Source organism: Bicyclus anynana, chromosome 3 (genome assembly GCF_947172395.1).
Source record: "Bicyclus anynana chromosome 3, ilBicAnyn1.1, whole genome shotgun sequence".
In the NCBI taxonomy this organism is placed as follows: Eukaryota; Metazoa; Arthropoda; class Insecta; order Lepidoptera; family Nymphalidae; genus Bicyclus; species Bicyclus anynana.
Window position 1 is genome coordinate 7311391 of NC_069085.1, and position 101340 is coordinate 7412730.

General features: G+C 34.3%; 4 protein-coding genes and 1 long non-coding RNA gene across 7 annotated transcripts; 3 read left to right on the plus strand and 2 right to left on the minus strand.

Annotated features, from left to right (window-relative positions):
- Positions 1 to 1015: 1015 nt before the first annotated feature.
- LOC112050055 (uncharacterized) lies at positions 1016 to 26627 on the minus strand. Its single transcript, XM_024088180.2, has 2 exons — positions 26357 to 26627; positions 1016 to 2421 (listed from the first exon to the last, which is right to left on the minus strand). The coding sequence occupies exons 1-2, from the start codon at positions 26436 to 26438 to the stop codon at positions 1247 to 1249; spliced, it is 1257 nt and encodes a 418-aa protein (XP_023943948.2). The 5' UTR covers positions 26439 to 26627; the 3' UTR covers positions 1016 to 1246.
- Positions 11182 to 26342, plus strand: LOC112050056 (dynein axonemal heavy chain 12). The gene is made up of 2 exons (XM_052891110.1): positions 11182 to 11625; positions 12270 to 26342. The coding sequence occupies exons 1-2, from the start codon at positions 11491 to 11493 to the stop codon at positions 23931 to 23933; spliced, it is 11799 nt and encodes a 3932-aa protein (XP_052747070.1). The 5' UTR covers positions 11182 to 11490; the 3' UTR covers positions 23934 to 26342.
- A 2549-nt stretch (positions 26628 to 29176) lies between the features above and the next one.
- LOC112050047 (activating signal cointegrator 1 complex subunit 1) lies at positions 29177 to 34501 on the plus strand. Its single transcript, XM_024088170.2, has 7 exons — positions 29177 to 29425; positions 30523 to 30622; positions 31553 to 31685; positions 31769 to 31897; positions 32567 to 32721; positions 33400 to 33572; positions 34208 to 34501. The coding sequence occupies exons 1-7, from the start codon at positions 29314 to 29316 to the stop codon at positions 34480 to 34482; spliced, it is 1077 nt and encodes a 358-aa protein (XP_023943938.2). The 5' UTR covers positions 29177 to 29313; the 3' UTR covers positions 34483 to 34501.
- A 2631-nt stretch (positions 34502 to 37132) lies between these two features.
- Positions 37133 to 88411, plus strand: LOC112050059 (putative leucine-rich repeat-containing protein DDB_G0290503). Of its 3 annotated transcripts, none has more exons than XM_024088188.2 (12): positions 37133 to 37234; positions 67090 to 67450; positions 69697 to 69857; positions 70426 to 71462; positions 71932 to 72029; positions 72833 to 72930; positions 74790 to 74916; positions 76381 to 76581; positions 77061 to 77236; positions 77678 to 77818; positions 79761 to 79894; positions 80521 to 88411. In XM_024088188.2, exons 2-12 carry the CDS (start codon positions 67096 to 67098, stop codon positions 80600 to 80602), a joined length of 2610 nt encoding a protein of 869 aa, XP_023943956.2. In that variant the 5' UTR covers positions 37133 to 37234; positions 67090 to 67095; the 3' UTR covers positions 80603 to 88411. The 3 variants fall into 3 exon arrangements, with proteins under 3 accessions (XP_023943956.2, XP_023943957.2, XP_023943955.2); XM_024088187.2 differs by lacking the exon at positions 37133 to 37234 and adding an exon at positions 45580 to 45796; XM_024088189.2 differs by lacking the exons at positions 37133 to 37234; positions 76381 to 76581 and adding an exon at positions 45575 to 45796.
- On the minus strand, positions 54882 to 69063 carry LOC128199833 (uncharacterized). The gene is made up of 2 exons (XR_008252361.1): positions 68921 to 69063; positions 54882 to 55350 (listed from the first exon to the last, which is right to left on the minus strand). It is a non-coding gene; the product is annotated as an uncharacterized LOC128199833 (long non-coding RNA).
- Positions 88412 to 101340: the final 12929 nt, after the last annotated feature.

Below are 101340 nucleotides of genomic sequence, written 5' to 3' on the forward strand. Positions count from 1 at the left end.
AAGGCTTACTTTGGACTACTTTAGTATTTTAGTCGAGTACCTATGAACGATTTTTGGGCGGTAAATCCAAAAATTGTTCGTACTCGACTAAAATACTAAAGTAGTCCGAACTAGGCATAAAACGACCTGTGATGCGCGACCAGCGCCGGCCGTAGCCGATCCTGATCCGTAAGTAGGTATAGTCGGATGCAATCTTTATGACATCTCGACAATCGGTGCGACTGTTCCTACGCGCAGGTCATACAAAAATCAATACTCTGGAGGGGACTTCAGGTGGGTGTGCGCAGCATAACGCACGATGTTCGGAAACGTCCTATAGATTGCATCTACGGTACGATGCCGTGTAGAAACCGAAAGGGGTGTGGATTTTCATCCTCCTCCTAACAAGTTAGCCCGCTTCCATCTTAGACTGCATCATCACTTACCATCAGGTGAGATTATAGTCATGGGCTAACTTGTAAAGAATAAAAAAAAACTGCCACGCAATTATTTCTGACCTGAAAGCTAAGCATTTGCTAAAAAGTACATAATATAGCGGCGCCGATCCAGGTTTTCTGTATATTTCAGCCATAATCGGTCCCCAATCTAGGGTCAGGATTAGGCAACTGGACTGGATTGGACCTACCTACTTAAACGACAAGTTCAAATTATGAAAAACCCGCGCCAGTTATGAATAGTTAATGATAAATACAAGTCCTTGATACCATCCGTTGCATTCTTTTGAAAAAGAAGAAATTGCATGGACTCAGTATTAGAACCACGTGTATCAGTATTTTTCCACACGTGGTCCTTTTATAATCCTTATTAATTAATTAATTAATAAACTAAGAAACCATTATTGGAAACTTGCACTTCTCTACCCCTTTATATTAACGGCTGAATCGATTTTGATGAAACATTAACAATTTACCTATTATCGTATAGGGAGTAGATACGACATAAGGAACCTTACCTTAGTTAATCTAAAATAATGTTGTGTGTAATTCTTAGGTATTACAAAAAAATAAAACATTAGTTTAATTATATAACCAGGTATTATAATGATATTTAAATCTCTTTAAAAGTATTAACATTAAATAGATCCTTACTACGCAAAAATATCGTCACAGTCTTAATATTATGCAGATAGGTACTCAATGAACAAGATTAAAAATATATACCTACACCTATTTTAATAAACTAATATCACACTTCTAGATACATTTATCTTAATTAACAAAATGTAAACAAATACTAACAATAAATATCATAAAAATGCAAAAATTAGAATAAGTAACAGTACTGAAATTGGAAAGAAAATATAAACAGATATTCGAGGATGACAGACAGATGTAAGTATAAATTCATTATCGTCATTATTATTTAAACCATCTCTTGTTGGAACCTCAACAATTACTAATTCATCACTAAATATCTCTACGTCAAATACACATTCTGTATTGTTCAGACACATTTTGGAGTTAGATATATTAGAGTATTGGAATGTGGGTTTAAAAATATCAAAAATTGCGTGAATATCGTTATTTACAAAGTCATTATCACTATAGAAAACATAATAATAATATCCATCTGATGTAACTTCATGGACAACTTTCAATGTGGTTGTCTCCTCTAAATACTTCGTATTGTTGCATTGTATTGAATATGGGAAAAAATCATTCATTAATATATTGTCATTATAGCATTCATATAAACTGTTCTCGAAACTTGATACAGATTTATCTTCTGTGGGTACTATGGAGTTGTTGATAGCATTTCCTCCATGATTAACACCCGTATCTAATACTGTGTTTGGTTTGTGCAAAGGTTGTGCATCTCGTTTATGTTTAGTTTTCTTATCATTATCTGATACATAATCACTAAACCATACTTTATTTTGGTTATGTACATCTCCAATTATTTCTGTTTTTATCTCTTTGGGATTTTCCAAAGTTACTGAAACATGTCCACTATTTTCAACTACCAAGGGATCTCTTTTGTTTTTACCATCTAAAATGCCACATGTATCAAATATTTTATCACCTTTCACAACCAATAGTTTTGAGCCATCATACCTGGAACAAGATTTTAACTCAACAGTAGCTCCAGCAAAAAGATAGAACCCCCAATACTCTAGAGTATCATCAGGTAGAGTCATAGATTTTCTTAATCTTATATGTCTCCTGTTACTAGCTAGTTTAGGTTTTCCTTTCATTTGGAATGCATTAAAGGTACTGTTCATTTTTATGGAATGTTTTTCACAAAATATTGATGATTGTCCTTTATGTATCTGTATTACATCAGAGTCTGACACTTTGTACATTACATCAGCATATGTAATGTTTCTGAGGTATAATGGTGAAATAATTAATATTGCGGGCAATACAGTTGTTAGCAGGCAGAACATTACTACCCTTTGACTTCCTTGCATTTTGTCTCCATCTGTAAAAGAAAAAGTATGCTTATTGTAAAAGACCATTCAATTATATTTTTTCTTACCCAGCAAACATTGTTTTGCCATATAAATTTACAAAGATACTAAAAACACAGAAATAAAAGTTAAAAAAAGGATAAAAATAGTTTACAACTTATTGTCATATCTATAAATAAAGTTCATTAAAATTAGTTAAGCCATTTTGGAGGAGAGCAACAGCAAACACTGACACAATATTTTTATATATTTAGGTGTTCGAGCCTTCAGCTTGATCCACTTACGAGATTACCCTCCAAATTTTGCCCGTTTGCAGTGTCCCTACCCTACATTTCATTGGGTAAATGAGGTTTTGACATAACATCACGCCGTCATCCGCCGGCATGTCGCTTGACAGTTGTCAATGTCAATCAGTACGTCTTCAAATTTTGTTAAGTGAGCAGTGTTAAATGTGAATATTAATAAATAGTGATAGTGCACAGTGAAATTTGTTGGAGAATATTTTTGTCAACGGTCTAGTTAGATGAGAGATTATTCTCAATTCTAAGCGAATACCCGCTCTCCGGACGGTAGACTCGCTGGATAGACCTAGTTACCAAATGAAGACAGTAACGAAAAAATCGTAGCCATCTTGTACGGCCGATGTGTATTGTTCGCTGTCGAGTGTCCACGTGACTCCCGACAAGCTTTTTTATCTTAGCGAATGCCCGCTCTTCGGACGGCAGACTTGCTATGTAGATCTATACTGAATGAGAGTTTTTCTCTTTTTCATCTTAGCGAATGCCCGCTCTTCGGACGGCAGACTCGCTGTATAGTCCTACTGAATGATAAGCAGATGATGTCCCGCCTGGGACGTCGGCTGAGACGTCGGCTGCTCAGACGTCGGCTGAGACGTCGGCCGAGATGTCGGCTGCGCAGACGTCAGCTGCTCAGACGTCGGCTGAGACGTCCGCCGAGATGTCGGCTGAGACGTCGGCCGCTCAGACGTCGGCTGAGACGTCGGCCGAGACGTCGGCTGATCAGACGTCGGCTGAGACGTTGGCTGCTCAGACGTCGGCTGCTCAGATGTCGGCTGTGACATCGACTGTACAGACGTCGGCTGAGACGTCGAGTGTACAGACGTCGGCTGAGACGTCGGCTGTACAGACGTCGGCTGAGACGTCGGCTGAGACGTCGGCTGTACAGACGTCGGCCGCACAGACGTCGGCTGCTCAGACATTGGCTGAGGTGTCGTTTAATGGGACTTCATCTGAGATGTCGGCTGACGTGTCGTCTGAGATGTCGGCTGACGTGTCGTCTGAGATGTCGGCTGATTCGCTGATTGAGACGTTGTTCAAAATATCGGCTGACGCGTCGTCTGGGATGTTGACCAACGCGTCGCCTGGAATGTCGGCTGCACGGCTGATTCGCTAACTGAGACGTCATCTGAGTTGTCCGTCGATGCTTTGGCTGAGACGGCCGGCGTTTACGATATCTATTTGTCAGCTATTTGATATTTGCTTGTCCTTTAAGTGACCTCTGACAGCTGCCTTGTCAGCTGCGCGCCTGAAGTCTAAGGCGCGTATTTGGGTACTCTTCAATTACCAGTGTCCCTGGACGTCAGTAATCAGCTTAATGACGATCTTTATAGATCATGGAATACATAACGTATGTAAACTCAAGTTGATTGGGAGTCTTTAAGAAAGTTATAAATGCTTGATGAATTTTTATCATCAATATATTGAAGCTCCTTGGTAACATACCAAACCTGGATGTGTTCGAAGAAAAGATTTTAGTGGAATATGAAAATTAACTGCGTTTCACTATACCTACTCTCCATTTACCGCATGTTTGTAGTGGCTAAAGCTCGCATGGGCTTAGAGAACGTAAAAACATACTTATCATTTGAACCTAACATAATTATTTAACTACTGCTGTGAGTCCTGATTTATTTCCTACTTTCAACAATGAAACAAATCTTTCTGATCGATGCATACGATAATAGGTTCTTTAAAACGGATGTTCTTTGTCCTTACTGCCCTTCTTCTATTTTGAGAGGCTTTGTATATATTAAGAGATCCAGTTGATGGCCTTTCTTATGGACGAAGTTGCCTCGTCTTGACTGTATCGGAAGAAAAATTTACTTTGCACAGAAAGTTTAATGGAGCAACGTAATAAAATCTTAGAACCAAGCATCATACAATGTTATTAGAGTATATAAATACTGAATGTTGTTGGATTGCTCCCGTTCAGTTAGAAGATTATCTTAGCAAGACAAGCTAAGATAATCTAATCTTTTTATTCCAGGAAACTAATCTTTTTATTTTGATAAATACTTTATCTAAAAGCAAAATGGGACATGCAGTAAAAATTTCTAGCCAAGCAAGGATATCATTCCCAGAAGCTTCGCGAATATTCGAATATACAACAACAGTCCAGTCTTCACTTGACTGAAGATAATACTAAATAGTGCATTAACAAAGATGACCCTGCGTTCACAGACAATCACTTCATAATGCAGTGGCAGTGACAGTGAATGTTGCACTTCAGATACTCGTGATATGACTGCACTTTAGATACAAAAAGGGTGGAAATCATACAATGCCTGAGACCTATAATAAAGCCTCCAATAAGAGATTCCACAATCTTTTGCAATGTATTTCACTGTACAACACCCATTTAGCCACCGAAACTCAACAGGCTTTATCATATTAAAATGCAAGATGTAATAAATAAATATTTTCCGGTATGGTTTAGTCATTATTGGCTAGATATTTGGCTCACACACAAAGGCTCGGGTTCGATTCCCGGTACCAGACCCAATTAAAACAAGTTACTCCATAGAAGCTCTGGCTCGAGATAATGTCCACAAACTAAATATGAGAAGGAAAAATAAATAAATTATATTTGAAGTCAAAAAGATCTTAGTGCTCAAAATATTCATGCACTTAATTAAGTGTGCCTGGATCTAAAATTACACTTTGTTTGCATTTCTTCTCTAAGTTTGTCAATCTGTCATATATGATAGATTTTAAATTAATCTATGGAATTTTTTTCATATAATACAAATATTGTGGGGAAATTAAGAGAGTTAGGAACGAATAAATATTTCCTTCTCCTTCAAGGGGAAAATATGGCCGTATTAATTAATTACTCTTGCCCACAAAAGCTTATTTGATTTGCCGATACAATCATTCCGTCGCTTTATATATCTTGAATGTACAGGCAAAGGTATCACAAGCCACATCTTTCCCTGCCTCATAGACGGTTTCTGTTCTTAAACCTTTGAAAAATTTCTACTTTGTAGAATGATAACTCTGTATAGATTTGTTAATGGATATATATTTAGCTAAGTAATTCAGATTTCATCCTACTTATATTTAGTTACTTTACTTATAGATGATATTCTTTTTAACAACGATTCAAGCATACTGCCTGTAAACATCATCTATGTCGTAGATACAGCTACCCAATATTGGGTGGTATCTATATAAACTATCGAAAATTCAATCTCATGTCAACACAAATAGGAAAATCGCCTGTATGTCGCCAAAGACAGTACAAAAGAACAGTCAAGAAATGCTACTTACTCACAAAGAAATTTCGCTGGTGGGCATGGTGGCTTGCAACTGTTATAGCAGTGTATAATATTTATAAATTATGCATGCTCCTCGCCTCATTCAGTATACATTATACAATATATCTGCATACGTATTAGAGAAGACCATCTACTTGAAATTTTATAACATCAGATGCAGTAGGATTCAGTCGAGAACTATAAGAAACTTAATATTCATAAACAGTTTCTAAAATGAACGGCAACATGTTTGACACAAGCTTAAAGAGATATTATGGATTGTATTGGATTTTCTATGAGAGAGAGAGAGAGTGAGAAAGGACCTTAGATAGAAAAAACTGTATGCAATATTTCAAGAAGATAACAAATCTATAAATCTATACCTCTTTGCATTAAGCAGTAAATTCTAGATAGTAATCTAGCAGTAAATTAGCTAACCAGCTTCAAATATACCTAAGCCAGGTACTGTTCTGGGATTACAGACGGGTCTATACCGATTATAAGAATTGCTATGGATGATGGAAAAACCAGAAGTAGACTTGTTTACCAGTGCAAGGGCAGTGATCTAAAATATGATTGCTTTTCTAGTATTGCCCATTCGTCGACGTCTTCAGCAAAGACTTAAACTAAAGGCTGTGGTGGCCCCTAGCTTATTTCCATCTTCAACGCTAGTACCTTAAATTCGAGACATCTTAATCACTGCTTGAGAACCTATCTTCTGGTAGCTCCAGATAGGAGAGAAAGTTTATGATATTCCTCTTCTCCATGTCTCCATTGTACCAGAGAACCAAGAGCCAACCATTTACAATTAACAATCTAACATTTCTTTCGCGAGTACCAACAGGTCACATTCAGTAACATATTGTATGTGCTTGCTGTACTACTAAGGTCCTTCGCAACAGAGGACAGAACATTTTAGAAACAGCTTGGCGTAAATTCACAATTAATACGTGTAATCAAGCCTGGATATGTTGGAATGGGTTAACATTTAGATCCTACTTCGGTAGGACTTCATTTTAGCAAATACTTAATAAATAAATCAGAACTCGTACTCAGAACTATTGATCTTTAGAAATCCTTAGTCAAATAGGTTTATAAACCCAAAAAATTATCGAGTAGATAATTACCTAGGTACTTGATCAACCTAAAGTTAGACTAGCATTGAAACCAATTTTAAAACCAAAACCTCTAAGATGGTTGGTCACCTATGAGTCTATTTAAATACTCAACTGATAGCTTATTTTAAGTAGCATGTCATGACTCCTTGTTTTTATCTTGAGTGGAGAGTTCATGTTTTGACTATACACAGTACGGTTCTGACAAAATACAGATCAAACATTGGTTTGGTTAACTTTATGTAGTCAGAGGGCTATATCTATTAGTACAAACTGATATTACAAATTTGTTATATTTGGGTAAAGAAATTATTGGACATGTCAATGAATCTGGTTTGTTTATTATGTCTAGCGGAAGACAAAGATTAAATTAGCTGCTCGCAGTCATTTCGGGATAACTGCGAGTCTTATTGAAATTAGCACGCTTTCAGCTTTCTCATATAATTTTAAAAGCATCTGTAAATACAGATTTAATAAAATACAATAGAAATTTAAAGTAGGTAGTCAATATATCTACGCTGCCTTGAAGAAGTTCCTCAGATGTTTTGAGGTTTACTTTACTACTTTACAGCTTTAAGTGCAGCATATGTGCACCAATTTAAATGAATATATGGGTTGTATAGGTTTTGTTTTTACCATTAAATAAAATATCAATTGATAAAAATATGTGTGTTACTTTCGGGTGAAATCTACATTAATAACTGTGATTAATTAAATGACAATAATTATAATATCAATTAAATTTGATATCTAGTTAATTACTTCAGAGATGAGAAAAATATTTTGTCTCTATGATAATCACTGATAATATACTGATTTATATACTGATAATTTAAACGTCGTTGATCATTAATTTACATGTATAATGATTATCATTTCTTTTACTATCATAAAAAATGGTCATCACAGTACGCCTTGCCATCGCCGGCAGAATATAAACACATCTCGTAAGTGGATCAAGCTGAAGGCTCGAACACCTAAATATAACCGTTTTCCCCCCAAAGGGCAGAAAACGATTATTTAGGTTTCAGCCGAAGCTTGATCCACTAAAATTTCATGCCTTGCCGGCTTACGAGAGTACTGATTGACATTGACAACTGTCAAGCGACATGCCGGCGGATGACGGCGTGATGTTATGTCAAAACCTCATTTACCCAATGAAATGTAGGGCAGGGACACTGCAAACGGGCAAAATTTGGAGGGTAATCTCGTAAGTGGATCAAGCTTCGGCTGAAACCTAAATAATCGTTTTCTGCCCTTTGGGGGGAAAACGGTTATATTAAAGTAGCTGACGTCACGCGGCTTCACCCGCGTGGTTCTCGTTCCCGTGGGACTATGGTGATAATATATTGTCTATAGCCTTCCTCGATAAATAGGCTATCTAACACTGAAAGAATTTTCCAAATTGGACCTGTACTTCCTGAGATTATCGCGTTCAATCAAACAAACAAACTCTTCAACTTTATAATATTAGTATAGATTAAATCTAGCTGTTGCATAATTCAATATTCTATAAGTCTCATGGCCCAGTTTCTGATGTTCAATTGTTAATAGAGGCATATATAGGTGTGTTGATTGAATTGATTAACTGAAGTTAAATTATATGAGTTTATGTGTGTCTTCTGTCAGGGAACTTAATGAAACATACATAAGTTTTGTGACAACAGTCAGTCTCAGTCCCTATCGTTATCATTGACATCTGACAATTATTGTCATAGAATCAACTAATATCCTTCTAAGGCTGGATACAACACTGACGCTTGGTAGGTTCAAGTTTCCCATATAATTCCCCACTCCTATAACAAGCCTAAATCTGTAGTGGGTCATTCAAATATGATGATGTAAATATTGGAGCTGTGAAATCCCAGTGGATATGACCTCTGCCTCAGATTCCGGAGGGTGTAGGTTTGAATCTAAACCTCCAACTTTTCAATTATATGCATTTTAAGAAATTAAATATCACTTAATGGTGTGGTAATGGTCTCAAATGGTGAAGGAAAAAGAAAGGAACATTGTGAGGAAACCTGGAGAAATTAAGGTTTAATTCTCTGCAAGTGTGAAGTCTGCCAATCTGCACTGGGCCAGTGTGGGGGACTATTTTGCCTAATCTCTCTCATTCTGAGCTCACACAATCAAGCTCTGCAGTGAGCCAAATATGGGTTTATAATGATGATGAAATATTGATTAAATGCTTCCAATTAATAAGTCTAAGTAATTAAATTTTTAATCTGGGTGACTTCTCATAAGTAACTCAAATGTTCAGGGAAAAGCAAAAACTGAGAAGGAAAAAATTTTTTTTTAATTTACTTTAAAATTAATTATTAACTATAGGAACTATTTATGAGCTTGCTTTCTGAGCAATTAGCTCTTTCTGAGCAATAAAAGAAATGAGCAGCCCCAACTCATGAGTGTGAATCTATACTTCTACATTTTATTTTGATTAGGATTAATTTACATAATAAAAAAACACATTATTAAATAAGTGACGGTAGCATAACCGGAGATGCATTTTCTTTAGTGACGCTGAAATGACAGAAGGGGGATATCTGACTCTACGTACAATTAATATACTTATAATTGTATAATTTAATTAATCTCTTAGATTATGGGCTATGGGCTACAATTAATATTTTTCTCATCCCTTGGGCTATGGGCTGTACCATCAGGCTGCAGCTTGGCGGTGCCCTTGTCTCTAGTCTGAGGAATCTCCGTAAGGGGAGTCTCAAGGATTACTGTCTTCTGTAGCATTTTATTGTAAAGTTCATGTAAAGGGTTTACAGATAGCCCAGCGAAAGCTTTGGTGATAAAATATGGTATTTATTTGGGGTTTATTTGATGCGATCACTACTTACCTATTTATTATGCGCAGAAGTTCTAAGGCTGTTCTCTGTTTATTAAATTATAAATGGCAAATCTTCCATTTACGTAAAAAGTTTGCTTTAACTTATTCATTGATATTTTTCACTGTACCTATTTATTGAATTAACATTTTTACACATGTACACAAATTTCAAACTATCAAATTATTAATTATGTAGATCAAATATTTTGGAAGAATTAGTTGCATTTCATTAAAACTTATTCACATTACACGAATAGCAGCATGTTTTTAAGAACTATAAAAATATTTAAATAAAATTCACATTTCAGGCATCAAAAATTTTGCCAATTTATTAAAACTCGACTCGAGTCCGCTGTCCGCTGTCAATTATTGACTATCAATGTCAAAAACTGTCAATTTCAAATGAAGTCGTCAATCATGTAGTGGTCAAACGGTGGTCAATGGTCAATCTCAATCCTTAGACTGGATTTAATTAAGGATGTATAAAATGCAGGTACGTCACTCACTTATGCTCCACTTTCGTGGAATGCTAACTGGTTTAATACTCTATTTACATTTTATTAAACGAGAGATAAGCAAGTTAAATTCAAATAGTAAATACTAGCGAAAGCACGGGACTTTTGCATTTTTGAAATGTCAATATTCAATTATTCATATATTTGAATTAGGCTTAGTTTACAAGCACTTTCGAGAGTTCAGGTAGGTATTAATATTATACAATAATGGTTATATGAATTAGTCGAAAAATTGAAAATTTCACGAGGGTTCCAAAGCACCTTGGTCCGAGAAGAGCCCACAACAAACTCAGCCAGGGTTTATTTATCAATGAAAAAAATGAAAAATCAATAGGTGTTTAGGTAGCCAGTCATGTAATACATTTCATTCCCAAGCTTTTTTCTCGTTATATATTCATTAACATTATAATACGACTTTTCTATAGACTATAAGCTTGCGTTTAATAAAAACTTTGAACTTATTGAGAGACATGCCTGTGGTTTCATGTGGTAGTTTGTTTTAAAAACGTATGCATGTGTCCTTAAAAGAATTACTAAATTGAAATGAAGTACTTTCATACAATCTTTGAACCCATATTTCACCCCCTTCTATTTTCATATTCGCGACATGAAGTATCCTATAGAAACAATTGCTAACTTACAATATTTGCACTATAATTTTAGGAATGACTTCCTTTTTTATAATTAATAGTCTCTACCTTCATTATTACCCAAATTCTACTATTGTACTTACTCTTGTACTATCTCTCTATTGTATTATCGATATTTAATATGTGCAGTGATTTTAAGTCATGTTATTATAATCCTGGAACTTATCATAAACAAAAAAGTATTTCGTTGTCTGAAGGTACATATGAAAATTTAAAAAGCACCGCAAACGTTGCTATGGAGTTACTGTCAAGTTGAATCATTAATTCAAAGCATTGATTTCAAAGAAGTTTTACGCACTGTTTGATTTCTTGGAATTCTTTCGAATAGTAGAATAGTTTTTGTTATTTTCTAACATTAAATATTTATACGAGTTTGTGGTGAATTTAATACTAACATATAAAATGGAAGAAAGAGATCTAAGGAAATTGCTGCAGACGAAAAACGGATGTCGTATTCCACCAATGCTGCCTATCCCTGATATTCATCAAATTGACAAATTGCCATTTATACCACTGCCACCGTATAACCGAATCAAGGTAGGTACGAGTAACTTTTGAATCAAGGTACTTAGCCTACAGTGTTTTTTGCTATTCTATGTTTATGTGCCATAGGACTATGTCCATGTCATTAGGGTTTTGCCATGATGCCAATGGGTTTTTCGAGATGTATGAGTGAAATGGCATTTTTTTGGCAAGCACGCCCCAGGTTAGACTTTGATATTGCCCTTTAACAGATATGATTAAGGTAAAACATATCTATTTAGGTACTTATTTAAATAAAAGTTTTTTAAATAAAAAGTGTCAATTATTATGAATAACTAGCAGAACCTTCACCTGCGTAGTTCCTATTCCGTGAGAATACAGTACAGGTATAAAATATAGCTTAAGTGCTTAAGTTTTATCCTGATAATGTAAATATCAGTGTAAATCAATATATATATATATATATATGTAATATATCATAATATTAAATTGATGGTGTAGATAAGCATATGGTAAGATATGACGGTAACTCACATGACAAAACCAGTTTGTGATGACAAAACCAAACACAAAGTCGTGCACAATCCTCATTAGCTCAAAACATCATGGCACGATTTTTTACGGGCCCTACATTGGCAACTGTTTATTTGCCAATTAGTATTAATATCAGCATTCTCATTCATCTTTTTATTTTCTAGGACAAAAAAGCAAAATTTCGTAAACTTTTGGAGGAAAATGCCACCCATAGAAAGATAAAAATTGCTCGAGCATCTACGGAATGGAGTGAATGCGATAAATTAGAGATATCTCAAGAACGGCATATAGCCGTCTTGCGTAAATGTGCCGAGAACATACAACCGCCTCCAATGCTCAAGTCATGGGAAAGAAAAATAGCAAGTTTAATACCGGCGAAGCTTAGAAATGCGAACCCTTCACTAACTGAAGAACTTTTTAACGAAAGTAAGGCTGAATGGAATCGAAATTTACATGATTTAGCTGTTAAAACTGTTATTCGAGATGTACCTGGTGTATCTAGAAAAAGATATGAAGAGCCATATTTTAAATTTAAAGGAATTACTTCAAACTATGACAAAATGATTAAGTTTCGTAAAAAACTTAAAACAGGTTCGTTATTATTACATCCATTTATCAGACTGATACTTGAATCCTCTGAAAAAACTTTTCCTAGTTTTATTACTGATCTGTCAAAATACAGAGCAAAAGGACCCATGGACTTAGACGATTTTCAAACAAAAATATCGGAAGAAATAAAACGTGCCGATTACTTAGTTTCAAGTACTTGGTATTCTATTCTGGTTAAATGGTTGAAAAATCCTAGATGTTTAAAAGGCATGCGTCCGAAAAGAATACCTGAATTTGTAAAATGTGCCACAAAAATTATATCCATGCAAATACAAGAATTAATGAGAAGATCTATTGATCAAATAATAATTTCCTTAAAAGATCCTGAATCAGTCCCAATATTAAACATAGCTCTTGATTTTGATGGTGAATTTATATTCGATCCATCACTTGATGCAGTGTTTAATGTGTATCATACAATAGCTGATGCAATTTCTCACATAGCACAGAGACTTATGCCAATCGAACAATATCTCAAAATACATTACAGCCATGACGCTCTGCCTGTTACATATAATGAATGGCTTCATAATGACGGCCATGAAAGAATACAACAACAGTTAAATATTGTATTTGCTCCTCTCGTACATTATTTGGGAAAGTTAAGACAAGATTACAATATGTTGTATGGAGTTTCTGCTAAATACAACTTAGCAAAATTTATTGAAGAGACTGAAAGTTTTGAAGAGTCTAGAGATAAAATTAAATACTTTCAAGCTATAGATTCTGATATAACAGCTGTTATAGAAAACGAATATTTTAATTGTGCATTAGTTTCCCAAATAAGAATGATAAACGGATTAAAAAATAAAGCTTTAGAATTCATCAATGATATCATAGCAGGAATAGTACGAACACATATCGATGAAAATGAAAGCATTTGTAAGGAGTTTGAAATAATTGCTGCAAAAGCCCTAAAAGAACCAGAAAATGCTGCTGAATTAGTAGAACAAGGAGTGTATATTTTGCACGCAAAAACGGTTTTAATAGAAGGATTAAAAGAAAGAATTCTGATACAAATAAATATAATATCTAGTTTATTGGAAATAACGTCTCTCACACCTGAGCACATAGCTTCTAATACAAGAACAGTAAACTGGCTTAAAGAAATAAAGCCAATATTTGATAAAAATGCAGCTTCTTATGAAACATTTAAGGCGGAGATGGAAGAGAATTTATTGGGTAAAATCGCATATATAAATAAACAAGTTATAGAAATGACACCATATCTTGAATTATTAGACAACATGGATGATATTAATCACACGCTTGAATATTTAGAGTATTTAAGAAAGTTGGTTCATCGGCTTGACGACTGTGACAAGTTAGTTGCATGGATTAATAATGAAGAGATAACGTTTAAATTTCCTGTATCTAGTTATCCAGACTTAGAAGAACTAAAGGATTATATTAAACCTTTTCATGCTCTTGTTTATTTACTGCATAAATGGAGACGAAACTATTATACCTGGATGGACGGCATATTCGAATATTTAGACCACGAAAAAATTGAACAAGAACATGACTTTTACTATAAAGAATTTTTGAAATTATCAAAAGCTTATAGAAGCAAAATTAAGCAACAAATAGCAGAAGGTGTCGAAAAACGTTTTCAAGGCTTAGTTGATGATCCTGATATGAATAATCTACCTGCTCCTATGAAACTATGTGCTCAAGCTGTTGCTGAAATAAAAGAATGGCGACCTAATGTTCAGATGGCTCACATAATGTGTAATCCTGCCTTAGTACAGAGACATTGGGATGAAATGTCAAATATTGCTGGATTTGATTTAACACCTACTGCTGGAACTACACTACGAAAAATTATTAATTTTGATTTGTGGGCCGATTTAGATCAGTACGAAATAATAAGCGTAGCGGCAACTAAAGAATTAGCACTTATAACAAATCTTAATAAAATGATGGCCGAATGGGTTGATATATGTTTTAAAACGAGTCCATATAAAGATACAGGCATTTTTATACTTTCTGGTCTTGATGACATACAGAGTGTGCTTGATGATCATATTATAAAGACCATTGGTATGCGCGGCTCAGCATTCGTCAAACCTTTTGAAACCCAAGTTAAAGCATGGTATGAAAAAATTACTCGTGTGAATTCAACCATTGATGAGTGGGGAAAAGTTCAAAGCCAGTGGCTTTATTTGTTACCTATTTTCTCTTCTAAAGATATTGTTGCTCAAATGCCGGAGGAAGGAGTTATGTTTGTTGAAGTAAACAATATTTATCGTCGTTATATGGGATCTGTGGATAAAGACCCTCATGTCTTAGAAATCGCTGGTGGATCTGGCGTATTAGAGTCATTCAAAATAGCTTCTGGTATGCTAGAAAAAATCAACGACGGAATCAACAATTACTTAGAAAAGAAGCGATTATTTTTTCCAAGATTTTTCTTTTTATCAAATGATGAAATGTTGGAAATCTTATCAGAAACAAAAAACCCTCTCAAAGTACAACCCCATCTAAAAAAATGTTTTGAAGGTATCAATAGATTGGTATTCGATCCAGATTATAATATATCTGCAATGATATCAATGGAAGGTGAGCAAATAGAATTCTTGGAAATTATTAGTGTTTCTGCTGCAAGGGGTTCTGTTGAAAAGTGGCTTGTTCAAGTTGAAGAGCAAATGTTGAAAGCCGTTAAATCGGAAACTGAGTTGTCTTATTACGATTATCCAACTCTTAGCCGAGCAGAGTGGATATTATTATGGGAAGGTATGGTAGTGTTAGCGATTTCTCAAATATATTGGGCTGTGGACGTTCATGAATGCTTGAATACACACAAGTTAAGTGAGTTAAAGTCATTTCACGACAGTTTAACTAAACAACTTAATGAAACTGTGGGAATAATTCGTAGAACTGATTTATCAAAGCTTAGTAGTATTACAGTAAAAGCTTTAATTGTAATAGATGTTCATGCTAAAGACGTTATACAGTATCTTGTTGAGAAAGATGTGACAGAAGTAACGGATTTCCAATGGCTAGCTCAGTTACGTTATTATTGGGAAGAAGAAAGAGTTTTTGTTAAAATTATCAATGCAGTTGTTAATTATGCCTATGAATATTTAGGGAATTCAGATCGTTTAGTAATAACTCCATTAACAGATCGTTGTTACCGTACATTAATAGGTGCCTACTACCTCCACTTGAATGGTGCCCCCGAAGGACCTGCAGGAACTGGTAAAACAGAAACTACGAAAGATTTAGCTAAAGCTCTAGCTGTCCAATGCGTAGTTTTTAATTGTTCAGATGGCTTGGATTACAAGGCAATGGGTAAATTTTTTAAAGGCTTAGCGTCATGTGGTGCTTGGGTTTGTTTTGATGAATTCAATAGAATCGAAGTCGAAGTTTTGTCTGTCATTGCTCAGCAAATTTTGTGTATAGTACAAGCAGTAAGGCAACATTTAGAGACATTTGATTTTGAAGGTACTATCTTAACTTTAAACCCAGCTTGTTACGTTTGTATTACTATGAACCCTGGCTATGCAGGACGGTCGGAGCTACCGGATAATCTTAAAGTATTATTTAGAACAGTTGCAATGATGGTACCAGATTATGCTATGATTGGTGAAATATCATTATACTCATTTGGTTTTATAGATGCAAGGAGTTTATCTGTGAAAATAGTGACGACATATCGACTATGTTCCGAACAACTATCTTCGCAAAACCATTATGATTATGGTATGCGTGCTGTTAAAACAGTTTTATCTGCGGCGGGAAACTTGAAAAGAAGTTTTCCCAATGAAAATGAAAGTATTTTGTTACTTAGATCAATCACAGATGTTAATTTGCCAAAGTTTTTGTCTTTTGATGTTCCTTTATTTGAAGGAATTATATCAGATTTATTTCCTGGTATAACATTACCTAAGCCAGATTATGATAATTTGTTAAAAGCATGTGAAGTAACTTGTGAAAGGAATAACTTACAGCCCGTAGATTGTTTTTTACTTAAAGTTATCCAGACTTATGAAATGATGATCGTCAGGCATGGTTTTATGTTAGTAGGTGATCCATTTTCAGGCAAATCAATGACATTAAAAATATTGTCAGAAGCTTTAACTTTGATGGAAGAAAAAGAACAGCCCGGCGGAGTTGAGTGTACATATAAAGTCCTTAATCCAAAAGCAGTCACCATGGGTCAATTATATGGTGCTTTTGATCCAATATCGTACGAGTGGACAGATGGTATTGTAGCGACAATGTTTAGAGATTTTGCCTCCGAAGATACACCTGTTAGAAAATGGATTGTGTTTGATGGACCTGTTGACGCCGTGTGGATTGAAAATATGAATACCGTATTAGATGATAATAAAAAGCTTTGCTTGACATCTGGAGAAGTTATGGCTATGTCCAATGTTATGTCAATGATTTTTGAAGTTATGGATCTTTCACAAGCCTCGCCTGCTACAGTGTCGAGATGTGGGATGATATATATGGAATCCGCAACCTTTGGATCTATGCCATTTTACAAATCATGGTTAAATACACTTAATCCGATTTGGTTGGAGGAAAATGAAGATTTTATTTATGATATATGTTCATGGTTAATAGACCCTTTATTATATTATGTTAGAAAATATTGTGTACAACTAGTTACAGCTGGTGAAGTAAATTTAATTATTAGTACTCTAAGACTCATACAAATGCTAATGGATAATGCTATTGAAGGAGAAGAAGATACTAAATACACCAGAACATGGATTTTAGCTTCATTTATGACTGCTCTGGTTTGGGGTATAGGCGGTATATTAAACACTGATTCACGAGAAAGATTCGATGACTTAGTGAAGGAGTATTTCAAAGGAGAGAAGGGAATTCCTCCTGAAATGGAAAAACTTGATGTTTCTATACCTGTTGAAGGAATGATAATAGAACATTATTATATGTACAAAAGTAAAGGATGTTGGAAACCTTGGCCAGATGCTGTCAAAGCTGCTCAAATTAAAGAACAAATAAATCTTTTGCAAACTGTAATTCCTACACTAGAAACTGAAAAGTATATATATCTATTACAACTTCACACGAAATTTTCAAATCCTTTATTATTGATAGGACCGACAGGAACTGGCAAAAGTTTTTATGTTCAAAACTATTTAATGTCTGTCAATTTAGAAAAATATACACCTGGGTTTATTACATTTACAACGACTACGTCAGCTAATCAAACTCAAGACTTGGTTCTTTCTAAGTTAGTAAAAAGGAGAAAAAATAATTATGGACCAACAAGGGGAAAACAAGCAATTATATTTATTGATGATATGAATATGCCTGCAAAAGAAGTATATGGTGCTCAACCTGCCATTGAATTATTAAGGTTATATTTTGATCAAAAACATTGGTACGATTTAAAAACAACCGAAAATCTTTATATATATGATACATTTTTTTATGGCGCAATTGGACCCGTAGGAGGAAGCAGGCAGTTGATTTATCCAAGAATGTTAAGACATTATAATATTTATTCAATTAACGAATTTTCAAAAGAAAGCATGACTAAAATATTTACATCATTACTACAACTTGGTTGGAGACGGAACGGCTTTGGTCAAGATACTCAACCGATTATCGTTAATATAATAGCAGCTACGATGAATATTTATGACCTAGCTACAGAAGGGTTAAGGCCAACACCAGCTAAGTCACATTATATTTTCAACCTAAGGGATTTTTCTAGAGTTATACAAGGATGTGCTTTATTAAGAAAGGAATCTGCAGATAACAAAAAAACCTTTACAAGAGTATGGGTACATGAAATAATGCGAGTGTTCCTTGATAGACTTGTTGATGAACCTGATCGTGCTTGGTTTTTTAACCTTTTACGAAAAACTACTCAAGAATTCATGAAAGATACGTTTGATTCAGCCTTAGATACTTATCAAAACGATAAGGGAGAAGTTACACAAGAAAATGTTAAACAAATGATGTTTGGGTGTTATCTTGACCTTGACAGTGCAGAAGGAGAGAGAAGATACGAGGAATTACCATCAAAAGAGGTATTTTTGAATATCGCTATGTCTATGTTGGCGGAATATAATGCAATGCATAAGGCTAAAATGAATATAGTGCTATTTGACTATGCATTGGAACATTTATCAAAAATATGTAGATTATTATCTATGCCCTCCGGGAATGCTTTACTTGTTGGAGTAGGTGGATCTGGACGACAATCTCTTACTAGGTTAGCGAGTACAATATTAGGCCAGCAAGTGTACCAACCAGAAATAACAAAAAGTTACAGCTTAAAAGACTGGCATGACGATATAAAGTTAGTCCTACGTGAATCAGGAGGCTTAAACAAAGACACGACATTCTTATTTACCGAAAATCAGATAAAAGAGGAAGTTTATATTCAAAACTTAGACAGTTTGTTAAATTCCGGCGAGGTTCCAAATTTGTATGGCTTAGACGAAATTCAAGAAATACTTGAATTAGTGCGTTTAGCAGCTCAAGGTGGAAATAGAAATCTTGATATTAGTCCATTGCAGATTTTATCTTTTTTTGTCGGCCGATGCAAAGCAAAGTTACACTGTGTTTTGTGTTTTAGTCCAATTGGAAGTTCTTTTAGGACCAGATTAAGACTATACCCTTCTTTAGTAAACTGTTGCACTATAGATTGGTATGACAGTTGGCCAGAGGATGCTTTAGAAATGGTAGCTCATCATTACATGGGAAAAGTGAATGTTTCAGACAAAGTCAAAGCCGCTGCAGTTATAGCATGTAAACAATTTCATGTAGATGCTCGAATAATATCGACTGATTTTTACAATCAATTTGGAAGGAAGACTTATATAACATCAGCTTCATATTTAAATTTAATTAAATCGTTTACTATATTAACAAATAAAAAACAACGAGAATTACGGGCAGCCAAATTGAGGTATACGAACGGTTTAGATAAACTTGGTCAAGCAGCGGATGCAGTAGCTATAATGCAACGCGATTTAAATGCCTTGAAACCTCAACTTATAGTAATGGCTGCAAAGTCAACGAAAATGATGGAAGAAATAGCAGTTGAAACTGCCACTGCTGATAAAGCTGCTGCACAAGTAAGAGAGGACCAAAAAGTAGCCAATGTTCAAGCAGCAGCTGCACAAGAGCTTAAGAAAGATTGTGAAGCTGACTTAGCTTTGGCGTTGCCTATTTTAGAAGATGCTATTGCTGCTTTAAATACTCTCAAGCCTGCTGATATTACAATAGTGAAGTCAATGAAAAATCCACCAGCTACTGTAAAGTTGGTAATGGCTGCAGTATGTGTTATGAAAGGGCTTCCTCCTGATAAAATACCAGATCCAGATAATCCAGGTAAGAAAATCCTGGATTACTGGGGTCCTAGCAAAAGGGTTTTGGGTGACATGGGCTTTTTAGATTCACTTAAAAACTTTGACAAGGATAATATACCGGTGGCTACAATGCAGAAAATAAGGAAAGAATATCTATCCAACAAAGACTTCAAACCACACATTATTGCAAAAGCTTCTACGGCAGCAGAAGGTTTGTGTAAATGGATAATAGCAATGGATATGTATGATGCTGTTGCTAAAGTGGTAGCTCCAAAAAAAGCTAAACTAGAAGCGGCTGAAAAAGAGTTCGCTGAAACAATGGCTATACTTGAAGAAAAGAAAGCTACCGTTGCCAGATTGGAAGCAAAATTAGCGGAATTAAATGAAGCCTTAGAAGAAGCTAATGCTAAAAAAAAAGCATTAGAAGATGAGGTACAGTTGTGCATAGATAAGTTATATCGCGCTGAAAAACTTATTGGTGGACTGGGAGGTGAAAAAGTTAGATGGACAATGGCAGCCGAAAACTTACAACTGTTGTATGATAACTTAGCAGGTGATATTCTTGTATCATGTGGTATTATTGCATATTTATCTCCATATACAGCACCAGTAAGAATATCGGTGATAGCACAGTGGCGAGATTTGATTATTAAACTGGAAATGCCGCATTCTGAACAATTCGTCTTTAAAGATATTTTAGGAACAGATATTAAGATTCAAAATTGGTGTATAGCTGGCTTACCTTGGGATTCTTTTTCTATTGACAATGGTGTTATACAAGATAACTCGTTACGTTGGTCTTTACTTGTAGATCCTCAAGGTCAAGCTAATAAATGGATCAAAACTATGGAAAAATCAAATGATTTACAAGTAATGAAATTTACTGATGGCAATTACATGAAAGTTATAGAAACATGTCTAGAATATGGTAAACCCGCTTTAATAGATTGCATTTTAGAAGATGTTGAGCCTCCATTAGATCCTGTCTTATTAAAGCATACTTATACACAAGGTGGAAAAGAATTTATTGCCTTAGGAGAAAACGTGATTGAATATCATCCCAATTTTAGGTTATATATGACTACAAAATTAAGGAATCCCCACTATTTACCAGAAGTATTTAATAAAGTTACATTGATTAATTTTGCTTTAACAAAAGATGGATTAGAAGATCAACTACTAGGTATAGTAGTTGCTAAGGAAAGGCCAGATCTACAAGAAAAGCGCGAAAAACTAATTGTGCAAGGTGCAGCAAATCGTGCAGCGCTGAAGCAGACAGAGGATGACATCTTGCGGACACTACAAGAATCAAAAGGTGATATATTGGAAGATGAAACGGCAATAGAAGTTTTAGATTCATCAAAACTATTAGCTATTGATATAATGAAAAAGCAGGAAGCATCAGTTGAGACTGAAATTATTATTGAAAACTTTAGACTTGGATACAGACCTATAGCTTCTCATTCAGCTGTACTGTATTACTGTGTTACTGAGTTGCCGAATGTAGATCCCATGTATCAGTACTCTTTGACGTGGTTTATAAATTTATACATAACTTCGATTGAAAATGCAAATAAGTCTAAAGATTTAGAAAAAAGGTTGAAATTCCTAAAAGAGACTTTTACATACAATTTGTACAGTAACGTTTGTAGATCATTATTTGATAAAGATAAGCTAATGTTTTCCTTTATTATGTGTTCGAAAATGATGTTGTCCACGGGTGAAATGAGTCACGACGAATATTTATTTCTCATCACAGGTGGAATAGCAGTAGAAAATATTTACAAGAAACCTATCGATTGGATACCAGATAAGGGTTGGGATGAAATATGTCGGCTAAATGATTTACCGACATATAATGGCTTCAAAGATAGTTTTATCAATATATCAGACAAGTGGAAGGAAGTTTACGATGACAAAGAACCCCACCGCAAGAGCTTACCCGGCGGCTGGGACGATAAAGTAACACCATTTCAAAAACTACTAATAGTAAGAGTTCTAAGACCTGATAAATTAATTTTTGCAATCTCTGACTTCGTAGAGAAACAAATGGGACTAAAATATATAACACCGCCTCCATTTGATATCGGAAAATCCTTCGGAGATTCAAACTGTTTGGCGCCTTTAATTTTTATTCTATCTCCTGGTTCAGATCCAATGGGAGCTCTAATAAAATACTGTGAAAAAATGGGTTATTCTAATAGATTCAATTCTATATCGTTGGGTCAAGGTCAAGGTCCAATTGCAAAAGCTATGATAGAAAGAGCACAACTGGAAGGTGGATGGGTGTGTTTACAAAATTGTCATTTAGCAGTATCTTGGTTACCAACGTTAGAAAAGCTCGTTGAAGGTTTCGATTTGACAAATACCGATTTAAGTTTTAGAATGTGGCTTACAAGTTACCCCTCAGAGAAATTCCCTCAATCAGTTTTACAAGTAGGTGTTAAAATGACAAACGAACCACCTACCGGCCTTCAACATAATTTGTTAAGGTCCTATTTGTCCGAACCACTTAAAGAACCTGAGTTTTATGAAGGATGCCCCGGCAAAGATAAAGCTTTTAGCAAGCTTCTTTATGGAATCAGCTTTTTTCACGCAGTCGTTCAGGAAAGGAAGAAATTTGGCCCGTTGGGGTGGAATATTCAGTATGGATTTAACGATTCTGATTTTCATATATCTGTAATGCAATTGCAAATGTTTTTAAATCAATACGAAGAAATACAATACGTAGCAATTAAATACTTAACAGGGGAATGTAATTATGGTGGTCGCGTAACTGACGATTGGGATAGAAGATTAATAGTCACAATTCTAGACAATTACGTTAATTCTGGAGTAGTCAATGACCATAATTATTTATTTTGTGATTTGGGACCACAATATGGACTTCCGCGTCGGTGCGAATATCAAGATTATATTAAGCATATTGAATCAGTCCCTGTGAATCCTCCACCTGAAGTATTTGGATTACATATGAATGCAGGAATAACCCGTGATTATTCGATTTCAATGGCATTGGCTACTTCATTGATTTTAGTCGAAGGCAGTAGTGGTGGGGGTGAAGGAGGAAACACGGAGGCTATAGTTATGCACATGTCTTCAGAAATATTATCTAAATTGCCATCATCATTCGATATAGAAATTTGCCAAAAAAAGTATCCCGTGGATTATAATGAATCGATGAACACTGTATTGATTCAAGAAATGCAGCGCTTCAATAAGCTGTTGCATGAAATTAAAACGTCTTTGGTAGACGTGCAAAGAGCTGTCAAGGGAGTTATTGTTATGTCTCCAGCACTCGATTTACAATCCAGTGCTATGTTGCTAGGAAAGATACCTGCTAATTGGACAAAAGTTTCTTATCCAAGTCTGAAACCGTTACCAAGTTACGTTACGGATTTCATTGAACGTTTAGCTATGTTGGAGGATTGGTATACAAATGGTAAGCCTCCAACATTTTGGCTATCTGGATTTTTTTTTACTCAGGCCTTTCTTACTGGTTCAATTCAAAACTACGCACGTGCTAAAAAAATTCCCATTGATTTGTTAATTTTTGATTTTCAAGTTTCGAATGTAGATTATGAACAAACACCGGCTGAGCATGGGGTATATGTGCATGGACTTTTTATGGATGGTGCACGATGGGATCGGAAATCGTTTGCCATCGGGGAACAGTTGCCAAAGGTTTTAAACGATAACATGCCCGCTATATGGCTATATCCCAAATTAAAACCAGAATTTCTAGAAGGTGATAGGTATAAGTGCCCTCTGTACAAGACTTTAGAGAGAAAAGGTGTTTTGGCCACAACAGGCCATTCGTCTAATTTTGTACTGGCATTTTATTTACCGTCCGACAAACCTTCAGCTCATTGGATAAAACGAAGCGTTGCTCTTTTGCTTCAGTTGGATAATTAAACAAAATAGGCTTAAAGCTGAAAACATTTGGTGTGCTTATACTATTTTTTATCTATGATTAGGTAGTAGATTATTTTAAACCGGTAGTAGTAAATGAATTAGTTTGTATAGCAGTGGATCAATTTTGTAAAAAAATATGCTAGGTAGGTACCTAATGTATAGCAGAAAATAATGTTTTTTTTTCGTAGTTCTATAAAATATTATAGTCAATCTATTCCTGGAGGTTCTTTGGATGAAGTGATTTGTGTATAAGTATAAGCGGAAGGTTCCTTTGGTAAGGGAATGTTCCTTCAGTTTATTATAACGCTCTCGTAATTTACTATATTAGGAAGATATCTCGCTTTACATAGCACTGCAAGTTATATACCTATCTGTTATAGACTTAGATAAACCATTCTTAATTATAGATTGTCATTTTAATACCAACCATCAAAGTTATTTTTCTAATGCGAGTCACGACTTGGTCTGCATCGAATTCCGTTTTTGAAGTAAAACTCGGGAGAGGCTTTATGATGCGTGCTGACCTTAGACCATTAAAAAGGTGCTGACATCTACAGGCATAGTGAAACAGTGTTTGTTTTTTTGAAGTACCGGTATATAATTGAAACAACTTTTTTGTACAATATGAACCTGTTGCAATGCAATATGAAAGAAACTTTTTTTTTACAGTTATGAAAAAAACAAAAAATCTCAATCTTGTGGTTTGGATTTCCGATTATAAACGAACTAAAAAAAACACAAAGCTATGTTTTTTTTTCTTAATTAAACAAAGCTTAGTCTGCCTGTGTGGCCAATTTATTCAGTAATTTTGAAGATTAGCGTGCAAACAGACAGGCACATCATTTTTATAAATAACTTTTTGTATTTCTTTGTTCGTCTTTTATCATCTTTTAATTATTATCTTACATATTATGTATTTAGAAGTTTATAATGACTGCATAACATTTATCTACGTATTTTTATAGCTTGACTGTGACCAAATGTTTCTTATCATGTTTATTAATGTATTAAATTTCTTTCAATGTATAGTGAAGTTTATTATTTTACAGCAGTATACTTCCACTTCGTGTCATAAAGGTATAGGTCCCGGCAAATAAGTTGAATCAAAATGGCGGTACAATTCTAAAAAAAGTGTTAAACACTTAAACGCATGTTCCGTGGTTGCCCAGAAATTAAAAAAAAAACTTAAAGCTTTTAATTTTTCAAATAACAGTGGCACTGGCATGCTAGGTAGGTATATTATATGTTTTAAATATAAAAAGGTTAGTAGGCTCGTCTACATGTTAGGTTTACAAGCAGCTGTTACTATAATCCTCTTCAATACGTCTTTTATAAAATAGGCTAGTTGACACTTTTTCTTAAATAGTCTTAAATTGAACATTATCGGTCTACTAGATTGAAAAAAATAACTAATTTTATTGAGACGTGATTACATAAATTTTTTTATTTTTGAAATATTTATTTGATTTGATTTGTGATTAGCATCAAGAAGGAACATTGTGTGGTGACACCACAAAATTGACAACGGAGTTTTTGATGTTTGTAAAATTTAAAAAATATATGATTTTTAAATTAAGTTTAATATGAAATCCTTAACTTTTATTAATTTATTGATATCGATATATTTCGGACCCTTACTCCATGTAGGTACAATACGAAGTTATTACTGTTTTTAATAAATTTGATAAGAGTCAACTTCCCTAATATGTTAACTGTTGATACAGGCTTTTTTGACTTCGTAGGTATGTTTTATTTCAAGAATGTTGAGTTTTTATATAATAATTGTAAACATGAAACACTTCTTCTTGCTCTCTTTAAAATTGGTTGTATTAATTTTATTTTCTTGACATTAAAACTAAATGAAACTTAGAGAAATACGATGTCAAGGAATTAATTAAGTTAATTTAAACTATAAGTATAATTGGACTAATTCTATAGCAAGATTACAATATACGATTGCATCAATTTATGAATTTACGTCAATTTTTATTATGGCGGTACATAGGAAATAATTTATTAATTAACAGTTTGAAAACATATGAGGAAGATAAAATATTTTTAAGGTGATTTATCCTATGGTGGCTAGAATATGTTAATTTTTTTTTACTGGTTTACTGACCTCGCGGAAATCTTAACATTAAATAAAATCTAATAACAATAGAGACAAAGTTTCCCAAGTTAATGATTTTAAATATTTCATATATTTGTTAAAAATATCTGAAAATAAAAATTTGTGACTAGGTAAATCATAAAAGAAGTATTTATTTTAAGTGGGTACTATTTGTACCTGCTTTGTACGAAACCCTCAGTGGGCGAGCGCAATTCACTCTTATCCATTTTTTTAATTACGTTTATTCGTCAAAGTTAAACATAATATTTATTATCATGTTGGTTATCTAAATACTTAAAGTTAAATGTCTTACCATTATCTTTGTTTTGAATAGATGTGTACTGGTAATCCATATTGTAATAAACACTGGTTGAATTACTAAACGATTGACTCATATTTCGTTCTATCACTCATGTATGTATTTTTAAATTAAAATAGCAAAGTATAGTAATGTCTAGCAGTTTATCATAACAAATACTTAGTGTATAATCATTAGGCTATTACGAGATGTCCACTTGCACCAATAAGACTCATGATAAGAGCTTATCATTTAGAGATTATTTATAACTACACTATACACTATACATAGTAAACACCAACAAGTAGTACATGTAGGTAGGTGCCTATAACCTGAATACAATGTATTGTAGACATTGAAATACGCGTAGGTACGAGATCGATTCTAGTGTAGTCGTTATTAACTTCAGCTTGGTATGACTTGCTTTAACTTCACCTTGTTCACTTGTTCAATCATTTTATTAATATATATTATTGATTATACAGGCTAGTTGACGATTTTTTAAAGGTCTTAAATTATCGTTCTATTTTAAAGTAGGATATAGGGTTTTTTATTTGACTTGACTACCTACTCACTTTCTTACATTTCACCCATAGGGATTTTATTTACGCAAGAAAAAGTATTATGGTCTCAAATCATGTTAAGTCTCATTGGATTCATTCAGTAGTTTCAGAGTGATGCACGGTCAACAAAAACACGAACAGACAGACATACAAAAAATTCATCATCATCATCATTAACAGCCGATGGACGTCCACTGCTGGACATAGGCCTCTTGCATGGACTTCCAAACAAAACGGTCTCGAGCCGCGAGCAGCTTGATGTCCTCTGTCTACCTAGTGGAGCGTCGACCAAAACTACACTTTCCGGTGCGGAGTCGCCATTCCAGCACCTTGGGACCCCAACGTCCATCGGCTCTTCGAACTACGTGGCCTGCCCATTGCCACGTCAGCTTCGCGACTTGCTAAACAATATCAGTGACTTTGATTTTTCTGCGGATCTCCCCATTTCTGATTCAATCACGCAGAGAAACCCCAAGCATAACTCGTTCCATCGCCCGCTGAGTGACTTTGAGCCTTTTTATGAGGGCCACAGTTAGCGACCAGGTCTCGGATCCTCAAGTCATCACTGGCAACACGCACTGTTTGAAGACTTTCGTCGTCAGGCACTGAGGAATTTTGGACGAAAAGATGTCGAGGAATTTCCCGAACGCTGCCCAACCGAGCTGGAGTCGGCGGTTTACCTCCTTCTCAAAATTGGACCTACCTAACTGGAATGTGTGTCCTAGGTATATATCGTCACGTCATCAATCCAAATTCGGCTCACTGCTGAGCTCGAGTCTCCTCTCAGAATGAGAGGGGTAAGGCCATTAGTCCACCACGCTGGCCCAATGCGGATTAGCAGACTTAACACACGCAGAGAATTAAGATAATTCTCTGGTATGCAGGTTTACTCACGATGGTTTCCTTCACCGATTGAGATTGAGAGCCGTGATAGCCCAGTGGATATGACCTCTGCCTCCGATTCCGGAGGGTGTGAGTTCGAATCCGGTCCGGGGCATGCACCTCCAACTTTTCAGTTGTGTGTATTTTAAGAAATTAAATATCACGTGTCTCAATCGGTGAAGTTACTCATAACTCGGTCTATGATATTGACGTAGACCGAGTGCGCAAATTTACAAAGGACATGTGCCAAAATGGGCATTTATTATCTATAATTTATAAGCAGGTCGATAGTATTTTTTCGGATAGAAGATACAATTGCTGTTGAGAAAATCATTTTCAGACGTCTCGGTAACAATAGCCAATAAAAAATATGTAAGTTACGGTCACAAATTTACAGTTATTTTTTGAAAAAAATCAAGTGTGTATTATTCACGCCAATTGTTTTTTAAATTTTCGCTTTTTAATTTTATTTTTTTCACATGAGAAAAAGGCAAAGGTATTACCGTAAAGGATGTCCCATGTCTTCAAATCTCGCTCTATTCGCAACTCAATAAAAATTAAATAAAAAAATGAACGCATTCCCCAGACAAGAACGCTGCATTTCATTCCAATTTAAAGTTTTTTATTTATTTTTCAAAACAATCAGGGCCTTACCTATAATGATTCTATTTTCGTATAAAATCTTCTCCGTTTTATAGTAGGCTAGTACTTGGCTAGTACTCGCAACAGACAAGAATTAAAAAAACAAAATTACTTTAGCCCCTAGAGGCTGAAATGCTTGTTTAGCCCCGCTGTGGAGTGGTAAAATGACAGTGTTTTTGAGCAAGAGTAGTGAAAATATTTTTTTTGTTTGCTACAAATTATTAGACTTAGACAATACAGTAAAAGTGTTCAAAACAGCCAATAAAAACACCTGGAATTGCATTCTTATCCGGTGTAGGCTGTCTCTGTCATGTAATAATTTCAAATGTCATTAAGACACAAGTTAAAAAGAAACATTAAATCGTAGACAGAGATGCATTAGACAAAAAAAATCCTTATATTGCTTTAAAAACGCCTTACACGAATGCTACTGCGCGAAGATCACTGACAATCTGTCAGGGTGTGAGTTACAAACATGTTGCCAAGATAAAAATTCTTAATTAATGTTGTCAGCTAATGAAAAAAATATATTTTATTCAATTAATTAAAAAAAAATGCGGGTTCCAAAATTTTTTTATTTTGGGTTCTAAGCCTTATATTTCATGTTCTTTTAAGATGAAAATAATTTGTTCGGCTTAGTTGAAACTCGGAATACAGGCCCAGCCTCCATACAAAATTGGGACATGTCCTTTAATGGTCAAATCCTGTGGTCACATCTGTGGTCAAACTCAAAACACAGATGACAGTCACTATCAGTCATTAAACAACACCTAGAAACGTCAAATAATAAATAAAAGTATTATTTTTATGTAGAAGTACAAGAAAACATTTAATTTAATTTTTCAGTTCAGGTATTTTCCTATATTTTGGTTGAGCTATTGCATTATGAACGACATTCTTAGACCTGAACTGGTTTGGATCGAGGGTAGATGTTATAGAATAAATGACCCTACTACGGAAAATTCACCGTTTCAAGAACATGACCTCTATGAAAATGGTAAAAAATTAGTTTTTAACAACGTCATTTTATATTATAGACATGTTACATGCCTACAAAATCACCGCAAAAAGTGATCCGATTTTAGCTACTCCACTGAGCGCATAACTGTACAATTATTTTGTGTTTGCTTACATTATACTATGTATATCATATATATAAAATTCCGTGTCACAATGTTTGTCACTATTCTCCTCCGAAACGGCTTGACTGACCGATTCTTATGAAATTTTTTAAGCATATTCAGTAGGACAGAATTGGTCAACATCTATTTTTCAAACCCCTAAACCCTAGGGTTAGGGTAGAAGAGGGTATGCGCCTCAGTTTTAACGCGCTCACGACATGTCTCTATTATAAAATCTTTGGTTTTTTTAGAATTTTAAAAAATTTGTTTCCTCTGTCTCAGAAAGCAGATTTACAAATTCAAATGTTGTATTTTTTATTATATCTATATTTAATCCTGAGTAGCACTCACAGAATATTAAGCTTTTCATTATAAAATACATAATAATTTTTTTGTATTTACATGTATGCTGTTTGTGTGTCTATTGTAATGGACATGCAATAAATAAATAATGCTGAAAACAGCATTTATTATTATTACTAGGCAGGGAGAACAACACGAGCAGAAAAAGATAGTGTTAATTAACTGTCAAGGACATCCTTACTATCGGGCACAAGTCCGGGGATCTGCTCTGGGTTTTTCTCAAAAACCAAAAACATTTGGGATAAATTAAGCTGAAACCAGATCCAAATATAAAAACTTGGATTGGTTGCATTCTCAAATCTCCAAAACACATTTTTATTATAATAACTATTAACCCATGACTTTGTCTGAGTGAAACTAGGTGTAAACTTTTAACTACCCCTACTGTACCCCTACCCTACCTGTACCCTGCTCCTACCCTGCCCCTACCGTGCCCCTACACTACCGCTACCCTACCCTACACACATGTGATTGCTTGACCAAGGGATATATAGATTCATTTTTATATATATATATATAGATTTGGATTTGATACATGAAATTGTAAAAATTTTAACAGCTCTTGTTTTCCTCATTATTCTATTGTCATCGTCATATTACTTTGTTTCAGATACTTTAAATGAATTTGAAGAGGATGACATTGATGATGTGGAATGCGAAATTGTGCAGATGGATGTTGACCGATTTAGTACCAGTTTACATGTATCCAAGTAGTAACTGCATTTTATTTAATAAAACAATAGATAGCATTGTTAATAGCATGCATACATTCACAGCTATTTCAGTTGGCACCGTCCTCAAAACTTATGCCACAACTGACAACAGTGTTAGGTAGGTAGGGATAGAGTAGGGGTTGCATAGGGGTAGGGTAGGTTAGGTAGGAGCAGTGGCATACACATGGTTCTTAACTAGGGTAGGCTCCAATATAGGTTTGTAATAAATTCTCAAGATATGCAGTGCGTTTATGCATTTATGAAGTGCACGCCTCTGGGTAGGATGAGGGAAGAAGCGCACTTATGTCAAAGCGAAGCTTGACTGGGTCCGCTTGTATTATTATAATTATCATAATGTCACAATGCATATCACAGAAGCATGGTTTGATTTTTTTGTGAGGGATCAGACAGTCATTAGTTTTATTGAGATATAGAGAGATTTTGATCTCTTAATCTTAAATTTATATTTCCAAAAATATGTTTAATAATATTATAAACATATAATTTTGTAGTTTTTTATTTTGAACACCAACAATGATTTTATACTATTAGACATGTCACTGACACCTCGAAACTGAGGCGAACAAAGGTGGCTAATTGTCTTATTATCATTTAGTAATAGTAAACAACAGAAAATTTATTATAAATCTTTAATACTCAACTATTGTTGTTCCTAAATATTGTCCTAACAATGTCAAGTTGTGTGTTCAAGAAGTGTAAAAATGCACATAAATATATAATGTAAGTAAACACAAAATTGTGCATGTGCGTACTCAGTGGAGTAGCTAAATTTGGATAACTTTTCATGGTTCGTATAAAATATCATTGCCTACAAAGCAATTGAGGGTAAGGTCTCCAGAGTAACAATGGAATGAATGAATAATGGATGGAATATCCAGTTCTTATTTCAACTTTGTATTGTTCCAGACATTACATAGGATCTGTGATAGGGAAGAAAGGAGCTACTAAAGCAAGAATTTGCAGAGACACAAGAACAGATATAAAAATACCAAGACAAGGTGAAAACAAAGATATTACAATTATTGGATCAAGTGTCGCTGTAAGGTTTACTTTCCAGTTTCACAATAAGATATTACTGTTTTTTCATTTCAATTAATTTTAATTTTTTGTTGCAACTTACAGAATGTCAAGGCTGCTGTGAGGAGGATAAATATCATTGTAATGTCATCAAGAATGAGGCAAGCATATACACATTTTGTATCTATTCCCATGAACTCTCCTGAAATTGTGAAGAATTTTGAAAAATTCAAGGTAATTTATGGTATTCGACAATGCAGTGCTTACGTCATTTTAAGAATGTAAGATCCTAGGTTTAGTTTCTCCCTATCTGTAGTAAAAAAGCTAGGGTCTGGCAGGATAAAGGCTATGTTTCTTGTAATATCCATTAACCAATAGTTTGTAATATTGACTGTTACATTTTAATTAAGTTTAGCAATTAACAAACATTCAAATAAAAAAATATTTGTTAGTTTTAAAATATTTATTGTGGTTAATTTATATGCGAGAGACATACCTGCAAAATCTCTGCTTAAAAACCTTGGTCTGAGAACTGCACTGAAGTTTTGTATTAGAACATGTATTCAAAGCAGGTTCCTTCATCAACCCTTAAACATAACCTTTTTTCCCTCTACCTTATGATGGAATGACTACCCATACTGTCATACCATAGACATTGGAACATTAAGAAGTTTATCTCTATAAACATAAAATCATTTCTGCCTAAAAATTTCCTAGCCAAACTATTATTAACTATCCTTAATGATAGTTTGGCTATGAGTTTTTGAGCCAACCTACTCGCAATATATATTTTAACATCCTTAACTGGATATAAAACAATTTTCATCCAATAAGCAAATGGATGAAGATTGTTCCTACTATATTTTCTATTATATGTTAAATAAATATTTAGTATTTTCACAGGAGGAGGTGCTTCGCAAATGTTCAGGCATAGATGAGTCTTTGTTCATCAGTTCTGCTAAACTGCATATAACAGTTGGTGTGATGTGCTTGATGGACAATGAGGAACGTTTGCTGGCCTCCAAGTTGCTGACTGAAGCTAAGGACAAGTGTATCATGTACGTTACGTACAACTATAAATATGTAACGATATTGACGATTTATTTTGGTTTGATAACTAGATCATCATCATCAGAGATAACTAGCTTTAACTTTAACTTAGCCCTCCCTGCAGTTTAACAGAACGTAACTAGTCTGGAAAGTTCGTTGATGATACTCTCATGATATGCGGGCGACGGGGGAAAGACTGCGTGCGTGCGGGGAAGTGAGGTGCATCTTTCGTGGGTTTTTCATTCATCGCTACACACCCCAGGCCTGCGTGGACCATCGGGAGGGTTACGAACGAAGTTGCCAAGCTGTAGCAGTTTTCAATTGGTAGGCTGGTGAAGAATTCGCGTTTTGAGTTCTAATCTGACGAAAGTCTAATAAAAGAGCTGTGATAGCCCACTTTATATGACCTCTGCCTCCGATTCCGGAGGATGTGGTTTCGAATCCGGTCCGGGGCATGCTCTTCCAACTTTTCAGTTGTGTGCATTTTAAGAAATTAAATATCACGTGTCTCAAACAGTGAAGGAAAACATCGTGAATAAACCTGCATACCAGAGAATTTTCTTAATTCTTTGAATGAAGTCTGCCAATCCACTAGACTATTGGTCTAACCTCTCTCATTCTGAGAGGATACTCGAGCTCAGAAATGAGCCGAATATGGGTTGATAACGAATGAAAGTGATTTTCAGGCCAATGCTACGAGATTATTTGCCGTTAAGAATCAGATTGAAAGGCTTGTCGTACATGAACGACGAGCCGCAAGCAATACACGTGCTGTACGGCTGCGTAGAAGAAGACTCCGCGCCGCCGGGCCTGCTGCAGCGGGCGGTCGATGCACTGCACGAATACTTTTATAAAGCAGGTATAGTTTTTATATGTCTCTACTGTCTATACTTTTAATAAAACGATAACAGGTCTAATTTTGTACATACAGATATTTTGATTTTTTTTATTGGAGGGCATCATTTAATGGATACTGAAGCCAACAATAGTTTGACGTGATAACGTCTTCTAATTCGATGGAGCTGGTTGCACACTCGAAAAAAGATGACGTCATGCGTTGTTCCCTCGCTTTAGGGTTGCCAACTTTTTTGACGTGACAACGTCTTATAATTCGATCGAGCCTGCACACTCGAAAAAAGATGACATCATGCGTCGTTCCCTCGCTTAGGGTTGCCAACTTTTTTTTACAAGAAATAAAGTATATTCTGGTTTATGAAGATTATTAAACAGTATTTTTGAAAAATTAACATTTTCTTTTGAAAAATGAAACCATTCCATGCGATTTTCTTATGACGTTGTCACGTTCAACTAACGTCAGTAAACCGACTTTACAGACAACCGATTTTACAAGTAAATTATAAAACAAAAAACTATCTTCCAAGAATACCTACACGTTTATGGTCTTTTTTTAATTTTTTGTCTGTCTGTTTGCCTGTACGTCCGTGTTTTTTTTATTAACCAGGCAATGTGTTTTAACAGTAACATTATTTTTAGGTTTCATGGAAAAGGAATTCAATCGAGACAACGTGAAATTGCACGTAACACTACTCAATTCGAAGTATAGATCGAAAAAGAATGAGAAAGAACAAAACGCCACAAACTCTAGACCTCAGAGGGAGACCTTCGATGGCTCTGAGGTTTTGTCGACATTTGGTGACTTTGACTTTGGTGTCATAGAGTTCAATGATATACATTTATCGCAGCGCAGCACTGTGGGGCCGGATGGATTCTATCAACCTACTTGTGTTATATCTTGTTTAAGTTTATAGTAATAAATGTTTAACAGTTTCCATGTTATTTTATTTGGATTAGATTAATAATGAGGATATTCTTAATATAGGCATTTAGCGAAAAAATATCCAAACTATCCAATACACTGCCAGGCCTCCCCCATTATAGGAGAGGGGATATGGAGCTTAAACAAACCATGCTGCTCGAATGCGGGTTTGCGGGGATTTCGGTGATGATATTAAATTCATTAACGACCAATCAGATGTTAATGATAATGATCAGGATTGACAGCTTAACGAAACATTACGAACTTCCTAACTCCTGGCTGAGTATTCGTATCTGGCAATTTCTTAAAAGTACCCTGAGCCCTACTTTAGAATATAGCACCTGCCTGTTCCCTTATCCGTGGAAATAACTACTGTTTAGTTTAGTGTTTGAGTTAAATCTTAATAAACAAAAAACAAATCTCACTTTATGATGTTAGTTTGGATAGGGTTTTAGAGATTTGATGTTCACACATCACACGGAAAGGGATCGTAACCACAGAAATCTTAACAACAAGACATTAGGAATGCTATGAAGCACTTAAAGTATAGAAATCACTCGTCGCCGAGCGATGGCTCACTGGAGCGGCCGTAATACTAAAAGTTGGGAGCAGAGTTACTACGCGGTGTGAGTTATGCATTTCTGTTTTTCTTAGCGGCGTACACCAGTTGTTCCAGAGAGTAAGAGGCACTGTAGTTTAATAACTAATTACAGACCAATTTTATTTAGCTCTCCTTGACAAATTGTAGAGAGTTCTCTTGAATATTTGTGCACTTTGTTGTCACATTCGCGGCGACAAGGTCACGCGTACACTATATTTCTAGTCTTGTTATTGACATATCGTAACCGTAAGGCCTCGCCGTTAACCTGCGGTCTACAAGCATCAAGCGTGGAGTTGCCCAAATGTAGCCGAATCATCTCCTAGTTGACGGCGGCGTCTTTCACCCGCGTGGTTCCCATTCTAATGTGAAATCCTATGGGGATAAAATATAACCTATGTTACTCAATTATAATGTTGCTTACCATTAGTTAAAGATTTTTTAAAATCGGTCCAGTTGTTTCGGAACAAACAAACAATCAAATCTCACCTCACGAAGAGTGTAACCTAAAGTTTAATATGCAATGAGAAAAAGGCCTAGCGAAACCTAAGCCTTCTTAAGCCGCCGGTAACGACGGTAGGTACCCGCAGTGTTTATGGGCGCAGATAATCTCGCCTTTGTATGCCTACCTAATCGTAATTTCAGGCTTCCAAGCCTATTGAGGCCGCCGTAATGTGATTTTGTGGAACGTTGGTATTTTATAGATGACGGCGGTGAATACTTTCTTGTTTATAGCAGGTGATTAATCACTACGCCCACACTTTGTTGCTGACGATTTCTGTAAACATTTTCAGCTGATGTGTAACGTTTTTGTGGAGTCCGTCATAGTTCAGGGGTCAAACTTACCATTTTCAAAAAGTACCTATATATTTTTCAAGCTATTAACAACTAGCAGACGTCACGCGGTTTCACCCGCGTAATTCCCGTTGCCGTTGGAATACGGGGATTGTTCAAATCGGTTCAGTTTCGAAGCCTATATACACTGCAAACAAACAAACAATCAAATCTTTCCTCTTTATAATATTAGTAAAGACAAATGTAACACGCAGAATATTTTAGTTCTTCAGGCATTCGTTTTCATTGTTATTAGTAAAATAAAGAAAACGGTTTATTTTTAATTTATTTAAAATAAAGTAGTAATAATAGGCATAATAGCTTCATCTGATGTATTGTGGCTTACTCTTCAAGTTGTGTAGATACTATACTATATATTACTATACTTATTAGGTCTACTCTATATTAGATTTTACTTCGTACCGTTATCTGGGACTGCGTCATTTATTAAACATTTCTTATCATATCGCATAAGTTCGTTCGTTCTAACACCGACTACTTTTCCGCCAAGTACGAGCGAGATAGCTGAGCGTTGCAACTAGGCTATACGTGTCCTTTTTCATCTGCAATGCTACTGACGTAGGTACCGTCTGATTCTGATTATACTAGGTAGGTACTAATTATACTAGGTCATTTTACATAGGTACATATACTAGTAACAAATTATTATTAGTCCCTGCACATCTATACCAATACTAGCGGACGCCCGCGACTTCGTTCGCCCCTAGACCTGTTTAATCCAGCCCTATCGCAAAATCCGATCTTAGTACATCAAGCGGTTTTCGAGATTTCGTGATGATACATTTCGCATTTATATATTAAAATTACAGAGAGAAAAGATTTGTTTGTATGTTTGTTTGTTGTACTACCTACTGAACTAATTTGAAAAATTCTTTATATTATCTCCGTATTCCTACAGGAACGGGAACCACGCGGTGTCTGCTAGTGTCTAATAAAAAGGCAGTTTAACAACTCAATCAATCTTATTGCATGGATTTTTCAACCTTCATGAAATGAGGTAAGAGTATGAAGAAGTTTTTAAAAGCTTTATTTAAGGGTTTTAAAAAAAAATAGTACACAGTCCACCACCCAAAAAAAACAACTTGTCCACTAAAGCAATGCGTAGCTTCGTAGCTCCATGGCTACGAAAGACGCTAGCGCGGGGAAGACGCCATTGCCAGTCGAGACACATTGGCTACGGCAAACGCCCGCCCGCCTTGCGTAGCAGATACCTACGCTACGTTAACCTTGCGCGAACTGTAAAATTATTTGTGTTTATTAATTTTTTGTGATTGTTTCTTACATTTTCTTGGTAAGTTATCATATTATAATACTGTTTAAAAATTCATAGTCATAGATTTGTAGTTATATTTCTTAAATCATATTACAATAGTTATGTATGAGTATTCATAAATCACAGGAATGAGACTTTTCTTTTGGTAATCTCGTTTCTCCTTACGTAAGGATTATATTTATTGTATAGTTTTATGATATTGTAGGTATGCAAAACATTATTATTTATTAGAGATTCACTGAATCTGAATATTGGAGGTATACTTTATAAAGAAATTTATATATTTTTAATCGAATTTAAATTTGTGTTTTTATATACCTACTCGTATGAGTTCTTGGTATTTAATTTTTGTATGTCATCACAAGTTAGTCCTTGATTGCGATCACAACTGATGTTAAGTGATGATGCCGTCAGAAATAGTAGCCTGCTAACTTGAAAAGGGTAAAAAGGTAAAGGGGTAAATTGATAAAGGGTAAAAGAAACAATTATTAGATACTTAAACAATTAAAATATACGCGTATTTAACTAATGATTAGAAGTTGAATTATAAATTGTTATAATTTAACATTTGTAAATAATAACGAAGCTGTTATAAGTATGCGTTTTATTACTGAGTATACTTTACGAGAGAGCGTCTCATAGACGTTAAATTATGTGTATTTTGTAGGCTCAGCTCTCTTCACCTAATTTCTTCTTCTTTTTTATAGTACTAGTATAAAGCTTCGTATAGAAAGCGTTGTATAAAAGGTTTCTACAGCACACAAGACTAAGAAGTCAGAATCAGGGGATAAAAAAATAACATTCTTATCCGTTTAGTGTTGTTTGAAGCCTTATAATAAGTATCTATTCTGACATAACGTCGAAGTATGAAGTAAGGAATCTACTTGATAGTAGTCTACAATCTATTTAAAATCTATCTACAATGATCTACTACTTGGAAAGAAGAAGTTACAAACCAAAATAGGCAATAAATTAAGCAGAACCTCAGAAACCTATGTTAACGAATGAGTGTATAAGATATATTAAAACCATCAGTAAAATGCTATATTCTGCCTACAATATTATTTCAAGTCATGTCTACAAATATTGCATTTAACTTGTTATATACATACAAACAGGAATTTTCTATATGAATCACACCAATATTATAATGGCGAAAGTTTGTGTGTGTTTATGTTTGTTCCTCCTTTAGCCTGCGGCTACTGAAGCGATTTGGCTGAAATTTGGAATGGAAATAGTTTTCACTCTGGATTAAAACATAGGCTTTTTTCATCCAATAAAAATCCATAGTTCCCGTGGGATTTGTGAAAAACTGAATTCCACGCGGACGAAGTCTCGGGCGTCCGCTAGTAAAAAATATATTTTTAATTTTTAACTTAAATGAATATTTTTATGTACCAATAAAATATTTATTTTTACCAACTCTTTCACTTTGTTGTACAAGAGACAACTAGGTCAAGGTAACAGAGACAGGCACTAGTCAGATTTTGACCTATTTAAGAGATTGATAAATATTACTTGCTCAGTTGAACCCGAATCTTATTTACTTATCACAACACTGATTAATTTCGATGATAGACTTTTAGAGATTAATTTAAGAAAGCCAGCGACTTCTTTCGCATCTAAACCCTGAACCACGTATGTTTATAAAACGTATCTTATATGTTCCCCAATGACCTCTTCTATCTTTCAGTGAAAATTCCATTAAAATCGGCTTAGCCCATCTAAAAATTAGCCCGGACAAACGGACAAACAAAATTTTTAAATAATCAATTTAACACTTCAATTTATTTAAGTAGGTATATGTAGCGATGTGAAAATTAATCTACGCGGGTGAAACCGCTGGGCACTGTTAGTTCAGTAAAATACTATTCTATAAAATAAACGCGAAAGTTTGTATGGATGTCTGTTACTACTGAACGCAGCAACTACTGAACCTGACTGAAACTTGGAATGAAAACCAACTTTACTCTGGATTAACACATAGGCTACTTTTCATCCCGGAAAAATCCACGCTTCCAGAGGGATTTGTGAAAAACTGAATTTTATGCGGACGAAGCTGTGGGCGTCCGCTAGTTTTGATATACACAAATAAAGAACCTACTTTAATCTAAGCGAAGGTATTTTGGGGAAATAAAGGGGGAAGGGTGGCGCTATTAATGGGTTTAAGTGCGTTCGAATGCGGCGTCGCATGATGAATGGGAAGGGACCGGGACGACATCGATCCGACCACGGCAGCACCGACCCTCGAGATATCTGAAATGGAAATTTCCGTGATCACGCAACAACGCATGCCTTAACTATACCTCCGTAGATTTCGAAAAGTCACCCAGCTGTTTTGAATATAAATCGTTACGATCAAGGACGTCTCATACCTCTTTGTGTGTAATCTTACCAGGTCTTTATATGCGTACCAAATAAAAGGGTTGTAAGCGCAATATTTTTTGTAATTCGTGTACGGGTATGTGTAAAAAGCTCACTTTGAGAAGTACATCATCATTAGCAACCCATATTCGGCTCACTGTTGAGCACGAATCTCCTCTCAGAACGAGAGGGGTTAGGCCAAAAGTCTACCACACTGGCCCAATGCGGATTGGCAGACTTCACACACCTAGAGAATTAAGAAAACTCTCAGGTATGTAGGTTTCTTCACGATGTTTTCCTTCACCGTTTGGGACATGTGATATTTAATTTCTTGAAATGCACATAACTGAAGAGTTGGAGGTGCATGCCCCGGACCGTATTCGAACTTACGCCCTCTGAATCGAAGGCAGAGGATACATACATCTATACATAACTATTGGTAGTTAATGTATTATACATATATAAGGTGTTCCGTAATTAATGGATAAAACGCAAATGTTAGGATACACCACCTAATTATCTAAAACTAATTTGAATAGTTTTCCAAAAATCCTTAGGGTGACCAAGATATTTTTTTTTCGGATTTTTTAAAATTTTCTATCTTGAATCAGTTTTTAATGATGTAGCTGCAATGTAATTAATTAATCCGCTAGTTAAATATATTTATAAATAAATGTTACACAAAACAGAAATAAAAAGCTAGTGCAACATAAAGCCGTTGCAATCAAAGTATACATTTATTCTTTCTTACCATTAAAATACTTTATACCGTAAAAGAAAATTTATGCATTAAAAAGTTAAATTAAAACGTTAGGGGAGTTTCGTATGTAAGGGGGAGTTTATGTTGGGCGCTACGGAGTTGCGGCATTCATTAGACTAATAACGCCAAGCCATTTATAGGTTCTGTCGGCGTTGAACAAGTTTCTAACTCGGTTCGTCTAGAGCAATTCAGTTTTTAGGCTGCATTTTCACCGAAGATTAGCGTAATAGCTAATAGGTATGTTAAAGCAAAATTTAGATATTTATTTTATTGCGTTATATGCATTATGATATAAGTGCGGTAAATTGAAAATTACAGCCGAGGCGATATTGCAGTTCGAGCCAAAGGCGAGAGCTATAGTAAGGAAGCAGAGCTAACGATAGTCACTAAGCAGTTAGTATCGACCACAAGAGTTAGCTTTTAGCGATGTGGTATCGACCCATTTTATACCTTTCTCCCCCAAAATCGTTTTAGTTAGTAAAACTAGTTTTAATTTTACTTACGATAAAAGTGTCGCTTACTATAACTTGTCGATCTTAAGTCTATTTTTAAATTAAAAAAAAAAAACATTATAATCCGTTCACTATATCTGGGTTTCACCATTTGTCATTTATGTTTTATTTAATGTCTAATTACACTCGACTAAATTGACAACGATAGTAAGGTAGAACGTCTAATATGCGACACACTCATATTACATTTCGTCTTTAGTGTGGTGAAATACACGGCATAACTTTTCCCTACGGTCGACGTCAAGTGTCTCCATTTCCTTTTATGAATAGTCTCTAGCGTAGGCGGTAATTGCTTTACATTCCAACGTAGTGTATGTTGTTTTAACAAGATTTAATTTGAGAGTCAACTATACGTATACTCAAAGTATAATATAAAATACAATAGAATAGAATTTTATACATAAATAATTAATACATTAATAATTTTATACATATAAGTGAACTAGCGGTCGCCAGCGACTTCGTCCACGCGAAATTTAGTTTTTCACAAATCCCTCGGGATCCATACATTTTTTCGGGATGAAAAGCAGCATATGTGTTAGTCCAAAATAAAATCGGTTTTAAATTGACAAACTTTAACCCCCTATTTTATCCTCTTGGGGATAGAATTGATCAAAATCCTTTCTTAATCTGCCTACGTCTTAACATCTACCTGCATGCCAAATTTCAGCCCGATCCGTCTAGTGGTTTGGGCTGTGCTTTGAGAGATCACTATGTTAACCTTTGAGTTACATATATTTAGAAATAAACATTTTTGAAAACCTCGGACTAATTCGGTCACGGTGTTTGAAATTCTTATCAAAACGAAAAATGCTTTAGAAACATTCAAGCTATACTGAATCTACAATATTTATTTTAATCGATTGATCTTTCAATTGAACATCGTAGAGTCAACATCTCACGATGCTCCGGTTTGGGAGTGAAATGTGTGAAGAGTATTTTATGTCTAGTCTGGATTGATATGTTTTGGAAACAAGCATTTGCTTTTCACCATGAATTTCTGCAAAGCAACGTCTGATTCTCTTCTATACCTCCTAAGCTGATTGTTATTAAAACAAAGATAAATATTCCAAGAGCCTTAGCCCTAAAATTAGCTGTTTATTGTAAAAAACCCGTTTTATCAGTACATCCGTCTGCGCGTTACGATTGTACAAATGGATCACACAGTAACAACTTTTGTTTTCAGGGTTTTCAGGGTTAAAATGAACTTGAGAAATATAAAGAACACAGAAACCCTTTTCTTTTATTGGGAGTTTCGAGATCTCATCACAATTCTTTTTGTAAAGAGACGTAGACGCAAACTTACCTGGATCTTCCAATTTACGTAATCACTTTATCCTTGCCGCTTGAGCAAATTGCGTCCTTTATTGGCCAATTTTGCGTTATCATTAAAGCTATTAATTAGGAAATAATGTAATGCGGCTTGATGCTGGTGAAATGGAATTTATGTATTAGGTAAAGAGCTATTAGGTATATTATAATAAAAATATTTTTACTTATTACATTTCAAGTAATAAATTAAATAAAATATTAAATTATTACTGCAATAAGACCTATTGTTGTTCTTGAAGGAATGTTTTTTTTATTTTTCTCCAATAATAATTGGCCACTAACTGAATTTTATCTCCAATACTACCAGTACAGCAGCGACTTCTAAGTTCTCGACTGGAACATTGATAACCTCATCCGGGTGCAAAGATAATACGTGGATGGATGTTATATTTATGCAGATGCTAGAGTTTTTAACCAACTTCAAAAAAGAAGGAGGTTTTTCAATTCGGCCGTATATATTTTTTAATCTTTACAAGTTAGCCAACTTGGCAATCTCACCTGATGGTAAGTGATGATGCAATCTTAGATGGAAGCAGGCTAACTTGTTAGGTGTAGGATGAAAACACGTTTTTTCACATCCCTTTTTCTACACGACATCGCACCGGAACGCTAAATCGCTTAGCGGTACGTCTTTGTCGGTTGGGTGGTAACTAGCCACGGTCGAAGCCTTCCACCAGCCAGACCTGGACCAATTAAGAAAACCTCAATCGGCACAGCCGGGTATCGAACCTAGGACCTCCGTCTTGTCAATCCACCATACCACTGCGCCACGGAGGCCTTCTAAAGTTCAGGCCTAGTTGGTATCAGCCTAGCAGCATGTGTTTTCTTTTGTATGTACGATGGTATAACTTAAGAAAGGTACATTGTCCTTGTAGATATTATGTCTTTTATCTTACGAACATTAGTCTTTTTACCAAACACCGTCCATATGTTACCCATTATAATCAATTTTGCTCCCTCGCTTGCCTTCCTTTAGGAATAGGAAATTCGGTTTTCCGCTGTCCCTCGAGCCATTAAGAAATCAATAATTCAGCTCGCCGGGTTTCTTCAACACACGATAAAAGTAATCCTATAGATACTTTTTTGCTCATTGAACTATTTATATTATTGACGCCCGCTACTTCGTACTCGTAAAATAGGGATGATGACAGTTTTTTAAATTGTATATAAATTAAGAGTATGCTAATAGTAAAGCAATTTTGTAAAAGGAACAGGGCATCTGCGATCATTACTTTCGGAGCTACAGGGTTTTAAAGGGTCAGATTTGCGGCGCTGCCGCGGATCCATGACAAACGCCCCAGACAAAATGGCACGAACTAATGACGTCGTAGGTAATGTTATGATCGTTAGATTTGTATGTGCATTCAAACAAAATTACTAATATCTTTGTTATTTGTGCGTTTATGTTTATAGTTCATATATTCAAAAATGTCACATTTAATGTAAGGAATGTAAGGAATTTTCATCTAATTACGATAAAAGATTTTTAATAGATTTTGAAATTTTATAATCTCATTTATTTTGTAAATATCCAGACAATCTTTGCTTTTTATGTATAAATTAGTTAACATTGACCCTATTTGCCCGACTGAATCATATCAATCATAAAAATCAATATATTCAAACCTAGTCGTCATCCCCACTCAGTTTTTCATAAATAACTATTTTTCTGGGATAAAAAGTAGCCTATATACACAATGACCTTCTCTATCTTTTAGTGAAATGAAAGAGTCCCATTTTAATCGGTCGTATCGTTCCAGAGATTAGCTTGGAGAAAAAGTGATACAGCCAATGATCATAATAAGATTTGAAGTATATAATTTTGTAATAGAGCTACATACAGATCAAATCTTTAGTAAACCAGAACATTGATAAGTTGTTCATATTTCTCATATTATAGATATTTTATTTTACGAAAGATTTTATGAAGTCAGTTTTCGTCGATTGTACCGTCTATTGCGTGACTTGAATAAAGTTGGCGCGTGGCCCTTGATTGTGCCTCAGTTTACGTATTCTTGAACATTATTTCTATCACTTGAAATTATTACATTTCTCTATGTATAAACACGTGCATGCCGCCTACAAAAATGTATAAGTGGATTAACAAATTATATACATACAGTTAAATCTTTATCTATAGCTGATCTGGTAAACGTTGTTCTACCATGAAATCGTTATTATCTCTATAGAATCTTGGAAGATCAAGACACATCCAAATTTAAAATATGTAATTGTATGATAAAATGTAGTAATAGAAGAACTATTCTTGAAGGTGTTTGACTGAGGAAGTACTGTCGCTATGCCCACTTCCACTACTAAGACACATTGCAGTATTCCGGACCGAATAGCATGGGTGTATGTGTTACATGTATATGAGGTTTAACATCCCAATTTAGGCTGCACCCTCTGTGAAGTATTTCTCTGTTCATAGGCGATGGTTTTTCACTTACGATCAGGTGTGAAATTTGCTTGGTCCGTCAATATAAAAAAATAAACATAATAATTGTCTTAAAGTTTCGAGTTATCTTATTTCGATTATCCAAATGTCTTGTACTAACGATTGTCCGCTAACCGACAAACTATAATTGTCATAGCATAGATTTTTATTATTATAATACGTATGCAATTACGCCATCTAGGTATTGGAAACAAAATGCTACGAAATGCTACGAACGCCTACGAACCGGTCTACGAACCATAACCGGTCTAGCGACATCTGTAGGAAGATTGCAAAGCTTATGGTTTGGACTTCGGAGTTAGTTTAGTTTAGGTGCCTTTTCGTAGCTAAAAGCATTAAAAGCGACATCTTTCCAAAGCACTGTAATTTACATAGCCGTAGAGGCGTAGAGTGTGAAAATTCACGACTGTATCGACGAGTCACTATGACGTTTATGTCCATTGAATAGTTTCTAATTGAATCACATTTTAATTAAGATATTTTAAATAAAATTATATTTTATTCATGAGATTATTTCATGAATATTTATTTAATTAGTAACATGGCAATAACTAATTTTCAGAATAGCAAAATTTTATCATAGCATTACTTAAAAATAAAATATTTCAATAAAAGTTCATTTAAATACCTGATGTATAAAAATACAACATGTTAATAATGGATACATTATTTGCAAAAATACTATTCTTTTATGGTAATTTACTCAGCAAGCAGTGCAACTTAGATCGATATCGTCTTTATCAAACCAATCGACCATATTTCAAAGTAAAAAAAGGCCTCTAAAAAGGTTTCACGATAAGGTTTTGTTCTTGATTGTATTATATAAAGAAAAAATGGAAATTTTCAATGGCTGGCTTGCATGAAAAGCCGGCGCGGAGGGTAGCGGGCGCGTGCCCTAGCCACGCGATCACTTTGCAACGACGAGCGCGGGGGGAGCACGTCTCAGCTCTCCGGCTAACCATTCTTTATATTATAACCTCGTTAAGTTGAGTGACGTAAAACATTCTCATACCTAAACGTGTATAGTGGATGTATCGAGGACGTTGCAACGCTTCATCGGTCCCTGTGATTGCAAACTCGTAGGATAACCTTGCTTGGTGCATTTATTATTCAGTGGCTGCGCTGAACTATGGCCAGGATGGCGCCCTTTGCAGGTACTGTTCTTAAAATAGAATGTTTTTCACTAACATCAGTAAATTGAAATCTGATATTCAAGATCAGTCTGACCGTTCGTAGCATAATTTGAAGCACAAATAAATAATTGGTTGTGCGCGTTGCACAATGCATGCTTTTACAATTTTAGGACGCAGGTCTTAGAAAATGGATTTTGGAAAATAAATAAGAAGTTAGCTTATTTAATCATTGTTAAAGGTTTTCCGTATCGACACATTATCGAATAGACACATAATTAATAATTAATATTATTGCTACAGTAAAATAATTTATTTTAAATATTTACACATTGCTTTAGTATTTTAGCACTAAGATAGTTTTGTTTTTTTCGATAATTAATTTCAATCTAGTAATAATATTATTTGATATAGTACCTAATCAGTCCATATTTGCTATTATAATCAAATATTGTGTATTATAAAATAGCCCAGTGGATATGACCTCTGCCTTCGATTACGGAGGGTGTGGGTTTGAATCCGGTCTAGGGCATGCACCTCCAACTCATGTGTCTCAAACGGTGAAAGAAAACATCGTGAGGAAACCTGCATACCAAAGATCTTTTTTAATTCTCTGCGTGTGTGAAGTCTGCCAATCCGCATTGGGCCACCGTGGTGAACTATTGGGCTAACCCCTCTCATGCTGAGAGGAGACTCAAGCTCGGCAGTGAGCCGAATATGGGTTGATAAAGATGATGATGATACAAAAAAATATTCAAACGTCGCAGTAACGAAACCGTACATATACTCGGATACCTACGTATATTGTAAGATTAATGGACTTCCAATTACAATTGATTAACGGTAATTGTTATGTTATTGATCGGCATATTAGTAACCTAAGGCAATGCTACGACTAAATCTCAAGTATGTAATATTATAAATAGGTAGGATTTGATTATTATTTATTACGATTTAAGCCAAAAACTATTCGACTGATTTTAAAAATTAATTTCCATTTGAAAGTCACATATTCATCGAGTAACATAGGTATAGCTCATGTTTTATTCCCTTATTTCTACGGAAAGGGACTACGCGGGTGAAACCGCATGGTGTCTGATAGTACAAAATAAATTTCCAGCATTATTGGAAAATAACGGCTGTGAAAAACTACGACAACCTACACTGTATTTTTACATCTTAGCGTAAAATCGGAGTTAGGTTTCAGATAAAGTAGTATGAAAGGTCTCATTTCTTTGATATCACTTAAGAAGAAAGAGAGGAATATTACTGGGCCGTGGATTACTTTATTAATGTACACTCGACAGTAATGTACTGTTATTGCCTACGCTGAAACCTGATTAAAGCTTATAAAGTAGCAAGAAGCATAAAATATGCGTGGGACGAAACGCGCAAATAACGAGCAACATCGTTTCCATCTGGTGAATGTACGTAAGTTCCTGACGCACTAGCGGGTTATACAAGTATTTTGTGTAGTTTACTCTACATACAGGTAGTCCTGTAAATAGTACAACATACTCTACAGTGTGATAGCTGACATCAAGGCTTATTAAATTACGTAACATATTTAAGCCGACATTTTACGGTTTTAAAGTTACATTGATTTTTGTACATAATACAAAAATCTACCTATAGTGCAGATTAGTCATACCATGTGCTGAAAAATACTTAATAGGGTACTTCATATCAAATTTAATATATACAAAATTTCGTGTATTAAATGGAATAAGGGTCCGAAATATACCTACTTATTGATATTAATTACTAAGCCGTGATAGCTCAGAGGATATGCCTCCGGTTCCGGAGGTCGTAGGTTCGTGATTTTTCAGCCGTCGGGTCATTATCTTAGGCATTATAATAGGCTATATCTAGTATTTGTAGAGTACATAGAGATAATTGAAGATCACTTTAAATATTTTTTTAAACACCTCATGTATATTTTTTGTCCACGCCCAGGCCAGCAAAGGCACACTTTTGTGTTGAATAGAACGGGCCCTTACATAATAGGCTATACCTACAGTGTAAACCACAATCCATTGGATTTAGGTCAGGTAGTATGGTCACAGAAACAATGGTTATAGTGGCTACTTGTTAACGGTATACCTTACCAGTATTAGTGCTGCCAGAAATCGAGATCAGTATACATATTACGATTAAATCAGTATAATTTTTCTTTATTAATATCTCGAAAAAAGGTGTTATAAAATTGGTGTACATAACATAATTGTATTTTCACTACTCTTGCTCAAAAACACTGTCATATTACCACTCCACAGCGGGGCTAAACAAGCATATTAACCTCTAGGTCTAGGGGCTAAAGTAATTTTGTTTTTTTAATTCTTGTCTGTTACGAGTACTAGCCAAGTACTAGCCTACTATAAAACGGAGGAGGTTTTATTCGAAAATAGAATCATTATAGGTAAGGCCCTGATTGTTTTGGAAAATAAATAAAAAACTTTAAATTGGAATGAAATGCAGCGTTCTTGTCTGTGGAATGCGTTTATTTTTTTATTTAATTTTTATTGAGTTGCGAATAGAGCGAGATTTGAAGACATGGGACATCCTTTACGGTGTAATACCTTTGCCTTTTTCTCATGTGAAATAAATATAATTAAAAAGCGAGAATTTAAAAAACAATTGGCGTGAATAATACACACTTGATTTTTTTCCGAAATTCATTGTAAATTTGTGACCGTAACTTACATATTTTCAACAATAATTGTTATTGTTGTCTTCGTCTAGTGAGAATGGTGATCCTAATTTGGAGATGGATGAAATTTTTAATCTGTTACCATCAAAGTCGAGACGCATTTACTTAAATACTTACCTACGATACCTACGAAAAATTTAATAAGTGAAGAAAACAACAACGAATGGATTCACTTACGAAAGTTAACAACTGCATTGATAATTTTAACAAAAACTCTTTCTTCTTCCCAATAATAACGTAACTGAGCTAGCCATTGGAAATCCGTTACTTCTGTCACATCTTTCTCAACAAGAAAGTTTTTTAAACTATTATCTCCCACGTTTACCTCATATATTCATTATTCATCTTCAAAGTAGTCGGAAATTATGTTACCGGGTAAAAGCATCTCCCTTAATATCCAAAATTGTAGACTTTGTACATTTAATTTTCAATTAAAATAAATCATTGAATATTGTACTAAACTATTTTATTTTTTCGCAATCGTAGTGAAAAGCAGAGTGTAACACGTGGGGCTAAACCCATTATAAACTCGGTTTCTATTAAGGCTTTTTAGCCCCTTGTATAACAATCTACTATTTTTATTGCAACTACAAATAACAATATTTCTATAATTTGCAATGTTACCCGTGAAGACTGAATGTCCAAATAATTTAGCAAAGCAATATAGCAATATAGCAATTTAGCAAGAGCTTTGACTTTGGCTTACCTAACAGAAGCTCATATTATCAATCAATTTTATAACGGACGACTCCTAAAAGTTGTTTAATACTTGACCTATTTCTATAAGTTTTTCTCTGTGACCATTGACAAAGCTTATGCAAAATCGTTGTATCAATAACAAACTCGTCGATATCTCTACCTTCAATGAAGTTTAGTCGTAGCATAAGTAGCCTAGCATTAGTCGTGGTAATAAAAGCGTAAGAAACACTTACTTGTATAATTAAGAAATTCACAAGTGCCGTCTAAAAATGTTTTAGTTATCACATTTTCATTGCAAATTTTCTTTAACATATAAATATAATATTTAGGCACAAAAAACAACACCAACCGGTCATACCTATCTGCTTTTTATACAATTTTAGTCATTCATTACTTATGCTGAGTACTCTATTCAGTGAATGGACTGGCGAGATTCAGTTCAATGGTTTATTCAGAGACTACATTTTATTTTAATTCTTATTTTTTGAATATGAAACGGCGCTGCATTAATTAAAACTGACATGGTTTTTTAAAACTTGAATGGTCGTTGTATGCTCACTGAAACGATTCCTCAGGAATTTGAGCGCGTTATTTTAAAATTTATATGAGTAACAGAGTACAAACAAAGTTGGGTGTTTTCTGTGTTACCCATAAGAGTTAAAATCTAATAGAGACAAGTTTCATAGCAATTGTTGACTGTTGTAATTAATGGTATGAGATTGTCCTTCCTACCTACCTACATTAATCATTTGATTTACATACGATAAATATTTTTTATTACATTTTACTAGATAATTTTACAAAATTTAAATATCTGATTTAAACAAATTCGGTCATCCTACGATTTATTACAAAACAATTTGATTTAGATAATTAGGTCGCCTTTTGCCTAAAAATGTATGTGTTCTATTGTTTTTTCTGTTTTGTGCAATAAAGTTGTTATAAATAAAAATAAAATAAATAGTTTTAGAATGTATCTTAACTTGCGTTTAATTCGTTAATTAGAATATGTTTAATACATAGATAAAGGGTAATTTTTTTAACGTGTGATTAAATATTATTGTCACCAAATAAGTATTGTAATTAACAATTGGAATTAGAATTTGGAATTCTTGTTATTTCATATAGTCATGCAAAAGATTAAGTACAAAGATGTATAATATTTGCATTCAATTTTCCGAACTTGGCTGGAACACTGCCGTGTATCTAGATCTAGACAGATAAATCACTATTATAAAGGCGTAAGTTTGAGTGTATATGTATGTGTGTTTAAGTGTGCTATGTTAGTACCTCCTTTGTGCTGCGGCTACTGCAGCGATTTGGCTGAAATTTGGAATGGAAATAGATTATACTCTGGATTAACACATAGGCTTTTCATCCCGGAAAACGCTTTGGTTCCCGCGGGATTTGTGAAAAACTGAATTCTTGTATAAAAGGCAAGGTATAGGGTTGGGGGTCATCAAAATGGACGGAAGATAAAGAGGATAGTACTGGTAGACAATAGTAGTTTTTTTTTTAAATTTTTAACAATGTTAATTATACAAAAAAATGTCAAATTTTATATTTTACAAAGTTTTCTTCGGTTGTTAGCTACCAATGGTTGTTTTAATTATATGCAAGTAAATCTATATTTACTTACCTTTGTGAGAAAAAGAAAATAACTTAGGAGTAAACTGGCTTTGCGTGACTACGAGTATAACACAAAATAATAAACAATTTCTATTTGCATTTGCGGCAGGAGCATTCAACTTCTGACACCAAATAGAAAACGAATCAATAATTTATATTAGGAACCAATAAATTATCGTAATGCGTTTGTAATTTTGTGTTATGTCTTATATTATATTTTTCTTTAAAACGCAACAACATCTTAAAATGCTATAATAAATGGGAATTTGTTTATTACGCTTTTCCGCCTTAAATATTCAACCTATCATCATTGCATTTGCATTGTTAGGGGTGTACTATTTGTCACGATAAAGTGTCTTAAGTTTAGAAATACGGTGAAACCTAAAATTTAGGGATATGAAGAGCGAGGAAAATCTCATTTCTTATAGATCTAGATCAGTTATTTACATTTAAGTAAGCGATACAACTATCTAGGTATATGATCTGTGTCTGTTTAGTATCTAGGACGATGAATAGTAGAATAGAATCTTTGTATAACATTTGTATGCAGAAAGAGGCGGAAAGAACGACATTAAGCGATGCATTTTCTAAGGCCCGCTGGGAATTTGTCCTGATTTATTTCGCTTTGGATGCTTAACTACGTAGAACGTATGTACCTACGTACTATTTTTGTGCTGATACTGTGTAAAGAAACCATTTTTTCGTTGTACATTGTTCACGCAACAATCTGAATAGGCGTTATTTATTAAACGGCTTAACTTTAACTAGAATAGAAGGCCAAGAGCTATTTGGGTTGCTACACAAATTGATTGATTAGGTTCTTGGAAAACTCTAGCTTACTAATATAAATTGTAGCAAAATTTTCACTAACTGGATTCTCTGAAATTAATAAGTCGATTTCTCTGTTATTAATTTGTAGATTTTAATAAATTTATTAATACCGTTTCATTCTACATTATAAGTTCCTACGTTAATAGGTAGTGGATACATAAAATCAATAAATAAGATTATAAAATTTCAAAATCTATTAAAAATCTTTTATCGTAATTAGATGAAAACTCATACAGTTTTAGCTTCCTTACATTAAATGTGACATTTTTTAATAAATGAGCTATAAACATAAATTCACAAATAACAAGGTTATTAGTAATTTTGTTTACACTATACAAATTTAACGATCATTATGTACCTACGACTTCATTAGTTCGTAGTATTTTGTATCTTTAAATCCCTGTTACTTTTACAAAATTTCTTTACTATTAGCATATTCTTAATTTTTATACAATTTAAAATCGGTCATCATCCCTATTTTAACTAATTATGAATAACTAGCGGACGCCCGCGTTTTCGCCTGCATAGATACCGTTACAGAATATAGTTTGTTACTCGCTGGTCACGATGTCCTGGGTTCTATGAAATACTGAGTTTTTCTTACCAAGAGTTTTTCAGGAAATTTCTCAGCTTGAAGTTGGGATGTTGTTGTGCTCTTTATAATATTAGCATAGAAGTCTCTATTTCCCATTGGTCGTCGCACCACGCTCAAAGGGCTGGACCGATTTTGCTAAGGGTAGGGGTAAGGTAGGGTAGGGTAGGGGTAGGGAAGAAGTGCCCGTGCCCCTAAGAGCATGTTATAATAGTAATAATTATAACACAAATCCCACCAACCCACATTACTGCAGCGAGGTAGGTATAAGCTTCAAATCCCCCTTTCTTTATAGAAGGTCTGGCCCTGTTTGATTTGTTTGTTTTGTTTTATGATGATAATGATGATGTTGACGGGCATCTTGTATTATACGTATACACTCGTATAGTATCTAGATACAAATTATTATATGTATAGTACATGTAAGTACGTACGAGTAGTTATACGATGTTTTGTTCTGAATAACTGCTTAAACGTTGCAGCAAACGTTTGGAGTGTTCTGTACACACTGGCTGGCTGTATTTTCATAAAGCATCTAACGTCTACGTATTCACTAATTGGCTCGTATTTCTGCAAGTCTTAATTTTCTTGTGAGTTATACGAAAAAATAAAATGCTTTTACTTTAGTTAAGTTTATAAACTAATTAAAACTTCCACAAAATTAAATCAAATTCGCTTAATTTAAGTAGGCCTCTTTCACTTCACTTTTTACAAACACTTTTATAATGCCAAGTTTGTCTTTCATATTGACTCCACCGGTTAGGTACTTAACTTACTACACCGGTTCAAAAGACCGAGTCTTTCTTTTTTCATTTTTTTTCTATAAGTTAGCCCTTGACTACAATCTCACCTGATGGTAAGTGATGGGCTAACTTGTTAGGAGTAGGATGAAATCTACACGACATCATACTGGAACGCCGGAGTCTAAGTCTAAAGTAACTCTGTTCTTTCTTTCAGTTTTTTCAGCCTTTCGAAAATAATCATTTACAATACTAGTATAATTTAATTTTTCACAATGTGTTCATACAGGGCACATTCTATCTGCTTTCGTTTTCACCCGTGTAGTTCCCGTTCATGTGGAAATACCGGGATAAATAGCCTATGTTACTTGCTGATAATGTAGCTTTCCATTGGTGTAAGAATTTTGAAGATCAGTTTATGTGGTTTTTAGATGAAAGAGTAATATACAAACTTCCCCGTGTATATCATACAATAGTAGGCTTTGTATTATTTCTCATGTAAAGGTGACTAGTGCTTCACACACGTAGAGAATTTTCCTAATTCTTTGCGTGTGTGAAGTCTGCCCATCCGCATTGGGCCAGCGTGGTGGACTACTGGCCTAACCCCTCTCTTTCTAAGATGAGACTCGAGTTCAGCAGTGAGCCGAAAATGGGTTGACTAGTGCTAACAGTTAATCAATTGTGGACACATTTAGCAGTTCATTACAAAATTAAAAGCTTGTTTAGTTTTACAGCGTCGCTGAAAGCATGCTTGAGCTGTCCATCATTGTAGTGGCCATTAATGTAGAGAGGGGAAGGGCGAAGGCGTACCGGGTCACGCCATCTTCACTCGCTGTAAATAACCACTAGATTCAGGGCACCATGATTTGAGAAAATACCAGGACATCTGACTTTGGCCTCTTAATTTTTAGCTAAAAATAAGTTCTACGTAATTAGTACCTCTATATAAGTTATAAGCATTAAGTTACTACAAAGGTTACTGATGGGTTCGAGTTCTGCTTCGGGCTCTGAAATACTGAGCTTTTATTTTTTTCTCGAAAAGCTATTCAGAATCATGCCTCACTATTAATTTAACATCAAACTGAAACCTACAATATTTTTTTTTATTTACCGTAAGAATCGACTATACTTCGCTAAATAAATTATTCATTTTACATTATTTAAGGTTTTATTTCTTTACTTCTCAATGTTTGATATAAAAGCCGTTATTTCAAACCCATTTGTGTATAGTTTGTTGGATTACATAGATGATAATTATTTGCAGGAATGCCCTGCATAAATAGCAAGAACTGGATGTCCTACGATATTGTCGGGCTATGTCACGCCCGCACTACATTTTTTGGGGATATAAATGTCGTATAATGAGACATGTCGGTGTATAATTTTTTCTTTAATATTTGGCCTCTTTCTATTTAGCTCCAATCTAAATATGGTAAAACTACGTGCGATTAACATAATACTAATATTATCTAGACTATAATAAAAGTAAAACCGAAAATATTTGAAAAGTCGTATCTCGACTCTTTTTTTTTTATTCTGTACAAGTTAGCCCTTGACTACAATCTCACCTGATGGTAAGTGATGATGCAGTCTAAGATGGAAGCGGGCTAACTTGTTAGGAGGAGGATGAAAATCCACACTCGTTTCGGTTTCTAGACGACATCGTAGCGGAACGCTAAATCGCTCGGCGGTACGTCTTTGTCGATAGGGTGGTAACTAGCCACGGCCGAAGCCTCCCACCAGCCAGACCTGGACAAATTAAGAAAATCTCAATCAGCTCAGCCGGGGATCGAACCCAGGACCTCCGTCTTGTAAGTCCACTGCGCATACCGCTGCGCCACGGAGGCCGTCAAAATCTTTAGAATCGGAAACACAATATAATAGAAGTAGAAAAAACACAATGTCAAAAACCGTTAATTGCATTTATTATGTAATATGAAAACGAAATTGGATTTCAAGTTTCATTTAAAACCATTATTGCTATTGCAACATACTTTCAGCAACGAAATACTCGCTGCCTCGACCGGTTTAAATTGATTTTGTTCTGAAGCGAACTTTTGGACCGTTCAAGCTTATAGTTCAATTAAAAGTAGTTATTGTTTGATTTCGTGACCTTGTAGCTACCTATTTTATGCAACATCTTTAATAACGATTGCGTTTTGAATGCGCTGGTTATCTTATTACAGAATTACTGAACTTAATTAACCAATGAAATCATTTAAATTATTACAAAGTTTGTTTATTGACTAACTCAAAAATAATCTCTCTCTCTCTCTAGTCGGTCCTTCAAGACTAAGGATCGTGACCACCTTGGCGAGTCATCGTTTGGTTTACAATGCTCCTCCATCGAGTTCGGTCGCTGGCCATTTGGACGGCACTGTAAAAGGCAAAAATAATAAAAGGTTAATAATAATTTCAATAGTTTGGATATCACAGGTGATTTTATGACACACAATGTAATTTAAATTTTTTGTAGAGTTCTAAAAAATATAATCAATCTCTTATTTAATTAACAAATTCTGTCAGTGTAGAAATTAATTAAGGTTTTTTTTTGTTATTACAATGAGTTCAAATGTTACTTATTACTTTATTAGAAAGTTTAGACGAATATACAAATTAAAATGTTGTATCATATTTTAAGGATTTTACATTTTCATAATGAGAATTTCATTAATTTTTAAATGGGTTAAGATTTTCTACGACACTCTACAAATCCCGCTTGAACTTTTAATAGGACAGACACTTAGCACCACTCCTTTGAAGTTGAGGACGATGTCTTTAAACTACACGTACTTATGATGTGCAGATTTTTATGCCTGAAATTAAATGTTTTTTGAAATTGTTTCATTTAGGTCGTGAATCTCTTTAAGTGATAAATATAAAACGTAGTAGGTACTACATTTGAATCTATTTTATCTATGCCAATGAGAATAACAAAGAAATAAAAATGGAATTTAAGAATGATATCGTAATAAGATTTTCGATTAATTACAAAATACAATATCTGACTATACTTTTTTTGGCTTAATTTTATTATTCATTTAATTGTTTTATGTTTATAATATTTCAATTTAAGAAAATATTTATCGAAAAGTGGCTAGTTTGGCAATATTTTGCAAGTATTAAAAACAGCAACTTTTCTCTCGGATTTCAGTGAAATCAATCAAGTAGGTGTGACACTTTTATTACAATTAAAAGAAAGCGACAATTAATGTTTTGATCTCAAAGATTTATCGTCCGTTATTAATATTTCCTTTCTACTCTGAAACTAAATATAGATTTGTGTTCAAACACAGCTTACAGTCAATATTTGTCGCGAAGGTCCTTAGGGTAACAAGTGTCTAGCGTAAAATAACTGGGAAACTTCTTATTGCTTTTTCGTTGTATTTTACTTTCACTGAGGACTATCAGAAAACTGCGTATATATTATGCATACTAGCGGACGCCCGCGATTTCGTCCGCGTGGAAATCAATGTAAACTTTCAACCCCTATTTCACACTTTAGGTGTTGAACTTTAAATTTTTTTGAATCACATTATATTTCTTTGTTTTTATGAATTACGAACCATTTTTTAAAAGTGTAAATCTATAAATAAAGGACTTTCCATAGAAACTTTCAACCCCTATTTCACCGCCTTCTATTTTTATTTCAGGGTCAAAAAGTATCCTATGTTTTTCTCCAAGGTCCCATTTACCATTATACCAAAATTCATCTTGATCGGTTCAGCCGTTTAGCCGTGAAAAGGTGCTTAGTATTACAAATGCGAAAATAAGTCGGCCCGTCTATTAAGATACCTTATTATATTTTTTTTTTAATATGGTACCTGTTACATGACGCTACAAAATACCTTCTTTACGATTTCTTCTCATATACCAATGTATCCATCAAATATACAATAAAACAATTAAAATCAGTCGAGATATTTCAGAAAAGTTCGACGACACCATTGAGAGAGACGAAATTTTAAGATCCATTAGATGATTTAAAAAAATATATAATGTAACGTGCCCATAGATATACATTGATACAGATCTCATCTCGTTTTATCATTCAGAACGTATTATACATATGATAAAATAAAGAAAAATCTATTTAACACTGTAATCTACTACGAGTAAGTATGTAAAATTAAATGCTACATTCTCATATAAGGAAAGTACGTTTAGTAGTATATTAGAGAGAATACACTTAATAAACTTAGCAAATTAATTTTGTTTGTTCAGAGCTAAGGGCACGGAGGCTTCGCTTTGCGCCTAAATTGACTACACTAAACAAAGGCGGTTACGCCGCACAATTAACAATTATATAGGGAAATTACTTCATTCGAAGGCCTTTTGTTAGCTTGTTACATTATTAAAGTAAAGAACAAAGCGAACAAAACAATAATATCTTTTCCAAATATATAGTGTGACTTTAGAGGTTTCTACAATTTGAAATTAAACCGGAACATGCAGTCGTTTTAAAGTATTTTTTACTTATTTATTTTGGACGAATTTTGCTTGAAAATATACTAATCAATTTTGTGCAAATGAGTTACTTTCTATTATCATTAACTACGTCATAAAACCGTTTAACTTAAAAATATTTTTCATTTTATTAAATTCATCTTCTCTAACGAAATTTCGAAATTCACGGTTCAAAGGTTTCAATTGATTTACAATCTAGGGAAAATCTTATTTTGAGCGTCGGCTCGAGCTCGTTCGCTCGGATATTAGGTATTAAGTAGTAATTTCAGACATAGTTATTTTTTCGCTCCGAATTTCTCATCTCTTTTTACGCACATTTGTGAGCCATTTTCTGAAAGACGTTGAATAAATACTAACTAAATATCTTCGAGGGAGGGTCAATCTAATCTTTTTCTAAAAGGGTGTCTCATCAGCATAACAATATTACGATCTCATAGAAATGGAATCACACTTAATGGAAAAAATCCATTAAGTGAAATTTTAAAAATTCCAAATCTTTCCCTAATAAATAAACTTCACGGTAGAGTTCCTCAAGTATTAGGTAAATACTGTATAGTACTATACCTGACAAATAAATTTTCATAGAAAATTCATTTTCTTTATACTATATCGAATAAACGGTCTTGAAATCGATTTATATGGTAGTTATCAGTAAGGTCACTTGCTGAATATTTTATTGGGAGCGAAAACGTTAGACGCCATGGTGTTGCATATAATTATAATATAACGACCTTTGAAGTGATAACTTTTTTTTTATTTTTTAATAGTTAGCCCTTGACTACAATCTCACCTGGTGGTGAGTGATGATACAGTCTAAGATGGAAGCGGGCTAACTTGTTATGAGGAGGATGAAAATCCACATCCCTTTTCGGTTTCTACACGACATCGTACCGGAACGCTAAATCGCTTGGCGGTGCGGTCGACGTTATTTATATATTAAATAACGTTCATTGTTGACCACAACTAACATTGAGTTGACTAGAAATTTTCTCTTTTGAGCGAGTACATGCGCTAGTAACACATCCTACAGTATTTAATATCATTGATTGTAGGTATATACTATATAGTAGGCGCAGACTACGACACTGGAACTTTGCCTTTTATTCAGAGCTGACGTCAATTGTCTATCTTTTAGGTGGGCGTTAACTGACCGGCGACGTATACTCAGAAGTATTATATTATTTTCTAGTCAGAGCGAGCTATATTTGGGTGCTGACGTCATGAAAATTCTCAAGACACTATACTATTATAGATATACCCATAAGCGTATGTAGTGTAAAGCAAGTGACAATTTCTAAATATACCTATTAGCTAATACTTATTTTTTTCCAATAGTTGTTTTTCTTTTACTTCATTGCATAACAATAAAGTAGGTAAGCAAAAGGCAAACTTATTTTCTTATTTTCCGCCATTCTATTTATGAGTGTGAGAAAAATGTGTGTGGGTGTGCTGAGTGGCTTTATTAAAAGGGTTTACATGTTTATTACATAAATTATATCTATAGGCCTGGAACTATCCTGTCGAATCTGTACCTAAAATAATCTTATATAAAAAAATTCTCGTGTCGTAGAGTATACGTTGTCATACTCCTGTGAAACGGCTTGACTGATTCTGATGAAGTTTTATATCAGTTTTATTCGGTATATCTACGAGTATATCTATACTTTTATTATAAAAAAGATAAAGTTTGTGGTATTGCAGGGAATATACTCTGGATCTACTGAACCGATTTTGAAAATTCTTTTACTACTAGAAAGCCACGTTATTTTAGGCACTAGGCTTTACGCTATATTTTATCCCCGTATTCTCATAGGAACAGAAACTACGCAGGTGAAACCGCGGGGCCCTGATTAGTATTAGTTATATATTTAAGTTATATTCGGTAGATCTGAGAATAGATTTTTATTCATTTTTGAAGGCAAAACAACGTGTGCCAGGTCAGCTTGTAATTAATATATATCTAAATTCTAATTATTTAAACAGGATTTTAATTAAACATTACGTAAAGGGTGTTATAAATTTCCAGGGTACTTAATATTACATTACGAACTAAAAGTAAATATTATATATGTATAAATACTAAGTAAAATAGCTGTCCTTCATTGCTTATTAAGTACGAGTAGGTACTGCGTCACTGGTCCAATGAATTATCTGAGTGACGTAGGGCCATGAGGTTCTAAGTTGGAGTTCTGGGGTTGGTCAGTAAAATATTGAGCTTTCTTTCTTCCAAGAAAATTTCACTAGCAGCCTAGAGTTAGTTAGGTTGATGGTGTTACACCTTTTGCTTCGAAGAGCACGTTAAGCCGTCAGCCCTATCATTATCATTAACATCTGATAGTGATCATTATAGAGTCAAATATTATCATTTAACGGCCGTGTGGTGCAGTAGGCACTGACCCTGCTTTCTGCATCTACGACCGTGGGTTCGATTCCCACAACTGCATATATTTGTGTGATGTTGTTTTACAGTGTCTGGGTGTGTTTATACATTTTAAGTATTTATATGTAGTTTGTAAATATACAGAAATGATAAAATCCGCCTTCTAAGTTACAGTAACTTGGTGTTAAGTAGTGATGTTTGTATTTTGTAAGTATATTTATTTATTTATTATATTTACATCACTCTTAGCCCTCCAAACCTTATTGAAGCAACTTTGTGGGTACAATCTCTAATTCCCTCTATCTACTCGTATCTAAGGCTAGATACGGTTCGATGCCGCGTTGACCTATCGAGTCTTGCCTCGATTTTCCGTATTTTTTTCCAAATATCTTCATATTTTTATTACTTTTACGTTTACGTTTGCCTTTTGGCATGACTAACTATGATAATTTTATTTTAATTTTATAAATTCTAAGATTTCCACGATTAAAGTTATTTTTATTTGAATTAGCGTGTCTAGGCTTGAACACAGAAACACAGAATGAAGATGGCGACCTATGGCCGCGCGGGGGTCGTGTTTGGGTTGCCATGGTGATATTTTGAAAAATTTCTATTAACTTTACAAAACTGTGTCATTGGCTGTAGCATAGGATTATACTATAATATGTTAATATAAAATCGGGTCGAGTGAAGCTGAGAAATATAATAATAATAATGATGTACGAGTAGTGTAGCAGGAGTAGGTAATATGAAATATATGTAAATGTATGTATATACCTACCAATATACAAGCTTGGTAGTGTTTTCATAAACTTCGACTAGCAAAGGGCTGATTGTGTTTATTCAAAACTGCGGGTACTAACTACAATGGTTTGCTTTGAGTGAACAAAGGCTTTAGACCGTACCAACAACAATTCTAATGGAAAATTACATTATTAGACTTTTTTGCCTGCTGCTTAGCTTTTTGTGATATAAAAAATAGGTAAATACACAAAATTAGGTAGGCCAGAACGTTTAGAAAGAATGTGTAAAGTGAAAAATACTTATTTTTTTCAGTAGTCTGCACTTTAGTTAGCTTTGAAAAAGATACAATAAGAACACAATTCTATTAATCAACACAATCAACTACCTATTACCTAATAGATACTTACCCAATCCAGAGTAAAGATACTGTGCCCAATCGTAGATCCTGATTAAAATAAAATGCAATATTGCAGCCAATTTTCTAGCCACCATACGAGTATATATCATGATTTGTATATATTAGGATTGTTAAAGTTTCTTATTGCAAAATATCTTGGAGAAATATAATATACTAGCGGACGCCCGCGACTTAGTCCGCTTGAAAATTAATGTAAACTTTGAAAACCTATTTCACCACTTTAAGGGTTAAATTTTAAAAATCTTTGAATCACATTATATTTCGTATGTTTTTATGATTTATGAACATAATTTAAACAATGTAACTGTAACTTTCAACCCCTATTTCACCCCTTCTATTTTTATTTTAGGGTTAATAAGTACCCTATGTTTTGCTCTAAGCTCCCATTTACTAAAATTCATCTTGATCAGTTCAACCGTGAAAAGGTAACAGACAGACAGACAGACAGACTTACTTATGCATTTATATTATTAGTATATCTTACCATGATTGGTTTCATATCAAACCGTCGGCAGCGTAGGTAGTATGGCGTATGACGTAATGATAAAACATACAAAGCATACATACATACTTAAGTCTATTACAATAAAGTCAACTTACGACACGCGAGGGAAGCCGCTTACACGCCTGTTATTTTATTGCTTTACGTATGTGGAAGGGGAGTTTTATTTTGCCAGGAAAAAAGGATGTTCTTAATAAATGGATGAGTTCTAGGGCGCCGTCTCTAAGCAAAAAATCAATTCTCTGGCAGCCAGCCATGTGCAATTCGCTGAACTACGCCAGTGCCTGCTGTACTATTAGTGTTATTTCGTTCAACCACCAATTACGTACATTTCATTAGTAAGAGATTACCAAATATGTCAAAGAGCTAACTTACCTTTTCAAATATTTAAATTGTGTGCAGTAAAGGCTTTTTTTTTCGCGGTAAAATGTTAGTAATGTATGGGGCTATAGGAGTTACGTAAATTACTACTTTTTGTAGCATGGAACATACAATTAGCAATTTTTATAACGTACTTATTAGTTAAATACTATATTTTTTACAATATTTATCTTAATCTATTTACGCTTTAATTTTAAAATTATCTTTCTTCTACAGGAACCCGAGAATATCTGTTTTGTTTTTGATTCATTTTATATACGCTTTCTTAATAAAACTGTTAATTCATGATAATGTCAAGTGAGTAAGTTGGTTTTAAGATGTAGCTAACAGACCAATCTATCACATGTACCTACTGCCCCTCTAGTCAAGTTATATGTCAATTCTCTTTCTACGATCGCTAACGCTTCGAAAACTAGAAAAATGTATGGGATTGACCGATCTTGATCACGTAACCTGTCGATAGCAAATGCCATTCCCATACATCTTTCTAGTTTTCGAAGCGTTAGCGATCGTAGAAAGAGAATCGACGTGCCACTTGGGGGCTGGTTAGAATTTATATATTTTTTTTGATAATTGTTACGTTTACCCTGGTCACCTTTGCGTATAAATATATTACAATTAGTAGTCCCTGCAGACGTAGGCAGTAGCGTGCTCTCCATACATGCATTAAAGTACTGCATACCCTAAGTGTTGTCTTCTTAATGATTATTAAATGAAGATTTTCCCATGTTCAACAACCTTATGCACGCCGCTGGACGTAGGGTCCTATTTATATACACTGTGGAGAAAATTCTTAATCCTATGAGAAATCAGCAATTGAATGCGGCCAAGTAGAGTTCAACAATCGCTATTTGTATAATAAAAAAGTTTTGGAGTTCTTTCGCCTAAAACGGCCTTTTTATGGAGCTACTATTTACGCTACTGCGGCCATTTCGTCACGGGTTTTAATATAACGAATATCTTTGTTTCTTGCACATATTACTTGGGTGACCGTTCGTTAAGCTTATTTGTATTGTAATTATGAATCAAATTTCTTTGATATTTTTCCCGTAATTTTCAAGGTCCCTCTTAGCTAAACAAACTACAGGAGACTTGAGCTTAGCAGTGCGCCGAATACGGGTTAATGATGATGGATTAATGAGAAATCGGAGTTTGTATCAAGCGGTATGATTTTCTTTTTCTTTGGAACGGCTTACCTTCGTCAAAATTGAAAATTCCATCCTTCGCTACTGCTACTTATACCTACGAGTAGGTACTATGTCCATCATAGGCTCTCGCTCTAATAGACAAAATGTTTCCATTATAAACAAAAAAGTCACAAAGTATCCTTAAAATTTAATTCAAATGTTATCCTTCTCCGCCTCTCCTGTCACGTTCTTACGGCATCAATTCAGTTACCTCCAGGGACAAAACTCGTAGAGGCACGCGTTCGAGTAAAAATTCTTTGAAAGCGGTGAATAAGGTACCTACCTACTACTTAGAAGCGAAAAGTTAAAACCGGAATGTAGTTCCTAGAGAATTCAGATTTATTTATAGCAAAAGCTATTTCTGCAATTACAGAGAGAATTTCCACTGTTTCTCCATTTTGTCTTATTAAAACCTTCCTCCTCCATACCTACCCACGCGTAGGTACTTATGCTACAAATGTATCATTGAAAGTTTAATATAGATCCCCTATCAAAAGCAAATGAGAATATAGGGCATTCGCCGGGTGCCCGTATAGGCTTAATACTCTTTTATTACTTTGGACTGTAGCGTATTTTTATTAAAGGACGTAGCTTTGTATGTTTTAATTACGTTATCTTCCCTATACAAATTAAACTAAAGTAAAAAGTAATCAAATACATTACATACAGGACAACCACATACATGCTCATATTAACTAACTGACCCATTAGGTAGAGGTTGTACAAAAGAGTTGAAGTGTCTTAACTTTGGCATTCAAATAACAAAAGCATAAAATGTAAATCAGTTCAGTGGTTTAGGAGTTTGATAAAACAAGTACATATAGAATAGTTATATGGATATACTACCTGACCCGGCAGACGTTGTTTTGCCGTATAATATAAAAAAATACATTACTTAGGCGTATGAAAAATGTAGATTGATTCTCACCTACCCTTTTTTTATGAAATTTTGTGCATATCGCACACAAAATTTCATAAAAATCGGTTCAACCGTTTCGAAGAAGATAACAAACACTGCAATTTTATATATTAGAAGAGAGAAGAGTTAGAGAGAATTAAAAAAATAAATAAAACCAGTTAAAGAAACAAGTCCATTGTACCTACTCCTGATTTGGAAATTGCGTGTACCTACGTCGGTACTATATTTTTATTTATATTTAATTAATCAAATAATATATTCATTGTTTATGTTAATACTGACAGTCGATGTCATCTAGTTAGTAATTAAATAGTCACAAAGTGGTTGTAACAATTGAATTACGGCGAAATTTTGGTTTATATAAGTACAAATTATTATTATTCTCAAGATCTTGTTACATTTTTACCCAATGTAATATCTACGTACTTACTTACCTACCTATCTCATACTACCGAAGTTTCGGAAGGCTTATCCGCCATAATAAGGATTGGGGTCGGCTGTAATGTGCCTCTATGTACCGATTACAATATGTGCTCCATCCTGAATAAAGCCCCACACTTTTAGCATAAAACCTATAATAACAGACGATTTTACGACAAACTAAAAGCCATTACATGCTTTGCTTTTACGACATTAAACTAAACCAGGCTAGATCGACTAGGGTCTAGGTGTGGTCTTTTATTTAATATCGGTATCTCTATGTGAGGTCAGCGCTAAAACTTTAGGGGTTTATTTCGAATAATTAAATAGTTTACTGTACTGTATAGGTTTACTGTACAAGCGCTTTATGTTACTAGTCACAGACCCGCGGTTTCACCCGCGTGATTCCCGTTTCCGTGAGAATATGGGTATAAATCATGGCCTATGATTTTCGGAAATAACGTGGTTTTCTATTGGTAAAAGAATTTTCAACACTACAAGCTTTACCTCTATATAAAGTAAGTATATGTTATGTCTGTCTGTCTGTCTGTCTGTTTGTGGCGTCTTTACTAGGTACTGATACGGCATCTAAATTTTGCAGAATAGAACTGACAGTAAACTTAGTGTTTTAATTTTAAACTGTTTTAATAATTAAATAAATAGTTATAATGGGCTAAATTTTACACCTTGTCCATCTATTTGCCTTCATGCATCTTTGTCATTATTCTTTCTTTTCATATTTGAAATCTTCATATATCTGTGAAATACTCGAGGTCGTAGGATGCGCTATAATAAGGTACGTTATGGCATACATATTATATTGAAAAATTGTTAGAACGAACAAACGAAAGATTTTCAATAAGTAAGTAGGTAGGTATAACATGATTCTCTAAAAACATTTTGTTAACATTATACACATAAAAGTTCTAACTTTTCATTGCACGAACCTCAACTTAACCTTGACCGTTTTAATTTCTTGCTTTGTATTCATTGTTATTTTCTTTTTCGGGTCGTGGGTAAGACTTACCCCACGACATAAAAGTAGGTAAGTATATAATAGTTATTGATCGATTTTATTCTACTTTAGTAGGTACATAGTGTGTAACAGTGTACCTAATGATGATCATGTGGCCTACTTATAATAATTTAATGGGAATTTATAGAACTTTGTTAGTTTGTCTAGCAGGTAGCTGGTATTCTTTGATTAATTATTACTCGTACCTACCTATTAAACAACTTATCGACAGACTTCGAGTCGCTCGCGACTTCAAACAACAGACGTTCAGACAAATTTCCTCTAATTTGTTGCAATTTCCAAAAATATCATCTTCGAGATAATATATAATGTTTTCATTATGCATCACGTTAGTTTGTTTGCTTGAGCGTGCTAATCTCTGAAACCATTAGTCATATTGAAAAAAATATAGTGTGTAGTTAAAATAAAACAGCAAACACATGGTGACGATAGAAAACCGTTTCTTTCAATGTAGGTATGTCGGTACCTACCTAGATGAAACTTTATATTTCTTTCAAAGATAAATCTAATCCAAAGAGTAGTAGGTAAACTAAAGCTTAAGTGAGATAAATCTTAGTGGAGCTCATAATAATACTCAGCTAAGCGGAAAAAACTGACGATGAAAATTTTATAAGAATCCACTCATTTTACCCAAGTGCAACGGCAACGTCGTGACTAGAGGCGTTATAGCCTAGTGGATAAGAAACGTGATAGCCTAGTGGATATAACCTCTGCCTTCGATTCGGAGGGAGTAGGTTCGAATCCGGTCCGGGACATGCACTTCCAACTTTACAGTTATTTGCATTTTAAGAAATTAAATATGTGTCTCAAACTGTGATGGAAAAACATCGTGAGGAAACCTGCATACATGAGAATTTTCTCAATTCTCTACACGTGTGAAGTCCTCCAATCCGCATTTGGCCAGCGAGGTGGGCTAAAGCCTAACCCCCATTCTGAGAGAAGACTCGTGTTTAACAAGTGAGCCAGCCGAACATGGGTTGTTAATAAACGACAATGTCAGTCCATGGGCTACTACAGTTACGCAAGCAACCGATGTTATCGGTGAGTAACGAAAACTTAACCGCTTGTAATTATCGTTACCCGCGTAGTTCCCAGTCTTGTGGAAATACAGGGGGGGGTGGGGGGTAAATTAAAATAAAGTCGGAAAATAAAGTTGTCATTATCAAATATTATTAGGTGTATCTACTCGTAATACGGGTATAAGCAATGACAATTTTATACTATCTGATCTACTACTGATCGGATATGACTGATGGATATCCCTACAAAATCACCGCAAAAAGTGATCCGAATAAAAGGCTACAAAACTGAACGTACACAAGGACAATCTTGTCTTTAATTCCATTATTTATTTTTATATATTATTTTACACTTTCTGAACACGTCTCGACATTGTAGACAATATTTAGGTATTATTTGTTTAAATAACGTTCGTTGTTGACCACAACTAATATTGAGATGTGGAAATTTCCTTTTTTGTGCGCCTCATTTTTCATGACTTAGTAAAACATCTAACAGTATTTAACATCATTGGGTATAAGTAAGAAATATATTCGTTGCTGATCATCCGTTATTTATTTGTTTAAAAGTTAATTTTATATGTCTTCAGAAAATATGCATAAGATGATAAAAAAGTTTAATTGTATATAATCTTTATTACAGGTAATCATGAGGATTCCAAGCACCACTGACAACGGAAATGTAGTGTTGAACAGTTCCAACGTTAAATCTCGTAATATAAACAATAGACGCTACTTCGCGTCTCAGAACAACAGCATCATCACAAACACAGACGAAGAGGATAACATCCAATTTACAAACAATAATATACTAACTAACGACACTCTCTTTAACGAAACTGTGAATGTACTATCCAAAACCACGTCAGAGGAGAATTACGAGATTAAAATATGCAACAAACAATATAGATTGAACAACCAGAATCTAATAACAAGACTCAGAGAAAATGAAAATCAGAACTCTAACCAGCCGACAGATGTGAATTGGGATGAAAACTGCATAGGTAAGCAATAAATTGTTGGTAGACCCCCCACTAGATGGACCATCATCAATGACGATTATGAAGCAATAACTTTTATACCTAACCTACCTATTTAAATTTTTAAAATATTAAGATTAGTCTACCGAATTTCACCGCGGCTAGTTGCATCGACTGGTGACAGAAGGGCTGGCTCATTTTTTAAGCAAAGGATCAATCAGCCTGGCTGTCCAGCGCGGAAATGCAGCCAGTATTCTTGTCACCATTCTACGTAAGATTAGTATAGTTAATAGGATAAGTTTGCTTAAGTTCCTTATTGTATTCTTGCTCAATAATAAAAAAAATAATGAAAGATTAGTTCTTTATAACATAAAGTTGATAAAGGACCTTTACCGAATCGATATTATTACATTGTATATTAAATACTAAAGAAATACTAAATGTACCGTATAAAGGTACATACACGGTCGGTTTGGAAATGAAACGTGGAAATTAATATTCCCGGTTCGGCTTTAGCGTTAACAGTCGGATTAACATTCGCTTTTGCTGATCAGCCAAATGAAAGCTGAACATACGGACGCCTTTGTTGTTCAAAAACAATTTCCCAGCCATGTGTCGACTTGGATGTTTATCGTGTAGAGTAGAAGATTATTATTTAGGATTCCGTACCCTAAGGGTAAAACGGGACCCTATTACTAAGACTCCGCTGTCTGTCCGTCCGGCTCTCTGTCACGAGGGTTTAAAAGGGAATGCCCATCCCCGGCCCAGGCCTACCCTAACTACCCGGCAGCGGCAATTTACTTTCATCAACAAAACCTTTATAATTCTACTTTAATAGTGAAATCATTGCTTTATCAAAAAAAGTTTGCTACAAAGTTTTACGAGATTTTTAATTCATCTTTAATTTGTCCACAACGGGGACAAGCTAAGATCGTTGACCATACAGCCTGAGTTTTACGAAATTTTTGTAGACTTATGATTGGTTTGTTGTTCGTTATCTTGTTTGTTGAGCTTGTTGGTAACAGAAAAAAAACATTACAAAAAATATTAATACAGTGTGGCAGTGGGCTATGCCCGCCACAGGTAGATGTAGGTAGGTATACAAATGAAACTCGCAAGTTATAAATCAAGGTTCAGACTTTACTTTTTCAAACTCGCCTTACACCGTCAGGTAACTTATAACAAGTTGTCACTGGCCTGAACGTAGGTAGTAGTCTGGTTCCCGCTCCAGGGTCCGTAAGTATTAGGCTTTGGCGTACGCTGGTGAAGGAACCAGATGGATGGAAGATGAAGAAGGCGATGAAGGCGAAGACGGCGCAGAAGGCGTAGAAGGCGTAGAAGGCGAGAACCTAGAACCCCAGAGCAAGAGAGGCATTAGAGCGTGCCCTCCGTCTTGCCACGTAGTACCTGTCCAAGTCCAGCGACTGAGACAGACACTACAGAGCACCGAACAGCCTTACAATAGCTAAGTTAGTAAGTTTAATAGGAACTCACCCCAGCGGGTTTCCCTAGGTTTCGAGCTCAGGAGGCCAACACCAACGAAAGTTAATTATTTACTTGGCACTGACGTAACGTCACAACGTTCGGCACCTGACGCAGGTATAAGAATGCCTCGCACTTTATGTGCGGTCGGTTAGCGTCGCTCCTCCCGAGTGCAGCCGAAGTAAAAGATTCGTGCGAAATCGTATTTACTGTGCGCGAGTGCGTTCAGTTATTATAAATAGGTATCTAGCGCGCGGATCCATAGGCTCAGTGCAAACCACTGCCTTATTTTATAGTTATAGCGTTACAACAGCTTCAAATGTTACTTCGCCGCTTTGGTACACCGGCGAACATTTTTCCCTAGAAGAGTAATGTAAAAATGCATTTTTCTTTAAGCTACATACTTTTATTATACCAATTATTTAACCAGATCCTTGTTTATACATCGTATTATCATTTCCATATAGTATACCCGGGTTCCCTGGGCCGACGTTGTATGAGCCAGTGGGCATTCCCCTTTTCTGGTTGGGTGCTTAGTTTAACTAGCCACGAAAGATTCCGTCCACCAGATCAGACCTAAATCAATTTAGAAAAATATAAAATACTAAATAAACCCATCATGGGTTATTCTAATTCGTCGTTTGATTAAATATGCATTGGACTGAATGACAAAACAGAATATATTATATCTAAATACTAGGTAAGTTTAAATAGATACTAGTAATTACGACACGAATAGAGATGTTACACATGGTCATTGACTGTACCATGCATTTCTTTAATTGCAGACAAAGCAAATGATTCCACGAACTCAACGCCAGCAGACGAAGAACGTGCGTTCGAGATATCTGACTCAGATGAAATGTCTGAAAAAAGTGTCCATCCTGTACCCAGAGGAATTGTGAATCCAAACTACCCTGGCTTTCAACACTTAGCACATACGTTACAGGTATAAACAAGCCTTAATAATAAAATTAATAGAAACCTTCAAAGTGTAACTAACACACAACACCTGGGTAAAAAAACAGAAGCCCCAGCAACGCTAAACATAACTTTGTAGGTAGTGCTCTTTTCCGGCGTTGTAGTTATATACCTATTACGTATTTGAGAAGTCGTTTCGCCTACATACATGGGTTGAACGCTCGACGATACATATCTACACACGAAAATTAACTAATGTTTTATTTATAAAACGGCCCGAATGAATCTGACGATGTTTATTATTGTTTTGTTTAAATAGAGGTTGAAACCTCTATCAAATCCGTCTAGGTGGGATCAAAAGGGTGTCCAAGTTTACACTTACCTACATACAGTAGTATATCTGCAGATTAGGTACCTACAGATTTTCTGAAATTTGTTATGAATAACACTTTGATGTGTACGAATAGGTATAGGTAAGTCACTTATAACATCTTGGGTATTTTTAATGCTATTTTTTTAAGTATTTTAAATCGGTATTTAGAAAAAAGTGCATTTATATAAGTACCTAGTCATAATGTAATTTTGTTTCCTTACAGGAGTATTCTTCAAACATTGGATCTTGCTACAATTCGGAAAATGAAATGACGGACGAGGATTTGGACGTCGAAATAAGTGATTCCACGTGTAATTTTAACCGAAATGTCGCGGATGATGAATTTAAATACATTAACAACAACAAACATTTTGATGAATGCAAGACAGATACAAAATTGAAAAATATTTCGTTTTTAGAAATGAATAAATCTGATATAAAATCTAATAATGATGATATGCCAGATCTTTTAAAAACGATCTCCCAAAATAACAACAATATTGATTCAGTTAACTATGATTTGAATTGTTCAGCTATTGATATTGAGAACAATTTTCACACCAAGGATATTATAGGTGACTTTAACAAAGAAATAGAAGATGAAATAAAGCAATTACTAAATTATAATATAAATATAGAAGATGATCTTGAAGACTTAAGGAATGATATAAAAGAAAATTTTTCTAAACCAATAGAAAACACTATTAATAATATAAGCGAAGTCGTTAATCATGTTATCAAAAAACTAGTGGAAAATGATGGTAGCATTATATATGATGTAGAGTCAGATCATATAAATGACCATGAAATGGAAGATGTCACGGATATGAATAAACAAAATGAAAGTAACACAAGGACAGAAATGAATATAAGCAGGCCAACATTTTTATTAATTGAAAATAATATTGATAATAAAATAAAAGATGCAATATTATCAGACGGTAAAGATGAAATCAATATTTATGAGGAAGAATATAACACAGAACAGTTAAGTAATAATGTTGAAAATACGATTAAACAATTAAGTACCGAATTAAGAAAAATAATACCAAAGTTAAATGAAATGCGCGAACGAGATAAATTATGGATTGAGAATAAAAAAGAACTTGTGACCGATAGCAACTCTAACAATGTAGGTGCAGGATTGTTAAATACTATTCAAAGTACAAGTAGTTTATCTATAAAGCAAGACAATCTCAAGAGAAATACACAAGATAAGTTTATGTCCACAAATCATCAGCGTTCGATTAAATCATTTATGTAAGTATTTTGATAATGCGATTGATAAGCTCAAAATAACAGACAAATTGTTATATGATATAAACTTCATACTAAGATATTTTAAATGAGTAATTATATAATTATAGTAATAATTACTTATAACTAGTCCCGGAAATACATATTAGTATTATTTCTCTACTATATAAAAATAAGTCGGGTTTTCCTTCCTGACGCTATAACTCCAGAACGCACGAACAGATTTCCACGGTTTTGCATTCGTTGGAAAGGTCTCGGGCTCAGTAAGGTTTATAGCAAAGAAAATTCAGGAAAAGGTAGTTGAAAGTTTACATCGAGTTTCACGCGGACGAAGTCGCGGGCGTCCGCTAGTTATAATTATAATAATAGTATTAGCTGTGCTAGGTAGTTTCTTTTATTTTTAATTTATCTATCCTGATTATTTTATTAACAACGCCATCTTGCCACATTGAAGTTATTGCTTACGTTTCAGTGATCCAAAAGTTCGTCACAGTGTGGCAAAAGCATTTTCAAAAGCTCAAAATATTGCATCCGTCCGTAAAAATATCGCTCAAAAGGAACCAGATTTTGGTATGTATATCTGTAATAACACGATTTTCAGAATAAAATAATTCAGTTAAGTAGCTAGTTACTATTAATTAATTATTTCTTACGTCGCTTAGGTACATTCTGTGATGCAAGGAAATCAATTACTCATCTACCTTCCCTATATCTATATTCCCTTTTAGTAGTAGATATATATAGTATATATATACTACTAAAAGGGTAGTATATATATACTACTATATAGAATAGTAGAGTTAGTATTCATGAAAAGCAAGAGATAATCAATGTTGTAGTAAAGCATAAATATATTCTGAACATGCAAATTTTATCAGTTGCTAACTATTTTTTTGCAGGCGTTATCACGTCAGTATTTGTAGGTATATTTTGAAGAGTAGATAACTTAAATTACATCAGCTATAGACGTTCAATTTTAACTACGCAGTTTTAATTATACAGTTTGAACAGTACGGTTTTAACTGCACAGTTTAAGTATACAGTTTTATCTACCAAATTGAAATTTCAGAAACGAATAAAAGCAAATCATTACAAAAAACTGCACGTACGAGTACATTAATTAAAGCTGACGGACACTACAGTCTACACATATATTTAACTAAACAGTTCGAATTTTTAGGTAAAACTGCACGTCTGTAGCACGGGTTAGTTAAGTTAGTCTTCAAATTAGCCACCAGAGATTGTCTAAGCGTGCAACTTGGTTGTATTAGTTTTATGTAGAAACATTAATACCCAAGCCGAAAATGAAGCTTCACTAATAAATGCAAGACCTAATTTTTCAGTTTTGTAACAGAATATTAATAATATTTCAGACAGCTTCGACGTGTATAATATAGAAACAGCCTTGCCGAAGTTAGATTTGGATGCAATTGAAAACCATATCAAAGCTGCGAAGGAAGCTGAGAGACGAGTAAGTGCTTATGTTACTACTAAATAGATACGTGGTGCAGGTACCTACCTATAAAACTGAGTCGTTTGTCCAGAGGTTAATGGCTAGCATATGTCACTTCGGGTCCCAAGACCTGGCGTTCTGAAGTTCTGGCGTAAGGAACTTTTCTTTTCTACAAGAGAGTCTCAATAAATTTTATCAGCCAATTAAGTATGCTTAGGAACTTGATGGTGTTAAATGCAGACGTGTAACTTGAAAGCTACGGCTACCAAGTTACACGCCTATAGCCCATAATTATCCTCCTTAGTTCGGCCATAGCCGAAGGGCGCACGAAGTCATAGTATATTTAATATTTTCATTGAATAAGTTACCTATTACTAGGTAGGTAAATACTTAATCCATCAAGGAGTTACCTACCTATCTAAATAAATCTATCAAGTTTAACACATAAGTCAAATATATGTTCTAAGAATACACTTACATTTATATTCTTTATTATTCATTTAAAACAATAGATATAGTTATAGTTTCATTTTTATCAAATACGTAGGTATTATGACTCGGTAAGTACTTTAGGGCTTTAAAATTGGCGCTCGTTGAAGTAACGGTATACCTATATAGGTACCTACTTTCACATTTTATCCACGTCTACTGCAAGTTGCAACCCATGAATAACATTAACAGTTAAAATTACCAATAGCTGCATTGGTAGTTTGCTACTCAGATTAGCTTTCTACAGTGATTCAATAGTGTAGGCAGAGCCAGACTGCCATTCAGCGTTTGCAACTTAATGTTTTTTTTGTATTCATTCCCATACCTTAATAGCTGAGCAGACAGCTTGACGCGTGTTTTGTTGAGTTTCTTACAAAGTTGTGCATTAAACCAAAATAAGCGTAATGGCGTCGATGCCGTATTTTAATTCAGAACAAAGACATTATAAAAAGGATACGAGGTTTCTCCTAGATTTATATACAATTACGTATGATAACCACGAATCAGTCGATAATGTTTGCTGCCTCGTAAGTACTTTTATATTTTTATCTTTTTCGGAGTTAGCACAACCCTATTATACCATAAAGTATTGATTAAATAAAGAGTAAAATAGAACAGCTGTATTTGTCCTTGGCCTAAATGTCAAATAATGACAGGAATGACAGGATAGCATTAAGTTTTTTGTTTACCTTAGTTTTTTATTTATTACGAAAACGTGTGCCATTTATTTTATTGCCAAAATTAAAGACTGATTAGTATTAAGATGTTCGAAGGTTTAATAACGAATATAAAACGAAGATTTAGCAAGACCTGCGATGAAATAAATCCTAATGCGGAGAAAGAAAAGTCTGGGTTTAAAAAGAGTTTACAAAATTTTAAAACGAAATTTTTGAAGCCAAGTGCTACCAATGCAACAGATTTGTCGGTTCCTAATTACTATAATGATAATATGTCTTTAAGCCCTCGCGCTGTGGGTACTGGTGAATGCGCTCAGACAGAAATTGAGTGGCCAAATCTCTGTGACAACAACCCTAACATTTTAGACAAATTCACAAGGATCGTTACCACTGTAGACAATACGCCATATGATAAAAAAGTGTGAAGCTGTTATTAACTGTTAAAATTGTCGTTCGATATTCAAACCGCGAATGTGGAATTTGTGGCTGCACAACTAAAAAATCTAATTAATTCTTTGTTATTAAGGTAGAGGGTACATGGTTCTGCTGTCATTTTAATTTACTGTGAATTAAGTTTGGGATTGTTTTTAATGTACTGAGGACTAAAATCTAAAATATTTTATTCACATTTCCACATTCGCTGTTTGTGGAACAGCTATATTTTCTGTAAAAATTTTATCAATTCAATAAAGTAATTATGTTGCTTTTCAGAAACGCAATGACAGAGAAGAGATTAGGAAACGGTTAGCTATGGGCGTTGATACTGAGGAGTATTACAGCTTAGGTCACATTGACCGTCCGGGGAAGAAACCCAGTTTACACTCCAGACTGCAAAATGGTTAGTTATATGTAATAGTATAAATGCTGCAGTCATAATGTGGTAACATTAGTCAGTCAATTGAATACCTAGGCTGGCATTCAATAAAATAGCAAAAATAGACTTCACCAAAACATTGAATGTGACATCCAGATGTGACACGTTACTTATTTTTGTGTATTATATCTATATATTTAGTGTATTACATCTATATATTTTGTGTATTTCTATATAATATGTGGTGATGGGAGTAACATATATTTAACCCTTACACACTTCAGTTTTATTTACACTTTTAAGCCTATACTACTTTCTACTCAACCAACGCATATTGATTGTCAGAGGTCAAGACACAAAGTATTTGATAAAAAAGGAATCCAGTCAAATTACTAAGCTGAAAGATAGGTTGAAACTTTTTATATATAGGCAATTATAGAAATATTGTAATATACCCCTAGAAAGCACTGTCTTCATCTGAGGAAATTAGTGTAAACTGGTACATGGCTATTTATACAGAATAGAGAATGGGTATAGTATGTTATCCATAAAATATGTTATGCAATGGCAGACATTTTTAAAGTTATGTATCCAATGGGTTAAACTAGACCCTTATACTAAAACCCTGCTACCTGTCTCTCAATTTGTCTGTTTGTTACCAGGGTGTATCTAGACTGTATGAACCATAATAGTATTTTTGCTGCTTTAACAACAAATACTAAAAATTAAAGATAATAATGGTACAGAGCACTTTGTGTAGGTTCGACTCACGAATGCCTAGTTTGTAGATCTATAAAAGAGGAATATTTTGTCATACATTCTAGCATCTAGCAATATAAATACTAACTATTTACTTCTGAAACTGTTTTAACAACATTAATATACAGTTTTTAGTACATCTCTACTTGTAATTCAATGCCAGATAATAATAATTAGCAAAAGTATTTTTTGTTTTACACATAAAATTTAATATTATAAATACTTACAATGCATATTTTGCTTTAACAATGAGATGTGTTTGAATTACTCTCTCCTTACTACTACTCTACTAATTATATAACATTAAACATGAATGCTACACATTAGTGAATATGATCATCTTACTGATGTGAAATTAGAAACCTAGAAATGAAAGTATTATTCAAATTTTTTTCTGTTTTGTGTTTCACAGAGCAAAGTTTTCTTGCTATAGATATATTACTGTAATTTAGACCACATTGTGGTGTGTTATATAAGAATTCAGTATGTATTGTATTGTATATTCCCTATTTAAACATCCTACACACTAATTAATATTTTTTTATAGATGCATTATAGTTTTTTATTTTTTAATTCATCCAGCCTTTCTGGATTTACAAATGTTGTAACTAACCTGTTATATACTCGTAATATATATTTGTGTTTACTTTAGATTTATTATTACTAAATAATTAATATATGTGTGTCAATGTCATAAAATATATGTTTTCTGGTTGTGTGGTGGTGCAGGGAAAAATCTACAAATATGCTTTATGAACGAAACCGCCTCAGATAATGAATCTCAAGCATCTGACATAGAGAGAAATTTCAACTGCAATAGTAAAAGTTCATCACGATCAAGTCTATTTAGCAAGAACAGTTTCAACCATCCTTACCAAACAAGACCATTGTCTGTTAACATTACTAAAAATGATAGCAATACTCAGGGTGGTAAGTTGTTGAAATTATATTGCATGAAAAAATGTAAATGTGACTATTGTTTTCTAATTGTTCCCACAACAATATTACTATTAGGCAATTAAATTCTTATAATTGCCATTGTTATTAGCCAAATAGATGTGTTGACTGTTACTTAATGATAATGGATAATGAATGTTAAATTATTTTAATTTACTACTTATTATATTTTACATTGGGTTTTTATGTAGGTATTATTTTATATGCTTAGTTTATTGCATGTGAATTCAATTCGAGAATGAAGTATATCATTTACGTATGTATTTAAAGATGATAAATATATACAAAGGTATGCTAAAGTTCAAAATGGTCAAATTTTAAAATTATTAAGGCTTATCTTATCAAACTGTGCACTTTGGCATAAACTAGTCGCTAACAAACCAATATTGTCTGGAAAATTAAATTAAGTAAGTTTCTAAATTTACAAAAATGTATTTAAATTTATGTTGTAGGTGCAAAGCTTCGTCCAACATCACTAACATTGAAATCCACAAAATCGCGTTCCACACATTCACTGGGACATATTGAGTTGAAGGAGTCCGACTTCTTTGCTTTACAAGCTACTCTTCAAACTGAGGCCCGAATAGCTCTGGCACAGGCGAAGGAAATGGCACGAATACAAATGGAGGTAAAAAAATATGTCATACATATAATTAATTATACATTATACAATACACATATTACACATTTGGCTTAATAAGAAATAGAGTTTTACATCATAACAAACAATAATTTTTACAAATACATACTCGTAATTATATAATCTGTTATATAAAGATAAAATGTTTAACAAAGTTAGTCTACTAGTCAAATTTAAATTCATAATCATTTATTTAAACATAAAATGATTTTATTAGTGCTTGTATAAATAATATGTTAGTTGCTAGCATTTATGAAATCTGTTAATATTATTATTTCACCAAGTCTAACAAGTCCATCAAAGGACCGTTAAATATGATGACAGCTATAGAGATCCGTTATTGACTGACGGAAGTTTTACAAAGGCTGAAAGTTGATGTAATTGGCCCTTAACATTATTAAAAATTGATTATTATCGATTTTGTTCTAGCGAGAGCGTCACGCGCGTGCAGTATCGCCAGTAACAGAGATGTTGCAACGCAGTATGGAGAAGGCGAACGCACCGCTCGCGCCCGACCGCCGCCGCGTGTCGCGCCACCTACTCACCGACATGAACATCGCGCAGTTGCAGGTACGCATGATATTAGTAACACGCAGACAGTAACGCGCAGTTGAAGATACGTCTGATATTAGCAACGCGCAATTGCTTGTGCGTTGGACGCATGATAGTAGCAATGCATAGTTCTAGGTACGCACGCTTATGCAACGCCTAGTTAAAGATACGCATGAAATTAACAACGCGCAGTTGCTTGTACGCACGCTTTTAGTAAGGAGCAATTACAGGTACTGGTTCTGTTAGCAATGCCCTGTTACAGATACTAACGCTGTTAGCACTGCAACATGGAATTTGATTTTTTTGCAATGCAGTAAAATTTTGCAGCGTAATTGTAGAAGCTTGTAAGATTCAGGGCCTCACCATATTTGATAATCGACTCTAGTCTGTATGAAAATAGCCATACATAGTTTCTTAAACAAAGTAAAGTAATACAACAATCTTAACCCACTAGTATTTGCCACATGTCATAACAATTTGAATTTGAATCGCTAGCCGACAAACGCCGTTCACGTCCTTTTAGTAAAAGACAAAAAAATCAAAACACTACTGCATAGACATTTATTAAATTACATAAAAGATTTTGATCTAAATGTATAGTAATTTCACTATTTAAATACATACATAATTATATTTACTAATAAAAGTCATGTCAACTTTAATATCTACCTACGTTAACGTCAAATATTCACTGGATCCCTTTCATGTTCTATTTTCCGATTTAAAAAAGCTTTAACTGGAAAGAAGACACGTAATTATAAAAATCCGAACCTTGCCCCAGTTGGGCTTGTAAATTTGTATGTGTTTTTATCAAATAATTATGTAGTACAGCTGTTTCTAGTTAAATAGAATATGAATGCCGCGCTGTTTTGTTTTTTGTGCATGACCTTGCAATCACAGCCTTTGCCGTTTGAGCCTCGCTGAGTCATGCGTAACGTCTCGATAACAAAAGCCATTGTGCAACTCTGTGCTCTTTCGTCACTCTTACATAAATATCAGAGCCGTAGATAATGGCTCGCGAATCCCAGCGAAAAAATACTACCGATTCACAGAGTTTTCAGTTATAGCAGACAAAATATTTGTCACGATGTATTTGTCTGTTTTTGCTGTATTGACACTTTTTTATTACGTAGTATATCATTACAATACTTTAGACAGTTCCTTAAAACCCTTAATAAGCCACCCCCCCCCCCCTAATAACCTTCAATTATAATTACAATCAGTAATTAACGAAAATCTATTAAAACTCACGTGAATACGTCTAGACTAGTTCATGCCAGACTAGTTTGAGACCAATCCGGAATTATTAATCATGAGGTTGTTCATGCAATACGGCGTAAACCAACCAAGCATTGCTATAACAAGTTCATGATTGTAGTTTAATATTAGCTGGCCTAGTGGACTTCGTACCATATAAAAGTGCTGAAGTGACAACTACCATACAAAATTGCCAATATTGAATTTTTTGTCGGAGAGTGATAAATATTTTTACAGCAACAACATAGAAACTATTAATCTACTATTAGTCTGGTCGAAAAATCAGTCCGCAGTTCGCTCTGTCAAGTGCAAGTGTCAAACGTGCCAACCTCATCGGTAACGCGTTACGTTACCAAGCAGTTTAACCTCCTCTATGACGTTATCACTTCAATAAATAAAAAAGATCAACCATTTTTCATTCATTAATGGTTCAAATTTATCGAATGAACCGTTACAACGTCCAAAATTGTATCATTTAATAAATAATAATATCAGTTTTAGACTGGTTTAATTTCAGTTTTATGGAAAGTTGCATAATCAAGATTATAAAATTCACATCTACATTATATTAACAACTACCAATTCTAATTATTTTTGGTGATTTTGATTTATTATTTAATGAAGAATTTTCCATAATTTCTTTTTCTGTAACGTGCTGGGCCCAAAATGGTCTTATTTCATTTGATATATTGCACATCTGCAGGTCATCGTGAACGAGTTGCACTCGCAGATCGAGTCGCTGAACGACTCCCTGGTGAAGTTTCTGATGGCACGAGACGAACTTCACATGGGACAGGACTCCATGCTCGTCGACATCGAGGATCTCACCAGATATTTGTGAGTGTTAAAGTGCTACTATAACATTTTAAATGTTTAAAGCGCTTAGGCAAGATTGAATAGACATTTTCTATGCAAGCGCATTACATCCTGGACCATCAGCTGAGATTGTGATCAATTGTTGGCCCATTTCATGTCAAAAAAAAGATAACAAGAGAATTAATAAATCAATTATGAAGAAATATTAAGTGAATTTTAGATCTAGTAGTTCTTATGTGCGTTTGTTTATTGAGTATACTTTTTTACCATAAATAAACGAATAAATTTTATCTTTTTTTATTCTTTGCAAGTTAGCCCTTGACTACAATCTCAGCTGATGGTTAAGCGATGATGCAATCATGGAAGCGGGCTAACTTGTTAGGAGTAAAATCCACACTCCTTTCGGTTTCTACACGACATCGTACCGGAACGTTTAATCGCTTGGCGGTACGTCTTTGTCTGTAGTGCAGTAACTAGCCACGGCCGAAGCCTCCCACCAGCCCAACCTGAACCAATTATGAAACCCTCAATCGAACCCAGGACCTGTCTTGTAAATCCACCGCGCATACCACTGCGTCGCACCACTCAGTTCGCAAAAGTCTAGTCTAGTCAGCAAAATCTGATGATTGTATTTATTTATCTTTCAGAGGAGTTAAGGAGCAGACCAAAAAAACCAAAGGCACTACAAAGTCCGGTGTAAAGAGGCTCACGTCACTTGTACACAAATAAGTACACTACACTACTCTAGATGTAATTGCAGTGTATTATGTGGAGTATATTATTAACTTTATGGGTCCCATGTATAGTCTTAATAACTTATGTAATCTTAAATCTATCTTTCTGTATTTAATATTTACTCTTGCTGTAATATTCAATCTTAAGCCGGTTCCACCTTTGTATCATGTAGATGGATAATACGCAGTCATGCTGCAGAGAAGTTATCATAGAAGCGAAGTTGTCATAGAACACATCTGTTTGTAGTTATTTTACTGATCGCCACATAGTAAAGATACAGACTGAGTCTTTACAAGCATCGTGTTGAAGCCGGTGAAACCCATAAAAAAACAAACGTCACGCGTCTCCTTGCAAATTTTTGTCGTAATTTGTATTTCAAAATTTAACATTTAACAACAATTACGTAAATTAATATAATAATCAATATCAATAAAAAATACTCCATCTTTTTCATTCATCATTATTTAGTTTTTGTGAACAGTTTTTAAAATATTTAAAAACTTAAGCCTCCATTTTTCTTGAATAACATTGAAAATTACTGATGCGACGCTCCTGTCGCACAGACTCGAGAATGTATTCGTTTTTGAATTTTGTATTTGTGACGACACCGTCGTGTTCCGTGCGCTCCATCTGCCTATTATTGATTAATCTGTGCTGATCGTAGATAAACCCAGAAGAAAAAAAATGCTGCAAGGGCTAAATACACCGTTCTGATATGGTATACGATGTCCGTCCGTAAGTCCAAGAAATGTTGATGAATGAGATACAAAGCTTGATATGGTACGAATGATATAGATGTGGACCCGGCTTTATGTATTTCAAAACAATTCTATCGGTTCCTAAGATTCGTTTCTTTAAATACAAAACTAAAAAAGTAGCTACTCGTACAATACTGCAGAAATTACTTTTCTTACAACTAAAATCTCTTTAAAAAATCTTCTAAATTTTTTGGATGTACACAAGATTTTAATCTAAGTTGTTTGTTTTTATATGTGGTTAATAATAATAATAATAATTGAAGCTCATTATACCTACATACATACCTGCAATAAAAAGTCATGAAAGATAACTACAAATGATAAATATATCATCGTTTTGTGAAAATTAAAACATTAAGTTATAATTCACAGTTTAAAGTTCGAAACAGCTAAAAACAATAGTAAAATTCAAGGATAATCAGACAAATTCTAAAAAAAAGTTTTGATAAGTAATGTATTTTCTATAATTCGAAACCATATTGTATAGTATTATAGTCCAAAATACACTGACTTTCCTCTTTCATTAAATTTTTACCAATTTCAATATACAAAACTTGTGTTGGCACATTGAGAAAATAATTACTTTTATTAGTCTTAGTATTTATATAAAAAGGAAACTTAGTAAACTGGATTAAATTTCTATATAAATCGCGATCTCTTATTTCAATGATTGTAAAAAGTAATTATACAACAACTATCAAAATCCCATCTCTTAATATTAAACTTTGAAGAGTGAAAATAGCAACTTTCCTTAAATCAGTCAGTTGACTATTTAATAACTGACTATGAAAACTAAATTTTGATGATACTTTAATTGATAAAACAAATTAAATCACAAACTTCAAGTATATTGTCACTTCAGACACATGTCTGTTTAGAAACCGTAACAGAGCTTCTAGACATTTGAAGCACGGTGAAAACTTTTTGTTTGTCAGTGTTTCTTTTGTCTTATCTGTATCCAAAAAGGTAGACCACAGATTTGATCGAAAAATTATTGATTATGATGCCTCAAATGTCTACCAGCTCTGGGACTATAAAAAATACTCACACGATAAAAATGATACCCACTCGCAAAATACAAGGTTCCAGAATATAAGAATACATATTTATAGTAATCTAGTGTACTTATTTCAGTTCATGCAATCAAATATCATAATAATTAACCACCATTTTGCATGTATTTAGTCAAATTTACTAAGTTATTGATATTGTTGTGGTACTGTATTTTAAGGATTCGCTGCGTCTGGTTTTACGTCATTCCTTGTTTGTGCTTTAAGTAATAAAATACAGTGTGAACTATATATGCCACCGTAAAATTGTAAATACAGTTAGATTATAGTCTATCTCGCGTGATTGTGAACTGTCGATAGATTGTGAACTGCAACATACTGCTTACAATTTAACGTGTAGATTGATGAAGACCATTGATTTCTGAGCCACTCATGTTCCGATATTTAGTAGTATAGTATGTTCACAATCTCGCGAGATAGATTATAAACTAACGGTGTTTACAATTTTACGGTGACATACAAAATGAAATTTTCAAAGGTCTAAATCCAGAGGTATAGTGATTTTTATGAAATAGGCTAGAATTTATAACTTGAGTTATTTTTATTTTAATGACAAGTGAGTTCTTGACAGCGATTAGAGTGCCTAGTTGGAGTTTTCAATGTTTTTATACTGTGACGATCGCGTAACCGTAAACGCTAATTTCGAACAAATTGAAACAGTTGTGCAGTAGTGCCACTAGATGGTGCTGTTTCAATTCTTTAGAAATTCGCGTTTACGGTTATGCGATCGTATGAAAACATTGAAAACTCCCACTAGAGATATCGATATTATCGCGAAAATATGTCCAGTGCCGGATCAAGGGACCTTGATGCCTTAAGCGAAATACAATCAACAAATTTAAAAATGCTAATAGGTAGGTACATACCTATAATATGTATCAATTAAAAATACGCGGATTTTGAAATTGCTTTAACTTTCGTGTGCTCGTTTTTTTTTTCTCTGCCGTCTCAGGTTTTTTTCTCTGCCCCCCCTAGACAGGATGCCCTAAACAATTGCTTCTCTCTCTGCGTCGTGACCCCTATCACACATTCACGACATTTTCCCGCACGTCAATGCGCGCCATGCGATTCGGCTTTTCGCGGCTTATAGAGCTTCGTGTACTTTTGTATCGAGAATGCAAGCAATTGCTTAAATAGCTCCTAAATTTAGGACTGAATACATCTTTTACTCTTACCAAGATAACTCGTGGCGCGCATCTTGTGCCTACTGATGTTAAGTGACGCTGCAGTCTAAGCGAACATACTTGGAAGTTTATTCTACCCATACCTCAGACGGTTTTTATGCGGCAGCATACCGGAACGGTAACTCTGACCCAAAGACAGAAACATACTTTAGATATGCCATGCGTATTGAGTCACTTCTACTAACACGGTCTATGGGAACATCGCATCGCTTGTCAAAAGTATGGATTTTAGAAACATCATAGTTGCAGCTCCTATTATTATTAATTACATAGTATATTCACTAGGTTTTGGGTTCAAAGTATATTATATCTATTTAGGTGTAATTTATGACCAATAACCACTATAAACTTTTATCCGTTGTACCTCTAATCTATGAGTTTGAGTCGTGCAGCAGTCGAGTCATCAACTTTGGCGATCTTATGCGACAAGAGGTTATAGATTCGATCCCACCCGTTGGACTATTGTACCCACTTCTGACACAATTTTTACGATTAATGGCAAATATTGTTTTTACTAACAAAAAGAAAAGAAGAAGAAAGTAATATGACGTAAAATTAGACGCATCCTACTGTTCCCGCCATGATATTAGGTACATAATCATTGTTGTCATTATATTTTATGGATGTAATAATATTACAATATATACAGTGAAATGTTTAGAAAATAATAACCTAAAATGCGAACCATTTTAACGTGGTTTATAGATCTCTAGTTGCGAACGTATTATTTGTATATTTTGTTACGAGAGTTGTTTGTAAATTATTTTTTTCTGGCATGAAAAATACATTCATATACACTATTCTTGTGTGTGTGTGTTTATAAAATGTAAAATGACGTCGTACTAAACTCAACAGTGACTGAAAATAACATCTTAGGCAATAAAAAAAATACTATGAGTGAATGTGTGTAAATGCCAGGTAAGAATAATTTAGATATTCCATGTTAGCGTGTAATGTTCCAACTTAGCCGTATATTTTAAACAACATTATAGTTGTATATTCACGGGTCCGCTTTAAAATAGAAGCTAGCTCATATAGGGTATAGTCTATACTCGTATTTGTGATTTGCATATTTAGAGAAATATTTTTTCAATGATAGTGCTCATTTTATAGAATAGTTATATATTTCACGCCTGTAAGGCTACCAGCAACAGGGTGGAAATCTTGTCGTTCAAATTGCATTTCGTTGATGACTGATATTAAAAAGAAATTATGTGTTTCTAGAAAGCAACGGTATACCTAACGGTGCACTTTTAGTGAAGATTGAATTCAATATGGTGTATGCGTGTATGTTTTTTATTTTTATTTTTAATCAATTTCTGTTATTACAAAAGAATGGTAACAGCAAAACATTATTTTCTGCAAAATAAACTCTTCAAAAAAGATATCAAACAGATTTAGGCTTTTATAACAACACCATTTTAGCACGCAATGCGAACTGGAATATGATATTGACATTAAGTATCAAAATTTATGTGTATATTGTGGTTAAAACTTGTTAACGTGGTTAAATTACTTCACTTTTCGAATAGGTCAATAGCGAAAATTTTACTGATATATAATTTCCCGATAATTTCACACAGTATTTAATAACTAAAATTCATAATTTTCATAATTTTCATTAGTAAATGAAAAAATATTTTTGTTAAAACCAATGAAGAATACAAAGAAAAATATCCGGCCTTCTTTCAAAATCACATGCATATTCCATATTGCAAAAAGCACCATATCGCCTTTGATCACCTAATACAATGGATTATTTAATAACAAGATATTATATAAATAGAAACGCCTATTTTATTCTATTCAAAAATAGTTGAACATCCTTGTGCCTAGACCCTATTATATTTAGTATATTGGGCCAAAGTATATTGAATTTAGAAAAGCATAACGAAATCCAAGCCACAAATATGTCATATGTATGTAGTTGTAAATAGCACAAGCCGTCTATAAAATGGTTGTGCTGTAATCGTTCCGGGCTCACTCAATAAAATTATCACGTCGATATCATAATAGTAAAAATATTTACTAAAAACTTTATAAATTCTATCACATAGTTGCACATAGATAATCATAGTAACATTTATGTAAAATACTTTATTTCATTTTAATTAAATAAACACTGTGTATATTTGTTTGGTCGTTATCACATTCAAAATTAATATATGTAGTTGAAAATGGTAAATGTACAATACCAACCAGTACATGTATAAATTTTCGCTTCCTAACAGTATTTTTCTTAAATATGTTTACATAAATTAGACGGCCTCTTAATTATATCAAAAATGAATCAAATCATGTGCAAGATCTTCACATTCTATTCGTAATTTAAAATACATTTGTCCTTCCATTTCACAATCTTCCATTTTAAATTAATGAAATCAATATCAGTTATTTCTTCTTAAAAATAAAACTTTTAACAAAAACCTATTACGAAAATATGTATACGAGAAATAGCCAATAATAAAAGGCCAATCAGAGGTTACCCTGAACTTAGCCCTCCGAATATCAGCAGAAATGGCGCCGTATATTTCTATGGTAATTATTATAATCTATCTCCCCCATAGGGTATGTTAGCAATCAAAACTATAGTCACAATATTGTAAACCATCTCGTATAGTGTTTGGTGCTATGAATGCCATCGTTTTTACGCTGTTCTTTTTTATACCTTTTATTTATCATCAATTAAACATTGAAGGTCGGCTTTGGTTACTAAAGTTACTGATACAGGTGACGATTAGTATTTCTAAAGGTCTTGCTATTGCCTCGAACCAAGGAGTATCATTTACTGCGACTTTGGTCACCTGTGTCCGCCAGTTTAGTGTTATATTTATCGTAAAAATACCAAAGGCCTTCACTAATGCTTCATTCAATGTAATTTCACTTTTTCTCTGGAATACTCTATGCTAAATCAAATAATGAAATGATTTTTCCTGTTTCCACTAGTAGAGAGAAAGTGCAATTACGATAGAATAAGCCCTACGGTACTGCTATAATTTATTTTACCTAGGTTTATTTTATTTTTAGTAGTAGTTTTAGGATAATATTCTTTAGGGTTTCTTTTCTTTCTATAGGTGTATTACTTTATTTTTAGTACCTAAACTAGTTTTACTATACGTTTACGTTACCATTTTTTTTCTTACCGAATTATTTTTTGTAGATTGTAGAAGAAAGTTATTTGTTTTATTTGGCATACATACCTGCCTATTTTGATAAAAAATATGCTATCAAAACATCGTCCATATGTATGAGATGCGTATGAATTCACAACATTCGGTGCTCCTTTTACCATAATTTCGTGTATTTTCACATGGTGTCAGAGAGATAGCGCAGTGAAGATAAATTAAGTTGGCGCATTTGTTTGACGTCTAAACAGGGTTTAAAAATTGATGTCAATCTTTTGTTTGAAAAAACATTAAGTATTTCCTAAACTCAAAAAACAAAGCTTGAATTGAATGCAAGAAATTAACAAACTAATTCGTCCATGAAATGAGTCCATATCGGTAAAGTTTCTTGACAAATATTTTTTGTTAAAACAAAACCGTTTACTTTAAAAATTGCGGATCGTAGGTACCTACTTGAAAAATGCCATTTCTATGTAGTTTGACACATAGTATGAAAAATAAGCCGGAAAATAGATTCACAATAGCTAAACCAGCAGTGAGTGTAATTGTTTATAGATTACAGATTTACGCAACTACATTACTCTGTAATCTATAAACGTGATAACGTTACTATACTATACTCTAATGACTGAAATAACACGAAAATGTAAACATCTTACTACATAGAATATCTCTCTACTGACGTCGACAAAATAACTTTTTTAACGATCATAAAAGCTGGCACTTAAATCAAAACATGCAAAGGGCAGGGCTGCCGAGCACCGAATCTTATTCTTTTTTCTTTTACGATTCCATTACGTACGTTCCCTTTAATCCCTTGCATTATTGTCACCGTGTAATTGAGTACACGTTGGTTTGTCTCAGAGTTATATTATTATTGCCATTACACTTAAATTGTTTTTGTTGATTTTTTAATGGCTGTCACGATGTGCAAATGAACGCAGCTGTTATTTTTTTCTGCATCGATACATTCCCGCATTGGGTTTTAATAAAACATTGATATTATCGCCGTGGACTTTGTCTAAAACTGTTTATTGCTAGTTTAATAAGGTGAATGATAGCCAATAACATCTATAATAACGGTATGATATCTTATAAATTGTAAACCGCATTTTTGTATGATATATAACAACTGAGGACGAGTCTCCGTAACGTTTTTATAACACTTTGTTTTAAATGAATAGGCCTTGTAAATCGGTAATGCGAGGTAAAACATCTTTGTTATTTAAAGTAACGAAAAGAATCTTACTGAGTAATATCTCCTGAGATACTCAAAATATAACAAACGACGCCTCTACCTAGGCAATTGTCATTTCAACTGTCAGCAATCGAATCAACAAAATCTGTCAACAAAAATGTTCTGCGCTGAATTATTAAATAATGATTGTTTGTTCGTTGTATATGCGATGCCCTATAAAGATGAGATAAAAAGGGTGAGAACTGGAAGAAGAAAGTATTAATGATGTATTTTTCTACAAAAATGCGGTCGAATCAGATTGTAAAGATCTTTAACGTATTCTTTAACCAATGTATATCTATTAATTAGATTAAAGTTAATTTACTGTTTGCGATAAAATAAGTGATGCTTGGCGCGCTTATTGACAAATTCTTACAGATGTGATACATACCTACTATTGACTATTCTAAATAAATAAGAAAGTGTTTACATTGTCTTTCATTTTTATACCCAGCGCGTGGTTTAATTTTTTTTAATCAGAACTGTTTTCAAGATTATGTAGGTCACTTATGAATGATTTTAGTTATCTCCAAGACTAGGTGTCTACTTTATTTAAGTAAAATGCAACTTACGAATGATGCGGGATATTGCGTAGAATAAAGAGGATGAGAAAATGGAAATTTAAGGTGATGGAGGCTTATAGTCCTACGGTGCGCGCCTCGACACATCTCGAAAATAAAGCAAGACAAATGTTGACCAATAGCTGAACAATCTAATATATCGCCCCTTTATTATCGTTGCGATGGGAATAAAAGAAAGAAACATCTTTTGAAGACAAAATAAAAAAATTGTCGACGGTGTGCATCGTAGGACTACATGCCTCTATCGCCTTAAATTTCCATTTTCCCATCCTCTTTATTCTACGCAATATCCCGCATCATTTTTTGTATAACTAAATTAAATGTTTCTTGCAAATAAATGATTCTGATTCTGATTATGATTCGAAATCTATATATTAATTTACTCTGTGGTAGAAATTCATATAACTATTTAGTGGTGGCTTTAATTACCTGCAACGGATCAGTTCCCACAATTCGAGCACTGCGCGTCGATGTCAAAACCATCGCTGACCCCAAAACGGGACCCTCACCTGCGCACCCAGGTGCGTGCGCGCAATTAAAATCATCCACTAATAACACCTACGTGCAATTTATTTATTTTGTTGTTCTTATTGTACCTACCTATTAGTAGCTTTTTGTTTAATAGTGGTGTCATATGGCTTAGGAAAGAATGTACCTACCTACTTTACACGCTCCGCTTTATGCATCAGCGCCAATAAGTACGATTATTTAACCGATTTTAAAACAAATGTACGCGATTTTCCCAAAAAGTCATCACTATCAGCCTGTTTTAAAGGCCCACTCTATACATATTGTACCTATATATATGGTCGTATAGGAGTTTTTTTTTCTGATTGTGTAAGTGCCGTAGGCTCCTTAATAGGACCTCAGCGGCGTCACCGGGGGGTTTGGGCGAGCGCAGAAGCATCGCCTGATGGGGTCCGAAGGCAGGAGCAGAGTAGATGGCGGAACAACTCTCTAAGGGCGTCTCCTTTGAGACTCGGACCTCGGCATAGAGGGCCGTTCGGGAACGGTGTTTTGGTCTGAGTGTATAAGACCGGGCGTATATTTTCCTGTTTCCTTTTTCTTTTGTTATAAAATATTGCAGTTTACATGTTTTTTAAATCATGATCAACAGTCAGTTTTGGTCAGTCCTGTACATTGGTAGGTATATTATTAATATACCTAGTTACCCATTTCCCTCCAATTATGTACTAGTAGGTAGGTAGTAGGTATTAGTAAAGGTTATTACTATTAGTGTTAGGAGTGGGTACGACAATAGTCCAACGGGCGGGGATCGGATGCATGACCTCTAAGTCTCCTCTCAGAATGAGAGGGGTTAGGCCAATAGTCCACCACGCTGGCCGAATGCGGATTGGCAGACTTCACACACGCATAGAATTAAGAAAATTCTTTATAAGGTAGTGAAGGAAAAACATCGTGAGGAAACCTGCGTATCTTCAAGATGTTTTTCCTTCACCGTTTGAGACACGTGATCTTTAATTTTTTAAAATGCACACAACTGAAAAGTTAGAGGTGCATGTTCCGGATTGGAATCGAATCCACACCCTTCGGAATCAGAGGCAGAGGTCATATCCACAGGGCTATCATGGCTCATAAAGAGGCATATATAATTCTAATGAAATACAAAGCATAAGTTTTAATTGCGGATTATGTCAAAAAAAAGATAACAGTAATTAGCGGTGACCCTATCAACTTAGCACTATTCGTATCACATGATACATTGTTTTTAATTTTGTATATTTATTAGAATCTATTAGACATTGACACAATTTATGGTCTGAATAGATCCCTTATCTAAATCGAAAACAAAACAAAGTGATGAAGGGGCTTTTTTGTATCAGCGAAATGCATTTGCAAGTGTACAAAGGTTGCTATTTATCTTTATTTTATTAGGCCAATAGTGCAGGGGTCAAAAATTATGTGGGAACTAATGGATTCCAGCTCGTTGAAAGTTAGATAATATAAAGTGCCAAAGGTGCCGAACTAGCCAGGATGGGAGCAGGTCTCGAGTTCCTAGGGCCGGAGCCCTGCCTACCCATCCCATACTCAATTATAAAGAGGGTTATTGAAGGAATCATAGAAAGAGAATCGAATACACGATGGAATAGCTCGACTAAATGCAGACAGTCAAAAATGTTCCTCAAGTCATTCGACAAGAAGAAAACAACACAACTACTGTTACAAAGCAGACCCAACATAGCACTGGTAGCAGGCATGACAACTGGACATTGTCTGCTCAATAGACACTTGAAGATAATGAAAATTGTAGAAGATTCATCATGTCCAGGTTGTGATGAGGAGGAGACCAGCTATCACTTTATAGCTGAGTGTCCCATGTTCGCGCTGGTAAGATGGGAGTTACTAGGTAAGGATACATTAAATGAAGTAGACCTGACAGATCTCAGTATAGGGGATATTGTTAGGTTCACGAAGGCTACAGGAAGATTTGAGGGGGGAACACTGTCGAGACACCAGTGAACCTGTGTCCTTTTACCACGGGAATTGGGTGGAATGGTCCATAATTGGGACTGATCACCCGTCTGGCCTCGTCAGACGTCCCCTCTATAAGTATATATAAGTGCCAAATAATTTATCAAGACCTATAACTGCCAAATAAACAAGTTAATAGGGATGACGATGATATTTAAATTGTATATAAATTAGGAGTATTCTAATAGTAAAGCAGTTTTGTAAAAGTAACAGGATATCTGCGATCTTTATTTTCGGAGCTACAGGAATTTAAAGGGTCCCTGAAAAACACCTCATACAAAATGGTACGATTTAATGACGTCGTAGGTCATAATGATCGTTAGATTTGTATGGGCGTTCAAACAAAATGACTTCTTTGTTATTTGTGCGTTCTTATTTTATCTTTATTGTTCATTTATTGAAAACGTCACATTTAATGTAAGGAAGCTAAAAGTGAATGAATTTTCATCTAATTACGATTTTAATAGATTTTGAAATTTTATAATCTTATTTTGCAAATATCCAGACAATCTTTGCTTTTTATGTATAAATTAGTTAACATTGACCTTATTTACCCGAATGTATCATAAAATTCAATACATTCAAACCTAGTCATCATCCCCATTAGTACTTAGATAAGTTCAACATTTTGCATTACAGCTAATATTAGAAAATTATAGAATTATAACACCTAACACTAGAAAATTCATAACAGTAATTCTTGAGACTACCTACGAGGTAATTAAAAATAAGTTAAATCATAACATCAAACTGAGCACATCGCAGATTTCTAAAATTAGCTATACAAGATGCACAATATTGAGTAGGTATGATTTGTACTTAGGTACTACTTCTTTGTCGCTACACTCTTGATACAGTGGTCGTGGTCGTCATTTAGGTGTATTGACAGTAGTGATCCGTCGCCATTCCTCCCGCAGAGTGGCTTTCCTGTCACATTTGTGGTGACCTGCCACGCGCATTTAAACCTACTTATATAACGTTTCACTGCTGCGGCATTTAAAGCTATCACAACATAGTAAATACAATGAGCTTAGAGTAAGAATAAGTAATTGGACTAAGGTTGACAATTTTTAACTCCGTGACAATCGTTTATCAGACGTTACCGTAGACGTATTATGTGTAGGTAAGTACACCGTACTTTCAAATTTTGGTGCCCCTTAGTTTTCCATAGAAGAAAAACATCAAATTCCCTTCAAAAAATCAATTTTTATTTTTTAATAGGACTACACAACCTGAACCTCGTGATCGGTATCGGTACCTATATAGAAACCACTGTACCAATGTGGCAGTTTTGACATTTTAAACGTTCCCTTTATTTTAGTTTTAAGCGGTACTATTAAAGCGTTTTATTTGGAAATAAAAGTTATCTCGCTGTCTCGATCAGTTTGGAGGCGCATGCAAATCAGCGCCGCATGCGGGCGCGCGTCACCGCTCGCCGCGCGCGGACGGGTAGGCCGGGGCCAGGTGAGACCTGGTACTTTTTAACCGATTTTGATTAACTGGTATGATTTCAATACGTTTTCAATCACTTTGTTAAATATCTCATTAAACTATATTGACGACTCTTACTCGACTTTCACATATTATGTATTTTTTTAATCACCTACGTATGAACAATAATTCAGGTCGAGTGAGCTATTTCTATAGAGTATATTTATTTGCTAAACATAAGGACCGAATTTCCGAAACTAAATATTTGATCAAGATATTTGTCTATGGGTGTGTTCTCAATCTCAATTTGTTTTCATTCACTTAGTCATTTACTTAAATATCGGATTTCGCTTCACTACACTAACCTACATCATCAAATTACGTACACAGGTTAATATTAATTATTATTCACACTACCGGCTACCATATATAGGTAGGTTAATATTCCTATTTAAAAAAAAATATATCACAATCTTAGAGGTATATTAATTTGCTCGGCCGGGATTAAACCGGAAGTAGATTCACATCAGTTTATGCATTGTTAGTAAGGACATACTTTATAGTAAGGACTACGTCGTTGTTTCAATAGATTCTAAATAAATAATAAATAGTCGCGTTTTTAGTTATAGATGTATCATTTTGCCCGAGGTTCCCCTGACGTCAGGCGCAGAGTTCAATGTCAATGGTAGGGCCGAACCACAGCCGAATGATACGGGCACTATTCTGCTTTGACGTTTTATTTTTAATATCCTACGAATAGGTATGTACATAGATTACCTTTTTTCCTAGACTTGCTACTATTAATTTTTGTGTTATTCACGCTTTTAAATAACCATTAACCAGCCTTAAAACACAGCTTATGATTAGAACATATCTATCTATATTATACATACATAGCTAATATATCTTCTAGTATATCTATTTGTAGATTGTTGCCAACGTCGTTCTGTTTGTACCTAGATGGTTCTTCACATACCAACACGTGTACCATCTGCTAGATCCGTCAATTATTTTGTATTACAAAAAGTAGATGCACAATTTTGACTCACGATCTTGCTAATACCAAATAATTATAAAGACATAATATGTTTTTCTTTTAAAAGAAAATTAGAAAATGCCTCAGAGACAGCCGCGACTCAAGAGACTTCGAAATTTATTCGTGTCAAATACTTGAAAAATAAAACGAAATTTAAAGGTTTCTGTTCTCTAGTCTCACTTAGGTATCAACTCTGACAAAACCCTCAAATCAAATCTGATTTGTAGGAATGCACTACAGAGATCCGAGATAGATCATAAGTACAATGTCAATGAAAATCCAAATCTAATCAAAAACTACTCTCATTAAGTCGACTTTCTGGTTGCTTTCTTCTGTGATGACATTTTTTGAAGGCCGCTCGTCATCGCCATGACCATTATTATAACACGTAATGATCTACACATATCGATACAAAAGATTGTTAAAAATTTTGCACACATATTTGCCGTAAATAATACAAGCCGTGGCGGCCACAATAAACCCCATCAACCGAAAAATGATTAACAAGCGATTACGCTGACGGATGGGTAGCGCGCCTACGATGGCTTCCCGCGCGCGTAGACGTTCAAACTTTTAGAGCGGTCAAAAAATATTTAAAAAAAAAAATAAGTCAAGGTATTTCAAATAGGTTTACTTAAGTAGATGGTATAATAACTTAATATTTTTTTATTCAGTAAAAATATACCAACCAGTCAAAGAAAAGAAAAGCATGTCGCTTCTCTATTTGCAAAATATTTTTCTTCTTAAGAATAGGATAGGATAGGATATACATTCTTCATTGTGTAGGTAATTGTTTTACTCGTAAGGTCCGCATAAAGTTGTAAATATGTCACTGAGATTCTTGGGTAAGCGCAGAAGCTTTGCGAAAGGACGAGCCCTGAACCACGGAAAAGCTGTTGGTTTTCCGTTACTCGTTACATGGGTATGAATGAGGTTTTATTTCAATCCATACTTTGAAGCTATCAACAATTATTATTCATAATCACCATTATCATACTAATTATTATTTTAATTGTTACACCAAAGAGGACCTTTTAGAAGAGGGGATTTAGAGCTTTAATTAACCAACGTCCTCTAGCTTAGGCATAGGCTAGCCATTGAGAATAGCTATAATATTTTAATCGAAGCAATTTTAATAGAAGGACGATAATATCATTTTAATCGCTTACTACTATTACTATCAGGAGAACTACCCATCCGTCAGCGTTATCGCTTGTTAATATTTTTCGATTGATGGTGTTTATTGTAACGATGTTTTGTATAACCCGCAAGTGCGAGTTTCGAATTCACCTCTATCTCTCTTTGTCTAACACGATACAATAAACAGGGTGCGATAGATACGAGTTCGAGACTCACACTGTCGTAGTGATAGAAACATCGTTACGGAATAGCTTTCCAGATGTCTATGATAATAACTGGCACTGGCAGCTTAACGTGCTCGCTAAGGTACGGTATTATAACTTCCCCCATCTTCACAATTTCTGCGACTAAGAACTTCTTAGAAGAAAAGCTTGATGTTTCGTAGCCAGACATAGAACCTCATTAAATGAAGCAGTTAGGGTAACCATTGTCCACCTGATGTAGTTACAAAGTATATATCAGTATGAAGAATTCAAGGTAAAGAAAATTGTAACCTGGATCGAAGCTTCTAAAGGCTATGGTTTCATCCCCGAGTGAGCAGCACGGGCGATGCGCGGGCGCTGGCGCACGTGCCGCGACATATGGCGGCGCCATACTGTTTGTTTGCCAATCATAACGGACATATTTCATCAGATAACGGCCCGCCGCCTCCAGCATATTGGATCAATCTAAAACAATTGTTATCCATTCATAATTAAACGTCAGAGCGTCGCGATTTGCCACGCATTTCATCACGGTCGGGCCCTGCTAATTATATTGGCTTATGAATGATATGATGGCTCTGTGATGGAAATATTAAATTAAAATTTGTAAAATGGGATTTTTATATTTGTAGTATGTTTGTATTTGCTTAATAAAAGCAAAAATAGATTCTAGATAGTAACGTTTTTGTGTTTAATATTATAATGTTAAACTAATAGTCGAAAATTTTTCACTTTAGCTGAACTACATAATGCAAATCACATTAGTATAATTTAGGATACAATTGCCCTCTCAATTAAACCATAACTGACGCTTTTATCTCTTAAAGGTGAGCTTTAGTTTGTTACTGTGTATGTTTGGTAATTCCTCTCGTCATAACTACTGAAAAAATTTGATTTTAATTTAAAACCGTCATTAAAGACCGTGATACATCCGTGAGATTTGTGAAAAAATTCATGAAGTAGGTCCCATTGAGTAGATAAGAAGTCCGAAACAGTACAATTACGAATACATGGAAAAAGGTAAGTGTTATAATAAGAAATTCCACACAAACAAAATCGCGGGCGTCTGCTAGTTACCTACTAAAAAAATAAAATAAAAGAGCACGAAAGATAAACTAAAACAAGAATCCAAAAGGCATTGTCCTTAAAAACAGAGTTAGTTATTTTAGGAGAATGCAATGCTGCGCTGGTGCGATTAATTTGCATAACGTTTGACGTTTAACAAAGTGATAGATAGCCCTTCGCTTTAATTCAATGAAAGCAATCGAGGTAACCTGTAATTTCGGAGGGCTGAGCGCATGTGAGCGCCATATGGCGAGAATCCACGACGGCCAACTGAAGCGATGACTTCCAAACCTTATCCGACGAAGAATTACTGCTACTAGAAGTGACTACATTTTCTAAATAACTTTATACTTATCATTATTAGTAATTCTTTTGTACAGAGACCAAACAAATGGTTATTAACTTTTCTGTAGGAAATAGTAGTCTGTGACAGATATGACGTCGCTCGATCGTGTTGGCTCGTGACGAATTTATGGGTTATGGGTAAGGAAGAATGACTTGAGTGGAAAAGGGGAGTGTTTGTTAACTGTCAAAGGATCCTTTAACCCTACACACAGCGTTTACAAGTCCGTGACTTCACTCAAGGGCATTCTCTGCCATTCTAGGGTATAATTTTGGTTATAGTTTCATTTGATGATTAAGTTGTCCTGACAGTGAGTCCTGAAGTGGAACAAAATTGGTGAATCAAAACTTTTGTTCCACATTTGTTTTCTTATTTTTTAAATCCACTTTTGGAGCTTCTGCCATAATTAAATTATTTGATAGTGTTTGAAGTATAGCGGTAATGCTATTTTCAATTGACATAGTTTAATAAATTTATATTATTTATATATTTACTTCTAGATTTTCAGCCTTAATGTTATGTTACTTAATGATATAATTGACTTTTCAAAACTGTTTGTAAAATTAGCTAAATTTAATTGTTACTACACTTTCATGTTTGTTTTTGTTCTTTATAATAGCAAGTATCAAACAACTAGTTTGATGCCAAATTTGCCAGTTTTGGAAGCAATAGGACTAAAAAGTTTTGTTTTTCTTTATTGATAAGTATAACACATAAAAATAATAGATAAAATGTAGTAAATATATTTTACAATCATTGCAAATAAATTTTTCAGTAAAATAATTAAATTACGAGAAAAAATTACAAATTAAAAGCTGTAGGCAAGCTGTAAAAAATGTTATGTATAAAAATGTGATGTTAAGCTGTAAAAAGGCCACTTCTATATAATGTAGTTTTTTGTTACATGTATTCTTATAAGTTTGACCGACGCGACGCGCGGACTGTTTGCTACCCTACCATGTTTTTGTAAAATGTAAAAACGATTGTATTTTTTAGGATATCATAAGGTGTGTAATAAAAAATGTCGTGGTTATGCACGCCAAGAGGGAGAAAGTTCTATGGTGCCTGGACGGCTGGCGAGCGCGTTGAAGTCTTTAATATGAAAACTTTATACTTGAGCCGTTACGCGTAATTATTATAATAATAATTTTCATATTCATTTCAATTCTACAATCTTGAATTAAATTTTAATAGGAGTCTTTCTAATTTGAATTCCAAATTTTGGATTATTTGATTAGATTTTTTGTAGTTGCATAAGTAGAACATAGGTAATATTCTTAATTGTTACATATGTCCGAAGTGAATTTGTTTTTAATCTATAACAAGATATCCCTTGACAACGATCTCACTTAATGTTAAGTAACAATGCAGTCTAATTTGGAAGCGGGCTTACTTCGAAATACCCAAATTTATGTTACCCATACCTGTGACGGTTTGTTTCTACGCGGCATCATACTGGGACGCTAAATCGCCTGGCAGTACATCTTTGCTCGTAGGGTGGCAACTAGCCACGGCCGAAGCCTATCGTCAGACTAAAGTTTAAATTAATAGAATTATTTATTATTGTTTAATATCAATTATCAAATTATATCTTTTATTTTATAATAGAAAATAAATAATAATCTCAATTGACGAGTAATATTAAAAGATATCAATTTTGTAATTTTATACATATAAACTATATAATGTACTAATGCTTTTGTTTAATTATGAAAGAAAATTAAAAGAAAAATATTGCACATTGCTCAGTCTTATTATAATTAGTTAGAGCAATATTTTTCTTTCAATTTTCTTGTATTGTTTTGTCTGAACTCAAAATAAAGTTACCAACGGTAGATTAATCGAAACATGTAGAGCATATTGCTTTGTTTTTCTTCATAAAGAGCGAATGTAAAAATATTTCTGAAAAAAAAAATGCAGACAAAGTCGCGGGCACTTACAAATAGGTAAATTGTAAACAGCTGCAATTTTACTACAATTGATAGAAGCAAATAAATATATGTGGGAAAGCGTTCACCGGGCTATAAAAAGTCGCAGTCGGTTAGCCCGGATCCTTTCTTCTGATGTCCACCTAATAGAATCTTAAGTGACTTCCCATGTTTACACCACGTGTTAAATTAATGACTTAGGAGTCAATTGTGTGTGAACATAATAAATTAAAGGTTAGATTGAAGAGTGAAGAAGGACATGATAAGTAAATTAGGTTGTAAATGTAGTCTGTAAATAAATATACTTCTAAGTAAACAACTTAATTTTCTATTCATTTAGTTCATGTGCCCGTTATTTCTTTTATTTTCTTTGGTGGACGTACGATAAATGTAGTAAGTACATTCATTTCCAACTAATTTTATATACTTCTAAGTAAACAACTCAATTTTCTATTCATTTAGTTCATGTGCCCGTTATTTCTTTTATTTTCTTTAGTGGACGTACGATTATTATTGGTCCAGTCAATATTGACACAAAATCGAATTCGTAAAACATGATGTATATCTGATTTTTCAGTATGTATTCTAAGTTTGCAACTCTCAAACATTTTTACACACGATAACCTACGATATTGTGAGCAAAAAACCATATCGAAAGCTTTGCAAATTTTTGAGAACATTATATTTGTGACAAATCAAGCCTAACCGGAGCTCTGTATGCCAATTGTTTACCAAATTACTGAAAACTGAACCAGTACCTACCATAACACTACAGGTTTACACAATGAACATAAATATAACTTGCCGATCATAAAAGTTTTATATTAGGTATTAAATAGCTATTTCAGATAACTATAATTTTTTTATTGAATTTATATCGTATATTTTTATGATAACATTTTCATTATTCGTTTTTGCAGAATATTTTTAAACCACATGCATTTTTTCTATAGTTCGACTCTCAATTAACTATAAAAGTATCTGGTTTCCACAAGGATACATCTGTAATTATGCCTCTATAAATCGTCAATGTATAAATATTTAAGGACAACAAGTCGGAATGTGGCAGCGGCTAACAGGACTAGACGCGCAAGATGTTCAAACCAGTCGACAGGACACTGATAAAGACCGTCACACTGTTTTACTCGTACACCGCAAGTCCCGCAACAAATTAGCCATACTCAATTACGTTATTTATAAATGCTTACTTTTATTTTACAAAATGAAGCTAATATTACCTCGAATATAATATAACTGGCGGACGTCCGCGACTTTGTCCTCATGATTATAGTTTTTCACAAATCCCTCGGGAACTATAGTTTTTCCGGGATGAAAGTTGCTCATGTATTAATCCAGAGTAAATCTATTTCTATTCCAAATTTCAGCCAAATCGGTTTAGTAGTTGCGGCTTTAATGAATAACAAACATCCAAAGAAACATCTATACAAACTTTCGCATTTAAAATATTAGTAGGATATATAGATACACAATATCTATACAGACTCCAAAACAAAAATTATCAGTCAGAAACAAAATTTCATGTAAATTTTTCTCTGGTTATTTTTTTTTCTAGTTATTAGTTAGTTTCAGAAGGCTAAATACATCTAAGGTAGGTGTTTTTAAGGTGCAATTTGGAATTAAGTATAAATAATTTTATTAACTTAAATAAATCTTAATCCGCAGACTATGTTTGGGTTTAGGGTATGTTTGTTTGCTTATACGTAACTACTATGGGACTGCCTCGCCGGTTCAATGGTTAGCAGATGTGTTTAAAGTTTCTGTGTTCGTGTTCAGCAGGCTGATTCACTAACTTTGACTTAAGTTAGTTCACACAAACTTAACTGAGATTCTATGTAACAAATGTCATAGATACTGTCAACCCGCCGTAGATACGAGTATCATACAGGGTAGTCGACATTTCTCATGATTTGATGATTTGATATTTTCATGAGTTATTTGATGGTTATTTTAATAGGCTTAATAAAAACTAAATTAGTGAATAGGCCAGCTGGTCCTAAGACGTTTTGAGTGCATTAGTCCGGCCTTGGTGATGTTACACCTCCGTGTCTCGGAGAGTACGTTAAGACGTTGGTTGCGGTCTTTGTATTTATATATAATAGTGCCAGTAAAAGAAACCAACATTATCACTCTAAGCCCTAAGAGCTTCATATCCTCTCTTTTAAAATATAGAATATATCTTTTAGAATATTTCTAATATAACAGGATTTTGCTTAAGCCAATTTCGTTCTCTAAGTTCATCCTATCCTCTCCAGACTGAGCTTTGCCTGCTTAATAGATAAAAAAAAGTGTGTGTCAGCTCCGACGCACGAATGGACTTTACTCTTTCAGATCGACTGTCTAAATAGGTGTATGTTGCCCCCGCACTATGTACGTCTCAATACTTACGACTGAAAAGTGAAAGGTGCGCAGAATAAGTTGCGCACTAAAACATAACGTTGTCATTCGTTCATCGAATTTTACTGCCTATACTTTTTTCATACCGGGAGCTATATATGAAAAATCGATTCTTATGGAGTACTCCAACTCCAATAAACTCCAAAAAGCTTTAAGACATTCTTGTAAATAGGTACTTTATAATATTTTTCACAAATTTTCACTTTAGGTTACAAAATAATTAACATAACATTTACCTAAATGAAATAATAACTTCTATCCCGCTTAAGTCAACTGTGAAATAATATTAGCACCTTGCAACTTCAATCCATTTATGGGAAAACATTCTGCAGCGAATCACCAGGACTTAACCGTTGAAACGCCTGCATTCTCGATGCCCATCATGGACGTCCCACCGGCTAGACCATTTACCGGCTAACCTATTTATACGTTGCGTTGAAAACAGGACTAAATGAATTAATGTAAATGTATACTATAAAAATTGTCGCAGGTGCAGGACGAGTTCCAGCCATCGTTGGATTTCGATTTAGCGCGCTTGCGTTGCGAAAGTTTTATTTATAGTCGCGCACTGCAATCGGTGGATAGCGATTACACCGCACACACGCATTTCATTTTGAAAAATCGTTCTACACTGTGCTTTGTCTTATTAAACTATGACGACTCTGGCGCAGTGGTTAGTGCTGTGGTTCTCACCATAGAAGTCCTGGGTTCGGTGGCGTGCAC

What these genes read in the sequence shown, in the direction of transcription:
- LOC112050055 (XM_024088180.2), bottom strand. Translation starts at nt 26,438, where the DNA reads ATGAGTCAATCGTTTAGTAATTCAACCAGTGTTTATTACAATATGGAT. An exon ending in TATTCAAAACAAAGATAATG is followed by an intron (nt 2,422 to 26,356) that starts GTAAGACATTTA and finishes TTTCTTTTACAG; the next exon opens with ATGGAGACAAAATGCAAGGA.
- LOC112050056 (XM_052891110.1), top strand. Translation starts at nt 11,491, where the DNA reads ATGGAAGAAAGAGATCTAAGGAAATTGCTGCAGACGAAAAACGGATGT. An exon ending in CACCGTATAACCGAATCAAG is followed by an intron (nt 11,626 to 12,269) that starts GTAGGTACGAGT and finishes TTTATTTTCTAG; the next exon opens with GACAAAAAAGCAAAATTTCG.
- LOC112050047 (XM_024088170.2), top strand. Translation starts at nt 29,314, where the DNA reads ATGAACGACATTCTTAGACCTGAACTGGTTTGGATCGAGGGTAGATGT. An exon ending in ACATGACCTCTATGAAAATG is followed by an intron (nt 29,426 to 30,522) that starts GTAAAAAATTAG and finishes ACTTTGTTTCAG; the next exon opens with ATACTTTAAATGAATTTGAA. An exon ending in ACCAGTTTACATGTATCCAA is followed by an intron (nt 30,623 to 31,552) that starts GTAGTAACTGCA and finishes GTATTGTTCCAG; the next exon opens with ACATTACATAGGATCTGTGA.
- LOC112050059 (XM_024088188.2), top strand. Translation starts at nt 67,096, where the DNA reads ATGAGGATTCCAAGCACCACTGACAACGGAAATGTAGTGTTGAACAGT. An exon ending in ACACTCCAGACTGCAAAATG is followed by an intron (nt 74,917 to 76,380) that starts GTTAGTTATATG and finishes GTGGTGGTGCAG; the next exon opens with GGAAAAATCTACAAATATGC. An exon ending in TGATAGCAATACTCAGGGTG is followed by an intron (nt 76,582 to 77,060) that starts GTAAGTTGTTGA and finishes TTTATGTTGTAG; the next exon opens with GTGCAAAGCTTCGTCCAACA.